The sequence below is a fragment of the Phyllostomus discolor genome, chromosome 14 (genome assembly GCF_004126475.2).
Source record: "Phyllostomus discolor isolate MPI-MPIP mPhyDis1 chromosome 14, mPhyDis1.pri.v3, whole genome shotgun sequence".
Classification (NCBI taxonomy): domain Eukaryota; kingdom Metazoa; phylum Chordata; class Mammalia; order Chiroptera; family Phyllostomidae; genus Phyllostomus; species Phyllostomus discolor.
Window position 1 is genome coordinate 39,643,277 of NC_040916.2, and position 112,488 is coordinate 39,755,764.

The window sequence follows — 112,488 nt, forward strand, 5'->3', positions numbered from 1 at the left end:
GCATTCAGCAGTAAAAATCTGGATTGAGCTTGGTAATGAAATTATGAAGGTTGTGGTTATTATATTATTCATTGATGAAAGTCAATCTTGTTTCATCAAAATTGTCCTCTCTGTAAGAGTAGTCCCTTCAGCTTACAAACATGCTGCAGTTTCTTGCCACTTAAAAAATATCTTCTTGACCTCATGTCCCCCTTTCAGCTAGTCTCCCGTTTCTCCATTCTGTGTTACAGAAAAAAAAATTTTTTTTAGAGTTGTCTACACTCCTGCCTCCATTTCTCTCCTCTCATTCACTCCCGAACTCTTCTCATTACAATCAGATTTTGGCTCCTTCTTTCTACCCACCTGTAACTTTTTATTTTATTTTATTTTTATTTTTAATTTAAATTTTGTTGTTCAAGTACAGTTTTCTGCCCTTTACTCCCATCTCATCCCCTGTAACTTTTGAAGATCTTAAGTGATTGGCATTGCTGGTGCTACTGGTTATATCTCAGTCCTCATCTTTTTTTTTTTAATTGTTGTTCAAGTACAGTTGTCTCCATTTTTTCATCTGATTCGACCCATCAGCTACATTTAACAGGGCAGGGAACTAACTCCCTCTTTGTTAGAACTAATACTTAACTTCATTACTTGGCTTCAGTTGATCACTCCCTCTTTGACATGCTCCCCCCACCCCCCGCCTCCACTTGATTTACAGAGCATCACTCTCTTGATTTTCTTCCTTAGTAGCTGCTCTTTTGGCCTCCTTTGTTAATTCATCCTCATCTCCCACACTGATAAATGTTAAGAGTGTCCCAGGGCTCAGTTCTTCTTTCTTTTATACTCACTTCCTTTGAAATTTCATCCTATCTCATGGCTTTAGCTGCTGTCTATATGCTGACAATGCCCAAACTTAAATACCAGCCTGGAGTGCTTCCTTTAACTCCATTAAAATGCCTGTTCAAGATTTCAACTTGTATGTCTAACAGGCATTTCAAATCTAATGTGTCCAAAGGTCAACTCTTGCTGTCCTCTCTGATCCTCCTATATCTTCCTCATCTCTACTCAATGGCATCTGCACCCTCCAAGATGCATAAGCCAAAATTCTTGAGGTCATCCTTCACTTCTATCTTTTTCTTATACCTCTATCAAATGGGCAACACATCCTATTGGCTCTAGCCTCAAAATATATCCAGAACTGTTACTCTGTCTCTGCTACCCAAACCAAAACTACTATCCTAACCTGCTTTTTTATTCCTGCCCTTGACTCCCAAGGTGCATTCTCTCTCCAGTAACCAGAGTGGTTCTTTGAAAACAAGCAAGGTCATGCCATTCCTCTGCTCATAACCCTTCGCAGGGGTGTCCAACCTTTTGGCATCTCTGGGCCACATGGGAAGAAGAGTTGTCTTCTTCCACACGTTAAATACATCACGACATGTCATCACAAATAAAAAAAATCTCACAATGTTTTAAGTAAATTTATGATTTTGTATTGGGCCTCATTCATAGCCATCCTGGGACACATGTGGCCATGGGCCACAGGCTGGACACCCCTGCAATGGTTTTCTATTTTACACAGATTAAAGCCAATATTCCTTCCACCATTGCCTACTATCATCTCTGTTGCTTTTGGTGCATAATTTCCTTGAAAAGTGCATCAGGTTGCTGTCACAGGTTCTCTACTTGACGAATCTTAGGAAGCTCTTTTCCTAGAGAGCTACATGGTTCCCTCCTTTTACCATCTTGGATCTCTGTCCAATGTCACTTACTTCTGATTATCTTTTTTAAAATAGCTACTTCCCCTCTACCCTATATTCTTATTCCCTTTCATTTTTGTATAATATTTATCACTGTTATATTTTTATTTTAAAAATTGTGTACATGTCTCTTTTCTCCCCTAATCCTCCCAGAATATGAACATAAGCTCAGTGGGGGCAGAAGATTTTGTCATGCTCACTGCTGTATGTCCAACGCAATGATGGGGTGAATGAATGCAGCCTAACTGTTAAGAAATACTCTTCGTAGAGGATTATGAAGATTAAGTAAGATACTGCATAGATAGTTGCAAGTTACTTAGCATAGTATCTGGCACAATATTAAGGATCCAGTAACTATTTGCTATTTTTATTATGTAAAACTGTATTGTTTTAAATTCACTATCTTCTACCATTTTCTAGTATTCATTAAGATACACATAATGATGGACTCTGGCTGGCATAGTTCAGTGGATTGAGCTCGGACTGTGAACCAAAGTGTCGCAAGTTCCATTCCCAGTCAGGCCACATACCTGGGTTGCAGGCCACGGCCCCCAGCAACCACACGATGTTTCTCTCTCTCTCTTTCTCCCTCCCTTCCCTCTCTAAAAATAAAAATAAAAATAAATAAAATCTTAAAAAAAAGATACATGATGTTTTTCAGATCGTCCATGCCTTAAAAATAAGCAATGTGTGGAAAATTTACAGGAACCAATTTTACAAATTTTGTACACACATTCAAAAATTCATCATCCAGAAGACCTAGGGCATTTTGCTTGTCTCCCAGGGAGGCTCACTGAACTGAGGACACTCAATCACAGCCATTCAGAAAAGCCATTTGGAAAACAAAGGACCCCAAATTGGCTAGTTTTCTCTCTGAGAAGTGGAATCTGTATTCACATTGCTGAAACTTTAGAATATTGTTGTTTGTTTCAAAATTCCCAAATCTGTATTGTCTACTGTGTCATTGTAGGATGACTGATTTGAAAAACAAGAACAGCATTGCTATGGTACCAGTGTTTCCTTAGCAACCATACAATGGACATCATCAGGGCCCATCCAATTGTGTGGAATACAGGACTACCACTAGAGGGACATCCAGGATTTCAAGATCTGACTCTTTAAAGAAGCAATGGTTGTTACTGCTTGTTTCCTTCCAAACAGAATAATGCTGAGTAGAGTTCTTACCTGAAAAAAACACTTTTTTCATTTAGTATAAATTTGAATGAAAATATATGGATTTCTTATAGACATGAGAAAGACTATGTATTGGAAACAATGTAATAAGGGTAAAGGTAGTTTGTGAACCTCATTAATGCCCAATTTAACCAATATTTTAAAACCATTTCTGTTATAGTATTGAATACTTAAAGAGGAAAACAGATATGTTCAACTCTTACCTTTTCTTAATGCCTTTGAAAAAGAGATCTTTCATAAGCCCAAATTTAAAACTTTGTGATTGCAAGATACTGGAAAAAATTAAAGTGAAAAATCACTAAAACATTTTAATATATATTGAGAAATATAGCACAATTTACTGCTCATTCTGATAGAAAAATATTTTTACATTTTTTTTGCCAACACCTTGTGTAGAAAAAATGAAGTTCTTAAAATCTTTCCACACATACTTTCATTCTTGTGAGGGTGAAAAAGATGGTTAAACGTTAAAAATAAATTTCATGTGAAAGTGAGAAAGTCTGTCGTGGCACTATTGTTTTACCTCCAGGGCTACCTTGCACATGCATATTCTTGGTGTCATTTCTTGGAGGGAGTGTTTTATGTTATTTAGGGTACCTAGACTCAGTTTTCTTAAAGTGTAAAATGAGTAACACTTGATCATCCTTTCCAGCTCAAAATTTTTGTAATTATAGCAGAAATTAGTATGTCTGACAGGTTAAATTTATACAAAACAAAATGGGTTATTTAAAAATATTACTAAGGTCCTTTACTAAAGCATCAATTATATTCATGGAGACCATTAGGAAACACAGTCAGTATGTTCAAAACGAAACTCATCTTATGGCTCAAATGTGGTACTTAGCACCACAATATTTATTATATTTAGCCTCCCAAGCCTTGAAACCAGGCAGTCACCTTAAACTCTCTCGCTGCTCACTATTAAAAAATCATCAGATCCTATTCATTTTAGTTCCCATCTTTCATATTTGATATCTCTTCCTCACCTCCATTACCACCATCTTAGCTCAGGTCCTCATACCTCACCCAGCGTATTGAAACTGGATCTGTAACTCCAGTCTCATGAGCCATTTTCATACCACAAATTTTTGCCTGAATTTGCTCATGACTCCCTTTTTGCTCAAAATTTTTCAAGATTCCCATCTCTGGGTGCTAAAATCCGAGTCTTTGCAAGGTCTTCATATGTCTCTTGCCATTTCCCACTTCGTCCTCACCACCTACACCACGCTTCCTGGGCCCACTCACTCTTGGACCACTCCACCCACTCTCACAATGCCAGCGCCCGTGCCTCCCTTCCTTCTGCCAGGAATCTGCTTTCCCTGCTTCCCTGTCTACCCAACTCTCCGTTCACCCTTTTATTCTCCCTGGAAGCAGTAATGGAAGCGTAGCTCACCACGAAGCCTCCCCTGACCCCGCAAACCACTGTGAGTGCCACTTTCCCTAGGTCCTAAGGACTCCTTAAAAATTATCACCTCTAAATGGTGACCTCTGGTTGTAACTGTTTGCATATGTGTCCTTCCTAAAACTGAGCTCTTGGAATACAGAAGTGGATTTTTCCTGCTCAGCTCCCATCTATCACGGCACCTGAGAGTCTCCCTAGCATTCTTCGACAGCAGCAGAGGCTTAAAGAATGTACAATATAAACAGCAACAGAACCCGGGATGGAATTGTTACTATCAAGGAGAAATCTCGCGAGATGCTGGCCTCGTGATCACAGCACACTCACGTGGCTGACCGTTACGGACGGTTATTTAGCCGTTAGCCAGCTGCCCGCCCCTCCCCACGGTGTCCTGCTGGTCACGCAGGTGGGGAGGTTTCCCGCCTTTTCCGAGGTTCGGAGGCTCTCGTGGGTTCTTTTTGCGTCCCTCCTAGGTGGCAGTGGAGGCTCTCGTGGACTTTAAAGGTATCACGGGGCAGGTGTACCGGGTTCTTTGTGCAGTGCGGAACCGGAGCTGGGCCTGGTTTTGATGCTCTGCCTCGCTCCCAAAGGCGGCCTTCTGGGTGCTGGGCCGAGCGCCTAGGGCAGCTGCTCCCCGCAGGGCGATGCCCTGGAACCGGGCTGGTGAATGCGGGCTCGGGCTTTCTTTACTGGCGGTCACAGCGTGATGCCACGTTCGAGTTTCTGGCCCATCTCCGTCGCCAGTGCGGCCACGGGTGGGGGAGGGGCCGTGGGAGAAATGGGGGTGCTTCCGCTGGGACCACCTAGGCCGCAGGCGACGCTGTGGCTGACACTCGAGCAAAGGTTGCGTCTATTCTTTCAAATGGCCATCGAGCATACAAATGTCACCATTTAGAATAAAGGAAAATGGTGTATTAATGAAGCAATGCAAAATACTCCCCTCCTGCCCCCTTTGGGGCTGTAGGTGGTCCGACTGCACGGAGACATGGAAAAGCAGAAGCCCTTCACGTTGTTTGTCCCGCCGAGACTCGGCAGCAGCCAGGTGTCTGCCGTGAAACCACAGGCCTTGGGCGGAGAGTCTAATTTCTTCAAGGTAAATTTGCACTGCAATCTTGAATTTGACTGTAATTAACTTTAGGCAATGGAGGCCAAATATGCTTTCGTAATGGTGATATTTTTATAAGTATTTCTTTTGGGTGAGGGTGGTCTGATTTACCCCAGAATAGCATCGTTCGAACGAAGAGTGAGCGTTCCTAATGTGCGTGGGCATCACTCAGAAAACTCATCGCTGCGGTGTTAGGACGCCCCAGACAGGATGGAACCTGCACATTTGAACTCTTCCTCTTTCCTTAATTGATTAGGGGCAACGTATAGGACATATACCATGATACAATAAAGTATAAGTTAGGAGAGTATCAAGGAGAGAAGGAAAATTAAGAACACTGGGATAAATATTTTGACATACTAGTAAAATTATTAGGGTGTGACTGAGCTTCCTGGTCAACAGGATAAAAAGGGAAACTCATTTATATAATAGAGTTTCTCAAGTGAAACAGAGGTTTTTTTTTACTAAATTACTTAAAAGTTTTCTTAGGTTGAACTTTATAATGGAAATGGAATGAAACAATGAATATTTAAATTTTTATCTGCTGTAGGAAAGTTCTTATGTCTCTATAGCCAAAAATGTAATATTAAAATGCTGTATAGCAAAGATAATTCTCAATATATCAAGGGATAGATTATAGTGAAGTTGAAGACATCTAATATCCTGTGCTACTAGTTAAAATTACTAATGTTATTAGTAATAACATGTATTGCATAATTGATAAGTTAGCTTCATCTTATACACGGAAATACTAATTGCATTTTTTGCTTTGTTTTCATAGCAGAAGCATTTGATATTTTAAATAATATATATATGTTAAACAATTTACAACTATAGGCACTTCTTTAAGTAGATGTACCATAGTTTGCTGTGTATAATGCACACTTTTTTGTCCAAACTCTTAAGGGAAAAGTAAGGATGTGCATTATACACACATAGTACTAATTCCATAAATATTTTTAATTCTTTTATTTATGCTTATGCATTAAAAGTGTAACTCTAGAAAGCAATAACAATATCATATGCAAAATAACACCCTGAAATACAATAGTTGATTTTGTTTCTAAATATAAATGAATAAAAATTGAATTAAAAAATTAGATTAAATTTTTTTTCCTGAAAATTTGGGCCAAAAACATCATATGTGTTATATACAACAAAATAGGGTATACTACATATGTAATTACATATTACACTGCTTGTTATCAGAGTGGTATGGGGCACTATGTTTAAGAACTTCTTTGTGTTTCTAGAGCTTCAGCAAAGATATTGAAGATGATACTGGTTTTCCATTTGCAATGACTAATCTCTCTAAAAAAGGGGAAAACGTTGATTCAGGTAGGAGATTGGAAAAGTAATATATCACCTTACAATGAAGCATTTTTAAAATACACATTGGTAGATATTGAAAATATAACAAATACTACACTGATAGCCTTGACATTAAAGCTAGATATAATACTAAATATAAAAAATAAGATGTTGGCATATTTAATACCAATTGTCTTTTATCTTGCAGGTGCTACTTTACAAAAAGTTAACTTTTTGCCCATGCTTGAACAGGTCAGTTAAATGTAGTGCCTACAGATATAATCTGTTTAGGTATCGAATTTCTTCCTTGAAAAGGGAAAAAAAATCTGTAGTAGTTGGATTACTAGTCTTTACTATTTAATTGTTACTATTTAGAAACTCTGTTCAGAAATATTTTCTTACAGGAAACATATTTTTGTTTTTTAGGTTGATAATTCTGACAGTTGTCACTACCAGGAAGGACTAAAAGACTCTGATTTTGAGGTCAGAAGATTTTTCATCCACATGAAATTTCTTGTAATTAGAATATCATTTATTATTACTTGTATATATTTTTCTTTTGAAGCTTCAAAAGAAATATTTGGTTTATGTTCTAAAGTATGCCCTTCGTTTTTTTTCTTTTTGTATTTCTTTTAAAATTGCCAAAACACTAGGTTTCTGTATTTTCCTGGGTTATAATGGCATCTGTTTTTTAGGGGAAATTTTATTTTAAACCATAGAAATCAAGAATAGAAAAGAGGAGATGGATACAAAATGTGAAAAGACTGAGAATCAAGCTACTATTTTACAATCTTTTTATTACCTGATGTGATTGTTTGGCTGGTTTATTGTCTAAGAACTTTGTAGGACATACAATACTTTCAATTTTAGTTGTAAAAAATGTTCTTACAAATGGCACGTAGATGTCTTTAAAATGAAGAGAAATTCCACAGCCAAAGAAAGTGCTATCTGCTTGTTGCTGTGGTTATGGTATCACAGAATTTAAAAATATGGAACTTATTTATATATTTTGATGACAAAGAGCATCTGTGGGCAGAGATCAGTGTCACTTTTTGAAAAATAAACCCTGGTATTTACCTTATAATGTGGAAATGGATAATGCAGGAAACCCAAGTGAAATTTCAGGTTAAATGAAAGTTAGATCTTGTGTTCACCCTTATTTACCTTGTCATTATAAAACTTCATGCCCTGTAGTTAATCCTCAAACTATTTATATAACCAAAATGTTTCAAGGCCATTGTTAGGATTTATAGATTTCTTGTAGAGTGATTTATTTTAGTTTTTAACTAGTCCGATTCTCTCATCGACTAAAACATTTCTAACTTGTGGCTTAGGTATATTTTGAAGTTACTTGGTTGTATTCAGCAAGGTATAACTTAGTCAAATGATCAGTAACTTTAGTGTAGTAGCTAGGACTGCCTTAATAATACAAAAAAGTTAATGTAGCTTTATGCATGCTATTAGGGCATAAATTGAGAGAATTGGTCTCAACTATTAAGATGCTATTATTCATGGATATTTTCAATAGATAGAAATAGTTTGGTTATACTAAAATTTTGAACAATTAACAATCTTTGAAAACCTGTTTTAATAGAATTCAGAGCCAATGAGCAGACTATATTCAAAACTGTATAAGGAGGCTGAAAAGATTAAGAAGTGGAAAGTGAACGTAGAATCTGAACTGAAGCAGAAAGAAAATAAGTTGCAAGAAAACAGAAAGATAATTGAAGCTCAGAGGAAAGCCATTCAGGAACTACAGGTATAAGGAGATTTGGAGTGGAGAATGTAGTACAGTTAATCTCATCATAATACTATTTAAAGTAGAGTATTATTCCAGGGTAAGTTGCATTTATCTTGTTTCATTGATGTAGATTTTAAAGGTAGTGCTTTTTTGAAGTTTCATTGAAGTTGCATTTCAACTTTAGGATGAGCACACAGGACAAGATTACACAAAACAATGCAAATTATTAGGGAAATAATATATAGCTTTAGATGAAGATTGATTTAATGGTTCTAATTTATTTTTATTTTTATTAATTCCTATTACTGATGATGTTTTATTTGGTATAAATCTCCTGTTATATTGGAATGTGACATTTATACATAAAACTTTAGCTTTTATTTTACAGGACAGTGATAGAAAAATGTTGAGAAAATGTAACAGTGGGTTAGAACAAAAATAAAATATTTCAAAATTGTTTAGGGAAGATAACATTGCATTAATATATTGTTGGATTTTTTTGGAGATAATTCAGCAAAATTGATTTTAGGTTGATGAAAGTGAAACCCATTGTCTTATGGGAAATCCATAAGCTGTGACAAAAAAGTACTTCTTGATGTTCAAAGAGAAGAATTCTTACAGATTGTCATAGTATGTTAGCAAACAAACACTGCTTTTGCTTTGATATTTTATATAAATATCAAATGCTTTTTATAAAGCATTTGATATTTTAAACAGTATATATACATTAAGGATATACAATTATAGTCACTTCTTTAAGCAGATGTGTGTTATATATGTAATTACATATTACGCTGCTTGTTATCATACATGCTTATTTTGCTAAGCCAAATGTGATGACCTATTCTTCTGTTTTATAAATTAGTTTGAAAATGAAAAAGTAAGTTTGAAATTAGAAGAAGGAATTCAGGAAAATAAAGATTTAATAAAAGAGTAAGTAATAATTCAGTGAATTTGTTCTTTACAAATTTATTATTAAAATAATTTATAAAAATTTATTGAGCATTTCCCGTTATACATGCAGAATTCGACACGGGTGCTGCGGAGAGATGAAGACATACTGTTTTCACATTCTTGCAGTTGGCAAACTGTGGTCACTGATTGCTAATAATGTCTCCATTTAAAAAATGTCAGACAGCAGAAACCATAACTTGGTTTCAAAAAGTTACCTGATGATCCTGTATCTACAACTGCCTGTGTATATTGTCTACCTTTCTGTTTGACTATTGTTTTAGGTGCAGCACTGCAAAGTAGGGCTCAACTTAGTTCCAAGCTAATTCCCATTCTCAAGTTCCTATTTTTGCCAGTGGCCCAGTGATTCTTCCATTTAAAGTTTGGCTTAAAACTTTAGTATCATCTTTGACTTTTCCTTTCCTTTGTTCTAGGCAATAGCTAAGCCTTATTTTATACATTACCACCTCATTCAGATTATGCCATGTAGAACTTAGTAGAAAAATGTAATTGTTTCATTCATCTGCCATGAAAATGTTGAAGAGTTAGAATGTAGTGTGTGGGTCCATGTAGAGTGCTGAATTTGTTTACTCCTTACTTGCTTTAAGTTAAACATGCTAAACATGGTTCTAGCAGCCTATCACTTGTCAGTGAAGTTGCTAAGTGAAAAATACTATTACAATGGACTATTTTAGCCCAGTCAAAAGACAAACTGTAACTTCCTAGATCAAATTTAAATGCTACATTTTAATGTTTTCCTTGCCTAAATGAAGTTCGGTTATAGGGGCAAGGGAGGGAGAAGAGGGAGTTTCTAACATTGTGTGCCTAGTGTATGTTTGGTGCATACTGGTCACTTTTATACGGGTGTATGATTGCGTTCCTAAAGTATCTTACAAGGTGGATCCTGACTCACATCTCCCAAAACCCTTGGAATCTCCTAAGTGTTGAGAATGACAGTGTGTCTCTTACTATGTTAATGAGCTGACTTTTGGACCCTGAGGATGGGATTAGTTGCCAGGAGAATCATCCAGAGGATTAGAGGGTTAGAACTTCATCTTCCTCTCCCCACTATCACCTTCAGAGAGGGTTGAGGACCTGGATGTTGAATCAGTTGCCAATGACCGATGATTTAATCAATCATGACAGTGTAAGGAAGCCTCCAATAAACCCAAAGTGATAGTGTTCAGAGATCTTCCCACTTGGCGAACACTTGGAGATTTGGGGAGAAAGCATGGAAGCTCCACATCCTTTCCCCGTACCTTGCTCTAAGCATCTTTTCCATCTGACTGTTCCTGATTCATATACTTGTATGGTAAACCAGTAATCTGGTAATTAAATTGTTTCTCTGAGTTCTGGAAGCCATTCTGGAAATTAATCAAACCTAAGTAGGAGGTCTTGGGAACTCTGATGTATATAACCAGTGGGTCAGAGGTAGAGGTAACAATCTTGGCTCACCACTGGTGTCTGAACTCTAAGGAGTAGGTTGTGATTATTGAAGAGGCTGTCCTTTTTCCATTGTATATTCTTAACTCCATTGTCATCAATGTATTATTGTCCATATATGCTTGAGTTTATTACTGGGCTCTCTATTCTGTTCCACATTGATCTGTATGTCTATTTTTATGCCAATACTATATTGTTTCTTAAAAACTGACTTTAGGGGAGAAAGAGAGAGTGGGGGGAAACATTGATTTGTTGTTCCACTTATTTGTGTGTTCAGTGGTTGATTCTTTTATGTGCCTTAACTGGGGATTGATACCACAACCTTGGTGTATTGGGATGATGTTTGAATCATCCAACTTAGCTACCCAGCCAGGGTACTATACTGTTTTGACTACTATAGCTTTGCAATGTAGTCTGAAACCAGGAAGTGTGATGGATCCAGCCTTTTTCTTTCTCAAGATTGCTTTGGCTTTTCAGGGTCTTTTGTGGTTCCATATGAATTTTATGATTGATTGCTTTATTTTTGTGGAAAATGCTCTTGGGATTTTCATAGGGATTGCACTTAATCTCTAGATTGCTTTGGCTAGTATGGACATTTTAACATATTAATTCTCCTGATCCATGAGCACAGAATATTTTTCCATTTATTTCTGTCATCTTCAGTTTCTTTAATCAGTATCTTATAGTTTTCAATATATAGGTCTTTCACCTACTTTTTAAAATTTGTTACTAGGTATCTTAGTCTTTTTGATGCATTTGTAAATGGGATTGTTTTCTTAATTAGTTTATAGACATGCAGCTGAATTTTGTATATTGATTTTGTATCTTGCAACTTTACTGAGTTTATTTACTCTAACAGTTTTTTTGATGGAATCTTTAGGGTTTTCTAAGATAACATACCATCTGCTAATAGTGACAGTTTTACCTCTTCCTTTCCTATTTGAATTCCTTTTATTTCTTCTTCTTGCTTAATTGCTCTGACTAGGACTTCTAATACTACCTTGAATTAAAGTGTCAGGATTAGGCACTCCTGTCTCATTTCTGATCTTAAAGGAAAAGCTTTTCACTTGGAGCATGTATGTTTATTAAAAATGGCCTTTATAATGTTTAGGTACCATTCCCTCCGTACCCACTTTATTGAGATTTAAAATTTTTTTTTATTGTTGTTCAGTTATAGTTGTCCCATTTTCCCCCCATTACTCTCCCCTGCCCTGCCACCTCTCCCCTCCTACATTCAATCCTCCCCCCACCATGTTGTCCTTGTCCATGGGTTCTTTATACTTGTTCCTTGGTCACCCTTTCCCTTCTTTCCTCTGTTATCCCCCTCACCCCTCCCCTCTGGTCACTGTCAGTTTGTTCTTTATTTCCATGTCTCTGGTTCTATTTTGCTGGTTCTATTTCTATAGTTGTAAGTTTGTTGTCATTTTACTGTTCGTACTTTTGATCTTCTTTTTCTTAGAAAAGTCCCTTTAACATTTCATATAATAAGGGCTTGGTGATGATGAACTCATTTAACTTGACCTTATCTGGGAAGCACTTTATCTGCCCTTCCATTCTAAATGATAGCTTTGCTGGATAGAGTCATCTTGGATGTAGGTCCTTGCCTTTCATGACTTTGAATACTTCTTTCCAGCCCCTTCTGCCTGCAAGATTTCTTTTGAGAAATCAGCTCATAATCTTATGGGTACTCCTTTGTAGGTAACTGTCTCCTTTTCTCTTGCTGCTTTTAGGATTCTCTCCTTCTCTTTTATCTTGGGTAATGTAATTATGGTGTGCTTTGGTATGTGCTTCCTTGGATCCAACTTCTTTGGGACTCTCTGAGCTCCATGTACTTCCTGGGAGTCTATTTTGTTTTCCAGATTGGGGAAATTCTCCTTCATTATGTTTTCAAATAAGTTTTCAGTTTCTTGCTCTTCTTCTTCTCCTTCTGGCACCCCTGTGTTTGGATGTTGGAACATTTAAAATTGTCCTGGAGGTTCCTAAGCCTCTCCTCATTTTTTAAAATCTTGTTTCTTCCTTTTGTTCTGGCTGAATGTTTCTTTCTTCTTTCTGGTCCAAACCGTTGATCTGAGTCCTGGTTTCCTTCCTGTCAGTGTTGATTTCCTGTACATTTTCCTTTATTTCACTTTTCATAGCTTTCACTTCTTCCTCTGTGTTGCGACCATACTCAACCATTTCTGTGAGCATCCTGAATACCAGTGTTTTGAATTCTGCACAGATGCAGAGATAGGCTGGCTATCTCTTCAATGCTTAGTTGTATTTTTTTTTTTTTTGAGCTTTTATCGGTTCTTTCATTTGGGCCATGCTTTTTTGTCTTGGAGGGCCCATTACATTGTAAGGGGTGGAGCCTTAGGTGTTCACCAGGACAGAGCAACCCACTTTGCTGCGTTGTGGTGCTGTATGTGGGAGAGGGATTCAAGAGGGAACAATGCCACTTGCTCAGCTCCCAGCTGGCTTTCAGTCACTTCCTCCACTACCCACAAGCAAAATGGGCACTTCTGGTGCTGATTCCCAGGTGGGATGGTTTGTGTTCATTCTAGGACCTTGTGGGCCTTTCCAACAAACTCTCCGGTAAGGGTGGGAGTTTCTCCTACCACCACAACTGCCACAGGTTTTTTCAGCCAAAAGATTTGAGGCTTTATTTCCCCATGCTGGAACTCTGGGTTTCGTGGTCTACCTCGCTGCCCAGTTGTTCCTCCCAGTTTAACTGCACACAAATGTGGGACCATAGCTCTGCCAGCTGCTGCATTGCCTGGTCTGCCAGCTGCCACCCTGCTGGGAGTTCTCTCCACCATGGCTGCCCGTCTCTGGCTCTCCTACCAGTCTGAATGAATACTTCTTCTTTAACTCCTTGGTTGTACTTCCATGCAGTTCAATTTTCTGGCAGTTCTGGATATTTTTTTGTTTGTAAATTTGTTGTTGTCCTTCTTTTGATTGTATGAGGAGGCAAAGTGTATGCCTCCATCTTGGCCAGAAGCCCCTTTGCCCATTTTAATTGGATTGTTTGTGTTTCTGGTGTGGAGTCATGTGACTTCTCTATATATTTTGGACATCAAACCCTTATCTGAGGTATCATCAGCAAACATATTTTCCCATACAGTTGGTTACCTTTTCATATTGCTGATGTTTTCTTTAAATGTGCAGAAGCCTTTTAATTTGATGTAGTCCCATTTGTTTATTCTTTCCTTTATATCCTTTGCTCTAGGGGACAGATCAGTGAAAATATTGCTGTGGGGAACATCTAAAAATTCCCTGCCTGTGTTGTCCTCTAGGACTTTTATGGTGTCATGACTTGAATATTTAAGTCTTTTATCCATCTTCAGCTTATTTTTGTGTATGGTGTAAGTTGGTAGTCGAGTTTCATTTTTTTGCATGTAAGGTGTCCAGATCTCCCAATACCATTTGTTGAAGAGGCCGTTTTTACTCCATAGTATAGACCTACCCTCTGTGTCAAATATTAGTTGACCATAGAGACATGGGTTTATTTCTGGGCTCTCTCTTCTGTTCCATTAATCTGTATGTCTGTTCTTATGCCAGTACCAGACTGTTTTGATTACAGTGGACTTGTAGTATAATTTTATACCAGGTATTGTGATCCCTCCTACTTTGTTCTTCTTTCTCAAGATTGCTGAGACTATTTGAGGTTGTTTATGGTTCCATGTAAATTCTTGAAATATTTGTTCTATATCTGTGAAATATGTCACTGGTATTTTAATAGAGATTGCGCTGAATCTATAAATTGCTTTGGGTAGTATGGACATTTTAATGATGTTAATTTTTCCAATCCACGAACACAGTATATGCTTCCATGTATGTGTGTCTTCCTTAATTTCTTTCTTCAGTGTTCTGTAGTTTTCTGAGTACAGGTCTTTTAGCTCTTCGCTTAGGTTTATTCCTAGGGTCTTTATTTTTCTTGTTGCTATAGTAACTGGGATTTTTCTAATTTCTGTTTCTGATATTTCATTGTTGATGTACAAAAAATGCCTTCGATTTCTGCATATTGACTTTGCATCTTGCCATTCTGCCAAATTCACTTATTAGGTCAAGTAGTTTTTTGGTGGAGTCTATAGGGTTTTCTATGTACACTGTCATGTCATTTGCAAACAATTGCAGGTTTACTTCCTCCTTTCCAATTTGGATGCCTTTTATTTCTTTTTCTTGTCTGATCTCTGTGGCTAGAACTTCCAATACTATGCTGAATAGATGTGGTGAAAACAAGACACCTTTGTCCTGTTCCTGATCTTAGGGGGGAAGCTATTAGTTTTTGACCATTGAGTACGATGTTGGCTGTAGGTTTCTTGTATGTGGCCTTTATTATGTTGAGGGAAAGGCATTTTTTTAAACAATAAGTGAATATTGAATTTTGTCAGATGCTTTCTCAATATCTATTAAGGTGATCAGAGGTATTTTTGTTCACATAATGAATGGTTAGTCAGAAACTACCTATTTTATGTTTTGGAAGTAGACAGCTAGAATATTTGGGGTAATTAGTAAATGAAAAGCCCAACCCTCTCTTCTCCTTTTTTTCTTAAGGCAAATCTGGAAATGTTTACTGAAAGGTTATTGATAGCTACTTGGGTAGAAACTTGTTAAAGAATTTTTCCTTTTACTTTTAAAAGGAGCCAGCTTTGCTAGTAATACAGTCAATTGTTTTTTGGTACATATCATTTATGAACAGTATGTGATATATACAAAATATAATATTTAAGAGTTCCTTTAATAGTTGTAATAGTATGTTTCATAACTTTTGAATATGATTTTGCTTGCAATTGGATTAAATTTAGGCTCTTTCCTTTGTTACAGGAATAATGCTACAAGGCACTTATGCAATTTACTGAAAGAAACCTGTACCAGATCTGCAGAAAAGACAAAGAAATGTAAATGTCTTTCTTGTTCTATATGATTTTATCAGTTTATTATTATTTTATTGGTGGGGGTTGAGAGTGGAACAAATTGTCTTCACTCTTTAGTTTTAGGCTCTTTAAGTCAGAGATCAGATTGTGGTTTGAAGAATCTTTTAAAACATTTTTTAGATGATCTATTAAATGAACTAAGGAGTATAACTTAAAAAAATAATTTGTGCTTTATTGTTTATGCTATTACAGTTGGCCCAACCTTCCCCTACTTCCCCCTCTCCACCCAGATGCCCCCAATCCCTCAGGCCACCCATGTCCATGGATTGTTGCATATATATTCCTTGCCTACTATAGTCCCTCTGCCGTACTTTACATCCCCATGACTGTTCTGTGACAACTAATAGGTACTTATTAAACATTTCACCTTTACACACATCACCTGATGCCTCTCCCATCTGGCAACCATCAAAATGTTCTATGTATCTGTGGTTCTGTTTCTGTTCTCCTTGTTTGTTTTTTTTTTTGTTTTTGAGATTCAATTACTGATAAGTAGCTATTTATTGCCATTTTATTGTTCATATTTTTGATCTTCTTAAAGAAGACTTTTTTTTTATCATTTCCTACATACTGGTTTGGTGGTGGTGAACTCCATTTGCTTTTTCTTTTCTGGGAAGCTCTTTCTCTCTCCTTCAATTCTAAATGATAGGTTTCCTGAGTAGAGTAATCTTGGTTGTATGTTCTTGCTTTTCATCACTTTGAATATTCCTTGTCAATCCCTTCTAGCCTTTTGAGAAATCAGTTGACAGTCTTATGGGATCTCACTTGTAGGTAACTAACTATTTTCTGTTGCTGCTTTTAAGATTCTCTTCTTGTCTTGCCTGGCTGGCGTAGCTCAGTGGATTGAGCTCGGGCTGTGAACCAAAGTGTCGCAGGTTCGATTCCCAGCCAGGGTACATGCCTGGGTTGCAGGCTATAACCCCCAGCAACTGCACATTGATGTTTCTCTCTTTCTCTCTATCTCCCTCCTTTCCCTCTCTGCAAATGAATAAATAAAATCTTTTTAAAAAAGATTCTCTTCTTGTCTTTAACTTTTGACATTTTAATTATGATGTGTATTGGTGTGGTCCTGTTTGGGTTCATCTTGTTTGGGACTCTCTGTGCTTCTTGGATTTATATGTCTATTTCCTTCATCAAATTAGGGAAGTTTTCTGTCATTATTTTTTCAAATATGTTTTTAATTTCTTGCTCTCTCTTTTCTTCTGACACCCCCATGATGGAAATATTGGAAAACTTGAAGTTGTCCCAGAGGCTCCGTACAGTTTCCTCATTTTTGATACTTGTTTCTTTTTGCTTCCTTATATTCCAGATCACTGATTTGATTTCTGGCTTTGTCCTTTCTACTATTGATTCCCTATAATTTGTTCTTCATTTCAGTTAGTGTGTCCTTCATTTCTGACTGGTTCTTTTTTTTTTTGGTTACTATGTTCTTTTTTTATGCTGCTGAACTTCTTTCTGAGTTCATCTACTTTTCCCCTAAGTTCACTGAGTATCCTTACAACCAGTGTTTTGAACTCTGCAGGTAGTAGATTGCTTGTCTCCATTTTGCTTAGTTCTTTTTCTGGAGTTTTGTTGTTCTTTCATTTGGGCCATGTTTCTTTGTCTCTTCATTTTGGCATCCTTCCTGTGTTTGTTTCTATGTATTATGTAGAACTGCTACACCATCCTCGGCTTGGTAGAGTGACCTAATGTACTAGGTGTCCTGTAGGGTCCAGTGGCACTACCTCCCCTATTACCGAAGCTGGGTACTCAGGGTGCACCCAGCCTACAAGGTGGGTGCACACTCCTCTTGTAGTTTAGCCTTGATTGCTATTGGCAGGTCAATGGGAAGGATTTACCCAGGCCAGTCAGCTTCAAGGACTGTCAGTGACCACTCACCACCAACTTCCAACCACATTGGAGGGTCAGCTGTCCAGGGGCCCACTTCACAGAGCAGGATTTGCTACAGCAGGGCTCTGATGCATGCTGATTCACCCCTTGAGTTGTGTTGCTTGTGGAGGTGGTTTGATGGTGGTGCTCTGATGTGGTCTGTAGCTGCACACTGGATTTGTAGGCTTTGAACTCTGCAGGTAGTTGATTGCTTGTCTCTTTTTGCCTAGTTCTTTTTCTGGAGTTTTGTTGGGGCAAAGGTTAGCCACCATCTGTGTTCTGTTCAGGGTCACCCATTATAAGCTACAAAGCAGTCTGCAGATGGCTGCTACTTGTGCTGTGCTTGGAGCTGTCCAGGTGAAGCCAAAGTGTGAACCAAAGCCAATTGCTGCTAATGCCAAGCCTGGGACCAGTTAATGAGAGGCGCAGGGCTTGCTGAGGCTAGATGCTGCTTGAGAGAATTTAGGAAAATCTGAAGCATGAGCAAAGACAAGCCATTCATATGGAAAAGCCACTGGGAACAGCTTGGGTGGGCCCAAGAGTTGGGTGGAGGCAGAGTCTCTGGGAATGCCCAGGCAGAGCAAACAGTGTGAGTCAGGTTGATGGAGTCTCGATATGGTGCCTGCCTACTGGCTCTGTGGGGCTCAGAAAAGGTACAGTGGCTTCTGCCAGCTCTTCTTTCTGGTAGGAGGCTGTCCCTCAGCTCTTGCCCTGATGCCAGACACTTTAGTTCCTCTCATATGCCTCTTATGCCTTTTAAGCTGCTGTCAGCATTGGGGCTTACAGGGAGTGTCGTCCAGGTAAGTCCGAGTGTGGGCCCTTTAAGAGGAACTACTTGGGACTCCAGAAGTTTCTGTCTTTCACAGCCTCAATCCCCACTGGTTTTCATAGCCAGAAGTTATGTGGGCTTACCTTCCTGGCATTGGAATCCTGGGCTAGGGGGCCTGGTGTAGAGCTGGAATCCCTTGCTCCCAAAATCTCCCTCCTGATTTTTTTCTAGCACACATGGATGTGCGACCAGCCTGTTCAGTATCTCTGCCCCTCCTACCAGTTCTGTAGTTGTAGGACTTCCATTTGGTTTAATTCCTGGTGGTTCTGGATTAATGGTGGTTCTGTAGTTTAGTTGTGATTTTGATGTGGTTGTACGAGGAAGTGAGCTGTATTTACCTATGAGCCATCTTGACTGGAAGTAAGGATTGTATCTTGATGTTACACATAGGTGACATTTTTTTCCTTAAAATATTCTTAATACTTGCCTTATTATCCATGTGGCCTGTTCTTTCTTTATGACTCTATCTGCCTCATTGAGGCCATATTATCTTGCTTCTGTTGAGAATATTGAGTAGTTTTCTGAAATTTTCATCTGGATTCTAAAGAATTCATTTTCAGAGATAAGCTCTTTATTTTAACATCTTTCATGTTTCTTCTTTCCTTTGTTTGATCATATTTTTTCATAGGCACCATAGATTTTTCTCCCCATATACATCATTGAAAAAGGCAGAAACTATTCAGACTAAATAAACTGGGTGTTAAACTCACTTTGGTCCTGATTTCCTCCCTGTTTTAGTGGTTGAATCTTCTTTTCATATTTATAATTGTATGGCAGGTCATTGAGCAGTTTCTAAAGTTTTCACCTTGCATAGTTGCATCTTCTTTCTGCCCCTCCTGTTGGGTTTTCTGGTACTCTTATACGTAGAGTATATGTTTCTGAATAATTTTAGTCAACAAACTCAAGCATGTACAAAATTTTTATATTTTCAAATGTTAAAAAAATCATAATGCCTTGATTCTGTTGGCATAGAAAAACAATCTCAGTAAATTTGGAAAATTTCCCCCTTCCCCTGGGGTTATATCTAAATTTTGGGGTACACATATAGTACCATGTGGTAGAGAGGGACATTTGTCTCTCAGTCATCTGTCCATTGAGACTGTGAACATTTCAACTGGTGTTCAGTTAACGGCCCACATGCGTTGCTGCTGAGTTGTCCCTTCTCCCTGTCATTGGTGCTTCTCTAGGTTGGCTGCTTCTCTGCCCTTCATCCCACCATGTGCAGTTGCGTGGGATGTTGAAACAGGGGAAACCCTGAAGCTGTCTAAGACCCCATCTGTCTAAATATATTTTATAGCTATTTTTTTCCCTGAGGATTTGTCATCTTTCTTGAACCCTACTGAAGGAAAAGGCACATTCCTCCTTTGCTCTTGGTTTGCCCAAACTATCTGGTGTTTCTGTGGTCCTCAAACGTGAGGCTTAGCCTGAGGAAGGTAGAAGCTGCAGAACCCCTTTTTAAATATCTGCCACAGACTAATAAGCTCTCTCACCTTGCCCTTGTAAAGGTTTCTTCTTCATAAGTTGGAAATATTTCCTAGGTCTAGAAGATGGGAAGTTTTGTTCAGACATATATATATGTTTAAAATCTATTACTTACGCCCTGAATCTTTCTCCTAACCCCAACACTTGGCTTTTGAAACTCAAAGATTTTTTCTTTGCTTTGAGTTAAATCATTTCTTTTTTAGGGCAATTAATTTTGCCTGAACTGCAAGATCTAGTTTCCCAATATGGGACAGAGTAGGGTGTGTGTGTATGTGTGTGTGTGTGTGTGTGTGTGTGTATGAGAATATGAGGGGCAGGGGAGAAAGAAGAGGAGGGGAGGGGAGGGGGAGGAAGGGACACAGAAGAGGGACAAAGGGCTAGGGGCAAAAGGAAAGTGGGAGAGATAGGGAAAGAGAGAGAGGGAGGAAGGAGGAAGAAGAGAATAAGGAGGGAGAATGGGGAAATAGAGAGATAGATTGATAGATTGATAGATGAATTGATGTATAGATAAATACCAAGAAGAAAGAACAAAATGGCGTTGGTGATAGAATGCAATTTTTTTAAATTAAAATTTTTATTTTTGATTTTAGAGATGAAGGGAGAGAGAAGGAAAGGGAGAGGAACATCTTGGGGGGGAGAAAAATTAATTGGTTGCCTCTCATATGCACCCTAACTGGGGACCAAACCTGCAACCCAGGCATATGCCCTGACCAGGAATCTAACCTGTGATCTTTCGGTTTGTGGGATGATGCCCAGCCAACTGAGCCACAATGACTGGGTTGGGAATGCAGTTCCTTAGGACAGATAGTTTCTGAGGAATAGATAAGGTTTGTTGCTGTGTGTTAGGTAGTGAAAATGACAGTGAACAGATGGAGTAAAAGGTATTGACATGAACTATTTGTTGAAATGCTGATGTGTTCTGCATCTATTTCCTTAAAATTTCCAGCTTTTTAATATTCAAATAAGAATGGTCCAGCTCCTGTTTCACGTGCTATGATTATTCATGTGCCCTCTTTTTGGTTGTTTGTCTCCTTGTTGACACTTTGAGCTGCTGTTCTCATTTCACACCTTGTTAATGAGAATCTGGGAATTCAGTGTGTTTTCTGCGCTGCTGGCCTCGTTTGGGGGAATGATGAAGGGATAGCCACATTTTCTTACATTGCCTCGTGCCTTAATTCCTCATAGCACTACCTACCAACACTCAGTTTTACTGACTTTACTGAAGGCTTTAGTATAGTTAGAGAAAATCATTGTGCACATAAAACACCAAAAAAAAAAAAGGAAAAAAGAAGAATATTATAAGGGATTCATAGGTGATTTTTCTCTGGGGCCATTCTTAAACTTGTTTTTCCTGTCTTGAGGTTTATCTTCCTTTCTGCATTCTTAGAGATAGATCAAGAGACAACAAGAACAAGCTTTACCTTTCATGTGTGTCTCATGAATCCTAAATATACAAAGGAGAAAAATACTTTTAAAAATATATTTTATTAATTATATTATTACAGTTGTCCCAATTTTTCCCCCTTTGCCCCTCCACCTGGTACCCCATTCCCTCCAGCATTCCCCTCTTAGTTCAAGTCCATGGGTCATGCATTTAGGTTCTTTGGCTACTCCATTACCTATACTCTTCTTAACATTCCCTTGTCTCCCCTGTCCCTACCAATTTGTGCTTCTTAATCCCTACACCTTTACCCCCATTTTCCCCCTTCCCCCTCCCAGCTGATAATGCTCCAAATAATCTATGCATCTATGATTCTGTTCCTGTTCTTCTTGTTTGCTTAGTTTGTTGTTTGTATACAAGTATTGGTAGTTGTGAATTTATTGCCATTTTAATGTTCACATCAAAATGGTGAACACTATATTATATATTTTTAAGTAGAATATTATATTTTACATTATATAATGTAGTTTAATTACTATATAATGTTTAATTTATATATAATATTAACTATATAATAATATAATTTTACATTATATTATATTTTAAAAATATAATTCCCTTTAGCATTTCATATGATAATGGCTTGATGATGATGAACTCCTTTAGTTTTACCTTGTCTGGGAAGCACTTTATCTGCCCTTCAATTCTAAATGATAGCTTTGCTGGATAGAGTAATATAGGTTGTAGGTCCTTGCTTTTCATCACTTTGAATACTTCTTGCCAGTCTCCTCTAGCCTGCAAAGTTTCTTTTGAGTAATCAGCTTACAGTTTTATGGGAACTCTTTTGTAGGTAACTATCTGCTTTTCTCTTGCTGCTTTTAAGATTCTTTATCTTTAACCTTTGACATTTTAATTATGGTGTGCCTTGGTGTGGTCCTGTTTGGGTCCATCTTGTTTGGGACTCTGTGCTTCCTGATCTTGTATGTCTATTTTCTTCACCAAGTTAGGGAAGTTTTCTCTCATTTTTTCAAATAAGTTTTCAATTTCTTTCTCTTCCTCTTCTCCTTCTGGCACCTCTATGATTTGGATGTTTAAAGATGTCCCAGAGTTTCCTAAGCCTATCCTGTTTTTTTTTTTTTAATTGTTTTTTTCTTTCTGCTGTTCTGATTGAATATTTTTTTCTTCCTTGTGTTCCACATTTTTTATTTGATTCTTGGTTTCATCCTCTCCACTGCTGGCCCCCTGTAGACTTTTCTTTATTTCGCTTAATGTAACCTTCATTCCTGTCTGGGTTTTTTTATGCTGTTGAAGTACTCAATGAATTCCTTGAGCATCCTAATAACCATTGTTTTGAACTGTGCATCTGATAGGTTTCTTATCTCTATTTTATTCAGTTTTTTTCCCTAGAGTTTTGTTCTGCTCTTTCATCTGGGCCATATTTCTTTTGGCAGCCTCCCTGTGTTTGTTTTTGTGTATTAGGTAGAGCTGCTTTGACTCCCTGTCTTGGTAGTGTGGCCTATTGTAGAAAAGCACACTTGTTGAGTTGTATGGGGTAACTGCCAGGGTGGGGCAACCCCTGTCTCTGCTCTGTGGGTCTGTGTAGGGGAGGGCTTGCTGAGGAGACAGTGCTGCTGCCTGGCCTCTGGAGTTTTGCTTGGGAGGAAGCTGTCTCCGGGCACTGCCCTGTTTTCTGTCTCTCTTCATTTTCTCTCTGTATGCCACTGGTGCCCTTCCAGCTGTTGCCCTGGTGCTGAATTTTAGAGTGGGTGGTTCTACGTGAGTCCTAGATCTCTTGTGGGCCCTCTAAGAGGAGTTCCTTGAGAATCCCACAGTTTCTTCCACTGCACCAAACCCCACTGGTTTTTATAGCAAGAAGTTATGGGGACTTATCTTCCTGGTGGTGGAACCCAGGGCTGGGTGGTCTGGTCTGGGGCTGGGCTCCCTTGCTCCAGAGGTATCCCTCCCGATTTCTATCTATGACACGTGGATGTGGGACCTCCCCTTCCCATCTCCATGCCTCTTCACGTGTCTCTGAGTCTCTGTCCCTCCTACCCATCTGGATGAATGTGACTTCTTTACATCATTGGTTGTCTGACTTCCACACAGCTTGATTTTTTGACCATTCTGCATGATACTTGTTTTTGTAGTCTAGTTGTATTTTTCCTGTACTTGTGTGTGGATGTGAGGCATATTTACCTGTGTCTTCATCTTGACTGGAAGTCAGGGAAAAATGCTTTGTAGAATAGTTGTTAAACCCGTACTCATTGTAAAGGCTAAAATTATATTTTACAAAGCTTGAGTAAATTCAGGTACAGTAATTTTATGGAAGGAAATTAGAGATAAGCAAGCAGCACCAAGCTTTTGAGGTTGAGATGAAGTATTCCCATCACTTACTATGAAACTGCTTTTGCTGCTACTAAAAGATTTAAAAGATATAGCAATGACCTTCACTAACACAGAATTTTAAGTATTTTAATGTTTTCCTGAAACACTTGGAGTATTATCTTGTTGGTGTCATAATTATCTTAAAATTTAATTTTAAAATATTTTATATTAATAATAGATGAATATGAACGGGAAGAAACTAGGCAAGTTTATTTGGACCTAAATAATAACATTGAGGTAAGTGGTAATGAACATTTAATATTTTAAACAGAGGTATTTCTAAGCAAAGTAGAGTGATAGCTACAAAGATACAGAAAACTGTTCTTGCTAAAGAGATTATTATTTATTTGTTTATATATGATTATATCACCAATAACATTTCTAAGGTTTGTACTATGAGTGTTAATGTTTTGTTATTGGGTAGCTTTTAAATTTACATGATAGTGACACTGTTTAACTTAATTTATTAACTCCGTGTCAGGTACTAGGAAATTGTGCCACATAATTATTAATTTGAAAAGCATAGTATTTTAATGTGTCTGATTCCTGCTTAACCTGTCTTATCCCATCCCCTACAATTCTCCATTTTCTTTCTCTACTATAGTCACTCTTTTTTATGTTTCCCAAACTTGCTAAGCTCTTCCCGATCTTGGTTCTTTGAATTTGTTCCCTTTGTCTAGAACTTTTGTGTCCAAGATCTTATGCAAAATCATAAATTTCATTTTTTATTATACCTTTACTATTTTATCTAAAATATCTTTCTATTTCATTATTACTTGCCTTACTTTGTTTAATTTTTCCGAGGAGCCCCTAAAACTACATGCATCTGAGGTATGTGTGTGTATCTGTGTGTGTGTGTATTCTTTCCTGTAGGGAATATAAGTTAGTTTCAGTAGAATAAAGACTTTGGTGTATATCCTAAGTGCTCAAAACAGTGCCTGGCATGTAATAGACACTCAGTAATTATTTATTAATTGGATAAATGAATTCATCCAATTTTGTAAATCAAGATTTGTTGAATGTTGAATGAACTCATGGTGCCAGATGATGAACATGTCATTTGGACTCCTATGGGAACAAACCTCACAGAGGCTATGCTTTCATAGGGAAGACAGATACGAAGTAAGTAAGTAAAAATAAGGAGAAAATTACAGATTTTGATACTAAGGCTATTAAGTCAGTAGAATACTAACAATCATTTTACTGTTGTTTAATATATAACTTGTTTCTAGTACCTTTAAGCATATAAGAAGCTAACATGATAGGTACACAGTAAGTTTTTTTTTTTTTAAGATTTTGTTTATTTATTTTTAGAGAGGGAAGGGAGGGAGATAGAGAGAGAAACATCAATGTGGGGTTGCTGGGGGTTTTGGCCTGCAACCCAGGCATGTACCCTGGCTGGGAATCGAACCTGCGACACTTTGGTTTGCAGCCCACGCTCAATCCACTGAGCTATGCCAGCCAGGGCGTAAGTTTTTAGAAATTATTTAATTGTTAAAAGGTATAGGGTTTTCATTATTCAAGATTGCATGGTTTTAAATCCAATGACTACATGATACAAACTTATTAATAGTTTATAGTTTGAAGAAAACTATTTAAAAAGTTTAAGTATTATTCTTAAAACTTAAATTTTGTATTTCAGAAAATGGTAATAGCTTTTGAGGAACTTCGTGTTCAAGCTGAGAATTCCAGACTAGAAATGCATTTTAAATGTATGGATTCTATTTAATTTTTGTTACTCTTCTGTTGTTTATTTTTTTTACTAGATTCTGTTAATGTTTTTATACCATCAGCTTGATGCCTTGGCTCTTTTAATTTTTGTATTATATGTGGTCTTGTATGCTTCTAAAATCTTGTGGAATGTGGCAGGGAATTCATGTGTTAAAAATATGTTTTTGACTTCAAAGCTACATTTTCCCTGAAATCAAACTTACTAAAGTAAGTAAACAAAAGTTGGTTCTTTGAAAAGATCCATCGAATTGATAAACTGCTAGCAAAACTGATCATGTAAAGCAGAAATCAAGACTGTGACATTCCTCTGCTTTGAGCTCTTTGAAGGCTTCCCGTCTTGCTCCTAGCAAAAGTCTTACAGTGACCTCAGGTCCCACATGATGTGTTGCTAGTATCTGATCTCACTTCCTGTAATTATCCCCCTCCTTTAGGGGAGTGAATTCCCCTTGTTCTGAGTAAAGGCCACACATGCTTACATGCCCCGCCCCCACCCCCAATAAAGAACTTTTACATATGTTCTGTTTTCTTAAGTTGTAACCTCGATATTAAATTCACTAATTCACTAAATTTAGCAAGAAAATAGCACTTTTTGCTTGTTAGAAACATGTAAGAGAGTTAAATAAAATACAAGAAACTTGAAGTTTTGTCTGTTATGCAATTCTATTACAATATTAAGGTATCTTTGTTTTATTTTTAAAGTAAAGGAAGACTATGAAAAAATCCAACATCTTGAAGAAGAATGCAAGAAAGAAGTAAATGACAAGGAAAAACAGGTGTTTTTAAAAAATTAACTCTGTATACTTCCTATTTGCTAATTTTTAAAATTCTTTTTTCATTTTGATATTTTATTGTTTATGCTATTACTGATGTCCCTTCCTCCCCTTTGCCCCCCTCCACTAAGCCCACCCCCACTTCCATAGTCAGTTCCCTCCTCATTGTCCATGTCCATGGGTTCTTCCTGTATGTTATTTGACTAACCCTTCACCTTTCAGTCAGTCCCCACCTCTCTCCTCCTGACTTACAGCTGTCAGCCTGCTCCCTGATTCCATGCCTCTGGTTCTATTTTTTTCATTAGTTTATTTTGTTCCCTAGATTCCTCTTACAGGTACAGTCATATGATATTTGTCTTTCACCGACTGACTTATTTCACTTAGCATAGTAATCTCCAGTTCCATCCATGCTGACACAAAGTCAGGAATTCCTTTTTTTCTGCTGTGTAGTATTCCGTTATATAAATGTACCACAGTTTTTTGATCCACTCATCTACTGATGGGCATTTAGGCATTTCCAAATCTTGGCTGTTATAAATAGCGCTGCTATGAACATAGAGGTGCGTAAGTTCTTCTGAATTGGTGTTTCATGGTTCTTAGGACATACTCCCAACAATGGAATTGCTGGGTCAAAAGGCAGATCCATTTTTATTTTTTTGAGGAAACTCCATACTGTTTTCCACAGTGGCTGCGCCAGTCTGTGTTCCCACCAACTGTGCATTAGGGTCTCTTTTCTCCACATCCTCACCAGCATTTGTGTGTTGATTTATTAATGATAGCCATTTTAGCAGGTGTGGAGTGATATCTCATTGTGCTTTTAATTTGCATCTCTCTGATGGCTAGCGATGTTGAGCATCTTTTCATGTGTCTCTGGGCCCTCTGTATGTCCTCCTTGGAGAAATGGCTATTCAGGTCTTTTGCCCATTTTTTAACTGAATTGTTTGTCTTCCTGGTGTTGAGTTATATGAGTTCTTTATGTATTTTACAGATTAAACTCTTGTCCACTGTACTGTTGGCACATACACATTCTCTCATATAGTTGGTTTCCTTTTCATTTTGATGATAGTTTCTTTAGCTGTGCACAAACTTTTTAATTTGATATAAATCCATTTGTTTATTTTTTCCTTTATTTCCCTTGCATATTGGCAAAAATATTGCTCTGTGAGATATCTGAAATTTTACTGCCTGTGTTTTCCACTAGAATTTTTGTATCCCAACTTATATTTAAGTCTTTTATCCATTTTGAATTTACTCTGGTGTAGGGTGTTATTTGGTGGTCTAGTTTCATTTTTTTGCATGTTCCAGTCCAGTTCTCCCAATATTTATTGAAGAGACTGTCTTTACTCCATTGTATGCTCCTGCCTGCTTTGTCAAATACTAATTGACCATAAAGACATGGGTTTATTTCTGGACTCTCTCTTCTGTTCCATTGACATGTGTGTCTGTTTTTATACCAGTACCACACTGTTTTGATTACAGTGGCCTTGTAATATAGTTTGATATCAGATATCGATCTCTCCAATCTTTCTCAAGATTGCTGAGGCTATTTGGTATCTGGTTCCATATAAATTTCTAGAATATTTGTTCTAGATTTTTGAAGTATGTCATTGATATTTTAATAGGAATTGTGTTGAATCTATAAATTGCTTTGGATAGTATGGACATTTTAATGATGTTAATCCTTCCAATCCATGAACAGGGTATATGCTTCTATTTATTTGTATCTTCTTCAGTGTTCTATAGTTTTCCAAGTATAGGTCTTTTACCTCCTTGGTTAAATTTATTCCTAGGTACTTTATTTTATTTTATTTTATTTTATTTCATTTCATTTCATTTCACTTTATTTTATTTTTTTGTTGCTATAGTAAATGGGATTTGTTCCTTAGTTTCTCTTTCTGAGAGTTTGTTGTTGGTGTTTAAAAATGCCTTCGAGTTTTGAATATTGACTTTGTGTCCTGCTACTTTGCTGAATTCACTTATAAGATTGAGTTGTGTTTTGGTTGAGCCTGTATGGTTTTCTGTTTGCACTGTCATGTCATCTGAGAATGAGAGGTTTACCTCCTCCTTTTCAATTTGGATGCCTTTTATTTCTTCTTGTCTGATCACTGTGGCTTGGATTTCCAGTACTATGTTCAATGAGAGTGGTGACAGTGGGCACCCTGGTCTTGTTCCTGTTCTTAATGGAAATGCTTTTAGTTTTTTGCCCATTGTGTGTGATGCTGGAAGTAGGTTTTTTGTATATGGCCTTTATTATGTTGAGATATGCTCCCTCTATTCCCAATTTGTTAAGTGTTTTTACCAAAAGTGGGTGCTGGATTTTACCAAATGCTTTTTCTGCATCTATTGACATGCTCATATGATTTTTGTCTTTCATGTTGTTTCTGTGATGAATCACATTCATTGATATGTGAATATTGTATCATCCCTGCATCTCTGGAATAAATCCCACTTGATCATGGTGTATGATCTTTTTAATGTATTGCTGGATCTGGTTTGCTAGTATTTTGTTGAGGATTTTAGCATCTGTGATCATCAGGGATATTGGCTGTAATTTTCTTTGTTGTGTCTTTACCTGGTTTTGGAATTAGGATAATACTGGCCTCATAAAAAGAGTTTTGGAGTCTTCCTCCTTTTTAAATTTTTTTGGGATAGTTTGAGAAGGATAGGGGTTAGTTCCTCTTCGAATGTTTGGTAAAATTCTCCTGTGAAGCCATCTGGTCCAGACTTTTTTTTGTGCCAAGAGTTTTTTGATTACTGCTTCAATTTCTCTAGTTGTTTTCAGTCTATGCAGGTTTTTTGCTTCTTCCTGCTTCAGTCTTGGAAGATTATGTTTCTAGAAATTTATCCATTTCATCCAGGTTGTCCAATTTCTCAGCATATGGTTGTTCATAGTAATTTCTTACAGTCTTTTATGTTTCTGTGATATCAGTTGTTACTTCTCCACTTTCATTTCTGATTTATTTTGGTCATGTCTCTTTTATTCTTGATATAAGTCTGGTTAATTTATAAAATATTTTTTAAAAGTATTTTATTTATTTCTTTTTAGAGAGGGGAATGAATGCAAGGAGAAAGAAAGGGAGAAACATCAATGTATGGTTGCCTCTTGCATGCCCCCTACTGGGGACCTGGCCTGTAACCCAGGCATGTGCTCTGACTGGGAATCAAAACAGCAATCCTTTGGTTCTCAGGCTGGCACTCAATCCACTCAGCCACACCAGCCAGGGCATAATTTATAAAATATTTAAAATTTCAAAAGAAATTTGTATTTGCTGACTGCATTATAAATTTCTATTAGATAATTTTATTACTTTACATATCCAAATATTCAGCCATTTGCCTAGCAGGATTAATTTCCATTGACTCAACTATGCACACACAATGGGTGCTACACCTTTTAAAAAAAAACAATGAATCTTTTACATTATTTATATTAGTGAGTAATAGGGCCTTGCTGCAAAAATATTTTACTTTGTGAGAACTTTTTGTTCAAACAAAAACCTCATAAAATGTGAAGATGATGATCATTGACCATTCAGCCCACATTTTATAGTTTATTTCGAAATATACTATTTGTAACACAAATGAAGGTAAACTAAAACTTTTTTTGCTTCTTTTTTAATGTCACATAGTGTAAGATTTGAAAATTGTAAATGTTGTTTTCAGGTCAACTTCATTATTATGCCAACTTTATTGGTTTCAAGCCTTTTGTTTCCCAGTGGAGAGCATTACATAGAAAGGAATCTTCTGCTTTTTGTTTCCATTTTTTTTCTGAGTTTTTCTCTGGTTTGCCACATGATACCTCATAATGGTAGATAATGTGGATACCTACTTAAACGATAGTAGCAAAAGTTAATTGAAAGCACAGAGGAGATTTTAGAGCTTTCTTTTAATTCTGGTTTAATGATAGAATAATTTATGTGTTAGGCTTACATACTTTGAAGGAGTTAGCAATGTTCTGTATTTTAGCTGAATTTGTAAGTGAGATTTCTGAAAGAAGGAGGTATTTTTAAAAGTTAAAACTGTGCTTATTTTAAAGAACACAGAGAGTGCAGCGCAAGAAGGCTTGTTGAAGCTCTGGATTCTTGGGTAGAGCTTACAGATTGTTAGGGTTCCCTGTAAAATGATGGTCTGGCCAATAAATGTTTTTGCTGGGGATTCCTAAATGTCATTACGTTTAAGACTGTTTTTTTCTTCAGATTTGTGCCTGGAGATGAAAACTTGGCCGTGGCATTTTGGAGCTAGGTTGGCAGGGTAGGAAGACATGCTGAGTCCCATCATTCCATGTGTTGTCTTTTCAATTATCCTTTATGCTACCCCTCCCTATGCCTAGTATACCCATATTTAGAGATTATCTTTTTAAATTCATGTCTGTGTTTGTTGCAAAGATAGGGTAGGGTTAGTTCTCTGACTACATTGGCAGTTATGGAGTAGAGTCCAGGAAAGGACTTTGAAATAGCCTCCTTAAATTTAGTCCCCTGTTTCATGCCACCTTCCATAGTGTCTGTTGCCTCTTATTCCTGAAGCATTCTTGGGATCTTTGGGGTGGACATACTTCGCTTTTCAGTAGTATCTTCCTTGTTCAGGCTCTTAGGTTTGACCTTGCTTTTCTATGCTGAATCATTTTCCATTTCTTCCAACTGTTCTTTTTACATACTGTAGTTTGGATTATAGAGAAGCCTCCTGACTTCATGGAAGATAGTCTGTCTTTGTTGTTTCCCTGGTTATTTTTGGGGGTGATTTGGAGGTGAAAATAAGGCAGAGATCTTTCTACCATCTTGAATCTGCAAGTGTCAGCTTATCTTTTAAGTATATCTTTCACCTTTTCATCACACGCACTCAATATTTTAGCCATCTGAATATTTTCCATTCTCTGTATGAAGCATGATCTGTGGATCCTTCATGTTCTTGGATGAGTCTAGAATGCTTATTTCCCTGTGTTTGTCTGATTAATTTCTATTTGTTTAGAAAGGCTCTATTTTGTTCTCTGAGAAGGATTAATTTTTTATTACATCCCCCAAGATTTAGATAGATGTTCCTTTCTGAATTCCTGTAACATTTTTGTCCTATTCCTAATAATAATTCAGGTAGAGTTATCTATCTCCTGGTCTAGGCTATGTGTGTTTTGAAGGTGAGTTCACACTTATTATGGTTTGTGTAATGATGTAGATGCTCAATAATATTTATGGAATAAATAGACCAGGCAGCTTTTATTATATAATCTTTTCGGTAATAAGTTAAAATGCATACTATAATATCAGGTATATCATATTACAGTAAGTTCTCACTTAATGTCATCAATAGGTTCTCAGAACTGCAGCCAAATGGTGTATAATGAAACTAATTTTACCATAGGCTAATTGATATAAACAAAAGTTAAGTTCCTATGGCATCTCATCAAAATTATAATGAAACAACATTGAATAAAATGTCATTTTCGAGGATCTGCTATAGTTTCTTCATTCATTTATTAAAGTTTTTGGGGGGGTTAGGGAGCAAACACATACTAAATGCTAGGCACAGCCAACTGAAAAGCATATAAGCAAGTACATAAAATAATTGCAGGTAATGGTAAATGCTAAGTTATCATATTTTATTTTTCATATGTGTAATATGTTATTTAAATATTTAATTTTAGGTATCACTGCTGTTGATCCAAAACACCGAGAAAGAAAATAAAGTAAAAGAGTTAATATCGCAGCTAGAGGAATCCGGAGATAAAGTTAATCAATTAGAAGAAAAAATCAGTAAGAATTTATGTAATAAAATGTAACAATGTATCTTATGTATTTCTCTTGTTATGTTTTAATTTTTGGCTTTCATTACAGTTTTGTTGTGATGTTTCTAGTGCTATAATTCCCAACTTGGGGTGAACCAGGTCAAGTGAAGCATAATAGAATCACTTACACAGGTTTTTCAAAGTACATATGCTCCTGTTTTCCCTTTTCGTATTCTCACTTTCTTTAGTTCAGCTCAGTGCTCTATGAAAACAGGGACATGTGTCTTTTTGTCTACAGATGCATTCAAAAAACAACGCCTGGCACATAAGAGGCACTCAGTAGGTATTTTATGAATGAATAAATACTCTGGGAGCACAGTGGAGGGAATTGTTAATTATTTCTGGAGCAAGACATTTGGAAAGGCATTAGAGAAAAAAACTGTTGAACCTAGACCTTAGATGACTAAAGGATTATGAGACAGTTAATTGTAGGAGAGGGTGTATGCAGAAGAAATGGCTTGTGCATGTCATGGAAGTGTGAAAGTTAGGGTATATTTGAAACACTAATTCGTGTGTCTATATCTTGATGAGACTGGAAATGACTTTTGGATCAGATTATGAAGGATCTTGAATGTCATGTTTAGACTATCTTATTGAAATTTTTCAAACGTGATTAAGTGGTGTGCGCTTGGTAGGCATGATACACTGAAACACTGCACCTTTTAGAACGTCATAGGGCTCTCGTGGCAGTTTTCACTTTTCTCTTAAAAATCTTCTCTTTTTCACTAATTCTCTCTTTATTTGTTTCTTACCCACTATGAACCCTTCCATTTTATTTTCAGTTATTAAGATCTTTAAAATGTTATTCTTATTTTTCAAATCTGCTGTTATACTTCATGTAGCTTTCAGTTTCTTATTTTAACTACTAAGAATAGATTTTTGATAGTTGCTTACTGATAATTCTTTCTTAAATGTTTGTGAGCTCATCGTGTCATTTGCTTTTTTAAAATATATAGTTTTATTTTAATTTTTTCATTTTCAATTGCAGTTTACATTCAGTATTATTCTATATTAGTTTCAGGTGTACACCATGGTGGTTAGACAATCATATGTAGTTATTGCAATAATATTGGCTATATTCCCTATGCTGTAATTTATATCCCTGTGACTATTTTGTAACTGCTTTCACTTGTATCTGATCATTTTTATTCAAAGTACCTTGTTTTCTTGTGTGTCTTACTGTCTTTGACTCCATGCTCATTTTTCCTTGCAAAAATTATTTGTAGGAATAATTTATGGCCCGTTAAGTATATAGGTAACTCAACCTCCTCCTGGGAGGATTTCTATTTACTTTTGCCATGTACATGGTGGCTCTACCTATCTGGGACAATCTAAGTCAGTTTCCAGGCTTGGGATCCTTAGACCACTCAGGTGATACGGCCCTGGGCTGGCTTGCTTTTGTGAGTTGGCTTACTTTTGTTTCCTGCTTGTAAAAAGAATGTTCCAGCTTATTGCACAAAAGTTTAACTCTTGGGCTCCCTATCTTATAAGTCTTTGTGTGTTCATATTTCTTTTTCTCACCGAATCATGATTTCAAATCAGAAGTCCAACTTTGCCAGGATCTGCAGATCCCCTCAGGACAGAAGTGTCTGTGTTTATCTCACATCTTCAGGTTTCTGTTTCCCCTTCACATTTGGCCTGATAATTTCTTGCTATTTTGTCAGGAGTTGAATGATTTTTTTATTACAATGTTTTGACATCTTTTTTTTAAAGATTTTATTTATTTTATTTTTAGAGAGGGAAGGGAGGGAGATAGAGAGAGAGAGAGAAACATCAATGTGCGGTTGCTGGGGGTCATGGCCTGCAACCCAGGCATGTACACTGACTGGGAATCGAACCTGCGACACTTTGGTTCGCAGCCTGCGCTCAATCCACTGAGCTACACCAGTCAGGGCAGGAGTTGAATGATTTTTGATTCTGAATTTTTATATTTGATTCTGAATTTTTATTCCTTTCTAAAGGTATTTCTAGAAGTTTTATTTAGTTTATAAACCTTTTCCTTACCTATTTTAGTTTTTAAAGATTGATATAGTACTTAGTTTTAAAAAATCCACAATCAGTAATTCTAGTATCTGAAGTATATGCAGATCCATGCCTGCTGTTTATTTATTCTGCTGACTCTACTCAGGATGCTTCATTTCTTCCTGTGGGTTTGATTGTGACATCATGTTAACTTCATGTGTGGAAACATTTTAAGGCCTGGATTGGAAGTACATTTTTACAGAGAAAATTTGCATTTGTAGCTCTGGGATCCTCGGAGAACTCGGGGCACTTCTAACTAAGTTTAGGCATGAAGCCTTCCAGAACCTTCACACAGCATGCATTCAGTTTCCACACATGCCGAAGGACTAGTTGGTGATAAGAATTTCCCAGATTAGACGTTTAGTGACCAGACTATATAAACAGTATCACAGTGGACACTGCAGTGTTTAGTTATAAGTAGTGCATGTGAAAAGTAAGAATATACTTTTCCTCTCTCTAGATCTACTTTCCCTATTTTTCCCCAGAGTTGGAGCACTACCTCTTTTATTTCTACACAGATTTTTCAGGAATTAAAAAATACAAACATGAAACATCATTCTGTTGCTTAACATGCTTCACTGTTTTTCATGGTCTTTATGACTTACGAAGCTTACCTTTGAGCAAGTCACATAAATCCTGTTAGGATCTTATCCTTATTTTCTTTCCAATCATCTGCTACGATTTCTCCCTCATATGGTTTTAATGCTATTGAAATACATTTCCTTCCGACCTCGGGGTGCCTCATTCTGCCTCTTCCATTTTTGCTTTTGTACATGCCTTTTCACTTGTCTGTGGTCTTCTTTTCTCCTCCAACTCCCATTACGTTTATTAGTTCTTACTGGCTTTCAAATATTTCAATTCAGCTGTCACTTTCTAGAAGTCTTCCTTGAACTTTCCATCTTTATGTCTGTCATTCCTTAACTTTGACCCTTACTGGTCCTATTTGACTTAGATGCCCCCTCTGTGTATATTCCCAGAACTTCCAGTGAGTACCAGTCAGCACTTACCATTGATTTTTTATTGTTGGCCTGCCCACGCATACTGTAAATACCATGAATTTTAAGATTCAGTTTCTAGTATACACCACCACCACCATCATCAACATCATCATCATATTTTTTTAATCCTAACAGCAACCTTTGAAGATACAACTAACTACCATTATTCTCAATTTCCAGGTGGGAAAAGTAGAGACAGACTGACTGGTTAAGTATCATGCTTAAGGCTAGGTAGCTAGTAAGAATGATTTGAACCTAGGGAAGAGCATGAACTTCTATTTTCCCTTTTTGTTTTTATGAGATTTAAAAGTGAATGCACAGATATAAAACACAGAGACTAGTATCTGTAAACATTAGTATTTAGTAAGCATTAGCTATTAAGTGGAGTCACCAACTTTTATAAATAACATTTAAGTAAATATATTTTTTAAAATTAAAATAACAAGATAGTAATAATGAAAATAAAATCATGAATAATTTTACCATTAGAAGATAAATTACTTTTAATGTTCTTGTGTATATTCTTACTTTTCACATGCACTATTCATATAAGTACTATTTTTAACTTGCTCTTTTTATTCTATGATTTTTATAAATATTTATCCAAATTAGTAATCCATATATAAGGTCTCTAGTGTCATTTACAGTAGCTATGTTGTACTATTATGTATGTGCCACAGTAATTTAATCCGTCTCCTGTTGGATGTTTAGGTTGTTTCCAGTGTTCAACTATTACTAAAAATGTAGCACCAGAAATCCTTATATATTCACCTTTGAGCGCTTGGGAGATAACAGCCTTGAAAAGTCAATAAAAGTTGACAATGACTGCCGTGATTGTTGTGGCTCAGTTGGTTGGGCAGCATTCTGCAAACTGAAAAGTCACTGGCTTGGTTCCTGGTCATGACACATGCCTAGGTTGCAGATTTGGCAACCGATTGATGTTTTTCTCCCACTCTTTCTCCCTCTCTTTCTCTAAAAATAAATAAATAAAATATTTTTAAAAAGTTGGTGATTCTAGCTGGTGTAGCTCAGTGGATTGAGTGTGGGTCTGCAAACCAAAGGGTTGCTGGTTCGATTCCCAGTCAGGGCACATGCCTGGGTTATGGGCCAGGTCCCTGGTAGGGGTGCACAAGATGCAACCACACATTGATGTTTCTCTCTCTCTTTCGCCTTCCCTTCCCCACTCTCTAAAAATAAATAAATTAAATCTGAAAAACAAAAACAAAGGTGATTTTTAAAAAAGTTGATGATAACCAATATCAATGTATCTATATTTGCACAATTTTTCCTCATTTTGGAATATCTAATGGAGAAAAATAAGTAATTGCTACAAATTATTTGTTTTTGTATTTTCTATTAAATACTATGTACCTTTGACTTTCTTTTTCAGAATTACAGAATGAAAACTTAAAAGAAACAAATGAGAAGCAGGATAATTTAACATCAGAACTCGAAGATTGTAAAATGTCTTTGCAAAGAAGTGTGGTATGATTTAAAAACTGATTAGTGTGTGATAAGTTTCACACTGTTGATCAGTCATCAAATATTGAATGATAATACCATGTACAAAGACCCAGAACTTCAATTAGAGAAGATACAGTGCCAGTCACAAAATGCTTTTAGTTTAATTAGAGACATTGGATAAAAAAACACATTTAAAACATAACTAAAATGCAAGACCATGCTTGGTACCAACAGTGTGATTCAGGCAAAAACTGCTACAGTAGTTCTAGGAATTGTAGGAACACTGTGGGGCTGAGTTGGCCAGGAAGTCTCCGTGGAGAGGTTGGGGCTATAGGTGGGCTTTGGGAGAATGGTGAATTGAGAGGGAGTAGTGGGTGGGATGGGAGCGGGGAATGAGGGGATAAGGAGGGACAGCAAATTACAGAAGCAGATGAGTTTAGCCTGTTTTCTTCAGGACCTTGGATCATAGCTTTTGTTTTGTACTTTCTTTCATTTAGACTACCCAAAAGGCTTTAGAGGAAGATTTACAGATAGCGACAAAAAAAATACATCAGATCACTGGAGAAAAAGAAGCTCAAATGGAAGAATTTAATAAAGCTAAAGCTTCTCATTCATTTGTGGTTACTGAACTTAAAACTACTATCTGCAACTTGAAAGAATTATTGACAACAGAACATCAGAGGTAAAAATATTTCTTACTTAGCTGAATAAAAATGATTTACTAATATTCAGTGCCATTTTCTATTCATCGTCAACTAATTCCTATAACAACTGTAACCAAGTGTTTTTTTTTTAAATGTATAAAGTGGGAATACATTTTACAAGTTGGTATTGGGTAGGCACGTATCCCAGGGAAGGATAGCAGGCATTCTCTAGGATAGTTCCCATGCATGCTTTCCTTAGAGTCAAGCTAAATGGATAAGCAGCTGATAAGTGCTGATGCAGCGATATGATGTATTTAATTAAATTGGATTATTATTGGCTTCATAGGAATAATGGGGGAGTGGGGTTTATTTTACTGGGGTCTGTAACCTTCTTTCTGATTTATAAAATTAGCAACTAACCTGGTACAAGGAATGTGCTCAAACATTTAAATTAATAGGTTAATGAATTAATGAATATGATTAATTACAAAAGAAGCTATTTACATTTAATCTAAATAGCAGTGTGTCTAAAAAGAGTTAAAAACTTGCTGTTTTTCACTACTTTATATTAAGGAAAAATCCATATAAAGCTGTGTTAAGAGGCCTAGGCAATTATTTTTGTCCCATTAGCATTAGGGTTAATGAGGATGAAAGAAACAAGTGTCTCTCTGAAGTCATGAACTGAGCCTCGTAGTATTTCTTCTCTACTGCATGTGTCTGATAAAGGAAGAAAAGCCAACTTTCTAGTTTAGCTAATCTCATAGATTCTCGGATTAACCGATCTAGTTGATTTTCAAGTTTTAAAATTGGAAGTGATCTTGATGTCATCTGTTCCAATTACCTCAGTTTTATAGACAAGGAAATGGAAAACCAGAGGAGTTAAGCCAGTTGCATAACTTTCATATTTATATTGTCCCTAAGACAGAATTCAGTGTAATGGTAGTTACATACTCAGTCTCAAAGTTCTAGTATGCATTAATTTGATTTTCATACAGCCAAGAAGAGATAAATTGTGAACATAGGCTTAAGGTTTTATGTAGATTAAGTACAAAAATGTATTTATAATAGCAATATTTTATTTTGAAATATGAACAGAGTAGGTACTCAAAAATGTTTAATAATTGAATGAATGAATCTGTGCTAATGTATATTGTTGCTAAATTGCACTAACTTTAGTTACTAGATGTATTCTGATTAAAAGAATGTTTTACATTGTAAACTAATAATATATTTTACAAGATTGGAAAAAAGTGAAGATCGCTTGAAAATACTTACCATGGAACTTCAGAAGAAATCAAGTGAACTGGGTAAGGTTTAGAGAATAATATGTGTACATAATATTATTAGCCAATTCTAAAAATATAAACACTATTTCAGAATAAAATATAGTTTCTCCTCTGTCATTTACCAGTAGTGATTATTTGATGATTTTTCATTTGATTTTTCAAAGATAGAAAATTTAAACCTTAAGAAAGACTATTCAGTTTACTATGCAGTTCAAATCTGACTAGTCTGTACTGCAAAGTTAGAGCCATCTCGTTGCCTAAGATCAAATAGTTTAAATATGAGCTGTCTTTTCATTGCTCATTTAAAGAGTGAAGTAGTGCATTCCAAGTTAGACAATTGTAAATACAAAATCTTTGTCAAATAATTTTTTTCTGTTTCTTTGCTTTGTACAGTTTGCTTTGCTTCTTCCTGTGTCTCCAGTCTTTAAAAAGTCTGATATTGCTCTAAATAGGTTTTGCTCCTGTAGTCAGTTTTCTTGTGTTTAGACCTGTGTTCACTTTCACTCTGGGTATGTAACAGATTCTCCCTCTAGTGTTACCTGTTGCTGCTGCTGCTGCTTAGGATTATTAGATATTATATGAGGAGGGACCCTGAAAAACCCTGAAATTTATTTATGAAAAATTGGATATTATTGTTACATGTTTAAACTTCAGTCACCTTCAAAGTACTCTCCCTTTGATGCAATACACATATGGAGACTTTTTTCCATTGCTCAAAAGAGTTTTTGAACGAGTCCATTTTGATGCCTGTTAGTCCTTCTGCTGTTTTTTTTTGTTTCACCTCTTCCATATTGGCAAAATGTTTCCCTTTGAGGACTTTTCTCATTCGTAGGAAAAAAAAAAGTCAATTGGGTGAATAGGAAGGGTTCAGCTCTGGGGTCATGCCATTTTTGGTTAAAAACTACTGAACATTTTACTGTTCATAGTTTTGATCTTTTTCTTAGATAGGCCCCTTTAGCATTTCATATAATAAGGTCCTTTAACTTGCCCTTATCTGGGAAGCACTTTATCTGCCCTTCCATTCTAAATGATAACTGCTGGATAGAGTAATCTTGGATGGAGGTCCTTGATTTTCATGACTTTGAATACTTCTTTCCAGCCCCTTCTTGTCTGTACTGTAAAATGACAACAAACTTGCAACTATCGACAACTGAATCTAGACAAAAACAGAAACAAACTAAGCAAACAACTAGAATAGGAACAGAATCACAGAAATGGAGATCACATGGAAGGTTATCAACAGGGAGGGAGAGGGGGAAGAATGGGGGGAAAGGTACAGGGAATAAGAAGCAAAGTTGGTAGCTACAAAGTAGACAGAGGGAGGTTAAGAATAGTATGGGAAATGGGGAAGCTGAAGAACTTAACATGTATGACCCATGGACAAGAACTAAGGGGGATAGAAGGCAGGGTGGGTGGATAAAGCGGAGGAAAAAAATAGGACAACTATAATAGCGTAAAATATCAATCAATATTGCACAAAATGTCAATAACATAAAATATCAATTGATATTTATTATCAATAAAATATACTTTAAAAAACTGCTGAACATGCAGTGTGGTATGGGCAGATACACTTGTAAATCACCCATCATGAAATGAGCACATTGAAAGAGTTTTCAAAAAGAATTCACTGAAGCTGAACCCGGCTTCTTACAACAATGCCAGCTTGTACACTGATGCAGATGGGTTCCTATAACACTCATCTAGTGGGCGGGGAGCCTGTACTACAAGGGGCCTGCCCTCCAGAAGATAATTCCAGTTTTTTTGGGTCCCTCCTCATATTGACATTAGATAATGTAACTGTTGAATTTATTAGATCTTACTCTTCAGTTAGCTTTGGTTACATAATTAGGAACATAATAGACATGGCCTTTGTGCTAATGAGATCTACTTGGGGAGACAGAAAACAATCACAAACAAATATTTAATTACAAATTGAGATAGGTGCTGTGAAGAAAATGAAAATGATGCAATGGAAGAAAATACAATAATAGGGCCTAATTTAGATTTGGCAATCTGGGATAGCATTTAGCTGAGACCTAAAAAATAAGTGAGATTTAGTTTGGTAACCCATGTGGCTTGGAGAAAGCGCTTCAGTTAGAAGGAAAAACACATAGAAGTGTTCTGAGGTATGGAGGAGCTTGTTTAGTTTAAGTGACTGAATGAAAGCCTTTGTGACTGAGTATAACAACTGGTATGAAAAGAGGAATGAAATGAGTTTGCGGTGATAAGGACCAAATCAGGAATTTTGATTTTATTCTAACAGTAAAGGAAAGCTATGTTAAGATTTTAAGTAGAGATTTTAAGTTAGAGAAATGACATGATATGGGTTAGGGATTTTTTTGTAATCCTCCCTTGAGGATATATTTTTACTGATTTTAGATAGAGAGGAAAGTTGGGGGTTGAGAAGAGAGAGAGAGAGAAATAGAGAAACATCAATGTGGGAGAGAAACATCGATTGGTTGTCTCTCATATATGCCCTGACTGGTGATTGAACCCATAGCCTCGGTACGTCCCTTGACCAGGGGTAGAACTCACAGACTTTTGGTATGTGGGATGATGCTCCAGCCAACTGAGCAACCCAGCCAGTGCTGTTTTTAAGTCATTGTAAGTTCATTATGGCAGAAAAATTTGGTAGTGGGTGAGGAGTGCTGGTAATGAAGAAAGAGTAAAATTAGAGAAACTGGATTGGAGGCTTTTTGAGCGCTACAAGTATGAGAGGAATGGTAGCACACTTCTGTGAGCATTTGATGAGCCCATTAATCTAAGAATGTTTGTCTGTTTTCAGCTCCGAACTTTTTTTTTTTACTTCTTCTAGTGTCATTGTTCTCTCTCTGTAAGTCCTGATAGGTGGATTTTGGACATTTTGGATGTATCCTTTATGTTATAAATTTTTTTCTTATACTTTCTACCTTTTAGTTCTTTTCTGGAGAATTGGGGGAAAAAGATTTTTGACTTCCCCCTGCTAATTCAATATTTAGCTATGTTTATTTTGCTATTTCTGAAATCTTTGTTGTCAAATTTTAAATTTCCAAGAGCTCTAGGTAATTTATTTCATGAATATAATATGCTGTTGGAACATTAATATGTTACCATATTTAGCAAAATATCTGCTTCTGTTTGATTTATTCTTCTTGGATTTTATTTTAGTTATTTTCTTCATAGAACTTGGTTCTCTCTTCATGGTTTTGCTTTTCCTCACTAATTATTGATTCTCAGTTGTTTGCTCATCTATGTATTTAAGAACCCATCTTCACCCACATGTGTGTTAAAATCTGCCTTATCTAATTATAGGGGAGGGATGGGAGGTGCCGTAAAGAAGGCTGGGCTTGGTAGCTTGTCTTTTGGGCATAGGAGATGTTATCTTGCTTAGAGATCATGAGCTGTGTGGGACATTGCCACGTGCCTTTGGCTCCAGTTCCCAGAATCCTTGATTTAACCTGAGGTGGATTGTGTGGTGGAGATGTGGTCACCTGGCCTCGTTTCACATAGTCTTCATTGAATTACTGTGATTTTTACCCCTACAAGGAATCCATAACTTTTGGGGTTGTTAGTGGTAATATGTCTGTTTTTTTTTAAATGTTCACATTTAATCACATTCATATCTTTTTTTTGGTCTTTAAAAAAAGTCATGTGATTGGGGGTAAGAAAGAGTGTAGAGACATGCTCAGTCCACTATATTTAACCAGTCGTTGAGTTTTAAAAAATCAATTTTTTTGACTGGTAAATACACACTATAATATACAGATGATGTATTGTAGAGTTGTATACCTGAAACCTATTTAATTTCATTAATCAGTGTAACCCCAGTAAACTCAATAAAAATTAAATAAAGATGAAAACCATAAAAACAGGATAAATATATAAAAATTTAACTTTAAACTAAAATGAAACTTTGTGGTTTAAATAAGCTTTGCATTTGCCAAGTTTTTCTTTTAGACTCTACACTGGGATTTCATATTGTGTAGATTTTTCTTTATAAATACTGTAGGCAATTATTACAAGTATTTTGTTTGTTTTTATTAACATACAGTTATATCTCTGATAATTAATAACTGTTAATAATGAAGGAGAGTGTTGCAGATATAACAAAATTTAGGTCACAACTAGACATCATTTGGGACTTTGTGGGCAGTTAAAAAATGTAAGGAAGGAGAAAAAAGCAGGAGGTATGGGCCGCAAAGATTTTATAATTCATTGGCCTTGTGTTGAATTTGTGGAAGTATAGAAAGAAAAGCATTGTTAAACATTATTATTTAAGGTGACAAGAAGGAAGGGGGTCAGCAAAGAAAACAGGAACAGGAATTAGGAAACAAGAAATCTGAATAATGCAAGGTCTGGAAAATCAAAGGGAGAAAATTAGAGTGGTTAATAGTATTAAATGCCAGTATCACAAATGGTTATTAGTGATCTTTGAGATCATAATTTTATTAATTTAATGGAGATAGGTATTAGTTATGCATGGGGGTAAGAAAGAAGTTTGTAGATAACAAATAGGAATTTGCCAAACAAAATTGAGATTTGACTGTAGTGTAAAAAGGCAGAAAGGTCAATCAAATACTTTTGTTTTATATTCAAAGAGATGTTCAGTCATGATGAGGGAAATGAAAGATTACTGTACAGAGAGTCAACGTGTATTGACGATAGAGCAACTAAAGCCTCACAGGGGATGGGAGCATTGAGACCAGAGTACAGTTGTTAGAGTTAACTGGCGTTGAGTGGATCGCTTCTTTTAAGTTTGGAGTGAAGATGAAGAGGCCAGATGTGTAGAGAGGAATGACGAGTTGTGGGTCACATGTGCCGAATGATTACATTCCATACAGATTGATTACTTATTTTGTTAATGAACTTTGGGTTCATTTGGTTATGGAATTAACTTTATAGAAATATTAATATTTGTCCACTCTTTTTTTGTTTGTTTCTAATCTATTATTTCTATATAGTTCTGTTTGGACTACCTCTATGCTTTAGGGCAGTGATTTTCAACCTTTTTCATTTCATGGCACACAAACAAATTACTAAAAATCTGTGGCACACCAAAAAATATGTTTTCTGCCAATCTGACAAAAAATATAATTTGTTTTCATTTACACCGGATGGCTATTATGTTGGCTATTGTCATTTTTTAAATTTGACAGTCTAAGGGGAAACAGGTCAGTGCCCTTGACGGAATAGGTCTTGCATGTTTTAAAAATTACTGTGACACATCAGTTGAAAATTGCTGCTTTAGGGTACTGTAGTTGCATTAATCCATCTCTTTTAGTTTCCCATTTCAAATGGTATTATTCTTATTTCTCTTTTTTTAAAGATTTTATTTATATTTATTTTTAGAGAGGGGGGAAGGGAGGGAGAAAAAGAGGGAGAGAAACATTAGTGTGTGAGAGAAACTGATTAGTTGCCTCTCATATGACCCCAGCCAGGTATGGAACCTGCAACCCATGTTATGTGCCCCGACTGGTAATCAGACTGGTGACCTTTTGGTTTGTGGGACAACACCCAACCCCTTGAGCCATATCACTCAGGGCCAAATGGTATTATTCTGATTTCTTGTCTCTCCTTTCCTTGTCTTTTAATCCAGCTTTTAATACACTTATATTCTTTTCCTTATTTTAGAAGAGATGACTAAAGTTAAATATAACAAAGAAGTAGAACTTGAAGAATTGAAAAAAATCTTGGTAAGTATTTCATTTCTATTAATATACAACAATTACTTTTCAAATTCAGTGACTTAGACTCTTCTAATAGATGTTTTATGCTAGTGTTTTCAGCTAAAATATAAAGAATATTACCTGTGGTTTTTAGTAGAGCCACATTCTTTTCTATGCTAATATTTATACATCTTGACAATTGTCTTGGTGTCTTTATACTATTTGAACATGTGTTGATAGGTAGGACACTTAAATAAGATCAAATATGCATGCAATGTAGCTGATTTTAAATTTGGTATGTTTTGAATACCTTTGAGCCACAAAGCTGCAATTTTGAGAAGTATGTGTATGGTATATATTCATACCTGTTTAATATTCAGGTAGAATTATAAATAATAAATTTGTTCTGATAAGGCTTCATTATATTTTAATTGATTTCAGTGTATAGAGCATGAGTTGGCAACCTTTTTTTTGTCAAGAACTAGGTAGGAAATATTTTAGGCTCATGGGATATATATAAAATGTTAATTCTTTCCTACTCCTTCTCCCCCTTCATGTCCCTGTACCTACCCCTCTCCTTGTCTTCCTCCTCCTCTCCTTTTAATTTAACAACCTGATAAAAATATAAAAACCATTCTTAGGTCAAGGGCCTACAAAAAGAAACTGCTGCCTGGGCCAGGTAGCTCTGTTGATTAGAGCATCATTCTGATATGTGAAGGTTGCAGGTTCAATCCCTGATCAGGGCACACAGAAACAACCCCCCATCAAAAGGAAAGGAGGATTTCCAGAGAGAGTGCTAAATGAAATAGAGGCAAGTAAACTATCAGACATTGAGTTCAAAACAATGGTTATAAAGAAGCTCATTGAGTTCAGTGAGAATTACAAAGAATTATGGGGAAGCTACAAGGAACTTATTGCAAACTACATCAGCATGAAAAAGGACATAGAACCATCAATAAGAACCAGGAAGAAATGAAGAATATGATTTCTTAATTGAAGAGCATAGTAGAAGGAATTAAAAGCAGGGTAGATGAAGCAGAGCATCAAATCAGTGACCTTAAGGACAAGGTAGAATAAAATTCCCAGGAAGAGCAAGTCAAATGGTGTTGGGAGATCTGGATGGCTATCATGCAAAAAAAAGAAAGAAACTTGATCACCAACTTACACAATACACAAAAATAAGCTCAAGATGGATAAAAGACTTAAATATTTAAGTCATGACACCATAAAAGTCCTAGAGGAGAACATAGACAGGAAAATTTTAAATATTCCACAGAGCAATATTTTTACTGATAAGTCCCCTAGAGTAAGGGACATAAAGGAAAGAATAAACGAATGGCACTACATCAAAATAAAAAGCTTCTCGCAGTTAAAGAAAACATCAGCAATATGAAAAGGTAACCAACTGTATGGGAAAATATATTTGCTGATGATACCTCAGGCAAGGGTTTAATCTCCAAAATATGTAAAGAACTCACACGACTCCACACTTTGTTAGGAAGACAAACAATCCGATCAAAAAATGGACAAAGGACCTGAACAGACACTTCTCCAAGGAGGACGTACAGAGGGCCCAGAGACATATGAAAAGATGCTCAACATCACTAGCCATCAGATGCAAATTAAAACTACAGTGACATACTACTTCACACCTGTCAGAGTGACCATCTTAAACAAATCAACCAGCAACAAGTCCTGGCGAGGATGTGGAGAAAAGGGAACCCTAGTGCACTGTTGGTGGGAATGCAGACTGGTGCAGCCACTGTGGGAAACAGTATGGAGCTTCCTCAAGAAACTAAAAATGGAACTGCCTTTTGATCCAGTGATTCCACTGCTGGGATTATACCCTAAGAATCCTGAAACACCAATTTAAAAGAACATATGCTCTCCAATGATCATAGCAGCATTATTTACTATAGCCAGGTGCTGGAAACAGAAATGCCCATCAGCAAATGAGTGGATCAAAAACCATGGTTCATTTACACACTGGAATTCTATGCAGCAGAGAGACAGAAGGAGCTCCTCCCCTTTGCAACAGTGTGGATGGAACTAGAGAGCATTATGCTAAGTGAAATAAGCCAGGTGGTGAAAGACAAATACCACATGATCTCACCTACAAGAGGAATCTAATCTACAGAACAAACAAGTGAGAAAAATAGAACCAGAGACATGGAAATAAAGAACAAGCTGACAGTGATCAGAGGGGGTGGGGAGAGAGACAACAAAGAAAGAAAGGGAAGGGTGGTCAAGGAGCATGTATAAAGGACCCATGGACAGGGCAACATGGTAGGGGAGGACTGAGTGTGGAAGTGGGTATGGCAGGGCAGGGCAGAGCAATGGGGGAAAAATGAGGAAACTGAACCACAATAAAAAAATTTAAAAACATTTTAGGGCTCTGTCCATTAAATTCTTTCATCATATTTAATTTTGGAATTTACTTAATAAGGACTTATTTTCTCTTTTAAAAAATTTTAGCCAAAGATAAACTCATAGTTTTCTCCACAAATTCATTAGGCAGTTTGATTATTTTGAATGTATGCATGCTTTCACTGTCATGATTTATTAATTTTTTTAAATAGGCAGAACACCAAAAGCTTTTAGATGAAAAAAAGCAATTGGAGAAGATTGCTGAAGAATTAAAAGGAACAGAACGGGAGCTAACTGGTCTTCTCCAAACCAGAGAGGTTTGTTTTAAAAGGATACATTTTTATTTCACATATTTTGTTAGTAGAGTATGGATTTACAAAATAGATTAAGGTGTAGCTATTAGCTTTGTGAAAGATTTTTTTCACAACATTTCTTTTTAAAGTATAAAGTTAGCCTTAATTACGGTGTTAGTTTACAATAATTTCTTATATTCCTCATGATAATTTTAGAGTTTCTTTTATTGGAAAAATTATATTTTTACAGCATAACAGTATTGTAAGTATTTATAATAGTATAAACAGTTAGTTTTTAAGATACTGATTTTATTAGCTAATATACAGAGTCTGGCACAAATAATGCCCCTTTTTTATTACAAAATCTTTTATTACAAAATCATAAGCATGTCATTCTGTAACATAACAGTATCTCACTTAAGCTGTGTGACATTTTAGGTGAAATATTCAAATTAAAACTATAAGTTATTACACCCATATTATTACCCTACCAGCACACGCAAGCAGGCCTTACTTCTGCAGGACCCAGTATCTCTTCTCAATAATATAACATTTTAATTGAAATTAATTACTTGGTAGAGTAAAAATGATAAAAAATATTTTATAATAGGTAAGTATAATTTTTTTGGTTGAGCTTCAGAATATCAAGATGGCATTTACTTATATTACACTTGTCATTGCTCAATTTTAAAATTATAATGCTTATGGCACTGAATCTACTTAAATATAAAAATTTTACATATTCATACTAAATTTTTGCCAAATATGTGACTTACTTGTGTAGAGGGAGCAAGCTTTTCAAATGAGAAAATTATAAAAACAATCGAGGATGTACATGTTTATTTTCCAGGAAAAAGTACATGATTTGGAAATACAGTTAACTACCACTGCGACCAGGGAACAGCAGTATTCACAACAGGTTAAAGAACTGAAGATGGAGCTTGAACATGAGAAGTATGCCTTCTGTCTCTCTGTAAAATAGCTCAAGTATTCAACTGCTAAGTTTTCTGGTATTTAATAATAAATTAAGTTATATTCATATTTATTTGAATTGGCTTAAAGTTGTATTTTATTTCTAAAGGTCAAAATAATTTATGAATTTTATTGCTAAGGCAAATATATGCCATTCACATAAAAAGAGTAGATCATGAAGTTAAGAACTGCTTAAGATCAGTATATTACTTTTCTTGGAGATACTTGGTTCCTCATTAAAATAATCATTTATAGTTTTAACTCATTATTTTGGTTGTTAGGCTAAATTATTTCATAGGTTTGTACTGGTGAAATGACAAAATACAAATTCATTCCTTACATTGTCCAAATAAATTATTTGAGTGAGTCACCTATTTAGTAAGTTTAATTTTCAGAGAAAGTGGGAGGAAATAATTATTTTGTTATTATTTATAGAGAAGTAAACTCAAATAGCTAATCTAGTGGTGAGCATGATTTTTTTCTTTTTGGTTGCTTCTCAGCTCTGGATAAAAATGAGAAGGACGTAGTTGACTCAGGGTCTTGTTTCTTCCTTTCCGCCTCCCACGCCCTGCCTGTGACACCTTTTCAGCAGTGTTTTTTTGTGGGTTCTGGGTAAAATTCATCTGTTAACCCAACCCCCTTTTAATAGACTGAGAGGTTAATTATACTTTAGTATAAATTTGTTATCCTTGGTGTACTTGCTTTTTCAGCCTTCCGTTTTTTAATGAAAACTTTTATCTACTTTTTCATGAGTTTCCACTATTAGTAAAATAGTAGGAGACAGTAGGTGCTTATAGAGCCGCACAGCCTCTATAAGCTTCATTTAAAATTGATTGTTGCTGCAACCGATGACAGCAGTAGTCTCTCTTCCAGTCTAGAGCATTTGAGACCTTGTAAGAGCAGTTAAAGTGTTTGCACAAAGGTTAAACCTAGTTTTTATTTTAATTAAAAATAGTTTATCCCTCATGTACTATTGTACTTAAATCATGAGGAGTTTGAACAGTTTCTAAGATAGTCTATTAGAAAAAAAAATCACATAAAAATAATATGCCCTTTAAAATTTGTGGAAAAGTACGAGGAGGTTATGGTGTAGGGAGTATGCAAGGAAATATATTTCATATTGAAAAACTTATAGAAAAATTTCAGACATGTACAAAATTTAGGGAATAATGAAATAAACAGCATGTACCAATCACTCAGCTTCAGAAAGTATTAACTAATGGCCAGGCTTACTGAATTTATACCCCAAGCTCTTCCCTCCTTTCCTCTAACATTATTTTGAACTAAATATCACATCATTTCATTTTATATGTAAATATTTTGGTATAACATTTTTTTTAAATAGGCTTAAGAATACTGAACTAACTGCAAGCTGCAACAGGCTTTCATTGGAGAACAAAGAACTAACACAAGAAAGAAGTGAAATGGCCCTAGAACTTAGTAAGCGGCAAGAAGATATTAATGTGAGTTGAAAAACAAAAGTACCAGTCACTTAGTTTTCTTACCTTTAAATTTAAGGAGTTAGAATAGATGACCTGTAAAGGAGTCTGATTATCTTAGAGCTGATACTTTGTTGTAGAAGAAAAAATACATATTGATCTTAGATGGTGATAATGAGCAACAGAATATAGAGGCTACCCAATGGTAAAGTTAATCTAATTTCAAGCATCAAGATTTCTATATTTATTCAACAAGTATTTAATAATAAGTAAATTATATAAGACAGTGTGGAGGATACAGTGAAGAATAAAATATTCTTCCTCTTCAGGAGCTTACAATTCAATAGAAAAAATGCTCACACAACTTAAACAAACAGTATATGTGTTGTTTAGGGGACAAAGTGTTACCTGAGGTCACAGGACCACTTCTGACTTGGTGGAGGAGAAGGCTTCAGAGAGAGAATAGAATTGATTTTAGCCTGAAACATGACTAATCATAAGTTCAGGAGGCAACAAAGAGTGGAAACCCATTCCTTGAAGCCACAGCAGTATAAACAAAGGATGTGTCTCAAAGTGTCACTGGGAATCAGCAAATAAGACTTGTTTCATTAGCTGCTGGCTAGAGGTTGTTAGAGGAGTAATCAAAGGCTGGGAAAGCGGTGTGGGGCTAGGGAAGTTAGCTCTTTTTCTTGTTTTATGTATAACTGAGTTTTATGTTGACACATAGAGCTCTTAAATATTAGTTTCAATTTTGTTTTTGTTGAAACAAGATAATTAATGTAAACAATATTATTTCTTTAGGATAGCAAAAAGCAAGAAGAAAGGATATTGAAACAAATGGAAAATCTGGAAGAAACAGAAAGACAATTAAGGCAAGGCTAATGAGTGGGCCTCTTTTGTCTGACAAAAAATTTAGTATTCTTTTCTGTTAACTTGTTATAGTTAACTCATATTAAACTTATGGTGCATATAACTTAAAGTAAAAATTACACTTGAATTACTGATTTGGAATCCTCCTTAAAAAAAAATGAAGTTCTAATGATGTCTGTTTTATCCTCGGTGTTGAAATAGTGAGATTTGACATAGAAACTAATTTTGAAGAATCATAAGCTTTCTAATATTATTTGTTAAGAAGGTACACTAATCACGTGCCAGGGAATTTAGAAGAGAAATAAAAAATATTTAATATTATTTTAAACATTATTCATGTTTCTAATGTTTTCACAGTCATCTGTTTTAATGCCTGTATACCAGTCTGTCAAGTGGATATGACTTTTCAAATTTTAATCCTTTATATTTTTGGATATTTAGATTGTACAGTTGTCCACTATTGTAAAATAATGCTATAGTAAATATCTTAGCACATACAGATCTCTTCCTTGTTCTGAATGTGATAGTAGGATTCATTGTGTCAGAGGCATCTTTTATAATAGGTTATTGTTTGTTCTAAGCATGCAATACAACCAATATTGTATGAAAATACTGTTTCAAAATGTTTTAATTGGCTTTGGGTATTCTCATGAACTTATTTGGTAATATAACAGATAAAAACAACTCTGTGTTCTTGTCATTTGTCCTTTTCATTTTTGGGGATAAGCATTAGAATTTTTCACATTTGCTTGCCAGAATTTCTAAGTTCTTATACCTGTTGCCCACTAATATTTTGAAGTCTTGGTTGTTTTATTGATTTAGTTAAGCTTTAAAAAATATATTAATCCTTTATCTTGTTTTATTTATAGCATAGATTTTTCCACAAACTGTTGTTTTTCTTTTACTTTGGGTATTTTTTCATACAGAAGTTTTTGTGATTTTTTAAATTAAGTCTAATTGTCTTGTCCTTTGTAATTTTTCTTATAGCTTTTTATACTTAGAAATCTTTTGCCTGCCTGAAATAAAATTTTGATCTTTTTAATTCTTTTTAAAATTAATATATTGATATTTAGTTTATCTTTTTCTTTTTTCAAATTATAAAACTATTTCAAGAGATCAGTTTACTTCTTAACACAGCTATGGATCTATGACCTGGTTTTTTAAATACAGTGTTTTCATTTTTATTATTTTATAAATCTGTTTTTGTGTTTTAAGTTTTCTTGTAATCTAGTAATTTACATAATTTCCAAATGTATGGGGGTCTTGCTTTTACTTATTTCTGAAATATTAAGTTTTGACTTTTTTATGTTAGGTTAAAGAATGTGGTCAGTAAAACTTATTGCTACTTAAAATTATTTGAATCTCCTTTTGACCTAATATACCTCCCTCATAGATTTGTTTGAGACTGTCTGAGTTAATGTGAATAGAATGCTGAACACAGTGTCTGGCATAGAACTTCCTATTTTCCAGATTTGGAAAGTTATATTTTATCATACTTCCAATGATGGCTGTTGTCCTTTTTCTTAATTTTCTTATTCAGAAGTGGCTGTTATTTATAGATTAAATCTCTGTGATTAAGCCCCTATGTATTTTAAGGAAAAATAGTGAAGGCATATTGTAGGGAAAGGCTGTTTTTATTTAAGATAATTCAAATTATTTGGATAATATCTTTTAGTACATCTAGCTATTCTGTGGACATACAGAACTCTAAATATAAATATCTTTAGGAAAAGTAAGAATATACCAATTAAAGGTTTAATGCTCAAAGATTAAATATTTTGGATTTAGTTTTCACAAGCCAGTTATTCTACATGATTGGAAACTATCCATGCAGATAGGTTAGACCTGGAAAGATAGTGGTCATGAGAGAGTACAATTAGAAATAGCTTCAAGTATCCTTTAGAGAAAGCTCCATTGTTTTTAAGTGCAATAGACAGATTTTTAATTAAAAAAATTAAAATTAAATTTATTGGGGTAACATTGGTTAACAACATTATATAAATATCAAGTGTATACCATTATATTATGCTCTTTGATATATTGTGTGCTAATGACTAAAATCTTTCCTTCCATTATTATATACTTGATGTCTTTTACCTACTTTCTCTTTTCCCACCCCACTTTAAATTTTTAAAAAGGATAATACAGGATCTGGCACAAATAATACCCCCTCTTTATTACAAAATCTTTTAAGTTTATTATTTATTTATCTATAAATTTTTGTTCTTATGAATATATTATTTTTTAAAATTTTAATTGTTGTTCAAATACAGTTTGTCTTTTACTCCCATCCCAGCCCATCCAGTCCTCTCCACCTCCCTCCCATTTCCACACCCCCAGTACAAAATCTTTTATTACAAAATCATAAGCATGTCATTCTGTAACATAACAGTATCACATTCAAGCACACCATTTGACATTTTAGGTAAAATGTTCAAATTATAAAACTATAAATTATCACACCCACATTATTACCCTACCAACCACACTCAAGCAGGTGTTACTTCTGGCAGACCCTGTCCATACTTACGGTACAAAATTCAAAGGGACAAAGAAACACTTGAGGGAAGAAAACTTTGCCTTTGTCTCTGTTATTTAGTTTCCTTTCCCAGAGGTGTCACTGCTTCTTGTGTGTTTCCAGAGATACTCTGTTACATATGTAAGGATATATGTGTATGTAGATATCTCAGTCATGTAGTGTTTCATTAAAATCATTTGTGTTTATGTACCAAATTTATTTGAATAAAATTATGTCAGAGCGACGACAGATTTATGATTTAGAGAACAGTAAAGTGAAGTCTTGACTTAAATATTTAAGTATTACTTTCTTTCTAGGAGCTTTTAAATAGAAAAATGACTATATCCAGATAGTTAATTTCAAAAGAAATATATACATTAATTTAAATATAGGGGCAAATTGTGCCTAATTAGTATTAATGCATGAAAAATACCCAGCAAAATGAAAATATAAACCAATAAAATGTAATAGTCAACCATTTTAGAAATTCAGAAAGGGAATAAAATGAAAATATACATTTTATTACTATGTCACTCTTCCATTTTCTTTAAGGAATGAACTGGAATCTGTGAGAGAAGAACTAAAGCAGAAAGAAGATGAAGTTAAATGTAAATTGGACAAGAGTGACAAAAATGTATGTTATATTTAATAATAGATCATATCACAAAATTTCAAATCATAAGGGCAATAAATATCATGTGTCTAAAAAAATGAAGTATACTGTTGAATAAATAACTAGTCTTCAAGGGACTGTTGTAGGCTGTTGACCTTTAAAATATAGGCAGAGTTTGGTTATTGTGCTTGTATGGTTTGTATCTAGGAGAAATAGTGGTATAATTCTAAATTGCTTTTATAAATGCTCAACATTTAACATTGATTTACATTTTTAGGTTAAATAAAAGGCTCATGCTTTAATAATATAGAATATACTGATAAATTGAGTAATAAGTTTGTGTTGTGCTTTGGTAGATATGATTTAACAAGGTGGGATAGGAAGAAGGTTTTTAGGGAAGAATGTCATGAAAATGTAATAGTGCAAAGTAGGGGACATGGTTGTAGTATATAACATATATAGTGGGAGCAAGTTGTGCAAAAACAGATCAGACGAGATGTGAAGGCCATGAATGTTTTTCATTCAACAAATGTTATTCACTATTTACTGTGTGCTAGACAGTGTTCTGGGTGCTGACTTGGGCTTTTTGGCTTGTTTGTTTTGTTTTGGTACACAATGGTGATCCAGTTAAGTTTTTTTTTTAATTAGGGAAGTGATGTTTTAAATTTTTAAGACTAGAATAGGAAGAGGTGAAAAGCACTGGCATTAGCTGGAAGACTCTAAAAAGTAGTGTTAGAAAGAAGCTCTGGAAAAAAGTTTTGGAGAGGACTCCAAGTCGGAGAGGAGAGGACTCCGGCTGTGGTTAGGGGTAGAGTCATCTGGCCGCACCTGAGCTGGTCCACTTCTGGAGACCAGTCAGCCTCTTGTCAGACTGCACAGACTGAGCAGGGTCACTGGGTTTACAGTAAAGGAGTCTTCACAGGCAAGGATGGCGGCCACAGCGAAGCACAGGTCCTCTTTATAAATGCTGCTGGACACCACAGAAGAAACATTTGATCCAGACTTGAGTTTGGACAGGCGAGCTTTCCAGAAAAAATGACATTTAGCTTGAAACAGGTTAATAGGAATTTGTGGAAGTCAGAGGGTGGGGGGAAACAAGTATATCAGGAAGAGGAGTATTCCAGGTTCCATACACACATGTACATTATAAAGTATAAGAGAACCATCACATTTAAGCAACTATAAAATGTTCATCATGGCTGAAAGATGGAGTTTAAGATAGTGGTGATAGTGGAGAGAGTAAGGAGAGATGAAAGTGGGCAGAGGTGAGGGTAGAACATTTAGGTTTCCTAAGCCATGCTTAAGAGTTTGACCTTACACTTTAAAAGTCGTAAGACTACTGAGATAGTCCAAGGATGAGATGAGCTGTAATATTTGTAAGGGCTTAACAGTGGACAAGGAATGTTCTAGTTCCTTTAAATATGTTATTTAACTGGAAGTCATTTTTTTCCTTACTTTGTGAATTAAGAAATTGGAACTCCAAAAAGTAAAAAAACTGTGAAAAGCTACCTGACAAGGAGTGGAATTGACCTTCTAACATTCTTTAGCCTACACCATATTTTTTTCTCTCATAAAGCTAATTTTTTAAATTTCATATTTATTAATTAAATTCAACCAGAAAAAAAAGAATTTTCTCAAGACTTGCTATGTAACTCACTACTTTAAAATTTACATCAGAGGCTGCTTAAAAAACTAATCTTGTTTGTGATAAAGAAAAACATGAATTTGATGTTTAATTTAAAATAAAAATCTGCCACAAAGAATGTAAATTTATTTTACTAATTAGAAAATAATAGTGATTAATTAAGAAAAAAAAATGTAAGACAGGTTGTTAGCATATTTAATCTTTCCATGGTTGGATTTCAGTTTACCTATTGAAACAGTTTCCCAGAAAGAATCCAGTTTGCAAATATTTCTCTCATTTTTTGCCTGACTTTGAAATTTAGTACACTCTTTTTTTCCAATCCACTACCTTACTTCAGACTTTTTTTTTGTACATACTTTATTTGACCTGAATTTCCTCATCTCTAAAATGGGAATAATACCTACCCCTTTTATATCATTGGGTTGTTAGGTGGTTTTGATGAACAAATGTCTATGAAAGGCATAGTTAAAAGATTATAAATATTTATATGCAAGACAGTTTTTAAAAATTCAAGATAAATTGGGAAGCTGGTAAAATACTGCCAAGTGATACTGGGCTAAGATAAGAATGATAAACATTAATATGTAAACATTAACATAAAGACAGTTTTTTAAAGAAATCATACTGAAATAAATTGGGATAACTATTAATATTTTTGTAGAAAGAAAAGACTGAGCTTTATAATTCATTTCTAAAAGATACTTGTGGAAAATAATAATTCTGTTAACATTTTAAATCTGATGTTAAATATTACTTTTTTAGGTTCGAAGCATTGAATGTGAAGTTTTAAAAAAAGATAAACAAATGAAGATATTAGAAAACAAGGTATTATTAAACTGCAAAAATATTTGGGAATAGATACTTTGTAACAATATATAGGATCTGGCACAAATAACACTCCCTTTTTATTACAAAATCTTTTATTATAAAATCATAATCATGTAATTCTATAACATAACAATATCGCACTCAAGCACACTATATGACATTTTAGGTGAAATGTTGAAATTGCTGTCCATCTTGTGTGAGACATTCACATACCCTACCAAACACACTCAGGCAAGCCTTACTTCTACCAGACCCTGTATGTATGACTAGATTCTTTAGGGCCAGACTTTATACTTAATAGCCACTATAGAAATCTCAGTTCTCCTTGAAGGCTTTAAGGATTGTAGAATTTTCACTATAAGTTTCTTTGAAGAGACTCTGGGTTCAGTTTTGCAGAATGCTTCACAAAACAAGGTTATTATATTCCTCTTTAGTTATCTCTTCCTTTTCCCGAAGTTTCATACTCTGAGCAGCTACATTTGTTGTAGATATCTTTAGAGTGCCAAGATGCTTTTAAAAAGATATTTTTCCCATCTCTCAAGAGAGCTGCAGAATAATTTCTGCTACCTTTATGTAAAGTGTTTTTACTGCCTGGCCTCCCAATTCCCTTCTTTCCTTCTCTGCACCTCACTACACAATGGTCCTAAATGTGACTTTCTATATAGTGAATAGTACTCTGGAAAGTATACCTCACTTTCTGAAGTTCTGGCCTCTAATAATCAACACCATTTTTTTCTACCTACAATTCTGATGAATAAATTCTTGATTACTGTGCACAAGAATTATTTTACTTAAAAATCATCTGGGGAAGGGTCGTCAGGAATGTGTATAAAGGGCCCATGGACAAAGCCAAAGGGTGGGTAGGTTTGGGGTGGGAGGTGGGTGGGAGTGGATGCGGTTGGGGAGAGTGGTGGGGGGAAATGGAGACAACTGTACTTGAGCAACAATAAAAATAATGAACTGTGATAGTTTGATACTTTTCAAGATTTCTGGGCATTCAAGCAAATTTACTTATTTTAATCCTAATTTTTTGAAATTATTTAAATTTAAAAGGATCAAAAACTTCAATTCATTAGCTTATTCAGAAAGAAGGGAGAGTGAGATGGGGCAGTGAGTATAATAAGAAAAAATATTTCAAGGTTCTGGGCAAGATGGAGGCATAGGTAGAAATCCTTCACTTCCTCAAACAACCAAAAGGAGGATAGCAACCAATCTAAAACCAATAAACAACCAGAAGTACCAGAAAATGAAACTGCATGGAACTCTTGACAACCAAGAAATTAAAGAAACAGTCAACCAGACTGGTAAGAGGGAGCCAGGCATATGGGCAGACGCAGAGAACCCAGGGCAAGGCAGCAGACCACGGGGGCAGGGCTGGCTGAATGGGAAACTGAGACTCACAGCTGACTGTGAACTATGGCAGGGTTGCCATGGTGGGAGAAACCCCCAGTCTCGCACGAGTTTGTTGGAAGTGGGGCTAGAGCCCCTCGAGCCGAGCTGCACTGTTCCCTCCCTGACCCTTCCCCCACAGCGTCACAAAGCAGCAAAGAGGGTTGCCCTGCCCTGGAGAACACCTAAGGCCCCACCCCCCTTACAACTTAACAGGTGCACTAAGACAAAGAAACATGGTTCAAATGAAAGAACAGAGCAAAACTCCAGAGAAAGAGCTAAGCGATGAGATAGCCAACCTATCTGATAATGGAATTCAAAACATTGGTAACTAAGATGCTCATAGACTGATTGAGCTTGGTCCAAAAGTGAAAGAACAAATGAAAACTACCCAAAGTGAAATAAAGCAAAATATTTAGGGAACCAACAGTGACAGGAAGGCAACCAGGACTCAATGATTTGGGACAAAAGTAATAAACATCCAACAGGAAAAGAATAAAGAAACAAGAATTCACAAAAAATGAAGAGAGGCTTAGGAACCTTGGGACAACTTTAAATGTTCCAATATCTGAATCATCAGGGTGCCAGAAGGAGAACAGCAAGAAATTGAAAACTTCTTTGAACAAATAATGAAGGAAAACTCCCCCAATCTGGTGAGGGAAATAGACTTCCAGGAAGTCCAGGAAGCCCAGGGAGTCCCAAAGAAGTTAGATTCAAAGGGGAACACACCAGGACACATCCTCATTAAGTTACCCAAGATTAAAGATAAAGAAAGAATCTTAAAAGCTGCAAGAGAAAAGGAGACAGTTACCTACAAAGGAGTGCTCATAAGGCTATTGGCGGATTTCTCAGAAGAAACCTTACAGGCAAGAAGGAGCTGGAAAGAAGTATTCCAAGTCATGAAAGCCAAGGACCTACACCCAAGATGACTCTATTCAGCAAAGCTATCATTCAGAATGGAAGGGCAGATAAAGTGCTTCTGAGATAAGGTCAAGTTAAAGGAGTTCATCATCACCAAGTCCTTATTATGTGAAATGTTACAGGGACTTACCTAAGAAATTGAAGATCAAATTATGAACAGTAAAATGACAACAAACTCACAACTATCAACGATTGAACCTAAAAAAAAAATGAAAACAAATGCTAAGCAAACAACTAGAACAGGAACAGAATCTGAGAATGGAGATCACACGGAGTGTTATCAGCGGGGAGGAGGAGGGGAAGAGAAAGAATAGTGCGGGGGGAGTACAGGGAGTAAAAAGCTTAATGGGTAGGCATTAAATAGGTGGGGAGAGGTTAAGAATAGTATAGGAAACAGAGAAGTCAAATAACTTATATGTATAATCCATGAACATGAACTAAGGTGGAGAATGCTGGATAGTTGGGGGGTGCAGGGCAGAGGGGGGATAAAGGGGAAAAATTGGGAACACTGTAATAGCATATTAAAAAAGTAAATGGTGCTCAAAAAATATTTCAGTCTTTTGTGCTAATGAGGGAGATTAAATATTTTTTTCCATTGGAATTTCTTTCTACTTTAATTGGCATTAGAACAATTTATAGATCTTGGATGTTTTAGGAGGACCCTTTAGAAACCTGTACTGCTTTTATGGTACTCTGGGTACTTGGGGGGCTCATACTTCTTAATCTGATTCTGCATGTGCACCCAGGTGAAGAAGTCCCTCAAAGTGAGATTTAAAAAAGTGGTTCAGCTGGTATTTTAACAGGAATAAAAATGTAGTTAGGAGGAGATAGAGTATCATATTATTCCCTTACTCTATAGATAATGGGTAAAAGAGACCTCAGAAATGAAAAATGGAATCATTTTTAAAGTACTTGAATTCAAATGTATTTTTAGTAAGAATTGTTAAGAATTTCAAATTTGTATTGAGATAATCTTTATTAAAATTTGCACTTGATTACAGGTTTTTTAGACATTAATGGAATTATTTAATGACATGATTTTGAAGTGACTTCTGTGTTACTTTAATATTTTATTTGAAATAATTTTGACTGGAATATTAAATAAAATAATTATAATTTTTCATAATTTTTAGTGTAACAATTTAAAGAAACAAGTTGAAAATAAAAACAAGAATATTGAGGAACTCCAACAGGAGGTATGTACTGATTCTCAGTATCAAACTATTTTAAAAAGATTTTCTTCACCCCAATTTTAGAGAATAACGTTTTCCTTTTCCTTAGTAATTTCAGCCTTAAGTAAGGTGGCAGTGCACATCTGAGTCACTTTGGTACTAAATGTAATTCTTTATTTTTAACTTTTAACAGAATAAGGCTCTTAAAAAAAGGAATACAGAGGAAAGCAAGCAGCTGAATGCTTATGAGATAAAGGTATTTAAAATCATTATTTTTGTTTTTAAAGTAGTAAATAGATGAGAATTTAAGAACTTTATACCCTGGTAGCAGTTATTTTCAAATAGTCTCAAAAGATGTTTTGAGATTGCAGAAATCAATCCTTTTGATTGTGAGAGTGCTCATCTGTGATTGAACTGGGTTAAAATAGTCTGAACAGCTTAAAAATACATGCGTGGGTATGTACAATATATGTATGTATTCATATTCCTTATGCATACATTGACAATTGAGGTTGAGTAGATTTGGAGTGGAACCTTGGAATTTACATTTTAAAAAAATTTCATCTGTGGTTATCCTGATGCACAAGGGGTTAGATAACCATTGACTTTGTAGGAAACAAATTAAAATCCTGGAATGTAAGCTCATGACATCAAGGTAATACTTTGTTTTCTTAGTCCCAATTCCTTGAGATACAGTTTACATGTAATAAAATGCATGATTTTAAGTAGACAGTTTGATGAGCTTTGACAGATATTTTCACAACCATGGAACAACAGCACTCAAAATACAGGATTATTTTCATCATCCCAGAAAGTTCCCTCACTTCCTTTTACAGTCTGAACCTGGTTCCCCAGAGGCAACCAATGATCTACTTTCTGTCTTTTTAAATTGGTTTGTCTATTCTGAAACATCATTTAAATGGAACCATGCCAAATATATTCTCTTGTTATAAGGGTTATTTTGCTCAGCCTGCTCTGAGATTCCCTCCTGTTCCTGTAAGCATCAGCAGGTCTTTTATACTGCTTGAGTCATCTTCCACTGTATGAGTGTAACAGACTTGTGTAGTCTCTTGTTAATGGACATTTGAACTGTTTCCATTTTTATCATTATGAATAAAGCTTCTATGAACATTCTTGTACAAGACTTTCCCTGGACATTTTTTCATTTCTTTTAAATAAATATCTAGGAAAAGGATTGTTGGATCATTGAATGTTTTATTTTATAAGAAACAATCAAATGATGATGCAAATTGTATTACACTCTAATAGCAATGCATGAGAGGTCTAGTTAGTCCATATCCTACTCACGTTTGATGTTCACAGTCTTTCTAATTTCAGCCATTTTTGTGGGCAGAGCCCAGCTTCATGGGTGTGAGACCTGTTTAGTCATACAACATCCTGCACTTAGTTTCCTGCTCCATTATTGTCATCTTGAAATTTTTTCAAATATTTTGTTTATTTATTTTTAGAGAGAAGGGAAGAGGGGGAGAGAAAGAGGGAGAGAAACATCAATGTACGAAACATTGATCCGCTGCCTCTCACACACCCACAACCAGGGACCTTGCCGGCAACCCAGGCATGTGCCCTGACCAGGAATCAAACGGGCAACCTCTCGGTTCGCAGGCTGGTGCTCAGTCCACGGATCAACACCAGCAAGAGTGTTATCTTGAAATTTTTAATAATTTATTAACTAGATGTGTCCCCCTTTTCATTTTGCATTGAGCTCTGCAAATTATGTAGCTGGTCCTGTTTATGGGTATAGCAATATTCCACTGTGGTTTTATTTTTCATTTCCTAATAGTGTGAAGTGCTTTTTTATGAGCTATTTAGTCATTTGTATATTTCCTCTATAAAGTGTCTGTTCAAGTCTTTTGCCATCTTTTTTACTTACCCATATCATAAAACTTACCATCTTAACCTTTTTTTTAAACTAACAGTTCATTTACATTGCTGTGCACTCACCCCCAGGACTCTCTTTATCTCGTAATACTGAAGTACTGTACTCATTCAACAACTCCCTGTTCCCTCCTCCTCACAGTCCCTGGTAGCCAGCATTTTCTGGCCTCTAAATTCGAATACTCTAGGTACATTATATAAATAGGAAAGTATAGTATTTGTCTTTTTGTGACAGCTTGTCCATTTCTGATAAAAAGACAGAATTTTGGTAGAGATTGCACTGACATCTTTCACTCACTTGACAGTGTTGGGATACTATCAAGAGACTGAAAAGACAATCCATAGAATGGGAGAAAATATTTACAAATCATATATTTGGTAATGATGTAGTATCTAGAATATAAAAAGAACACTTCCAATTCAACAGCAAAAGGCAGTCACAGAAGGACAAATATGGCATGATACTACTTATATAACACACCTAAAACAAACTCACAGAAGCAAAGATTAAAATGGTGATTACCAGGGGCTGGGGGGAGGAGGAGATGAGAAATTATTCCTCAGTTTGTATAAGGTTTCAGTTGTGCAAGATAAATTAGTTTTTTTCGTTCTAGAGATCTGTCTGCTGTACACCATAGTGCCTGTAGTCAACAATAGTGTATTGTGCACTTAAAAATTTATGAGAAGGGTAGATCTCATGTTAAGTGTTCTTATGACAAAAAAGGGACAAAAGGAAACTGTTGGAAGTGTAGATATGTCTATTATCTTCATCTTTAAAAATTGTTACTTTGCCCTGGCTGGTGTAGCTTAGTGGATTGAGCTCGGGCTGCGAACCAAAGCATCGCAGGTTCGATTCCCAGTCAGGGCACATGCCTGGGTTGTAGGCCATGGCCCCCAGCAACCGCACATTGATGTTTCTCTCTCTCTCTTTCTCCTTCCCTTCCCTCTCTAAAAATAAATAAATAAAATAAAAAAGAGAATTCTATTAAAAAAATGTTGCTTTGATTGTGTTGATAGCTTCATGGGCATATGCATATATCCAAACTCATCAGATTATATGTATACATGAAATATTTGTAATTTTTTACATATTATTTGTACTTCAGTAAAGCTGTTTTTTAAAAAAGAATATGCTTTATAAAAGTCACATGGGGGTTCTATACAAATGGAATACTTACTGCAATAAAACATACTAAACAATTTAAATATTGTGAAGCTCATTAAAAATTAAAATATGGCTGCTTTAAAAATATTATTAAGTCTAAATATGTATTTTAGAGGAGAATATAGATTTTGTGAATAAAGTACATTTTACCATATGAAAAAAGTAAGGACCTCATCTAACTGTAATTTCCATGAATAAGTAATCTTTAAAGATACAGAGAACCACAAAATTAATATAATACTTTTAAGAAATCCACAGCATTTCCTTAATGTTCATGTTACTTTTTTATTTTTTTACACAAAGGTTAGTAAATTAGAGTTAGAACTAGAAGGTGCCAAACAAAAATTTGAAGAAATGACTGACAGCTATCAAAAAGAAATTGAGGACAAAAAAATATCAGAAGAAAATCTGTTGGGGGAGGTAGGAAAAACTAAATATATTTGAGAATTTGTTATACTAAAGCTCTATATTTATTTAATAGCATTTTAAGAGAAATGTAATTAATTTTTAAATTTATGATTTTAAAAGGAATAATACATTTGTATTAGGGACAATTTATTACAGAAGCTGAAAGTATCCTTGTTATTCTAAGTACTTGAATATTGAGTAGTATATAATTATTTTGAAAAGATGAAATGATCATTACAGTGTAGAGCATCCTATAGTAAATGAAAACAGTAATGCATTTAGTACTTGGCTTCCTTAAATTTCTGGTGTTTGATTTCTGCATTTTGTATAATAGCATATGATTTCTACATTTAAGTTAAATTTGTTTTTATGCTTAATTTTAACAAATACTTCATTGATTTGATAGGTTGAGAAAACAAAAGTAGTAGCTGATGAAGCAGTAAAACTACAGAAAGAAATTGATATACGGTGTCAGCATAAAATAGCTGAAATGGTAGCACTTATGGAAAAACATAAGGTAATTTTTTTCTTTTTGTTTAATGAAAATTATTTATTAGAGCCATAATTATGCATAAAATAGCATTCTTATTTGTCAGAAAATTTATAGGTATAGATCTAGATATAATTACTGCTGGAATGCCCTCGATCTCCCATTTTTTTGTGTTGAATCTTGGCCACATAAAGCTTAGTTTAGGTGTTACTTTGAGGAAATACTTTTCATCATTTATGATGGATGGAAGTGATCACTCTTTTTTTTAACTCTTCACCCAGGGACTTTTTTTCATTGCTTTTAGAGAGAGAGGAAGGGTGATGGGGGGAGAGAAACCTCGATGTGAGAAAGAAATATCAATTGGCTGCCTTTTTGTACATGCTCCAATAAACCTGCAGCCTGGCGTGTGCCCTGACTGGGAATCAAACCTGCCACCTTTCTGTCTACAGGACAATGCTCCAACCAACTGAGCTACATTGGCCAGGGCGGAATTGATTACTCCCAGTTTTCCTAGTTGTCTCTTACAGCACTTTCTATCTTACACTTACTTGAGTACATACCCAGGATATGTATCTTGCTAATATTTATATCCTCTATGGGTGTCTAACGTACTTGAGGCTAAATAAATTTTTATCAGTGGAATAAATAGATGAATAGCTTAATGTTTGTTGGGTTTGTGAGTGTACTCTATTTTTTTCATTGTTTTAAAGTAATCATTCTGCTAGCAAATTAGGCCTTATTCTCTTCAGAATTTAGAGATGAGATGGACTATACCTACCTTTTTATCTTTAAAAATTGTTGTTGGGATATAACATTATTATGGGGTAACTAATGATGATTTAAAAAACTTTTTAACTAAGTTTGTGAACTCATAGATTTAAACGTATTTGGTATGTCTCATTCCAGTGCAGTTTTTATCCTTGTCTCATCCTTGGCCAGTGGGAGCCTCTTCAAACTGGCTAGCAAGTCTTTCTGACTTGACTTTAATAGACCTAGAGAGAGAGCTTTGTTACTTTCTGCTATGACAGTGTTCAAGGCTCATCATAAACTTCCTGCCTCTGATCTGGAATCAGCCATTTTTCTAAGAGGTCCTGGTGTTTCTAGCCTATTTTTAAAATTATGAAATTCAGTGTTTGAGATTAAAGAGAATTATTTATCGCTCTTGTATTATTTTATTTCCAAGACAGTTATCTATGTTTCATTGCTTATGTAATTAAAAATTTTAAAAATATGCTCATATATATTACTGAATTCATAATCATTATTTTCTTCAAATTTCAAATACACAAGGATGACAGTTACATTAAAGCATAATCTATTTGGATTCTAATATACTTAAAATGTTTTTTTTTCTGTTTAATATAGCACCAGTATGATAAAATCATTGAAGAAAGAGACTCAGAATTAGGACTTTATAAGAGCAGAGAACAAGAACAGGCATCAGTGAAAGCATCTCTGGTGAGATACAGAACAGATAGCTATAAAAGCCAATTTTCATGTCAACAGGACTGGTGCTAAAGAATAATATTAAATAAAACCATAATTTTTGGAGTCGTAGAATCAAAAAAATGTTAGATCTGAAAGGGATCTTATAGTTAAGTGAGTTTCTGATGTATTTTTCTGAAATGGTGGAATGAACCCTTTTTTTAAAAAATGAAAAGTATAAAGTACAGTTACGATAAGTTTGGAGCTCTAATTGAGATTGGGAGAGGAGGGGTGGGGTAGACTGGGAGAGGTTGAGAGGAGAGATACACAGAGTTAAATATTGCTTCAGAGCAACTATAAAAATTTTGTCTAGATGAAATCTTCAGTTATGTTTAACTAACAGCTTTCATATCAGTAGGCTTTAAAGTATATATATTTTATAAGTAATTTATTTCTGTATGAAACTAAATTTATTTGAAACACTAGGTTGCATTTATATGCACTTACAAATAAACTTCATGTTTCTTTTTCTTTAGGAGATTGAACTATCCAGTCTCAAAAATGAACTTTTATCTATTAGGAAACAACTTGAAGTAGAAAAGGAAGAAAAAGTAAGTTTTGTAGCATTATAGAGTAACTAATTGTACAGTTTCTTTGTGTTTATAAAAATATGTCATATTAGAAAATATGATACATCTGAGTGACTGGATATAAAAATACAGTTTTTCCCTCATTAGCTTTTTTCAAAAGTATTTATAATATAACTTAAAATCAGAAAGTGTGATGCCTCCTTATTCTTCTTTCTCAGGACTGCTTTGGCTACTCAAGGTCTTTTGTGGTTTCATATAAATTTTTGGATTGGTTTTTCCGACTTCTGTAAAAAGTGCCATTGGTATCTTGATAGGGATTGCACTGAATCTGTACATGGCTTTGGGTAATACGAACATTTTAACAATGTTAGTTCTCCATGATTAATAATCCATGAACACTGGCTCCCTTTCTCTTATGTGTGTCTTTTTTAATTTATTCCATCAATGTCCTGTAGTTTTCAGTGTAGTTATCTTTCCTCTCCTTGGTTAAAGTTATTCCTAAGTATTTTATGTTTTTTGATGCTATTGTGAATGGGATTGTTTTATTTCTTTTCAGATAGTATTGTTAGTGTATAGAAATGCTACAGACTTTTATATGTTAATTTTGTATCCTGCACCTTTACTGAATTTGTTTATTAGTTCTAACAGATTAGTTCTAACAGATTATCAGTTCTAACAGTTCTAACAGATTAGTTCTAACAGAACAGTTAGTTCTAACAGATTAGTTAGAACTAATCTAACAGATTAGTTCTAACAGGTTTTATTTATGTAAAAATTGTCATCTGCAAATAGAGACAGTTTTACCTCTTCCTTTCCAATCTGATGCCCTATATCTTTTTCTTACCTGATGTCTCTGGCTGGGACTTCCAGTATTAGGTTGAATAGGAGTGGTGTGAGTGGACATTCTTGTCAACTGATCTTAGAGGAAAAGCTTTCAGCTTTTACACTTGAGTATGAAGTTGGTTGTGGGCTTTTCTCTACGGCCTTTGTTATGTTGAGGTACATTCCTTCTGTACCTAATTTGTTGAGTTTTTATTACAAAAGAAAGTTCAATTTTGTCAAATGTTTTTAATGCATCTATTGAGATCATTATGATATTTAAAAAATTTTATTTTAATCATTGTTCAAGTACAGTTTTCTCCTTTTTACTCCCAATCCAGCCCACTCTCCCAACCCTTCCCACTTCCCTCCCATTACCACCCTCCCCCTAGTTTTTGTCCATGTGAGATCATTATGATTTTTATCCTTCACTCTGTTAATGTGGGCATTCCATTAGTTGATTTGTATATATGGGACCATTGTTTCATCCCAGGGATAGATCCCACTTGATCATGGTGTATGATTCTTTTAATGTGCTGGTGAATTCTGTTTGCTAATATTTTGTTGAGGAGTTTTACATCTATTTTTATCAGGAATATTGGCTTATAATTTTCTTCTCTTGTGGTCCCCTTCTTTGATCTTATACAATGAATTTGAAAGTGTTCCTTCCTCCTTGAATTTTTGGGTAGATTTTAAGAAGGATTGGTATGTATTCTTCTTTAAATGTTTGGTAGAATTCACCAGTAAAGCTAACAGGTTTTGGGCTTTTATTGTTGGGAGATTAAAAAAAATTATTTATTTATTTTTAGAGAGAGAGAGAAACATCAGTGTGTGGTTGCCTCTTGCACACTCCCCACCAGGGATCCTGCCCACAACCCAGGCAGGTGACCTGACTGGGAATCAACCGAGGACCCTTTGGTTTGCATGCTGGTGCTCAATCCACTGAGCCATACCAGCCAGGGCAATTGTTGGGAGATTTTTGACTACTGATTCTATTTCCTGACTTGTTATTGATCTGTTCTTATTTTGTATTTTTTCATGATTCAGTCTTGGTAGGTATATGTTTCTAGGAATTTATACTTTTCTTCTAGGTTATCTAATTTGTTAGTATATACTTGTTTTACTAGTCTCTTATGACCCTGTGTGTTTCTGTGGTATATGTGGTGTCTCCTTTTACATGTCTGATCTTATTTGACTCCTCTCTCTCATTTTAAATAGTTTATCTAAAGGTATCAGTTGCATTTATCCTTTCAAATAATCAGTTTTTAGTTTAATTGTTCTTTTTTATTATTTTTCTGGTCTCGATTTCATTACTCTGTTCTGATCTTTGTTATTTCCTTCTGTTAAGTTTGGGACATGGTTTGTTTTTCTATTTTCTTGAAGTGTAAAGTTAGGTTAATTACTTGACAGCTTTCTTTTTTCTTAATGTAGGTATTTATTACTGTAAACTTTCCTCGTAGAACTGCATGCATTCCATATGTTTTGATATGCTGTTTTCATTTTCGTTTATTTGCAGATATTTTTGGATTTCCTTTTGATTTCTTTGACCCATTGATTGATTGATTGTTGATTATGTTGTTTGATTTTCACATATTTGTAAATTTTCCAGTTTCCCTCCTATTATTGATTTCTAATTTCATATCATTTTGGTTAGAAAATATACTTCCACTTTTAAAAAATTTGTTAAGACTTGTTTTTTGGCCTAACATATAATTCATCCTAGAGATGTCCCATATGCATTTAAGAATTAATATTCTGTTTTGTTGGGTGGAAAGTTGTATAGATGTCTGTTAGATTTGTTTGCTCTAAAGCATAGTACACATCCAGTGATTCCTTATTTATTTCTGTCTGGATGACTTATCCATTATTGAAAGTGGGGTACTGAAATCCCCTGTTATCATTGTAATATTGTCTGTTTCTCCCTTCAGATATGTTAGTATTTGTTTAATGTGTTTAGGTGCCCTGCTCTTAGGTGCGTACATATTTATAATTGTTATATTCTCTTGCTGAATTGACCCCTTTATCATTATATAATGACCTTCTTTGTCTCTTGTTATAGGTTTGGAGTTAAGGTTTATTAGGTCTGATGTATATATAGTTGCTCCTGCTCTCTTTTGGTTTCCATTTGTATAGCATCTCTTTTTCCATCCCTCCACTTAATGGCTATGAATATCCTTAAAGCCTAAGTGAGTCTCTTATAGGCAGCATATCTGTGGATCATGTTTATATAACCACTAAGCTACTCTATGTATTTTACTTGGCAAATTTAGTCCATTTACATTTAAAGTAATTATTGTTGGGAAAGTACTTACTAAGGCCATGTATTGTCTTCTGGCTATTTTGTAGTTCTAAAGATGAACCAACCATTGGTGGTTGATAGAATATATAATATTGTAAGAACAGTGACTACTGTTACATCAGCTTACTGCCAGCCTCTTTCATTGAGAAGTGGGTTCTCTGGTTAGGAGCAACACTATGGGAGAGATGGTGTACACAAGACATTCAGTGAAGATAGATATTGACACAGGTATCATGGCCAGGCAATTCAAGTTTTCCTAAAGTTCTGTGCATTGGAACTTTCCCTTCTCTGAGACCTTTAAGGCTCCCTGGGGCTGTAACAATTCTGTTTTGTAGATGATTGTCATGTTGACAACATACTTACTACATACTCTTTTCTGTAGGCCGGGGTTATTTTTTTCTTTCTTTACTTTTTTTTAAAAAAGATTTTATTTGTTTTTAGAGAGGGGAAGGGAGGGAGAAAGAGAGGGAGAGAAACATCAATATGTGGTTGTCTTTCGAGCACCCCCCACTGGGGACCTGGCCTGCAACACAGGCACATGTCCTATACTGGGAATTGAACCAGTGACCCTTTGGTTCTCAGGCCGGCACTCAATCCACTGAGCCACACCAGCCAGGGTCTTTTTTTATTTTTCTTTTAACTGTTGAATACACACACCCTAAGTGGTGTATTATTTCCTAAGTATTTTGCGCTTTTCTGTACTTTCTTTTTATTTTTCATCTTTGTTAATCTCATGTTGAAAGTTCATTTTTCAAGGTTAACACAGAAGAAAAAGTGAATTCTGCCTCTAAGGTCTAAGAATATTTTGGATCTCTTTGCAGTTCTTTGTAGTTAGTTACCTGTGTGTATTCCTTACTTTATAATCTGGACCATCCACTTGATTTTATGAATTTAGAAAGTTATGGTTCAGATTTTTAAAAGGCTTACTCAATATTCCACAGATAACATACTAGAGACAGATCAGAATTTTTTAAAATTTTATTTACTCAATTTTACAGAGGGGAAGGGAGGGAGAAAGAGAGGGAAAGAAACATCAATGTGTGGTTGCCTTTCACATGCTCCCAACTGGGGACCTGGTCCACTACCCAGGCGTGTGCCCTGACTGAATTGAACTGGTGACCCTTTGGTTTGAAGGCTGGCACTCAGTCCACTGAGCCACACCAGCCAGGGCCAGGTCAGAATTTTTAAAAAATACATTCAAAACCAAATAACATTTCTGTAGAGAAGAACTAATTCATTTTTCTGTTTTATTTTTATTATTTAAAGAAATTTATAGGTAAGTATTTTTTCTTCTTAGTCCTTCTTAGGAAAGATTTAGGTAATAGGGACATTCATTTGTGATAGTAGCAGTGACTACATTGTGTGTATTTGATATTCATTTTTAATAGGAAAAACTCAAAAGTGAAGCAAAAGAAAACACAGTTACTCTCAAAGAAAAAAGTGACAAGGTAAGAGTTTTATATAATTTTCAGTTTTGCTTTATAACCAATCCATTTTCTAACATCTAAGAAATTTTTATTTTATTGTTCATAATAGGAAAAGAACATTTAAAATTTATCACACAATTTCAATTCCTAAACTGTTTCTTGCTATTTATTAATTCAAAAGCATTAGCTAAAAGTTTTAAAGCAGTTTCCATTTGGAGATTTAGAGAAAATTTCAGTCTTCTATAACTTTTATGATAGTATTACCTTAAGTTAGGTACTTCTGTGTTTCTTGAGAATTTTCCAGTGTTAGAGGCAAAATATTTTTATTAAAAATTCTAAAGCTTATATTTAGATTATGTCTAATTTTGGATTTGAGAGGACTAAGTAAATGACATTCTGATTTTCTCAAGTCTGAACCAATTGAAAAAGGCAGTAAAAACCAAACTAATATCTTTGTTAGTTTATATTTGAAGGCAAGTAGCTTATATTTGAAGCAAGGAGATTTCTTAATCCTGAAATCCCAAATTAGACAAATTCATCTACCCTGTCACAGGTAGGTCTGGGCACTTAAAAATGGATGGCTCATGTAAAACACACAGCATAGAGGAGGAGAGCTGAGTATGCGCTTTCTCTGGTACCCAAGAGGAGGAGGGAAGGGATTGAACTCTATTTGCCCAGTTTCCCCTTCCAAATTTGCTAATCCCATTAAGTCATTTTTCTTCCCCTAAGGAAACAAGCGGTTAGGAATGTTACCCTAGTGTTGCTCCCTGAACATGGAAGGAAGCACCAGGTATGTGGTGCTTCCACAAGAGGAGTGCCCCTCAGTGTCGAACCCATTCCAGAAGAATTTTAATGGCAAGATTTAGTTTAAATGATGAAATTCTTTCCACACAGTGGTGTAGTCAGCCCTCAGTCCCCACAGAGGTTGCTTTTGACTGTAAACTGAAAGTGACAGAGTAGTTGAGAACAGTTTAATTTTTAGGGGTAAGACAGTGCTACAATTTTGTTATATTCGGGTTCAAAGAAAGAGAAGAAGAAAAGAAATATTGTACCTGTGAGTGAACATTGAGCACTTCATATATTCCAAATACTGTGGCAGGCACTGGAAAAAATTTTATTTGGAGAAATTATTGCCATATTAAAATTAACCAGCAGGATTAGATATAGTGTAAGGGAAGTATTTGATGAAGATAGATAAATTGGTTAAATTCTAATATTCATTTCTAAATATAGAATGCATTCATATTATGCATGTATATATCCCATATTATTATAGAGTTGTTTTGACTCATAATTCCAGTAATATATAGGCTATTTTTTATATCTGTTATGAAGTAGATTAGTAAATGCCTTATATTGTATCTGGAGGGGTGTGTGTACACACACATACATATATATATATTCATATATACATATATATCTTGCAAGTAATGAGAAAATGATGAAAGAAATGAAGTAATTTAAATAGGCTTATTTTTGCTATACTTTATTCCAAAATTATTGAAATATCCCAAGTCTTTATGTAATTATCATTAGGTTTATCACACATTTCTAAGTTTGGGCAAGTTACTTCTTTATGCCTTAGTATTCTCATCTACAAAGGGATAATAATAGTACCTATTTCCTAAAGTTGTTATGAGGGTTAAATGAGATAATACTTGTAAAGCATTTAAAATAATGATTAGCACACAGGAAACACCATATGTTTGTTTAAAAAGTGCAACAGAGAAAATCTTGAATGTTCTGTGTATATGCATCACTGGAAATAACATTTAGAAATTAATGTAATTTGTAGGAAGGTGCATACATTTCCATGATGTATCATGAAGAAGGTTATTTCAGTATTCTGGAATGGGAATTGGGGCTTGCATTTTCTCTTGGGCTACCAGGCTTCTAGGGAAATGTTAATTCTCAAACATGGCCACACGGTGGTGCAGTTCCCATTCTCAGTCTTTTTGGGAGAAAAATTCTTCTTTTCATGAAAGCAGTTACATTTTGGAGACTCCTGATGAATCCAAGGAGCAGAATAAATTTGTTTCCATCAAAATTGTGTTATCAACTATGACATAGACATATTTGGGAAAAATGTGGAGAAATGTGACTCTGAAGAAATGCTACTAAAATTCCTATTTGCTAGAGAAAAAGGACTATGAAGTGAGATCACTAAGGGTGAGAAACCTGCAAATCACCTTATTTAGCTCCTTGATGATATAAATGGATAAATTTAAGCCTAGAGATACTTAGTGATTTACTTAAAATCACTCAGAATGATAGTAAAAGATCTGGAGGAAAAAGCATACTTGACTCCTAGTCCAAAGTTTTTCGATAGCACTTTTGGGCATACTCCTATACTTTTTACCCTCCTAGTTTGTGCAATGAATCTGTGCTCACTGCAGATTCAACCACCAGGCTTTTGAAAGTAGCCCCTTCTTTGGTGTGTGTGCGCTTCATTCTTTCCTGAGAATGATTGCCATGATCCTATTCATGGATGTATGGATATGGTGACGACCGACAAAAGTGGTAAAATAGAAAGTAAGTAGTTTCATGTAGGGTTCTATCAAAGCAATTATTATTATTATTAGCTTTTACCAGAAAGCTTGGTCGAGTGCTGGAGAGAGAGAGAGAGAGAGAGAGAGAGAGAGGGAGAAAGAGAGATGGGGTGGGGGGAGGGAGGGAGGAGAACCAAAGAAGTTTTTAGAGTAAATTTGCAATTCTTTTTCTTTTTTTCATTTTTATTTATTTTTATTTTTAAAATTACTGTTGAGGTACAATGCTGTATTAGTTTCAGATGTACAACCCTGTGATTAGACATTTATATGACTTATGAAGTGATCACCCAATGAATCTAGTACCCATCTGACATCATATGTAGTTACTACAATGTTATTGACTATATTCCCTATGCGGTACTTTACACCCCAATAAGTATTCTGTAACTATCAATTTGTACTTCTTTTTTTAGATCATTTTGCCTTGATAGAGCAGTTTTTTTCTTTTTTGGAATGGAATGAGATTGGTGGATTAGAAAAGGCTGATTTCTTACTAGATGGGAGAGAAAATATGAAAGCATAAAAGAGAATGAATAGAAATGAGAATAAATTGCCCTTCAGCATTTAGGCTATTAGAAGGAACCACAGATTAAGGCATTTTGCCACCAGGAATAGAGGTTTTTCTTTATGGAATCCTGAATTTTTGGTGAGATAGAGAGCTGTCTTGCTTGTTTTCATAGCAGCACTCTGAAGACAGAGAAGCTGATACCATGTACATCTGAAATAGGAAAACAAAGTGAGAAATTGGGAAATTAATTATTTGATTAATTATTGTGCAATGTATTCAAAGTTTTCTAATCAGTAATACATATGGGGGTAAATTCTTTATTCTAGTGTTACTTCTGATAGTTGCTACACTTTAATTAAAAGGACACTTAATGATGATTTTTTTCACTTCTGTTGTCCATTATAGAAAACACAGACATGTTTATTGGAAACACCTGAAGCTAGTTATCAGAAATTTGATTCTAAAGCAGCTTCTTTGAAAAATATCTCTCCAAATTTCATGCCAGCTGATCATAGCAAACCCAAGGATAAAAGAGAATGTCTGTGGACATCTGCCAAAAGTACTTTATCTACACCATTACCAAAGGTTGGTTGGTAAAATTTCAAAAGCAGTAATAATTTTTTAAAATGAAAATGAAAAAAGAGTTTTGCCCTGGCCGGCGTGGCTCGGTGTGTTGGAGAATCACCGGGTACGCCAGACGGCTGGGGGTTTGATTTCCGGTCAGGGCACACACCTGGGTTGTGGGTTGGATTCCCTAGTCAGGGCATGTATGGGAGGCAGCCAGTCAATGTTTCTCTCTCATATCAATGTTTCTTTCTCTCAGCCCACCTCTTTCTATCTCGCTAAGATCAATAAACATATTTAACATTTTTTAAAGAAGACAGTTTTAGTATTATATACCATATATCTAGTATTAGATATTGATATAAAACCAGTTTCTTGAAAGTTTCAGTTTTTTGTGATACCAACATGAAATGTTTTTCTCTTTTCCTATGACTGTCCACAACTTAGTGACATCTTGGGCAGATTGCATAACTTTCTAGCATCCATCAGTGCACAGATCCCTGATGTGGGAAATGTGATGCTGACTTGATGTTTTCCAGTATCACCCCAGTCATCTCCCTTTGCTATTTATTCCACATCATCTTGCTGCTAGATTCTTACAGAGCAGCCAGCCCTTGTGGCTAGCAAAGTAGCTCATTTCTAGCTTTCTTTCTCATGTTCACTTAATCCATGGGAAATTCATTCAACCTTTCCACGACAAATGGCAGTGTAGAGTGCTCTACTTCTGACTCCTCCCTTTCTTCTCTGCCATCCATCTCTCTCTAGTTTCTTCTTACTCTGCTCAGACAGACAGAGAGACAAACGAATTTTTCTGCATAGGTTTATATCCAGCTGGGGAATGAGATGCCAGTCTCCCTTTTTTGAAGGCACTTAGTCTTTAGAAGGCTGCTGTTAGAGTTATTCCACCACTTGTTTTGGGAGTTGTGGGGAAAGGTACCTCCACCTGTCTCTACCCCTCTAAGCTAAAATTTCATGCCTTTCCCTCCCAGTTTCCTTAAAATAACTGACAAGAAGGGAGTTGTTTGGTGATTGTAGGGCTTGCTTTTACCACTTTTTAATAAGCCCCAGAGCAGGATCTGGCCTCAACCATAGGTCGCTTTTTTTAGAAAATTGGTTACTAGTACTTTTCCCCTCAGATTTGTACCCTAGTTGAGAATTGCAGAGCGAAAGGAGTCACACTCACATCCTATTACACATAATTATCTAGCTCATGGAAATTATGAAAATTTATATAGCCTAGAGAGTTTTTTATATAAAGTTATTTTGTTGCATTTACTACTATATTATTCAGAATATGAAATGATTTCTATTAAATAATGATCTTACTTAAAAGAACTTTTACCCCTGGCCAGGTGGATCAGTTGGTCGGAGTGTTATCCCATATACCAAAAGGTTGCAGTCTGATTCCTGGTCAGAGCACATGCCCAGGTTGTGCATTTGATTCCTGATCAGGCCTGTATGGGAGGCAACCAGTCGATGTTTCTCTCTCTCCCTCTCCCTCTTTCTTTCTATATCTCTGTCTCCATCCCTATCTTCTCTCCCTTCTTCTCTTTTTAAAATCAATAAACATATTCTGAGGTGAGGACTTAAAAAGGCATTGACAATTGATTAAAAAAACAAACAACTTTAATACAAATATATGCAAGAGTGTACAGACTAATTATACAGCTTGATGAATTTTTACAAACCAAACATAACCTTATAACCATTACTCACATTAAACATGGAATATTATTATTCAGAAGAGCTTCTCATCCCCTCTTCCCATTGCTAGCCATCCTCTAAGACCAACTACTGTCCTGCCTTCTTTTTTATTTTTGTTAATATTTTTAACCACATGATTATAATTATACAATCTCTATTCAATATTTTATATAGAATCAGTTACAATACACATGATGTTTTTTAAATGCAACAATATGTATCCAACTACATAGATGTGTAAAGTTTACACACCATTATGAAACTTTATCTAAAAATACCCTCAGGAAAATAAACATTCAATCATTTGCTTTCAGCTTTAAAAAATATGATTAGAAATATACATTTTAGATATTATTTAGACTTCCAGCCAAGATGGAAGTGTGGGTAGAAATACATCCCTTCCTCACCCAACCAAAAGGGCAACAAAAGATTTAAAAACAAAAGACAACCAGAACTACCAGAACATTGAACTGTATGGACGTCTGACAACCAAGGAGTTAAAGAAGAAACGTTCACCCAGACTGGTGGTGGGGCAGAGAAGACACACAGCACAGCAGCAGCTGATGGTCCCACATTTGCCTGCGGAAAAACGGGGAGGAATAACTGGGAGCAAGACAGACCACACAACCCAGGATTCTAGCACAGGGAAATAAAGCCTCAAAACCTCTGGCTGTAAAATTCTGTGGGTGTCGCAGCGGTGGGAGAAACTCCCAGCCTCACAGGAGAGTTTGTTGGAGAGACCCACAGGGTCCTAGAACATACACAAACCAACCCACCTGGGAATCGGCACCAGACGGGCCCAATTTGCTTGTGGGTAGTGGAGGAAATGAGTGAAAATAGTCATGGGGAAGTAAAGCATGAGAAATATAGTCAATAATATTGTGATAACTATGGATGGTGCCATTGGGGTACTGGAAATATCAAGGAGAACACTATGTAAAGCAAATGATTTTCTTCCCACTATAACCTGTATACCTGAAACCAGTACATAATAAAATTTAAAAAATTCATGGAATATGAGGTATGGGTAAGGGACTGGAGCTTTCATGGCCTCTCTGGAAGTGCTGCCCTCCCAGTACTCCCATGTGTTTACCAACCCGGAAGCTCTCTGAACCCCATCCTTTAGGGGTTTGTAATGGAAGCTCATTACCTAGCACAATTGATTAAATCATCGGCCCTCGGTGATTAACTCAATCTCCAGTCCCTCCTTTTCCCTGGAGGTCAAGAGTGGGGCTGAAAAATTCCAAGCTTCTTATTAAGCCTTAGTCTTTTGATGAATAGCTACCGTCCTGAAGCTATCTAGGAGCCCCCAGCTATTTCATTAGCGTAAACTCAGGTACAGTTGGAAGGAGCTCATTATGAAGGACAAAATGGGGGAAGGAGGGTGAAAACTGTAACCGAACAACAATGAAAAAAGTGAAAAAAAAAAGTGACAGTGAGCATCCTAAAAAAAAAAAGACTCTCTTGTCATTAATGGGGACAAAGACCAAATGTTATACTAAAAGTTGTTCCATCACATCTGTAGCACTGAGGAAATTACAAGGGTTTAAAAGTTCTGTGTCAGAAACCAGGGACAAAGACCAAATATATATATTTCTTACTGCATTACACTACAAATTATATTGTTTTTAACCAAAGGATGCTATCAGTTTACATTGTAGCTAGCAGTGAATGAGAATTCTGGTTGCTCCACATTGTTGCCGCCACATGGTATTTTTCATCTTTTTTTCCTTGAGTGTTCTGATACAATGTTTCTCCCTTTAAAATTAAATTTATTGGGGTGGTATTGGTTCATAAAACCATACAGATTTCAAGTGTACAACTCAAGTGTTTCTGGTTTCTTTAAATAAAACATTATCTGCACTCTTCATCTTGTGTGAGACTTCACGGTGGTGCTAAGAAAAGGAAGAAGTCTTGCACCACTCCCAAGAAGAATAAGAGAAAGAAGATTAACCTGGCTGTCCTTAAATACTATAAGGTGGACGGGAATGGCAAAATCAGTAACCTTTGTTGGGAGTGCCCTTCAGATGAGCAATATATATATATATTGCTTAATCCCTTTACTTTTCTCCAGCCGCCCAAATCCCCCCTCTTCCCACAAGTGTCAGTCTGTTCCATGTATGCGTGCCTCTGTTTCTATTTTGTTCATTATATTCCACATATAAGTGAGGTCACGTGGTATTTGTCTTTCTCTGGCTTATTTCACTTAGCATAATAATCTTCAGGTCCATCACGCTGTAGCAAAAAGTAAAAGATGTATTTTTTTATTGCTGAGTAGTATTTCATTGTGTAAATATACCATAGCTTTTTTATCCACTTACTTACTGATGGGCATTAGGGCTGTTTCCAGATGTTGGTGGTTGTAAATAATGCTGCAGTGAACATAGAAATGCATATATTGTTTTGAATTAGTGTTTCTGGTTTCTTTGAATATATTTCCAGAAGGGGAATTGCTGAGTCAAAAGGCAGGTCCATTTTTAATTTTTTGAGGGAACTACAGACTATTTTCCACAGTGGCTGCACCAGTTCTGTATTCTTACCAACAATGCACGAAGGTTCCCTTTTCTCCACGTCCTTGCCAGCACTTGTTTGTTGATTTGCTGATGATAGTCATTCTGACTGGTATGAAGGGATATCTCATTGTGGTTTTAATTTGTTGAGTTATGTAAATTCTTTATATGTTTTGGAAATTAACCCCTTATTAGATTATCATTGGCAAATATGTCCTCCCATTCAGTGGGTCCCCTTTTTCATTTTGTTGTTGGTTTCTTTTGCTGTGCAAAAGTGTTTTAGTTTGACATAGTCCCATTTGTTTATTGTTTCCTTTGTTTCCCTTGCTGATTTTTTTATGTTTTTGATTTTAGCCATTCTGGCAGGTGTGGTGACCTTACTCTGAAAAAGAAAGCTTTTATCTTGCAATTAATTTTAGATCTATAGGAAGTTTCAAAGGTAGTACAGGGATTTTTTTTTATATTTCTCATCCAGTTTTACCCATTGTTAACATCTTACATTACCATTATATTTGTTAAAACTAAGAAACATATACAGGCACATTACTATTATCTGAATTTCAAACTTTATGTGCAATTGAGCGTCTACATTGCATTTAACTGTCATGTCTTTGTGGTCTTTTTATATTTTTGTTAATTGATGTTTTTTATTAACACATATACACCTGTCTTTGGATTTGTTGAAGCAACAGGTCAGACATTTGTCACAGTAATGTTTGTCAAAGTGGCTGGTAACAGGGACTCCAGCACCACACTCATCTGAAGGGCATTCCCAACAAAGGCTACTGGTTTTACCATTCCCGTCCACGTTACAGTATTTGAGGACAGCCGGGTTAATCTTCTTTCTCTTATGTTTATTCTTCTTGGGAGTGATAAAAGATTTTTTCCTTTTCTTAGCACCACTGCTAAGTCCCAACACAAGATTAAGAGTGGACCCCTTTGAATGTTGTAGACAAAGTACAGCTATCTTCCACTTATTTGTCTTTGCTGAGCAGGAATAATTTCTTCCTTATCTTGGATCTTGGCCTTACGTTTTTTTGTTGTATCTGAGGGTTCAACCATGAGAGTTATCATCTTTCCTGTGTTTTTATGAGAATCTGCATCTTGGTGGCAGTTTCACCATCCTGTCTCCTTAGTATTGATATCAATATAGGAACTTGTAGCTATAAATTTCTCTCTAAGCACTGATTTCACTGTATCCCATAAGTATGTTCTGTTTTCCTTTTTTTTCTTCCAAAAGTATTTTCTAATTTCCTTTGTGATTTATTCTCTGGCCTATTGGTTATGTAGGAGTGTGTTGTATTCTCGTATTTGTGAATTTCCTAAATATACACCTGGTTGGTTTATAGTGTTCCTCTATTTCCTTGCTGATCTTTTATATGGTTGTTCTTTTCATTATTGAAAGTGGGATATGGTAGTATCTCACTATTATTGTTGAATTATTTAATTTTTCCAGTTTTTGGTTGATGCATTTTGGGGCTATGTTGTTAGGTACATGTATACTTCCAACCATTATCTTTTCTTGATGGATTGGCTTTTTTATCCTTATAAAAATGTCCTTTTTGTCTCTAGTAACATTTAAAAAGTTTTTTTATCTGATATTAGGATAGCCACTCCAGTTCTCTTTTGTTTACTATTTGCATGGTTAAAGTTTGACCACCCTTTTACTTATCTGTGTATTGATTCTAAAGTGTATTCTTTTGTGAACAGCACATAGAATTTATTTTTTTTCCCATCATTCATTCTGAACATCTCTAGATTTTGATTGGAGTGTTTAATTGACATGTATTATGATTACTAATAAGATCAAACTTATGCCTATCATTTTATTTTGTAATTTTTCATGTGTCTTGTCTTTTTGTTTAGATATACCTCCATTACTGCCTTCTTTTGTGTTAACTAAGTATTTTCTAGTATATCATTTTAATTGTCTTGTTTTTTACTATATTGTTTGAATTATTTTCTTAGTGATTACTTGAGAATTACAGTTGACACCCTAACATGATGATCTTGAGTTAATACCAGTGTAATTTCAGTGGTACACAAAAACTTTGCCCCAGTATATCTTTATTCTTTCTCTTGTGTGCTCTCATTGTCATACAAATCACGTTTATACATTTTGAGCCCATTGAGACAGTATTATGATTATTACTTTATTTATGTGTCTGTGTTTTAAATTAGGAAAAGATTATAAGCAAAAATAACTTTATATTGTCTTTTATAATTACCTGTGCAGTTTCCTTTACAGGTGCTCTTTATTTTTCTTTTTCATTTGCATTGAGTTCTTTTACTTAAGCCTGAGGACTTTGTTTAGTATTTCTGTAGGTGAGGTCCACTAGTGATAAATTCACCAGTTTTTGTTTATTTAGGAATATCTTAATTTGTCCTTTATTTTTGAAGGATAGTTTTGCTGGATACGATTATTTGGTTAACAGTTGCTTTTCTTTAAGCATTTTGGATATGTCAACCTTAGCTTTTTGGACTCTGGTTTCTGATGAGAAATCAGTAGTTAATATTACTGAGGATCCCTTGTATATGATGAGTCACTTATCTCTTGCTGCTTTCAAGTTCTTCTTTGTCTCTTGACAGTTTGATTATGATGTGTCAGGGTGTGGTTATCTTTGAGTTTAGTCTCCTTGGAGTTTGTTGAGTTTCCTGGATGTGTAGATTAATGTTTTCATCAAATTTGGGAGGTTTTCAGCCATTGTTTTTAAAAATATTCCTTCTGTCCTTTCTGCTGACATCCTGAGACACCCATTATGTGTATATTGGTATACTTGATGGTGTTCCACAAGTCTCTAATGCCCTGTTCATTTTTCTTCATTTTTCTTTCTGGTCCTCTGAGTGGATATCAATTGAACTGCAGTCAAATCTCAGTTCTTGAATGTCTCCCATCTTGAGCAATTTGGTTTTCAATCAAGTTGCTCACAGAAAAAAATGTCCTGATTATTAAATAAAACTTCAGTTGTTGCCCTGGCTGGCATAACTCAGTGGATTGAGGGCAGGCTGCGAACCAGGCATCGCAGGTTCGATTACCAGTCAGGGCACATGACTAGGTTGCAGGCCATGGCCCCCAGCAACCGCACATTGATGTTTCTCTCTCTCTTTCTCCCTCCCTTCTCTCTCTAAAAATTAATAAATAAAAAATATTTTAAAAAAAGAATAAGAAATGATTAAACACTTCAGTTGTCAGCCCAATAACACTTTCATGCTGATATAGTTAAGCCTCAGTCTCGAATATCTCCCATCTAGAACAATTCAGCTCTCAAACAGCCTTCTGGAATAAATTAACATTGAGAACCAAGGTTCCACTGTATCTTCTGGTTCATGGGTTCCTCCATTTACCAGCTCAAATTTGATGTGGAGCCTTTCTAGTGAATTTATTACTTTAGTTATTGTGTTTTCAACTCCAGAATTTCTATTCAGTTCTTTTAAAAATAATTTATATCTCTTTATTGATATTCCATTTGGTTAGACATTGTTTTCATATTTTCATTTAGTTCTTTAGACATAATTTTATTTAGTTCTTTGGACATTTAAAATAGCTGATTTAAACTTTTTTTCTAGGAAGTCCAATGATGAGGTTTCCTTAGGGATAGTATTTATTTATTTATTTATTTATCAACAGAGGAAAAGGGAAGGAGAAAGAGAGGGAGAGAAACATCAGTGTGTGGTTGTCTCTCATGTGCCCCCTACTGGGGACCTGGTGCACAACCATGCCTGGGAATCCAGCCTGTGACCTTTTGGTTCTCAAGCCAGCACTCAATTCACTGAGCCATAGCAGCCAGGGCTGAATTAAATTCTTATCCAAAATTTATACTTCATATACAAGCCAATAATAATAGAGTCATTGATTACTAGAGACGCATCTTGCCTTTTGTTAATAATGTTTTATTTGATGGGATAATGTATTGTTTTTTCTTTTTGGATAGGCATATACTGTGAAGACACCAACAAAACAAAGAATTCAGCAAAGAGAAAACAAGAATGTACCCACTGAAGAAAGTACTAAAAAGAGAAAAATGGTCTTTGAGTTTGATGTTAATTCAGATAGTTCAGAATCTGCTGACCTTTTGGTAAACACATTGCAAATAATCAGTATTTATTATTTGTTTACATTATTGTTTACTTTATTTCTTGATATATATGTATGTGTTCATAATATCTATCAATGCTATCCTGAAATACAGTACATCTATACTATAACAGAACCCTTTGCTTTTACAGCATTATAAAGAAATTAAGGTTCAAACAATTTCTCTAAATTTCAGAAAACAAGACATTTTGAAATACTTGATATGATGTGGTTGGCATATGAAATAATCGTATTGTTTTTCAGCAGAGTGTTATAAAGGAGCTTTTACCATACTTTTTCTTCTTTTTTTAAAAAGAAAAGGTCAGGTGAATATTTTTAATATTGCTGCAGCCAAATTTGTTATTCAGGGATCCTCTTGATTTTGCATATAATACACTTTCCTTCATTTTACACCATGTATTGGTTGAAATCTTTATCACAGAATTGGTTGACAACTATAACATTATTATTTTTAAGGCACTAATGTATTAAAGATGGCCTGTTTAAGGAGGCTATTTCACCTCGCAGTTTACATTTTCTCCTAGCAGTTTATGGTAGGAAGTTATTTCCTACCGTAAGTGTATTCACACATACCAATATATTTTTTAAGATTTTATTTATTTATTTTTAGAGAGGGAAGGGAAGGAGAAAGAGAGAGAGAAACATCAATATACGGTTGCTGGGGGTCATGGCCTGCAACCCAGGCATGTACCCTGACTGGGAATCGAACCTGTGACACTTTGGTTCGCAGCCCATGCTCAATTCACTGAGCTACGCCAGCCAGGGCCCAATATTTTCTAAAGGCATAATAATGATCTGAGAATAATTAAACTTATATTTATTTAATTTAAAAATAGATACACCTGATCACATCAATGGAAGAATGTACCAAAGATTCTTAACTGAAAATAACAGTTATATTATTCTCAGTCATAACTCTGAGATCCTTCAAGCTTTTCTACTGTTTTTATAACCCTCTATTTTAATTTGTTTTGGAATAATGAGTAGTTGACATCGAAGGCCCTAATTATTGAAGTTAACTTATAGATTCCTTACTCTAGTACCTGTTTGTTTTATAGATAATGATTAAAATTGTGAACCAGGCACTCTCATAGGTACTTTGCACAGATTACTTCAGTTACCTCTTAGAACAATCTCTTGTTCTAGAGGTATAGATGATGTTGCTCATCTCATCCTAAATCATACAAGCACCTTGCCCAGGATCACATACCTAATAAGGCATGGAGTGGGAACTGGAACACTGACAGTCTGGCTCCATAGCCTATGTAAGTCATTGTGCATAAAGACTGCCGGTTGAAACTGAAGTCAAGATACATAAAAATGTAATGAGAATTAGAGCACAAGTTCTAGAATTAGACATTATTGTGTTTCTAGCAGTGTAAATTTAGGCTAGTTTTTTAGCTGACTGGAGAGTCAGAATGACTCATAATTTCATTTCATTTATGAAAGGAGAATCACGTAATAAGTAAAGTATAGTATTGTATAATTTCATACAGTTTTTTAAAATAGAATAAAAAAGTAATTCATAATGGGTCTCATTGGTTATAATTATCACTTGAAGTTATTAATGATAAAACATTTGATCTAGTAATCAAAAAACCTCTCAAGAAAGAAGTTACTGACCAGAAGCCTTTATTGATAGATTCTAGTAAACATTTAAAGACTTACCACTGTCCTTCTCAAACTCTGCCAAAAAATTGAAAAGAGAATACTTTTAACTCATTCTATGAGACTAGCGTTACCTTGATACCAAAGCCAGGTAAAGACATCACAGGAAAAGAAAATTATAGATCATTATCCTTTATGAGTATAGATATAAAAATCCTCAACAAAATGTTAGCAAATCAAATCCAGCAGAGTATTAAAAGGATTATTACCCACAACCAGGTGGTATTTAGCAAAGAAATGCTGGAGTGATCCAATATTAAAAAATCAGTGCAGCCCTCTCTGGGTGGCTCAGTCGGTTGGAGCACATTCATGTACACCAGGGCTGTCACACTCAACTTCACCGGGGGCCACATCAGCCTCGCTGCTGCCTTCAAAGGGCCGAAATAATTTTAGGACTGTATAAATGTAACCACTTCTTAACTGTTAAGGAGTTGAAATTACATTCGGTCCTTTGAAGGCAACCATGAGGCTGATGTGGCCCCTGGTGAAAATGAGTTTGACACCCCTGCTATACAATAAAAGGCTGTGGGTTCTACTCCTGGTCAGGGTGCATCTCTGGGTTGCAGGCTTGATCCCTGGTCAGGATGCAGATGGGAGGCAACTGATGGATGTTTCTCTCTTTCTCCCCCACTTTCCTCTCTTTCTAAAACAAACAAACAAAAAACATATCCTCATGTGAGGATTAAAAAAACCAACATAATACATCACATTAATAGAAAAAAGCCTACATGATCATCTCAATTGATACAGAAAAGGCATTTCTTTTACGGCATCCAATATTCTTTCATGATAAAACTCATAAAGTTGGGAATAGAGGGAAAATTTCAGAATATGATGAAGTGTACTTAAGAAGTCCACAGCCAACATCATACTCAGTGGGGAAACACTGTGAGCTTCCCCCTGAGATTAAGAATGAGACAAGGAAGCCAGCTTTCCCTTCTGCTAGTCAAACAGCACTAAAAGTTTTAGCCAGAGCTATTAGGCTATTAGACAAAAACGAAAAACCATGGACAATGGGAAAGGAAGGTCGGAAGGAAAGAAAGAAAAAGTCATGCAAATTTTGAAAAAAGGTAAAACTATTTCTACTTTGCAGATGACATGATCCTATTTATACACAGAAAATCCCAAAGACTCCACAGGAAAGCTTCTAGAGCAAAAATGTGAATCCAGCGATATTGGAAGGTATAGATGGGATCAGCACAGGAAAATCAGTATGTTTCCATATATCAGCAATAGAGATAACCCAAAAGGAAATTAAGAAAACAATTCCACTTATAATACCATCTAAAATACAAAAACAAATTTAGGAACAAATCTAAGAAAGTGAAAGACTTATACATTGAAAATTATAAAACATTGCTGAAGGAAATTAAGATCTAAAAAATAGAAGAAATTCTGTTTATGGATAGGAAAACCTATAATTGTTAAGATGTCTATCTTACCAAAGCAGTCCATAGATTTACTATAATCCCTATCAAAATTCCAATGTGCTTTTGGCAGAAATGGAAAATCTGATACTCAGATTCATGTAGAATTGCAATTCATATACAATCTTGAAATATAACGTTGGAGTACTCAGCAGTTCTTGACTTGGACACTTACTACAAAGCTAGTAATGAAAAGAGTATAGTACTGTCATGAGGACAGATATAGACTAACATGATAAAATAGCCCAGAAATAAATCCTCACATGTATAGTCAATTGATTTTTTGACAAGAGTACCAAGAGCACTCAATGGGGAAAGGACAGTGTTTTTTCAACAAATGGTGCTATGAAATCTATATGCAAAAGAGTGAAGATGGGCTGTTACCTTATGCCATACACAAAAATGGACTCAAAATGGACCAGAAGTAAACTTAAGGGCTAAAACTCAAAAACTCTTAGAGGAAAGCATTGGGAATATCTAAATGACATTGAATTTGGCAGTGACTTCATGGATATAACACCAAAAAGCATAGACAAGAAAGAAAAGAAAAAAAAATAGATAAATTGGACTTCATCAAAATTAACAACTTTTATGCATTAAAGGACACTAATATTAAAACAATTGAAAAGACAAACTAAAGAATAGGAGAAAACATTTGCTAATCTTGCATCTGACAATGGGTTAATACCCAGAATACATAAGGAACTGCCATGCTATAACTCAATGACAAAAACCAACCAACCAAATTCAAAAATGGGAGAAGGACTTGATTAGGCGTTTCTCCCAAGAAGATACACAGACGGCTGTAAGAACATGCGAGGGTGACTGCAACAGAGCTGTAAGGACAGGGAAGGTTTTGTTCTAAATTGGGTTAATTTATTATTTCCATGTGGGCAGTCTGTAATGAACAGCTGCTGTGCACTAAGCAAAATTTTAATGAGTTTACAACATACTTCAAAAATAATTCCTCTTTCCTTAGCTGTTTGAACACATGTGAAAAGGTGACTCTTTATTGTGTTCTGCTAAAATCTTAGAATTCATGAAAACATGAATATTTTCATTCATGAAGCCTTTGAATTTTTTGGTAAACATAATTTTAATGAGCAGGAAAAGATAATGTGAACTGATTGCTTGCTTAGACTAAATTTATGTAGCTTTTCATTAAGAAAATGAATTCTGGAGCCAACCTATCTGGTTCCACCTCTTGCTAGCTATATAATCTTGAGCAAGTTAATATTTGTGCATCTCAGTTCCTCCCCTTTAAAATGAGGATAATAGTAGATCTACTTCACAAAATTATTGTATTAAAACTAATTAAAGGCGCTGGCTGGTGTGGCTCAGTGGGTTGAGTGCTGGCCTATAAACCAAAGGGTTGCAGGTTCAATTCCCAGTCAGAGCACATGCCTGAGATGTGGTCCAAGTCCCCAGTAGGGGGTATGTGAGAGGCAACCACACATTGATATTTTTCTCCTGCCTTTCTCCCTCCCTTCCCCTCTCTCTAAAAATAAATAAAATCTTAAAAAAATAATTAAAATTTGCAAAGTGCTTAAAACAGTGCCTGACATAAAGAAAGTGCTAAATATGTGTTAGCTATTATTATTTGGTAGAATTACAATTCTCATAAATCGACAATTGATATTTTAATTTTATATGATTATAAATTGTTTTTATATAGGGCTTAAGTGTGAATTTGAGTAAGTAGTTTGGGGGTAAGGGGAGGAGAGCTTGGTCATATAAAGACTCTGAAACTAAAATAGAAATTAGTAGGAAATTACTGTTCACACACACCTTGTATTTCACATTACCTTTCAGGAATATAGTTAATGGAGTCAAAATTGAGGTCTTTTCTTTGGCAGATTGAAGTTATTTTGTCGTAGCCTTCTTTTTTCAGTCTTTTTTCTTCTCTCTCCTCCTTCCTTTCCTTCTCCCTCCTCCTTTGCCTCCTCCTCTTCATATATGGTATATAGACAATTTTTAATAATGTAGTATTAATTATGGCCTCCCCCAAATTACATTTTTGTATTTTTCTTTAAGAGCATGGTTTCAGAGGAAGAGACATTGAAAAACATATCCAAGAATAATTATCCAACAACTTCACATTTTTATGTCAAAACACCAAAAAAGGTAACTTATAAATTTATATCAGAGAGCAAATTTCAAAAGCTGGACTTTATTCTTTTATTAAACATACTATGGTTTTATTTCATATTCAGACCCCTTCATCTCTAACAAGCCTTGGATCTACACTGAAGCTTGGAGCTATGAGGAAAATGCGGGATGACCGTTGGGCTGTAATTTCTAAAATGGATAGGAAAAAAAAACTAAAGGAAGCAGAAAGGCTATTTGCTTAATTTCAGAAAATCAGTGTGATTAAGGAGGCCAATAACATAAAATTTATAGTTAATTTTTTCTTAAATTATAAAGAGCCAAACTGTTTCTGAAACTGAGACTGTGATACTTGCAGAAATTACTTCTCTTTCTTTGTACTTTTATATTTTGGTCTAAATGAAATAACCACATGTTATCTGAAAACTTGAATTGTATTCAGATAATTAGATGATTATGTTTTGATTTTACTTTTTCTTGTATTCATGAAAACTGTTTTGGCTAAGTTTTCAAATTGTAAAGTTAGCCACTGAATGCTAAGAACAGATTATTGAAATTTACTCTTAATTATTTACTATTAAAATATTTTGGATGCAAATACATGTTTCTTCTTGATTCTATGCGGTCATCTAGACAGCAAATTACCAAAATTTTGATAATTTTATTTTTAAAATCTTGAGCTCATTTTAGCCAAATTCTGCATACAGTTCTGAAGCAGCTTTACCTAGTTATAAAATTGAGAGTATTTTTTTAGTTTCTGGAAAAAGGGCTACACCAGTTTGACTTCCTAAATTACTTCATTTATTCAACATTCATTAAGCAAATATTTATGGAGTGTCTATTAAGGGTCAAGTATAGTTGTAGATATTGGGATATCATAGTGAACAAAACAAAAATAAACCCTCTGTTCTTCCAGAGCTTACATTACAGGGAGGGAAATAGACAATAAACAAAATAATAAGCAAAACATATATTAGTTAATGGTAATTGCTAGGGAGAAATGAAACAGGGAAGGGTAAGTACTAGGGAGTATGAAGGGGGGTGACATTTTATGTGGGGTGGCCCTCACTGAAATGACAGTTGAATAACACGTAAGCCTGTGGCTACCTGGGGGAACACATTATTGGCAAAAGAAATAGGAAGTACAGAGGCCCAGAGACATTTTTTAACAATATTGTTAATTCCATTTGCACACCTACCTGGGGGTGCACCTAGCATAGCTGGGAAGCAGCAAGGAGCCCCCGAGCCTGGAGGAGAGTGTTCGAAGGGGAGAGTAGGAGGGGAAAGGCTTGATACTTAATAGGGTGGGGAGTGTGGGGGGGTGCAGATTATGTAGCACTTACAGGCCACGTTAAGAGCTCTGGCTTTTACTCTGGATAAAATGTGAAATTAGATTTTTCTGAGCAAGGAAAATCGAACTCATTTATGTTTCAGCATCTGGATCTTTCTGACCACTATATTGAAAACATTTGAAAAGGGGACCAAAGGCTAAAACAGCAGACAGGTTTATTGCATACGAGAGATGGTAGTGCCCTGAACGAGGGTGAGAGCAGCGGGGGAGGGAGGGGTCAACTTCTGAATTTACTTTGGAGGTTAGGTGTGGGATGTGATAAGAGAGAGAAAGGACCAAGGATGGGTTCAGCACTTTTTGCCTGAGCTGCAGTTTCAGACCTGTTAGGTTGGGAATGCCTGCTGGACTTCCAGATAGAGCTGGTGAGTTGGCCTGGAGACAGGTCCGGTGCAGTGGGATAAATTTGGGAGCCAATAGCATATTTAAAGTTACTGAAGTAGTCCAGACGAGAGACGGGAAAATTACTTAGACTGAAAGTTTAAGTTCCACACTTTTAGATTAGATCTAATGCCTGTCCTAGGAAAAATATCCATAACTTTATCACTCTACTTCTAAAATGTCTCCTACTTCATGAAAATGTAAAAATTAATGATGTCAAAGAGCAAGTTGCTTTGGTTGATATAAAGGTTAGAAATAAATTATTCATAATTCAGGCAATGTGAATTCCATATAATTAATAGTCCACAGGCGGTAGTAGTGCATCAGGATCTTTAATCAAGGCAGGTCAATTGTGGATCACAAATAGGAAATGACAAACAGGAGACAGATAAGACTCAACATTATTTAAGTTATGAAATCAGAATTTAGAGCTTGAGGGAATGGAAAATATCATTTAATTTCAACAGATCAGTACCTTGAGGCATATAAAAGCGATCAAAATTAAAAAGAAAAGATAGTTTTTAAAATGACTTAAATTCTGTATGCATATACATAATTTACATAATGGGCGAATATAATCGTGTGAAGTCTTAGTGCCCTCTTTTTCTCCCTTTGCTTTCTCCCTGGCCCACTCTGCTCTCCTCCTCACCACACATACCAGAATCCCCCTCTGTCAAATTTCCGTCTCCCAGGTAACCTTTGAGAAGAACCTAGGGTGTATCCTTCCCTATTTCTTTCCACAACAGATAGATAAAGATATAATGTATTTAGTTATACTTTTACATATGCATGCAAATATACAGATTTCTCTGGTCATGGTTAATTTTTAAAAATGAGATACTATGTATATTTTTCAGAGTTTTCCTTTACTCAGTATGTTACGGAACTCTCTCAAAACATGGTATAGCTCCAATTCATTCATTTAAATGGCTGGGTAATAGTTCATAGGTGTACCATAATGTAGCTACTTTTCTATTAGAGTGTGGTAGAGGCCTTTATGGTCATCTATATCCAGTTCTTCTTTTGGGCAATGAGAAAATTGCACTTTCCCTCCTACCTTGGTGAGGCTGTGTGGTAAGTTCTGGCCAGTGGATTTTAGGTAGACATGATGTGCATTAATTACTTTTGTGCCAGAGTTGCTGGTGAAGAGCATGAGACCCTCTATCACTCTATCCTGCTGCAGCAATTTGTGGTGTTACAGATGATGCAACCTCTGTCATCCTTGGTCCGTGAGTGAAAATTATGTGGAATAAAGTTCCTCCATTAACCCATTATTGTTATATAGTATGAATAAGAAATAAGACTGTGGTATTCAGCCCCTGAGAATTTGGGGTGGTTATTATTGGCATAATGTACTCTATCTTAACTGATACAGTGGGAATTCTCTTTGTTTCCAGTTTTTTGCACTATGAACAGTGCTCATATTGGTGCTTTTATTTCTATAGGTTAAATTATTAATTTGAAACTCATGGACCTATAGATACATATTAAAATTTTAAATAGAAGTTGTCTAGAAGTGATAGCAAAATATGGATTCACTGGTATAAATGTGTAAATCATTATGTATAAAAAGTTAATATATGTTCTATAATAAAAATATATTTTACAAATTAAACATTCTTACAAAACTGCTGTGATATAAATTGCAGTGTAGATCATTTAATTCCAATAATTTTCAAGTTATCCTTTAACTAAAAACAATTATTGCTGTTATTTGCTTGATGTTGCTATCTGTAGTCAAAAGGAGCTTCTGTCTGAACTATGATTTGTGAAAGGGAAATGCATCAATTTTTTTCAATGACTTTCCCAGTAAATTGATAGTCATGAAATGACCTAGTTTCATAAGTAGAAAATTTCTCTTTTTACCAACAATATTGTTTATAATGTTGAATCTTCTCTCAGCTTCTATGAAATTAATAGCTATTTCATTAAAGGTTCTGGCCTTTATAATAGTATCTGAGATTTTTATATATTGTTTATCAGCTAAATCACAAATTGAATTATCATGTATAATTAAGTCAAAATGAATTCTTTAGGCCAGACCACAGGTAGGATGTGTCAGTTGAAAGTATGGAGTTTGTTTGGCTGACTGAGTTTGGATCCCTAGTTCTGCCTTTCAAGCTCTGAATAACGTCCCTGTGGTTTAGTTTTCTAGTTTGTAAAGTGGTAGTGATTATAACTAGAGAAAGCAAGTTAATAGACATTTTGAAAGGTTAATAGATATTATTAGCATAAAGCAAGTGCTAATGGTCATTAGCTCTCATTTTTATTGATAAAATCAATGTTATGAATGCCTGTGATAGGTGGGCTTTCTGTGGGTTTTAATGTATTTGATTCACTATATGAAGATGGAAATTTAACAGGGACAGTAAAAAAGGAGGACCTGTACTCTTGAAGCTCCTTACTTCCAAATTGGCCCAGGGGACTCACTATCTTTAGATGTCTCTTTCCTGTCCTGGGACTGCCTGAAATGTGAGCAGATTCCATGTTGCCAGACTAGTGCCTGCAGTAGCCATTATTATTACCCACCTGCCTCCTTCAGGTTCTTTAAACACTGGTTAACGTGGAGGCTGCAGTTTCTACAAATGGACACATGAGGGCTACCTCGGAGCAGCTCTGGCCAGTAATAGGTGGCGGGAGTCTATGGACAGGCAGATTGGCAAGGAGCATTGGTCTGCTGGTGCCAGCTGCATTGACAGAGTGCTGTCTGCCTTGCGGAAATCTGCATCTGTTACGGAGGCCTCAGGATGGCGTCTGGTGCATGGGAGCCGAGGCAGGTTTGCTGGCAGGCCAGCAGGTAGATGAACCCAAGGATGGCCCTCTGGCAGCACCCATCTGTGGCACCCAGGACCCAGAAAGGGTGCTTGCGTGTGGCCTGGCTTGGTCCTCCAGATGCCCTGTGGCAGGGAGAAGATGATGGTGATGTCTGGGGAGGCGAGATTTCTGTCCCGTCAGTTTGTGTCCCATAACCTTGATAAACTCGGTTTCAGAAGCATGTTTGTGGATTTCTTAGAATTTCTGTGTAAGATTGTGTCATCTGCAGGTAAATAAAATTTCATTTCTTGTTCTTTTTGTAAGGTTTTTAAATATTGTATTTATCAGCTACATTAAGAACATGGCTTATTGGATTATTATTTCTTTTCATTGCCTTATTGCATGGGCTAGTATGTCTAGTACAAAGCTGCATACAAATGCTGAGAGTGGACATCTCACCTTCTCCAGTTATTTCACCAAAAGTATGATACTAGATATTACTACTTGCTTTTAACTAATGTTTGCATTTTCTATCCACGTCTCTCTATGTGAAGTGGGTTAATTGGAGATAGAATATTGTCTTGATTTTTATCTAATCCGATCATCTTTGCTTTATAATTTGAATGTTTAAACCACTTATATTTAATATGCTTAGGTTTAAGTTTTTCATCTTGCCACATATTTTTTATTTGGTTTATCTGTTGTCTCCTTTCTTCTCTGTTTTCTTTTGGATTACTTTAATATTGGCACGATTCATTTTATCTTCACTATTGGCTTTTTGAAAATTAATAGGCTTTATATTTTCAGTAGTTTCAGATGCACAGTGCAGCTGAGCGGAAGGCCTAGAGATCTCCCATGCACGTGTCCCCACACGCACAGCCCTCCGTTCGGTTCCCACGTAGCTTCTGAATGGTGTAATGTTGCAGCCGATGAAGCTTTCTCGGTGCGTCATTGTTACTTAAAGCCCGAGGTGACTTAGGACTCACTCTGGGTCGTGTGCATTCTATGGATTGTGACAAACGTTTAAGGACACGCATCTACTATTATGGCACACAGAATGTTTTTGCTGCCTGTGTGCCCTGTCACTCATCCCTCCTTCCCCCACCCCCTGGAATCCGCTGATGCGTATTTGCCATCTGTCTGTCTTCTTTGGCGAGGTGTCTATTCAGGTCTTTTGTCCATTCTTAGGTCAGGTTTTTAGATTTTTATTGTTAAGTTTTAATGTTTCAGTAGTTTTATCTTTTCAAGGCTGTCATTTAGTTGGAATCATACTTAAGATTCCCCCATGTCTTTCGTGATTTCATAGTTCACTTCTTTTTAGCACTGAATAATATTCTATTATCTAGTTATACCACAATTTATTTATCCACTCACCCCCTGGAGGATATTCGGTTGTTTTCAGGCTTTGGCAACCCTGAATAAAGCTGCTGTAAACACTCATGTGCAGGGTGTTTTGTTTGTTTGTTTGTTTTGTTGTATTTGTGCACCTAAGTTTTCAACTCCTTTGGGTAAAGACCAAGAAGCACAGTTTGCTGGATTGTATGGTAATTGTATGTTTTGTTTTAAAAGAAGTTGCCGAACTATCTTCCAAAATGGCTATGGCATTTTACATTCTCACCAGGAACTTCTGTTGCTCCACATCCTCACTGGAATTTGGTGTTGTCAGGGTTCTGGGTTTGGGTCATTCTGATAGGGGTGTGGTGGTATCTTACGGTTTTAACTTGCATTTCCCTGGTGACATGATGTAGACCATCTTTTCATATGTTTATTTGCCGTCTGATGTCTTCTTCGGTGAGATGTCTGTCTGTTCAGGCCTTGTCCATTCTTAAATCAGATTAATTTTTTTGTCAGGTTTAAAGAGTTCTTTGTATATTTTGGATAACAATCCATTATCTGATAGGTGTTTTACAAATATTTTCTCCCCGTCTGTATCTTCTCATTCTTTTGATACTGTGGGCTTTTTAGCTATACTTTCATTTTTAGTGGTTGTTCTAGGATTTGCAATATACATCTTTAATTTATCATAGTTTACCTTCAAATGCTATTGCAGGTGAAATTTACATAATAAAGTTAAGCACTTTAAAGTGAAGAATTTTCTGGTATTTAACATGTTTACAATGTGGTGCAAGCACTGCCTTTACCTAGTGCCAAATCACTCCCAGAGGAAACCCTGTGCTCAGTGAGTTGTTGTTCCCTATTTCCCACCCCCCCCCGCCCCTCCCCCGTCCCCCGCCCCCCGCCCCCGCCCCCAGGTATTTCCGGCTCTGTGGGCTTTCCTGTCCTGTGTATTTCACATACATGGAATCATACCACATGGGGCCTTTTGTCTCTAGCTTCTTTTACTCCAGTTGTTTTCACACACATGTAGTAAAGGAACTTAGCTGCCTTATTAGTGTATTATTTCTTGGCTACCACAGATTAATTTGCTTACAGAATTCTTTTTTATAAAAGAATGTAAGGCTCTATAGTGTAGAAAGTGGCTTATTGTCTACTGCTCCACTTAATACCTGCCAAACCCCAGTGAAGTAGCATTTACCCCCATTGTACAGATAAGCAAACTAGGACTTGGAGGGAGAAAACTAAAGGCACAGAACAAGTGGTGGAACCGGATTTCAAGCCTTTTGAAGTACAAATTAACCACTCTTCACAGTTCACGAGAGTATTGTGTGTTCTCAAGTGCCAAGTCTCAGTTGTTTAGACAAATCGGAAATGGCACTGCAGCAACCAAAGTCAAATGACCAGGTTAACCACGTGGTGCAGCCCACTGGCTCCCTCGTGGCCACTGTGAAATTGTCTTCCTTGGTTCAGGGAGACTCACTTGACGTAAGCTGCCCCACTTTGGCACGTTCAAGAAATCTTTTGTTAGGAGATGTTTCAGAAGACAACATTTTAAAATCAGGTGATCAGTAACCATACCTCTAAATACAAAATTTCAGGCAAACTCGTCTTTTAAAATAAATCAGACTCTCGCAACAGGGGAATTCTTTATTGATTTTTACATATAGCAATACTGTGATTCTGTTAAAATAAAAGGTATACTAAACAAAGATGGGACAAGTTAAAATAATTTTTGGTGAGATTAATAACAATGTGGATTAGTTGCTGAGAAGTGGTTGCATGTGTCACTGTGAGTACAGTTAATACTGCTCATATTATTCAGACGGTGAAATAATAGCTAATTACCAAGAGGTTACATACAGTAACAAAAATAGAGTGAATAATATATTGTACTGAGGGATAAATAAGTTTTGATATACAGAAAAGAATACTTTTATAACACTATGAATTTTATTACAGAAGATGTTAGCAACCCCTATTAACATTTATATATGACCTTAACTTAAAAATGTTTTGAAATGGTGAAAGCTTTTGTCAATTCATATAAATGTGGCATATTGGGGGCTTAACGTGTTACCAAAAGAGAGAAGTAAATTGACATAGTTTTTATAAATATTAGTTTTGTCTCTCTACTTGGGAGCTTCAAGATAATACAGGGATACATATATGCACATGAAGCCCAAAACTTCTTGCTATCAATTGTCTGTATTTAAGAAAAAATTGAAAGGAGTTTAATAAATGATTTTATTTCAAATGGCAGACTATTCTAATGTGACTCTTACAGATAATGTAAACTTCAGATGGATAAACTGAGTTTTAAAAACATATGTATGGCACAGGACCTTAGAACTTCATGGAAGTAGAGCATCTTGCCAGCTAGAACACTCCCTCTCTGAGGAGGGTAAAATATTAGCAGGTCTCATTCATAACCAATGCAGTTTCTCTGTTTAGCTAATTGAAGATTGAGGCTTTTATTGTTCCTTTGAAAATGAGTTAAAATTTTAATTCAATAAAAGGGATATCAGGAAACTTTTATTTTAGTAGGGCTTTGCTGTAGCCATCTATAAAACATTAGAGCAGTTAACCTCTCCTTGTATCTGATTATAAACTCTGGAAATAGCACCGGTATTTCCACTTATGCATTCATAAATATTTATTGAACATCTAATATATGAAATGGGCTGGTTTTACCAATACAGGTAAGCCCCTCCATTTATGGTGCTTACATTCTAGTTGAAAGGGGAGGAACAGAGTAAATATGTAAACAAATAATATAATATCGGAAAGTTATAAGCACTATGAAGGAAGAATGAGATAGTGGGGTAAAAAAATGGCAGAGGCAGATCAATGGTCAAGGAAGGCTGGTCCGAGGAAGCCATTTTAAAAGCCGAGATGATGAGGAAGCCATTTGGAGATCTGGTGGAAGAGCTCTTCGTAATAAACAATAAATGCAAAAACCCTGTTGCAAGAGCAGGTGGAGCATGCTCAAAGGAACATAGGAAGTAAAAGGTGGAATGAGACAGGATGATGAAGTCAGGGTGGTAGACACAGATCATTTTTGCCTACTGGAGTTTTAAGAACAGCTTTGTTGAGGTGTAACTGACATAAAATAAATTGCATGTATTATTTTCCTAGGGCTGCCATGACCAGTGACAGTGTTTCCTCATTTGTCTTACAGTTCAAGGCTGGTGTATAGAAACACCACAGATTTTTATATATTAGTTTTGTATCCTGCAACTTTACTGAATTCACTTATTAATTCTAACAGCTTTTTGGTTGAATATTCGGGGTTTTCTATACAGGGGTTGGCAAAAGTAGGTTTATAGTTATGAGCACATGAAACAGTTTATTGCTCTATTATTAGATATTAGTTATTGTATTGTTTTCAATATGAACAACTACAAACCTACTTTTGCTTATTCCCATATATAGTATCATGTAATCTACAAACCAGTAATTTTACTTCTTCCTTTCTGATTTGGATGCCTTTTAATTCTTTTTCTTTAAAGATTTTATTTACTTTTAGAGAGAGAAGAAGGGAGGGAAAAAAAGAGGGAGAGAAACATCAATGTGTGGTTGCCTCTCTCATGCCCCCTACTGGGCACCCAGCCCACAACCCAAGCATGTGCACTGACTAGGGATTGAACCAACGACCCTTTGGCTCGCAGACTGGCACTCAGTCCACTGAGCCACACCAGTCAGGGGTGGATGCCTTTTAGTTCTTATTCCTGCCTGATTTCTCTGGCTAGGTCTTTCAATACTATGTTGAATAAAAGTAGCGAGAGTGGGCATCCTTACCTTGTTCCTGATCTTAGAGGAAACGCTTTCAGCTTTTTCACTATTGAGTATAATGTTAGCTGTGGGTTGTTATAGAAAGCCTTTATTAGGCTTTGGTTGAGGTTGAGGTACATTTCCTCTGTACACACTTTATTGAGAATTTTTTTTTTATCATACTAGATGTTGAAGTGTCAAATGCCTTTTCTGTATCTATTGAGATGGTCATATAGTTTTACCCTTAATTTTTTAAAGATTATTTATTTATTTATTTTTAGAGAGAGGGAAAGGGAGGGAGAGAGGGAGAGAAATATCAATGTGTGGTCGCCTCTCACGTGACCCACAACTCAGGCATGCACCTTGACTGGGAATCGAACCAGCGACCCTTTGGTTTGCAAGCTGGTGCTCAATCCACTGAGCAATACCAGCCAGGGCTATCCTTCATTTTGTTAATGTGGTGTATCACATTGATTGATCTGCAGATGTGGAACCACCCTTGCATCTCGGGAATAAATCCAACTCGGTCATGGTGTGTGATCCTTTAACATCCCATGTATATAACAGTTTAAGTTGATGTCAACTTGGATTTGAACACATTCCACAACTTTACATTTTTACTCCCACTTTTCCACCCACCACATATTACATTTTTTGATGTGACAATTTACCTTTTTATTTTATGTATCCTCTATCTAGTTTTAATTTTACTCTTTGTCTTTAAACCTTTATACTTTGTAAGTGATTGATTCACTGCCATTACTATATATGTTTCCCCCTACCACTGAGATTTTTAATTTTATATGTTTCCCTGTTATTAACTAGTCCCATTTCTTCTCAGTTTAAAAAAGTCCCATTAATGTTTCTTATAAGTCCAGTTTAGCTCCTTTAGTTTTGCTAGTCTGGAAAACTTAATCTCTTCCTCAATTCTTAATGATCATCTTGCTATGTAGAGAACTGTTGGTTTGAAGTTTTTCAATGCTTCGAATATGTCCTGCCACTCCCTTCTGGCCTGCAAAGTTTCTGCTAAAAAATCTGATAGTCTTATGAAGTTTCCCTTTTATGTCACACGTTATCTCTTGCTACTTTTAAGATTCTCTGTTTTTATTTAACTTTTACCATTTTGATTATAGTGTGTTTTGGTGTGGATTTCATTGGGTCCATCGTCTTTGGGACTCTCTGAACTTCCTGGACCTGGATGTGTGTTTCATTCCCCTGATTAGAAAAATTTTCAGCCATTATTTCTTCAAATAAATTTTTCTTGCTGTTTCTGTCTTTCTTCTCCTTCTTAGACCCCTATAATGTGAATATTATTACACTTGAATTATCCCAAAGATCCCTTAAGGTATCTTTACTTATTTTTTTTCTTTTTATTGTCCTTTCTAAGAGATTTCCATTGCTTTGTTACCCAGATCACTGATCTATTCCTTTGCTTCATCCAGTCTTCTGTTGGACCACTGTAGTGTATTTTTTACACTACAGCGGGTGGACCCTGAGTACGTGAGTGGCAGCTGGTGGACCCAGTGAGGTGGCGATTGTGGACCAGGGCAGAGCGTGCAACCCAGGATCCCAGAGAAGGGACTGAGGTCCCAGGAGAGGGGAGCTACCGCCATTGTTCCCTCCCACCCCCGCCTCCACATCACTTCAGTGATTGTGTTCTTCAGCTCCATAACATCTGCTTGGAACTTTCTTATACTTTTCTGTCTCTTTGTTGAAGATCTCACTGTGTTCATCCATTCTTATTCCAACTTCATTGAATAACTTTAGGACCATTACTTTGAACTCTTTATCAGGTAGGTTTCTTATATCCATTTCATGAAGGTCTTTTTCTGAGTTTTTTCATGGCCTTTTGTTTGGAATAAATCCCTGTCTCCTCACTTTGCCAGACTCTCAGTGTTTGTTTCTATGTATTAGGCAAATTGGCTGTCTCTCCCTTGAGAAAAAGAAATATTCTGCTGCTGTTGAATGGAATGTTGAGTATATGCCTGTTAGGTCTGTGTGATCTAAAGTGTACTCCAATTCCATTATTTCTGTATTCATTTTCTGTCTAGATGATGTAGTCATTGTTGAAAGTGGGATATGTAAGTGCTTGTTATTGCATTGTTGTTTTTTCTGCCTCCCGATCTATTAATTATTATTTAATCTATTTAGGTGCTGTAATATTGGATGCATGTCTATTTATAATTATTATACTCTCTCTTTGAAAAGATTTTATTTATCTTGGAGAGAGGGGAAGGAAGGGAGAAAGAGAGGGAGAGAAACATTGATGTGTGAGAAGAACATTGGTCAGCCGTCTCTTGTACATACTCTGACCCACCTGGGACTGGGCTGGCAACCGAGGCATGTGCCTGACCATGAATCGAACCAGCAACCTTTCACTTTGAGGGATAATGCCCATCCAACTGAGCAACACTGGTTAGGGCCATAATTATTATATCTTCTAATAAATAGGCCCTTTTATCATAATATAATGACCTTTGTCTCTTGCTACAGCATTTGCCTTAAAGTCTGTTTTATCTAATGTAAGTATAGCTATTTCTGCTCTATTTTGGTTTTCATTTGCAAGGGATATCTTTTTACATCCCTTCACTTTGAAGCTATGAGTGTCCTTGAAGCTTAGAGTTTCTTGTAGGCAGCATATCATTGGGTCTTTTCTTTTGTTAGTTCATTCAGCTACTGCTTATCTTTTAATTGGAGAATTTAAACCATTTATATTTGAGTAATTATTGATATGTAATTGCTTTACCATACTTTCACCATTTCATTACCTGTTTTCTGATTGTTTTGAGTTCTTTTTTCCCCTTCCTCTCCTGTAGTCTTTCTTTGTAATTGATGATTTTTTTTGGTAGTGGTATGCTTTAATTTTTTTCCTTTGATCATTTGTGTATCTATTGTGTTTCTTTGTGATTACCATGATGCTTATATAAAACATTTTCACATTTATGAGTTTATTTTAAGCTAACAACACCTTAATTTCATGTGTATGATAAAGTTCTACACATTTACTTCCCTCTCTCATTTTATGTTATTGGTGCCCCATATTTACATACTTTTATATTATGTTACATTAACAAAATATTGTGGCTATGGTTATTTTCAACAGTTCCATCTTTTAACTTACATGCTAGAGTTCAATGTGATTTAATATCCTCTAACTCCAGAATTTATTTGGTTCTTTTCTGTGATTTTTATATCTTTGTTAAACTTCTGGTTTCATTTATGCATTGTTTTCCTGAGTTCATTGAGTTGTCTATGTTCCCTTGAATATTACTTTCTTTAAAATAATTAGGATTTTTTTCAATTACTCAAATTTCTACTCCTTTAGGATCAGTTACTAGGAAATTATTGTGTTCCTTTGGTAGTGTCATGCTGTGACGTCCTTTGTATTGTCTAATTCTATTATCTCTACCATTTCTGGGTCCATTTCGATGGATCAACTTTCTTATTATGAATTATATTTTCCTGCTTCTTTGCATGCCTAGTAATTTTTTATTGAATGACACACATTGTGGATTATATTGAATGCATTGTGGGGGGTAAGATATTGTTGTATTCCTGTAAATATTTCTTCAACTTTGTTCTGAGTCAGTTCTGCTACTTGCAAATAGTTGATCCTTTGGGTCTTGCTTTAAAAATTTGTTAAGGCAAGGTCAGAACAGCATTTAGTCTAGGGCTAATTTTTCCCCACAATGGAGGCACAGCCCTTCTAAATCTAGTACCTGATTTCCCACGAATTAGCAAATTTCCCACTGTTGCTGGTTGGAGCAACATTGTGCCTGTCTCTGTGTGAGTCCCAGGACGGTTCTCTTCAGTCCCTTCAGGCATTTCCTTTCCCGGCCTCATCTGGTTTCCTCGCAGGAGTTTATCAGTTTTCAGCTGAATATTCAAAGAGATTATCTTCAGATCTGCAGAATTCTTTCTCTGTGTAGTCCTCTCCTCTCCAATATGCTTTCCTGTGAATCCCAAGTGCCTTGGGCTCCAAGGACACCCACGTCCATCTCCTCAATTTGGGGACAATTCTTGCCTCTGCCTTAATACCCCTCCCTGCTCCATAGGCCAGAAACTTTCTTCCAGCAGTAAGCTGTAGTTCCTTTGTTTCTTGTCCCTTTGGGATCACTTTCCTTTGTTGCCTGATGTTCCATGTATGTGGAGCCATTGTTTCATCTATTTTATCCTGTTTATAGTTATCTGAGATGGGCAAGTAAATCCAGTCTGAAGTGAAAGTTCTGTCTGCCTGGGTTCTTTTAACAGTAGGAGAGCAAATATATTCGAGCCCCTTTGAAAATAAAATCATTACCCAAATGTATGATAATTTTTATAGTTCTTCTCTTAGTAGGCCAAGAGTATATCAGTTACTTACTATGTGTATTTATATTTCCCAGGGATGTGTACATAGATTTGCCAGACACTGAGAACACGAATCAACACTTTATGCGACAGAGCACTAGTTCCGTTAGAAACAAACATGCAGCATTCCCACAGTTACTGTGCCCTCAGCATCTTGGGTGGGATCCCACGAAGCAGGTTCAATTTGGCATCCTCATCGTCACTTTACCTGTTTCCAGATTTCTTCTCTTACTACATGGCAGCTCACACTCCCAAGATTTGGGAGCCCCTGGGGTGGCTATTTTGGGTTTATATCCCCAATTCTGTCTTCACCTTTCCATCCCCTTCCAGGGAGCCTTGCCTATACCAGGCCTCTTTTTTTCATTAACTTTCATTAATAATAAAGAGGACAAGGGAAGACTAACCAGGGTGCCAATAATCTATAATAATATCTGTGATTTATCGAGCCTCTACCATGTGCCAGATATTCTATATATTTTCTCTAATTCTAATAAAACCACCAACCATGAGAGAGGCCCCAGGACTCAGAAGGAGAGCTTTCTCCGTTCAGTCATGAAGGACGCGGGGGAGTTAGGTGAGACGAGGCACGGGGCGGGGGGGCCGGGCGGGAGTTCCAGGTGGTGGGAAGAGCATGTGAAAATGTGCAGGAACAGAGTGCGCCACTGATTTGAGACTTCAGTCTCTGTCACGTAAATTTTATTTATTTTTATTTTAAACACAAAGGAAAAAACAAAACACTTTGAACTCCTTTTTTGTTTTAGTCAGGAACATATATGCCAAGTGTCCTGAATTTCCATAAAAAACTCGCCTTTGCTTTGTTGATAGGCAGTACTTTTATTTGTCTCTAAATGAGCACTTAGGTAAAATTTGGGGCACTCATGCTCCAGATAAAATTTCATTTCCATATCGTACTTAGATGATGTCAAGGTTTCTTTCTCTTTCTGTGTATTTCCTTTGTAATATTAATAAGTGTTAATAAAGGATGTATTTAAAAGGGTAACTTTATTTTGAAATAGGAGAAAAGAAAGTTGGTGCTGCAATAATGTCAGAGTTTCCAGAGGGAAAGCACTGTGAAATTGTTTAAACACATTTTATTTGGGGTTCAGTATGAATTTTCAATAGATGTCTTTCAGATAAGAGAGCAGTAATTCAAACGCAATCGTATAAACAAGAAGATCAGAGAGGAATTATCCCGAAGGGTATAAAATGAACCAAGGCTTTCGTCTGAGTCACTACAGCCTCAGCTCCCCAACGCGAAGTAAGGTAGGTCTGGACTTGGAAGGCTCTGCAAGATGAAATGTTCTTTTTCTTTTTTCACTTTCACCATTTTAGCATTCATTGAAAATTGGCAAGTGCTGAGTGATACTTTGCTTGGGTCAGCTCCAGAGAATTTTAATTATTGCTCCAAAATAGTTCAATGTTGGGTGAAGTTGCGTGAACTACTTACGTAAAGATAAGAAAAATTCCATTGACTGGAAGACGAACAACAGGTCAATTCCCTGACTGATGCTCATGGCTTTCTTTCCCTATTTGCATTTTGATTGAAATATTTTTGTCAACTGAATAATCTACTTATTGAATTCTATCAATCACTAACGGTTACCTTTGATGATAATATATTTCTGGGGAAACTTAGAGTAAATTCAATTTTGAGTACCTGCAGGGGTAATTTACTGTCTTATTTTAGTTATTTAGTAGCTAAACCGCCTTGGATAGTGTCTGGTATACACATCTGTCTTACAGTACATTCTACTTTCTGGGAAAATGTGTTGCTTTAGAAAGTCCCTGGATTGCTTATAGGGCGGGCAGTTGAATCTCTTCATAGCGTGGCACAGGCATTGAAGAGAAAGGACTGGTGAAGGAAATTAACAGAGCAGAGAAAAAAACGTGTTTATTGAAAATGAAGGTAGTGAGAGCAAAGGAAAAAAAGAAAAGAAAAAATGGAGTAAGGGGCAAAAAAAAGAAGATATCTTAGAATAAGGAAAAACATTGGCAGTGTAGACATACGTGGTTACCCCACTGAAAAAAACATTTCTGGTTATTTTAGGGCCTAAAATCATGCCTTCTATATTTAGCTGCTCAATAAATAATTTATGATGATTTTAAAAGAGGCAATCAATTTGCAAAGATGAGGATCCAGGTGATAAAAGAGAAATTGTGGCCGATTATATAGGGAGGGGTTAACTAACGCTGATTTTATATAGTGATACATACATGTTTGTGTATGTATTTATATAGTCTTTTTTATGTAGCACTCCAAGTTCATCACATGTGTTGTTTTATTCTTTTTTATGAGTTTAGAATGGAGCATATGAAAAAATGAAGGCACAAAGATATTAAATTACTCTGTTACACACAGTTGCAGTGAAATGTGGAAGGAGAATTCTAGGTCATTAACTCCTAGACCGGGAGTCTGACACCGATTTATCACGCAGAACCACAGACTGCTGGTGCTGAAGGGAGCCTCCTGATCATCTCCTGGTTCGAAGCTTCCCTCTTCTCCATAAAGAAATTGAGACTTAGAAAGACTGTGTGGGTCAAGCTTTCCTATTTGCAATGAAGAAGAAAGAATACTTTTTGCTTTCCTTACATTCACAAAGTTACACAGCTATTTTGCTGATAACGCAGAACTTTTAATTTTTCCTTTCATGAAGGTAGAGCTTTACATTTATAGGAGGAACTCTGAAGGAAGCATAGTGTCCATGCTGAATATGACAATGGGTAAAATTTCTAAAGTAGATTTTTCCTAGGATTTAAAAAAGGATCGAGTGGACTTGTCTCTCTCTGGTCTGCAGATGGGGAGATGCGGCCTCGACAGATGAAATGTTTTAGTCAATTTCTCATAGGTCCACGGGAGATTTTTTTAAAGTACATTTTATTGGTTATGCATGGGAAATCTTAAAATGTGATTACCTTCCTTAATCCAGGATCAATATTCTTGAGAAGGAAAAAAAATCCAAATATACCTAGCTAACTGTACAACATTTGTAAAGTAAAAAAAAATTCTTCTTACTCTTTGAAGTGATCACTTTACGTTCCAAAATCTGGAGTACACACTCTCAGTGGCAGAACTGAAGTAATTATGTCAACATCACCAGCTCGTTATGATGCCCAGTTGGTGTTGAGCCAACTCTTCCATCAGACAGACTCCTGTGAGATACACGTTCCCTCCTGCCTGTGGCACGCGGGCCCTCTGGTGTCCTCCGTGCAGCCAGACACGCCTCGCCTACCTGACTACCCAGCAGTGGATCTGCCATCCTGGAGTGTGTCACTAGCATTGGGTCAGCCTGTACTTTTTGTGTCTGTAATCTTTTTAAGATAGTGAATTTCATGCATCCTCTGAGTAACAGTTTTTTATTTGTCCAACTCTACCGCTTCCAACCTTAGAAGAATAGCCTAGGGATGGAGAAGGGGAGTAACTGGATGTCTGGGTTAGCTCCTTAACACCTGCGGTAATTTCAGTTCATCTTTTCTCTACATCCTGGAACTTTATCTTGTCTTCCTTGAAAGGCAATAGGTAAAATTAAATGCAAGATTATTTGCCTTGAGAATGGTACTAATGTCTGATTATGCACTTTCTTGGTTTCTTGGCTCTTTCTGATCACAAACTGGTTGCTGGTCTTTCAACCAAAGTTTTTTCGAAACTACAGTTCTGGGGAAGCTGTTACTGAAACTTCATTGTTAGTTCACTTTTTGTAACCACAGAGGGAGGAACTTGGATCGCGTCCATTGAATGCATAGCTTCACACGGGCATTTGTGTCCCTGCCACTTCCCGGCCGTGGTGGCTCAGGCTTGCCGTTCTGCTGCCGGGGAGCCAGGCAGTGCCGCAGACAGGACCTTCACCACATGGCCTCACACCCCGTGGGCTCTGTGGGTCATAGCCGCATCTAAGTGTATGAAGAAGTTACTGAGAGTATGAACTATGTAAAAGCACCCAATATAGGGCCTAGGACAAAATAGGCACTGTATTAAAATACATGCATATATTTTTAAAATTAATTTTTATTCATTCATTCATTCATTCATTTATAGAGAGAGGAAAAGAGAATGAGAAAGAGAGGCAAGGAAACATCAATGTGTGGTTGCCTCTCATGTGCCCCTTCACCGGGGACCTGGCCAGCAACCCAGGCATGTGCCCTGACTGGGAATTGAACTGGTGGCACTTTGGTTCGCAGCCTGCACTCAATCCACTCAGCTATACCAGCCAGGACATAAAATACATATATTTTTAGTTCTTTCCAAATGTCCCTTCTGAATGTGCTAAAGGATACATCTAATGGATTCTTTAATTTTATCTTTGATTTAGCATGACTGCCATCTTCCTGATGTCCGTGATTTTTGGCCTTGCATGTGGGCAAGTGACCTCTTTTTGTATTCTGACTGAGTATATGATACATGTCGAAAGGAAGGAGTGTGATTATTGCCTAGCCATCAACACCACCATCTGTGCTGGATATTGTATGACACGGGTATGTAGTCCATCTCACTTCTTTCAGCTGTAAATTAGATAAGACTAGGCTTAGTCCTTCTCTATCCAGAAAGGAGATCAGATAAATCACATCCCCGCTTTCCAAATCTAATGGTGATTGGCTCCTTAGTGGAGAATGCACAGGTTACAATATTATGTGCATCCATTGAGCACAATGGGCACAGATAATTTTGTAACAGTTTACTTCCACACTTTGTTATCTTATTCCCGTGATCAAAGATAAAGGGGGGTATGTGCCACTTTTGTCTCTCTGGGATTCACTGAGGGTGTGTTGAGTTGGTACGTGTTAAATGAGGCTAAGAAACCCTCTCCCTGTCCTATTTGTGACAACGGAATATAGGTGAACTAATTTTTATCTGTTTCCATTACCTGTATGTACCCTAAAGTCCCATTACGCTACGTTCCTTTTTCTGTTCTCTCCGCAGGATATCAATGGCAAGCTGTTTCTTCCCAAGCACGCTCTGTCCCAGGATGTTTGCACGTATAGAGACTTCACGTACAAGACCGCAGAAATACCAGGGTGCCCGCCCCACGTCAGTCCTCATTTCTCCTACCCCGTAGCTGTGAGCTGTAAGTGCGGCAAGTGCGATACCGACTACAGTGACTGCACCCACGAGGCCGTCAGGACGAACTACTGCACCAAACCTCAGCAGTCCTATGTGGTGGGGTTTTCGGTCTGACGTCAGTGGCGATGTAATTTGTAATTCAGTTACCTGTGTTTGCCTGGAATAAAACTAGTGATACATCAATATATTCCACAACGCAGCGTGTGCATTTCGAGTTCTGTCTCGTCCGTGCCCGAACCCCCATGCATGCACTCGTGAGGGACCTTAGGGTGCTGGAAGGAGGGATGACTGGAAGGGCCTTTGGGCTCCTGTGAAGGGTGGTTTCCACACGACAGGGCAGAGTGCAGGTAAGACGGAGGACAGGGACGTGGAATACTAATGAGAGCCGGCCTCGAGCGAGCTCTTTACACGGGCCATGGATTTTGCCTTGATGTAGAAAATGAATGTAGGAATGCTGTAGAGTTTGCTCCTCCCTCTCTCTCTGGCCAGTGTGATCAGAACCCAGGGGTACCAGTTAGGTCTGAACACTAGACTCTTTACTCATTTATCAAATATCTGTATTTGATATACAGCTATCAGAGGGGATGTTATAATCCTGCAGCTTTAATGTCCAAGTTATCAGGTGACATGAGAACCCAAAGCCCGAGATTAACATCTGGAGTCCGCACTAATATCAACTTCCAAAGGACTGGAGTGGAGATGGAGAGGAAGGAATATGTGAAATCTGCAATATGGTACTTTACCCGAATCATCCAAACACATGGGATAAAGCCTCACCAGCACGCATTAAACACCATATTCAATTTGAAGAACTATTCTCTTTAATTTAAATACTCTGGTGGGCTGACTTATGAAAGTTACACCCTCAAAGCCTAGAAAAGAGGCCACGATCATTTTACATGTGAATGTCTAAATCCTTTGTAGTCTTTCAAGTAATAAGAGACAGTTTTCAGCATTTATACCAAAAGCAACCTGTGCTGTTTTAGCTGTTGATGCCATGAAAACCTAATACGATTATGAAAGATTTTAGGGACAGGGGAGAGTGCTAAGGGATTTAATAGAGCAGAAGCATCGGAAATTCTAACCTCAACACTGATCACTATTCAAGCAGTTTTCTTGTAAATGGGCTTGGTAAGCGGCTGGTGTTTTCCTTTTCCTTCTGTAGGAGCTTTTTCCTGGGGGTTTGGTTTGAGTTAGGTGCAGACCCAGTGCCCTGCAGACTTGACCTCAAAAAGGTGATTTACCTTGTGTTTGTCCATTTCTGTCCATCCACACTGCTGCCCTCAGGGAGAAAATCAATTTTTGGCCGGGCCAGTTGGCTTTGCTGTGTCCCACGGCCCCTGGGCGCATTCGGTGGGTGTCACGCACACGCCTGCATGCCGGCCATGCCCGTGGGGATGGCGAGGTGCTGTAGCTGGGTAATGCCAAGGCTGCACTCTTCCAGTGGGGAGGGAGGAGTCGTACATTTATACACAAAGTCAGGAATTTACATTCTTTTTACCTTAATGTCTGAAGGTAATATTAGCGTGGCCTCCAAACATTCATCCGGAGCTTTGGGTTCTCATATTACTTGGTAACATGGACATTTAAGGCTGCAGGGTTATATCACGTCCTCTCTGAAAACTGTATATCAAACATGTATAGTGGACTCATGAATAAAAAATTGAATGTTCAGACTTAGCTGGCACTAATCACATATGACTTTCATGGAATCTGAAAAATAGTTCCTGGGGACTTAACTGTGGAAAGACTGGGAGGTTTAGGGAGGCCACCTCTAAACAGTCCAGCTCAGAAGACGTTGCTGAAATGGGCCGCCTCAACCTGAAGGGAGGGGGCTAGACACCATAAGGATTGTTGTGGGCCCGTGCCGTGGTGGGCCCGTGCCGTGGTGGGCCGCAGAGCCCTGGAGCGGGCACGTCGGAGGCACTTTGTCCCCTTCCACCGAAGGCGGTCCGTTCGGCAGAGATGCACGCACAAATTGTATTCAACTATACTCGAGAGGGGAGCTGTCCAAGAGAGAGAATCCTCAGGAGAGAGCCTAGGCATTGGCGTGCCCGCCGATTTGCCCCAGCTGGCCCCAGAAACCTGGATATATGGAAATGCTGCTTTGGGGGAATTGGTATTCTTTGGGTTGGAGAGAATGAATGTCTAGAGAGCTTAGGAATGGGAAATGAAGACTCACTGCGTGTGTAATAGGAGAAAGATGGAAACTTTGGAATATTTTCTGATGCGGTCCTTACATTCAACCCAAGGTTTCAAAGAATCAGTTCTCGGCAGAGGAAGTTTGAGACTCAGTGATTTTTAAAAAATCCCTCTTGATCCCCATTGGATTCTGAAATGCAAAGAGTTCTTTCATAACCAAATGGACTTGGGATGAGCGCAGCAGCAATCTCTGCTTTTCTCACGGCCCGAGTCTGTAGGAGTGAGTGCGTGGACCAGGACGGATCTATAGAAGGGTAACGGCATAGTGCTTCCTGAGAACAGGAACTTCAAGTAATAAAAGTTCTCTTTTACATAAGAAGTTGATCCTCCCCTTTTTTGAGCAGCACGTCCAAGTACAATAAAACTTTGGCGGCAACTTCTCCTCTAACCCTATTGTTCAATGTTGGTTCTTCCATACTCTTTTACCTGGTTCATTTATATCTATCTTTTTGAAGACAACCCTGTGTCACTTTCTCTACTTCTGTTACTTCCCTCCTTCCCGCCATGTTTTGCCTTCCTGGCATCCATGTCCCTTCTTCTGGTAGCTACACCTTGACTTTCTTCAGGGGTCCTTCCTACCGCTGTCTTCCATTCAAATGGCTTGGGTGGGACTAAGGAGGGCGGGCCTGCCACCTGGGCTCAACTAAGCCTGACTGATGAAAGGATGGGCACGTGACCCAGTCTCTTCCGGTAGGAGTCAGTCCAAGGGTCGTTACTGTAACTTTTGGATAAAGAGGAGTGCTTGGCCTGTGGAGGCTCCCGAGCTCATAGAATGTGAGCCTAGACTGCTGCTCCCTGTTGGCATCCCCTGGGGCTGACCTGCCTGGGAAGAAAGCCGACCCAGAGGACAGCAAGCAGACTGAGAAGGAGAGACCTACTGATATTGTTTGAGCCTATTCTGAAGTCAGCATCAACCCTTAAAACACAGATTTTCTTTTCTGCTTGGGTTAGTTAGAGTTGGGTTTCTGACACTTGCAACTCAAAAGTACTGACTGATTCAGCATCCTTACTACTCGTTCCAAAAGATACTCCCGATCCCATCCCACATTTCCTCCAGAGCCTTTCTGTTTCCTCTTGTACCTCCTCCTGCTTCCTTCCTATGGGCTCCTCCTCCTCCTCAGGATGAAGTAGACTGCAATTTCTTCTCATCCTTAAAAAAAAAAAAAAGCAAAAACAGGCAAACAACCCTTTCATGACCCTGTGCAATCCTTTACTTGTTTGCCCCTCTCTCCTTAAATTCCTATTCCAGTTTCTTTGTGAAAGAGCCCCCTATAGCCCCTTGGGGCCGCTGTAACAGAATGCTGCAGACTGGGTAGCTTATAAACAACAGCGATCTATTTCTCACAGCTCTGGAGGTTGGGGAGTTCAAGGTCGTGGTGCCAGCATAGTCGTGTTCTGTTGAGAGCCCTTTGCCTGGTTCATAGCTGGCTCTTTCTTGCTGTGTCCTCACTTGGTGGAGGGGGCAAGGGATCTCTGGGGGGTCTATTTTATAAGAACACTAATCCCATTATGAAGTGGCTATCCTTATGACCTGGGCCCCTCCCAACGGCCCTACCTCCTAATAACATCACGTTGGGCATTAGGGTTCCAACATAGGAATTTTCAGGGGACCTGAACATTTAGACCTTAGCAGGCTCCCCACACTAACCATTTACTTTCTCATTTCTCAATTCTCTTCTCAACTCACTGCCATTTGAGCTCCACTCCCGTCTTCCCTTGCAGAAGTTTTCAGGAAGGTCAGCCATGACTAGCTACTGGTCCAACATACAGGACGCTTTTTGGTTCTGATCATCCCCGACCTCTCTGCTACCCACAGGGCTCAGTGGAGGTCACACACCCGGATTCACAATGGAACACACTTTTGGCAATTATAGTCAGTCCTCACAAGGCCCAAGTCCACATTTTCCTCCTTTCGTGCCTTTTCTTTCTGCCCCCGCCTCTGAGATGACACAGTCTATGCTATGGTTCTCAGCAGGCGACAGCCATGTAGTTCTGGACTGCACTTCCTTTTGCGAAAGGAATTTTGGTTGGTGCAGGAGGGGTGAGGGTTGCAAACTTTGTGAAAGAAGGGCTAGGGGCGCGATACTGGTGTCCGCTGGCCCCTGTGGACGCTATTCAGTGTGAGCGTGTGAGAAATGGGTTTGTATTATTAGTTCAGCCTTGGATAGCCTAAGGAATTACATCCATTGGAGAAAGACAGTTTAGGTGGCGGCTACTGAAAGAATGCAGGGAGCTAAGGGAGACCCTTGCCTGAGATTAAGAAATGGATGGGAAATAAATGTTTTGGGCTTTTAACTGAGTAGAGGATTTTATAATTTAAAAAATTTTAAGTTAAATTTATCGGGGTGACATTGGCTAATAAAAATATATAGGTTTCAAGCGTACAACTCCACATCATCTGTATATTGCATTGTGCTTACCACTCAGGGTCCGAATTCCTTCTGTCACCGTATATCCAATATCTGACCCCCTTTACTACCTCTCCCCTCCCCCGCCCCCTTTCCCTCTGGTAACCACCATACTGTAGACTGTGTCTATGAGTTTTTGTTTGTCTTGTTCACTGGATTTTTCAAACGTGAATTTCTCACTGAAGTCTTAAACATGAGCGGTAGCTCTGATTTTTCAGACCTGGGCATTGCTACTTTAGTATTGCAGATTCCTCAACCACAGTTCTAATCCAGACTTCTTCCTTCCCTGAGCTTCAGAGCCGCACATCCAGGGCCTGTTTCTGTTCCCTCTCGGGTGTCCCATAGTCTTCTCCAACGCGACACTGCACTTGGCTTTTCCTCCCGTGCTTCCACCCTCTTCCAGCCACCAAGACACCTGGGAGCAATTCTAGGTTCCTCCTTCCTTCCTTTTCTCTTACAACCATCTACTTCTTCATGGTAGGGTTTCCAGTACATTAGTTAGAACCCTCGAGACTCTGGCCTTTGTCCTCCACTTGTGCATACTGAAGCTAGGTAATCTTTAAAAAGTCCAAATTTGATTTTGTGACTCATTGTTTAAAATCTTCCCAGTGACCTCTGTACAACGATGAGACTCCTTAGTTCAATGTACCAGGGCCCTTCGTCTCCTCAGTTCTCGTCGTGCCCTCTCGGCTTGTTTGCACGCTCCCTCTGCGTCCGTCTCCTTGCGCGTTGTTTCCCGGGAGTCTCCTGGTCTTCCCTACCCCTGTGGTTGCCTTTCACTTGGCCGATTTGTGCGTGTTCTTCGGGACTCAGTTTGGAGACCTCAGAACTTAGGAGACCTCTCTCCTGTGACCATTGTCCCTGGGGTTGAGTGGGTCCCCTCTGGGTTAGTGATTATCGTGATGTTTATTTTATGGGAATTAGACTTGCCAGCTCTTCCCCACTCTAAGCTTCTTCTAAAAAATTTGTTTTAGGGAGAGGAACATAGATTAGTTCCACTTTTTTAAAGCGTTCATTGATGTATCTGCCTTGACGAGGGATCAAACTCACACCTTGGCATAGCGGGATGACACTCGAACCAACTGAGCTGCCCCACAGGGCCCACGACTCCAAGCTTCTTAAGGGCAGAGACTTGTCTTGTTCATCGTAGCATTATCAGTGTTGTTATAAAGAGTTTTTTCCCAAGTGTACAAAATAGTAGTACAAAAGCAAAGTAAAGAAAAATAATTCTAACATTCAAGTAGGTTCCACCTTACAAGTCAGAGAAGACCCAGAAAAAATAGAGGGACTTTGGGGCTATTAATACCACATCTTTGAATTAAAATAGAATTGGGAAATATAGCAAAAGCTATTCATTAATTCAGCAAATGAATGTGTTGACATAGGTATGTGTGGAGGTATCTTCAGTTACACATGATTATGTACGATTAACAATGAACAAAACATCTCCCTGGCAACATAATTATAACGGTACTTAATATTCATTAGTTGCCAGGTATACTAAGCACTTTGTTGGTTACTTGTTTCAATTTAAATTTTTTCTATTTAAGATAAAGGAAACTATCAAAAATTATATAGGAACCCACCCCCTCCCCCCCAAAAAAACCCCCAAATACCAGAGCTTTGAAAGTGTTTCTGGCACACCAGCAAAAAACTTTATGAAATCAGCACAGATTTTGCTTTGTAACATTCTGGATATTTCCCTTCTGTTGTTCATGTTTCCGTATCTCCAGAGACAGACATTTGAATAGTGGATTCTTGGAATGTGTTTAGCCTTCATTGTTATAATGAGGATATCGACAAAATGATGAATGACATTTTGCATTGGTGTAGTCTTCTTACCTCTCAGAGGATACCTCCATATATGATTCCTTACTTACTTGTAGGAAAAATAATGTCATGTTGAAAGAAAATAGAAAACCTTTGTCTTTCTTAAAATATACCTTCCTCCAAATTTGATTTTGATGAGTCCAAACTAAAATGATGTATTTAAACGACTGGCTTCAGGGACCCGTGAGGCTCCTCTCGAGGGATAGGGAAAGTGGGGTAGCTGACACCGAGGGGCCAGTGGTCAAAGCGCATGCCAGGGGAGCTGTGAATCGGGAAAGCTGGGTGTACCTCCTGGACTCC

General features: G+C 36.5%; 2 protein-coding genes and 1 pseudogene across 2 annotated transcripts; 2 read left to right on the forward strand and 1 right to left on the reverse strand.

Moving 5' to 3' along the window:
* The first annotated feature begins 5,294 nt into the window (after nucleotides 1–5,294).
* Nucleotides 5,295–87,445, forward strand: SYCP1 (synaptonemal complex protein 1). The gene is made up of 31 exons (XM_028503146.2): nucleotides 5,295–5,419; nucleotides 6,685–6,769; nucleotides 6,951–6,994; nucleotides 7,169–7,225; nucleotides 8,337–8,501; nucleotides 9,349–9,416; nucleotides 15,681–15,754; nucleotides 23,915–23,973; nucleotides 25,379–25,448; nucleotides 26,167–26,240; nucleotides 31,873–31,981; nucleotides 36,424–36,518; nucleotides 36,995–37,179; nucleotides 38,381–38,448; nucleotides 44,041–44,102; nucleotides 46,655–46,759; nucleotides 47,586–47,689; nucleotides 49,053–49,170; nucleotides 49,948–50,018; nucleotides 53,087–53,168; nucleotides 59,064–59,126; nucleotides 59,296–59,358; nucleotides 62,467–62,583; nucleotides 62,978–63,088; nucleotides 64,427–64,519; nucleotides 65,023–65,097; nucleotides 69,583–69,642; nucleotides 73,084–73,263; nucleotides 81,389–81,532; nucleotides 86,682–86,771; nucleotides 86,861–87,445. Exons 1-31 carry the CDS (start codon nucleotides 5,312–5,314, stop codon nucleotides 86,996–86,998), a joined length of 2,937 nt encoding a protein of 978 aa, XP_028358947.1. The 5' UTR covers nucleotides 5,295–5,311; the 3' UTR covers nucleotides 86,999–87,445.
* Nucleotides 75,459–81,174, reverse strand: LOC114489076 (annotated as a pseudogene).
* On the forward strand, nucleotides 86,685–105,933 carry TSHB (thyroid stimulating hormone subunit beta). Its single transcript, XM_028503188.2, has 4 exons — nucleotides 86,685–86,771; nucleotides 101,815–101,955; nucleotides 105,000–105,162; nucleotides 105,608–105,933. The coding sequence occupies exons 3-4, from the start codon at nucleotides 105,001–105,003 to the stop codon at nucleotides 105,860–105,862; spliced, it is 417 nt and encodes a 138-aa protein (XP_028358989.1). The 5' UTR covers nucleotides 86,685–86,771; nucleotides 101,815–101,955; nucleotide 105,000; the 3' UTR covers nucleotides 105,863–105,933.
* Nucleotides 105,934–112,488: the final 6,555 nt, after the last annotated feature.

Bases quoted from the DNA above. Each gene is read 5' to 3' on its own strand.
- TSHB (XM_028503188.2), top strand. From the start codon at position 105,001: ATGACTGCCATCTTCCTGATGTCCGTGATTTTTGGCCTTGCATGTGGG. The intron at 105,163-105,607 runs GTATGTAGTCCA...TTCTCTCCGCAG, and splicing joins CTGGATATTGTATGACACGG to GATATCAATGGCAAGCTGTT.
- SYCP1 (XM_028503146.2), top strand. From the start codon at position 5,312: ATGGAAAAGCAGAAGCCCTTCACGTTGTTTGTCCCGCCGAGACTCGGC. The intron at 5,420-6,684 runs GTAAATTTGCAC...TTGTGTTTCTAG, and splicing joins GAGAGTCTAATTTCTTCAAG to AGCTTCAGCAAAGATATTGA. The intron at 47,690-49,052 runs GTATGCCTTCTG...TTTTTTAAATAG, and splicing joins ATGGAGCTTGAACATGAGAA to GCTTAAGAATACTGAACTAA.